Here is a 110,073-nt window from a genome sequence, read left to right as displayed (position 1 = left end):
TGTGTGTGTGTGTGTGTGTGTGTGTGTGTGTGTGTGTGTGTGTGTGTGTGTATGTGTGAGAGAGAGAGAGTGACAGTGAAAGAAATACATTTTAAAAATTAGCATTTTAACAATTTGTAGATGTGCATTGGCATTAAGTACATTCACACTGTTGTATAACCGTCACCATCATCCATCTCCAGAACGTTTTCATTATCCCAAACAGAAACTCTGTATCCATTAAATAATAACTCCCCATTCCCTCTCCCCATCGCCCTTGGTAACCATCATTCTACTTTCTGTCTCTATGAATTTGATTATTCCAGTTACCTCATATAAGTGGAATCATATTTGTCTTTGTATATCTGGTTTATTTCATTCAGCATAATGTCTCAAGATTCATCCATGTAGTTACATGTGTCAGCACTTCCTTTTTAAGACTGAATAATATTCCATTGTCTGTATATGCTGCCTTTTGTCCATTCATTTGTGAATTGACATTTGGGTTGTTTCCACATTTTCCCTATTGTGAATAATGCTTCTGCGAGCACTGGTGTACAAATATCTATTTCAGTCCCTGCTTTCAGTTCTTTTGTGTATATACCCAGAAGTGGAATTGCTGGATATTGTGGTAATTCTATGTTTAATTTTTTTAAAAACTGCCATACTGTTTTCCACATCGACTACACCACTTCACATTCCCACCAGCAGTGCACAGTTTCTCCACATCCGTGCCATCGCTTGTTCTCTGTTTTATTTTTTGTAATGGCTATCGTAATGGGTGTGAGGTGGTATCTTGTTTCAATTTGCGTTTCCCTAATGATTAGTGATATGATCATTTCATGTGCTCAGTGACCATTTGTGTATCTTCTTTGAAGAAGTGCTTATTCAAGTCCTTTGCCCGTTTTTTGAATTGGACTGTTTGGTTCTTTTGGGGTTGAGTTGTCGGAGTTCTTTATATTTTCTTGATATTAATCCCTTATCAAATATGTGATTAGCAAATATTTTCTCCCATTCTGTGGGTTACCCTTTCACTGTATTGGTAGTGTTCTTTGAAAATCACAAGTTTTTAATTTTGATGAATTCCAATTTATTATTTCTTATGTTGCTGGTGCTTTGGGTGTCACATCCAGGAATTCATTGCCAAATCTAATGTCATGAACCTTTTCCCCTATGTTTTCTCATAAGAGTTGTGTAGTTTTAGCTCTTATGCTAATTAGGTCTTTGATCCATTTTGGGTTAATTTTTTTTTTTTTTTGAGACAGGGTCTCACTGTGTTACCCAAGCTGGAAGGCAATGGCACAATCACAGCTCACTGCATCCTCGACTTCCTGGGTTCAAGTGATCCTCCTGTTGCAGCCCCTAAGGTGCTGGGATTACAGGGGTGAGTCACCCTGACCAGGCTTGAGTTAATTTTTGTATATGATATAAGGTTAAGAGTCCAGCTTCATTCTTTTGCAGGTCAATATCCAGTTTTCTCTGTACCATTTGTTGAAAATAGTGTCTTTTCTCCCATTGAATGGTCTTGGCACACTTCTCAAAGATCATTTGACAGCATATCTGAAAGTTTACTTCTGGGCTGTCTATTCCAATCATCTGTATGTCTGTCTTTATGCCAATACCACACTGTTTGGATTACTGTAGCTTTGTAGTAAGTTTTGAAATCAGGAAGTATGAGTCCTCCATTCTTCTTCTTCAAAATTGTTTGGCCTATTAGAGGTCCCTAGATTTCTATGAATTTTAAGATGCAGTTTTCTATTTCTGTAAACAAATATCATTAGGATTTTAGTGGGGATTACATTGAATTTGTCAATTGTTTTGGGTAGTATAGACATCTTAACAGTATTAAATCTTCTAATCCATAAACATGAGATTCCTTTCCATTATTTATGTCTTTAATTTCTTATTTTTATACATGATAGTTTTTAATATACATCTGAACTAAAGACCAAACACTGACAGTAGGAGAAGAACAAATAGCAAGTTTGTTAGCCTACATTTAAACCTCAGACAAAAGAGATGACTTTTTGTTTATCTAACAAGTTCTGCATTGATTACATACCATAAGTAATATTATATAAAAACACACTTGTATTTAGTAAGAATATTTTATTTTTTGGGTCGTATATTTCAACTAGGTGGTCTATCATAGTTGGTACTTTTGAAGTTAACTATATTAGATGAAAGTATGGTGTGAAATATAAGTACACTGTTGTTGGAACTGAACTATAAAGCCGGAAATAGAAGTAGTTGCTTCATGAGGTTGTAATTCTTAAGTCTATCTTATCTCATTTTGTTTTACATTTTATTTTATTTTAGATTCAGGAGGTATATGTGCTTATTTGTTGCATGGATATATTGCATATTGGTGGGGATTGGGCTTCTAGTGTACCCATTACCCAAATAGTGAACATTGTACCAGATAGGTTATTTTACCCTGCACCCCCCTTCCACCCTCCCTTCTTTTGGAGTCCCCAGTGTCTATTATTTCCATCTTTATGTTCCTATGTACCCATTGTTTCGCTCCCACTTATAAGTGAGAGCATGCAGTATTTGGTTTTCTCTTCCTATGTTAGTTTGCTTAGGAGAATGGCCTCCAGCTCCATCCATGTTGCTGCATGAGACATGATTTCATGCTTTTTATGGCTGCCTAGTACTCTGTCGTGAGTATATATATATCATGTTTTCTTTATCCAGTCAACTGTTCATGGATACTTAGGTTGGTTCCCTGACTTTGTTATTTTGAATATATGAGTGCAGTTGTCTTTTTTGTATAACGATTTCTATTCCTTTGGGTAGATACCCAGTAGTGGGATCATTGGATCACCTGGTATTTCTATTGAATTATTTCAGAAATCACCACACTATTTTCCACAGAGGTTGAATTAATTTACATTCCCATCAACAGTGTATAAGCATTTTCCATTTTCTCTGCATCCACACCAATATTTGTTGTTTTCTGACTTTTTAATAATAGCCATTCTGTATTTGTGTCTTTAATTTCTCTTTAGCAGTGTTTTATAGTTTTCAGTGAACAAGTCTTTTACCTCCTTGGAAAAGTTAATTCCTAAGTATTTTATTATTTTTGATGCTACTGGAAACTGAATTATTTTAATTTCCTTTTGGGATTGTTCATTGTTAGTATACAGAAATACAGCTGATTTTTGCCTGTAGATTTTGAAATGATTTGTGACTATTAATTAGAGGGTGCACCCAAAGCTATGTTGGCCTGGTAATAACACTTTTGTCTCAGTGTTCACACTAAGAATTGTGCAAGAGATCAAACATTTTCCTGTCCTTATGGGTTTGGAACCACATTTCTTATAATTAACTCATTGCATAATAATATATGATAAAAATTGATAGCATTTTCTAACATATACATGTTTTCCTTGTAAATAAGCTATGTTGTTAATTTTCCCAATTTCTTTTCAAGGATATAGAAATTTCAAAATTTTGACTAAAACAAAAAGGAATAAGAAAGAAAGCAAAAATACCTGAAGTCTTTCCATTTCTGTATCAACCACCATTAACACCATAGTAAACTATATATTCATATAGGTTTATAATAAGTAATTTTGCAAGGGTGGGATCATACCACATGTGTTTTTTAAGCCAAATTTTTCACTTAACTATATCTTACAGTGGTATTTCCAAATACCCAAATATGGATATATACCAGATATCCTTTCTGATGTTTGTATAGTGTTTTTGTATAGATATAATAAACTTAACAAATCTTCTTCTAATGTATATTCAGATTATACTCACTCCTATAAACCAAGGTACAATGAACATCATTGTACAAACCTCTTTGCCCTCCTGTGGGTTCAGCTCCTGAGGATATATACATATATATATTCAAGTACATATATATATATGTACATATATATGCAAATAAAAGTCTAGAAGAGAATAAGGCTGAATATTATCAGTAATCATAACTGGGTGAATGGTAGGTAATTGTGCTGTCATCTATATTTTTTATTTTCATAAGACTATACTTTCTCATATATTTTAATGTTCGTAGAGTTATAGGTAATTTTATCATCACAATTTTAATTTTTCATGGAAGTATTATTAAAATAAAAGGTTTTTAGAAGCAAAAATACTGGGTACACAGAAATGAAACCAATTAATCACATATAAATACATTTTATTAGTGTTTATTGGGATTATGCCAACTATTGAAAAATTGAAGAAAATAGCCATGTTTCTGATAGATTAAAGTGTTTTACAAAACTTTTGGTTTTGCTGTTGTATACACCTGGAAAAACAGCAGAAACACATATATTTCCATTTCTTAAAATTAAATGCTTTGATATTTATATACTTAAAACACTGGTGGCCAAAAACTGATGGTCACCAATCTTCAAATGCCATACTGTTGAGTTACCCATATCCTAGGAATCTTTACTATAACCCCTAAATGCGAAGAAAGTAGAATGACCTGCCTTGTTTTTTTGCCTGTAACTGAGTAGAGTGGAAATGAATGCTGGGGGGAAATGAGAGAATTGGGGAAAGTGACCATTAGGGCTTACTCTTTCTCTGATAGAAATAATGACTCAAAGGTCATATGCTGAATTAAGGGAAACAAAAGGAATCCCAAGGATATCCTCTATAAGAACAGACCCAGACCCACAGCATGGTAACTGATCAAATGTACTCCATGCAATTAAATCAGTAATTCCACTTAGAAGAAAACATAGCACAAATAATATGAGGAAATTCTTCACAATTGCTTCAGGCTATAGAAAAACTTAATGAGAGCGTGCGTTTAATAAGAGCTCAAAGACGAGATGATGAAACAGCAGAATGGAATGAAATGAGAGATTGCAGCTTTAAGGGAAACATTAAGGATCAAACTAATATCATTTCAATACTAATACCTAAAGTAGAAACAGCAATGAACAAATGGACAGCTAAAAACCTAATTATGGCTATAAGATAAATACTTGGGTAATCACAGAAATACAGAATAAAGGATAAGAGATGAAGACAATTTTTAAAAATTGGATATATGTGGAAGACACATAATGATGATCCAAGATAAGGATAACTGATGTCTCTGAAATGAAGAAGCCCACTAATGACAGAAGGTATGTTTATCAGTATTATATAAGAAAATCTGCCCAAAATGAATAAATTTGCTGATTTAAAAGTTATACTTCATTCTAGGGAAAGATGACACAGAACATTCAATGTTGAGACATATTCTCTTTTTAAGTTTTTTAATTTTGAAATAAAAAAATTAATTATCCAGGAAAACAACAAAAAGCATCTATGGAGGGAAATAATAAGGTTACCTCAGACTTGCTCATACTCATTAACCAACAATTCTATACCTAGGAGTTTAAGTAAATAATCAGATGAGTATATAACACTTATATACAGTGATGTTTACTACAGTATTATTTATAAACACTTTTTCAAATATGTGATTTTCAAGAAAGATCCAAATAGCAAAATACTAGATAACCTTTAAAATTGGTTTTAGAGGAATTTTTAGTGACATAGGAAACTGTTCATAATATATTGTTGTCAAGTGAAAGAATCATGTTACAAAAGAGTAATTACAATATTATTCTAGTGAAATCTGCACACATAGAAAAAGTAGGGGGGAAAATACTGAAAAGATATGCATTAAAATGAAACAATGGTTATATCTGGGGGAGCATTCAAGGAATATGTTTTTCTTTGTGCTTTTTTACATATAACATATTCTTTATAATGACATGTATTATTTTTATATTATAAAAAAATAACAAGAATTATTTAAAATATAATAAATAATAACAAATATCTTACCTTGATATTACTGTAACAAAACACAAAGGTTTAAAATGTAGAGTTATGACATTTGGGAACAGTTACTTTGACTACACTTTTAGAAAACTTAGCTCATCATATTTATAAGCAACTAGCCCTGGGGATGTGCTGAAAAAAAAAAGAAAGAAAAAGAAGAAGAAAGAAAGGGAAGAAAGAGAAGAGAGAAAGAGAGAAAGGAGGGAAGGAAGGAAGGAAGGAAGGAAGGAAGGAAGGAAGGAAGGAAGGAAGGAAGGAAGGAAGGAAGGGAGAAAGCAAGCTAGCTTCAGGTCAGGTCATCATTAACCAGCTTTATTTGTATCACGTCTCAGATGAAACGTCAGTATGATTGTAAATCTGAGCAAGCTATGTTAGATGGGAACATGGAACATCACTGTATACTTGTATAAGCAAAATTTACCTCATGGTGTGAATAAATGTATCTGTAAGATGAACCTCCAAAAAAATCAAGTTTCTGACCATTGTATAAAGAGGTCAGCACACTAGTGATACATGGTGCATGTGAAAAATAGCATCTATTGAGGGGTCAATAAGCAGATGAGTGATGAAGCAAATGCAATCCCCACAAACTTGCATTATCTCATTGCTTACTGTAGGCAGCATTCCAGTAGAGAGAGCACACCCTTCCCCTCCCTATCATCCTCTGCTTACTGTAGTTGTAGGGTCAGGAGGCTGCAGAATATTGATGCCAGTATGTAACATAGTAAACACTTCCTGGTTGGAAGAATGGCCTTGTTAGAAAGGGGAAGTCTTCAGACCCAGTAGTTGGTATCAGCCCATCTGTTACTTGAGCTAACTCAGACATACTGAGCCAGATTTTCCCCAAGCTCCCAAAAGTAGGGAGGAAATCAACTCCCAGAGCCATCTGAATGGGTGTTGCATCACTAGTTTTTTGAGGAAATCAGCTCCCAGAGCCATCTGAATGGGTGTTGCATCATTAGTTTTTGATACATTTAGCACAGAGACCAAGTTCCTCAAAATTGCTAAATATCTGGATTGTTCCAATAAGTTTACACCACCAAATAGGAAATAAGAGCTATTCCCGGACTTGGAAATTCATCACTCAAGATTTCCCACAAGACCTTGCCCAAATGACAGCTTGTCCAAGTCCTCCCTTCCATTTGCAGCTGGAAGCAACTTCTCATCCTCTAGTATCCAGCTAGAGGTTCTTCCAGCTCCAACATTCTGATTGGATGTCACCAGTGATGCCTTCTGAGACTCACCCCAGCTCCTTGGTGGCCTCTCCTGGCAATATATTAAAATTTCAAACCATTTTAGTCTTGGTTATGATAAAATTATTGCTAAGCCATAATCTTATCTGCTATCATAATTCGATCTGATCATAATATGATCTGCTATCATGAATCTGCTGTTTCTTTGATTTGGGCACTGAGATTTTACAAAATAATTTTTTATTTGTTTAATGCATTTCATGTATTTGTTAACTGATTTACTCTTCCATAGGGAAGCAATGTGTTAAACTGGAAATTATGCATAAGGGGGTCTTTATCAAGATTGTCATGCTCTAAAATATATTTAAGACAAAAGCCCTATCACAGATCGCAGTGGCCTTCCAAAAATAGCACAGACTTGGGTTTTCTCTTCTCACAAGAATTCCTTTTATGATAAGCTTAACATTTCTTCAAAGAAAATGTTACAATACCAGAAACTTCCCAGTTGACATTTACTTAGTTTTTACAAGAATATTTAAAATTTACACAAGGCTTACATCTGAATATCTTCAAGTTTTGTAGGTATAAACCTCAAAGGGTGACTCTAAAAACAAAACTTAAGGCCACTGCATTTTCACATGTAAATAGGAGCGTGTCCATATGACTGGTTCTAAGTCAATATGCTCATATCCTTGGAGCTTCACAGGGCTCTCACCCCAGGTGGCCACCTGCTTTCCAAGGGAAGCATATTCAGCAAGCATGTGATTCATCAACGAGAAGTGACACATGTTAGCAATCAATTATTTACACCCTTGTCCCATAAAACTTACCCATAGACTGCCTCAGGAATTTTGCATGAGTAGTTTAAAACAGGCTGTGCCATACACTCATTCTCAACGTTTTTCATTTTAAGGATCATTTACAAAGTAAAAATACTGAACAACCTCTCCCTTAATAGTGGTTCTACTCTTCACAATTGCCTTGTAGGAGAAAAAGCTCCAAAAGACCAAAAACTCCTGTGTCCTCGGTAGCAAAGATAACTGGTTTTGAAAATTTAAAACACATACACACACACGAAACTATAAAGGATAAAATAAGAATTGCCCACATTTACACATCCAGAACAAAGCACTGACAGTATCTTGGCATATTTGCTTCCAGGATTTTCTTCTCTCTCTCTCTCTCTCTCTCTCTCTCTCTCTCTTCTTTTTCTTTCTTTCCTCCCTCATCTTTCCTTCTCTCTTTTTTGGCTTTTAATAGAAAAATTAGTCTTATCCACATAGTGCATGCTTATTTTAGGAATTCAAATAGTTTAGAAAAGTACAAATTTAAGAAAGCTGACTATCACCCACAAAATACCATCCAGAAGCAATTATCACTGACATTAAAAAAAAAAAAGATGCTATTTCCTAATTAACATAGGGGTAAAATAGCTAAATCTTATTCATTTAAAATGTTACTTTTAATTGTACTTTAATATCACAGAAAAAAGAAATTAAAGTGAAACAGAAGAATTCCTAATCAATATTTCTTCACCACAAGATATTATTTTCTGAAAGATTCTTCTAAAAAAGTATTAAGTGGTTGGAGTTGGAATTCTTTAACTGCCTGTTTCAGTTTTAGACAGTATTGACTCCCTGCTATGAGCAATGAGGACATAAATACTTTCACACTACGTCACACCTCTCTTTCCCCGTTTTTCCAATGTTTGATGGTTGTATTCTACTCTTCACATTGGCCATTTAGTTGGCCTTCACGTTCTTACCTGCAGTGACTGGATAGGTGAGAAGTCTTGCAAATGACCCTTCCTGAACTCCTCCTAAGGCCTTCCTGATGTTCTTGGTGGTCCTGCCCCCAGGCCTCCACTTCCCACTTTCTCCAGTGTGTCACTGCAGCCCCCAGTACCAGTCACCCCAGCATTACTTTACTAGCCCTTCATGTGCTGGTGGTAGACTGAGACAGTTTCCTTAAGATGAGGGGAACTTATTTCACTTCCATTTTCTCCCTGTATTGTTTGTTTCTCAACCAACTAGGTAAAGCATCCCTCTAGATTTCTGGAGGCCCTTTAGGCAAGCCACAGCTTCTTTCTCTTCTGTCATCTTTCATAACTCACAGCTGTGGGGTTTGTCTCTTTAAATAAAAATAGGATTATAAGAGAAGGAAACATGGCTTAGGAAAAGAATGTGGATATTTTAGAGGGTAAAAGTAAGCAGTTCACCTAATAAAGAAAATTTCTGATGAAGTATAAAGCCCTTCATTGGGAAATTATAGGTAAGTGCTAGTTAACAGGAAAATATGTAAATTTCTAATGCAGCAGAGGGTAGTGGAAAGATGGTGGGAAGATCAGTGACAACACTTTTAAACCTCGTATTTTATATTTACATGTAGCAAAAACTAAAGCAGGACATCCTTCTATCCTGCCCCATGCTTCCCTGCACATATGATCCTGGGCTGAATAAAATTGAGCTCCTAACCTAGTGTCTTTTTTGTGATGATTGGCTGATTAAAATGTATGTTTAAGAAATATCTATCCTCAAAAATATTTGGCAATCACTGTTTCTTCAAGGTACTCACTTTTTAGGTCAAGGAAGAATAATCCAAAGATACCTTGAATCACAGTAAGCCCAAGACTTGTTTTCCATCTCACCAAGAATAGCCCATTTTTGTACTGCCCCTGACACTCCATCAGAACAATGTCCTTGGTGTAGTTGACTGCCTTCTAAGATGCCAGCAATAATTCCTGCTTCCTGGTAGTCACACCCTTGGGCAATCCCCTCCCTTTAAGTGTGGGTGGACCTAGTGATTTACTTCTAACCCATAAAATATGGCCAAGGTGAAGGGATGTCCCTGTCATGATTAGTTTACAAATAGTTGTGACTTGTGTCTTGCTAGCAGCCTCTATCTATTGACTTTTCAGCTTACATGTTTTAATAAAGCAAGCAGCTTTGTGGGAGAGGTCCACATGACACAGAACTAAGAGCAGCCTCAGCCAACAGCCAGCAGGGAATGAAATGCTGCCAACCACAGAGTGAGCTTTAGATGTGTTCTTCCCCTGTCAAACATTCAGATGAGATGGCAGATCCTGGGCAGCCTCATGAAAGACCATGAAACAGAGAGCCCATTTAAGCCATGTATAGACTTCTGATCCATAGAAACTGTGAGATAATAAACGTGTGTTGATTAAAGCCACTAAGATGGGGGGTAATTTGTTACACAGCAAGCAATAACTTGAATAGATAACTAATATACTGTGCTGGCTTTACTGATTTTGAGAATTGCCAAGTAGTTCACCAAACAAGGTTCAATGACTTCATCTACCTGTCGGGACTTTGGAGGCAATGCTGCATAAGCTATATAGACTCCACGTAAGCGGTCAAGAGCCTTCTTATTTCTCAAAGCTCCCTGGATTGGGAGATGGGGGAAGTCTTCCAGTTGAGGGAAGTCTTCCGGTTACTATTACTGTGTGACAGATTATTTCAAAACTTCACATCTCAATACAGCCACTTAATTGTGAATTCAGTGGATCAGGCATGCTAGAAGTACACAGCTGGAATTGCTTGTCTCTGTTCCACAATGCCTGGGGCCTCAGTTGAGAAAACTCTGTGGCTGGTGGTAACTTGATGGCTGGAAGCTGGAGGCGTCTGGAGGCTTCTTTGCTGAAATGTCTAGTGCTTAGTGTTTATTGCCTGTCCACTGGGACCTTAGTTGAAGTTGCCAAGTGGAGTACTTAAGGTGGCCTCTCCATGTGGTGGGCCTCTTCACAGCATGGCCATCTTGAGGTAGCCATACTTTTTATAATATCAGCTCACAGCTCCAAAAGCAAGTGTCTCAACAGCAGGGCAGAAGCTGCTTCACAGCTTCTGACCTAGCCTCAGAAGTCACTCAGTGTCACTTTCACCACATTCAATTGTTTATAAGTGAGTCACAAGCCTGTGGGGTATGAGTTATTGTGAGGCCATCTTTGGAAAATTAAATCTGACAAAGGAAGTAAGAGTGTCTCATAAAAGAAGGCAAAACCAAGGAATCCTTACCTCTGTCAACAATGTGAGAGACCATGAAGCAGAGGACAGTTAAGCCAGGCCAAGATTTCCAACTCACAGAAACTGTGAGACAATCAGTTAGTGTTGTTTTAAGCCACTAAGATGTAGGGTAATTTATCTGCAGTGAGCAATAACTAATGCTAATGCTTGGATTCGTGTGCACTAATACATGCCACCTTTAGGCAGTTCACCTTCATGGAGAATCACTGAGCCAAGACAAATCATGTGAAAATGTCAAGAGTAGTTATGAGGAGTTTACAGAAAGAAAGTGAAGTTATTGTGGATCAGATTTTCAATTCAATCGACTGTGACAAACCACCACCATTTAAAATTAAAGCTCTAGCTCAGTAATTTATATCCTGTTTCTTTATACTCCAGACTCTTCTTACTATATTCTCAGTACAGTCCTTTTGGTTATTGCTGGCGTATCTTCATGAATTCAGTGTAAAACTCTCTGCAGATAAATGACCACTCAAGGGCAATTAGCTTTAGATAGTAACATTTGGATGTTTTTGTTGCTTTAAGTTCTTGAAGTGATTGCCAAAAAAAAATTTTGGTGTATTTTTCTATTTTTTCGATTTAAGTTTTCAGTATGCCTTTTGTCTTCAAACAATTCAGTTCTAATACGTGTTCTTATAACATTTATTTCAAATTCTCATCTTTCAAATGAGGAAAATAATACATCTCTCAAACATGTCAAGGGTATTAAAGATGATGCTTAAGGTACTGTGGACCTGAAAAGTGCTATTAAATTCATTTTTATCAAGTTTGCTCTTGTAAGCCATTATCACATCACACTGTTACACAGGCTCTGGATTGTCTACTGCCACCCAAAGAACAGGAAGTTCAGGCTTATTTTGTGAATCATTTGGTGCTCATATCAATCAGAGTCTTTGGCTGCAAGCAACAGACACTCTGGCTCACCTAATGTGCAAGAAATGATTAAATGGTATCAGGTGGCTCATAAAATCCCCAGCAGAGCCAGAAAATAAGGCATGGAGGCTAAGCAACCAGAAAAAAATGCCCCCAAATCACACCCCAGCACTGGAACCACATAGCCTCCATTAGTGCTGCCACTGGGCATCGACACACTGCACCACTAGCTGCTGAACACAACCATGAAGACCACCACAATTCTTAAAAAGAAATGGCTCATTCTAGGGATGGAGCAAAGAAAGATCAAGGTGGGCCTGGAGCATCCTGTGATGTAGAAAGCAAGGAAGTGCTCAAAGAACAATGGGGATATATCAAAAGGACATAAGGTCTGCTGGAAGGGCCTCCTGCTGGTCAAATTTAGGACAATTTTTGGATCATAATGACTAATGGTAGTAATAGATTATAGCAAAAGGAAATCAATAAGTCCATAGTAATACTACATAAAAATGGGAAGAGAGAAAGCTCTTCTTTACAAAAGAATGTCAACTTAGACATATAGAAAGAATGACAGAATTTGAAAATCCTATTTTCACATCTAACAATACAATCATTGATTCAGGTAAAAATCCTCAATGGTTACACCAATGGGTAAGAGGTTGTTAGGAAACAAGGTATTCACACAATCTCAAAGTATCACCCCCACAGATTACTTATTAATTACAAAGGAGAAAAGATATCCTTACACTGGAGGGATCTGGTGGACCTCACCTTAAGCAAGTGATCAAACTTAGCACCTCCAGTAATGGGACAAACTGATAGCATGTGTCTCCTGATATGATGCAATGGGAAGAACACAGCATCACTTAGGTAGCATGCATGCACCAAAACTATTTAACCTAAATGTAATAGTGAAGGAATAATTAGACAAATCTAAAATGTCAATGATCATGAAAAACAAATAAAGCTGGAGAGACTTTTCTAGACTAAAAGAGCCCCAAAAGTCCATGACAGTCACATGCAATTTGTGATCCCAGATTTCATCCTAAAATTTGAAAAGAATTAAATGATACTTTGCTGAAATTTGGGGAAATTTGAATAGAAAATGTACGTTTGATAATATTGTAGCAACATTAAATTTCTTGGATTTGACAATGGTCTTATGCACATGTAGGAGAATGTCTGTTTTTAACAGATGCATGCTGAGGCATTTAGATATAATATGCTATGATGTTTTCTGCAAAAACAAAACAAAACGTGTGTGTGTGTGTGTGTGTGTGTGTGTGTGACAGAGAGAGAGAGAGAGAGAGAGAGAGAGAGAGAGGTGGTTTGGGGAGGAGAGGGGCAAAGATTAAGCAAATGTGGCAAGATGTTAAACAATTTGTGAATATAGGTATAATATATATGGCAGATTAGACTATTTAACAGTGCCTCACGTATTCTGTGTTCTTTTATTTTTATTATTATTAAATAAAATTCCAGAGAGGAAAGAATTACTCCTAGGTGAGCAGAGATCAGTAACTGTTTTCCTCCTTCCTCTCAGGAAGTATTTTACAAGTGTCAGCAAGGACTGAAGATTAGGCTTGCGGTATGCAGAGAGACATTGTGGGGATAAAAAGAAGTCAGAGAAGCTTCTAATAGCTGTGTGGTCTGTGTGGGCTGGCATGACTGGTATCAAGAGGGGCCCCCAAAATACAGCCAGTTTTCCCTACCAGTTTTCTCCAAGGGGCCTTTTGGTGAGTTCTGGGGTAATGAGGGAGGCTAGGGATAGAGAAAACTTGGTAGATTTAAACCCAATTATATAATAATTGCATTAAATTATAATAAACCAAACATTCCAATGAAAAGTCAAAAGGCAGACTGGATGAAAAAAACAGCACCTAATTATATGCTGTTTATGAAAGACAAACTTTAAATAGAAAGGCAGAGAAAAGTTAAAAATGAAAGGATGGAAAAGATATACTGAAAAATAAATTCCCTGGCTCTATCAATGCCAGACACAGTACTACTTTAAGTCACAAATTGCATGTGACTGTCTATTATAAGAAACAAAGAGGACAATCCATAATGATAAAAGGGTCAACTCAACAAGAAGGCCTAAGGATCCTAAATATGAATGCACCTCTAATAACATAGCTTCAAGGTATATAAAGGAAAACTTGACAGCACTAAAAGTAGAGTTATATTCACAATCTTAGTTGGCCAAATTTAAACTTCTCTCATTAATTGACAGAACAAGTACAAAAAGTCAGTAGAGATTTTTTATTTAATTTAATTTATTTATTTATTCTTTTATTTTATTTGATTTGATTTTTGTGACAGAGTCTTGCACGGCTCCCCGGGCTGAAGTGCAATGGCATGATCTCAGCTGACTGCAACCTCCGCCTCCTGAATTCACGTGATTCTCCTGCCTCAGCCTCCCAAGTAGCTGGGATTACAGGTGCACACCGCCACAACCAGCTAATTATTTGTATTTTTAGTAGAGACGGAGTTTCACTATTTTGGCCAGACTGGTCTTGAACTCCTGACCTCGTGATCCACCCACCTCGAACATTTATAGAAATCATGTGAAACATTAACCACAATAGAACAATATGCTGGGGCATAAACAAATCTCAATAAATGAAGGGCAGAAATCATACAGAGTAAATTCTCTGACTGCAATGGATTAAGTGAGAAATTGGTAACAGAAATATAACTAGGAAAAATAAGCAAAAACTTACAGTTCACTAAAAGCATTTGGATCCCTGATGATTCTGCCATGGGCTAGAATAAGGCTGAAGCTGGCTGAGAGATACATGTGGGTCATCATTCTTCCTGCCTGTAAAATAAAAGTAGAGTTCCTGAGATGAGACTGGTGGGTAGCATAATGAGATATGTGCTTCCAGAGCTGCCTGCAAAGAGCAGACTCCCTACCTGGCACCATTAGGTAGCCTTCTGTTGTTACTATCTGGAGAGAATTGGGAGGAAAGTGATGAATTTCTTACCCATATAGAAGAGCCCTTTACATTCTGAAGTATTTACAAATGAAGTGAGGTTTACTTCAAAACTTAATGGGAGGGAGGTCTAAATGGAGACATAGATGAAACAAGATAGGCCATGAGTTGATAATAATGAAGCTGAGTGTTGGGTGTGCAGAGAATCATTACACTCTTCTATTTGGTACATGTTTCACATTTTTCCATAATAAAAATATTTTTTAAAAAGGGGGAAAAACCAAAGAATTGATATGGCTACCTGTTTTGAGCCATGGGGATGATATGTATCTTTTAAAAACTAACCTGGGAAGAAGGCAGATGAGAAGGGACAGTTCCTTTCTTCCCTTTTCCACATACAGAAACATAACTCACAGAAGGATGATTGGAGAGCAATGGAAAGATATCCGCTGGTTCTAGATGAGAATGTATGGGATGCATTGTGGATGAGATTGGTTTCTAATTGATTTAGAAATTGATTCCAGGGTCAGTGGTTTTAGAGGATGCACCAGAAATAACTTGCATAGTGAAGCTTTGTATAATAATCACTCTTTTGACATTTTCTCCTTTCCAGTTTTTATTTTTAAGTGTATATAAAATTTCTCAGCCATAAGCCTAATGTTTTTTCTCTTCCTGCATCTGGTGCTCATGGTACTTAAAAGGCCAATTTTCTATTTTTAGCTTTTGTGGGTTTGAGCAATACTTCCAAGTTCAAAGGATAAAGATTGCTCATTAACATTTTTTTAGAGGATGAGGTAATTTCACAAACCAGGCTATGAAGATCAGCAAAGTATGGAATCTGGTGAAACTGAGTATCAACTCTAGTGAGGCGGAGCAATTCAACAGAATTTTACACAATTGTGGTGACATTGGTATGATATATTTTATTAATCTCTTATGAACTGCATGAACTATTGGTGCATGTATATAACATATGGGCCATGCCTTAATAAGCACAATGTTGGAGGCATTAGCCAAAAGCAAAATAATGGAGATTTCCCCACTTGTATTTGTGAAGCCAAGAGATGCATTAGGCTTAGTGGCTATATTAAAACAGTCTTCTATTTATTCATGCCCTTATCCATTTCATAAATGTTCATGGAGTCTCCATTAGTGGGCCAGCCGCTGTATTTTTCAAATTAATGTCCAATTTGCAAATGTCTCTGATACCCTTCCTTGGACCCTAAAAATATTAGTAAGGGGAGTAAAATTTCACCCATGAAAAAAACCATGTTAAGATTCAACTTAGGAGTGAAGCAATCTACTGCACTTGCTGCCTGCTGTCCCAACGAACTCCACAGTAGGTTCACTGGGAAAGATATATTGTAGCCTGCCTTTACAGAAATCATGACCTGAAAGTTCCACAAACTCTGAAATATGGCTAACAAATCCCATCAGTATGCGTTTCTGGTGTATCATCTCTCCAAACTATCCACCCCCACAATCCGTAGTTTTCTATACTTCACTCAGATCACAGAGTGTATTCTTCTCTTCCTCAACCCCTGGACTTCATACATACTGCTTTGCAATACTTTTCCCACTTTCTTCTTCTCATTTTCCCCTCTTCATCCTTCCACTGGCTACTACTATTCATCTTTTGGGTCTCGGTTAACTTGTGTATCAGCCAGGATAGGCTAGGTCATGCTACAGTAAGAAATAATTCTCACCTCAGTAGCTTAAAATAATGAGGGTTTGTTTCTCTTTCTCACAGAGTCCTTTGCAGTCCTAGAAAACTCTCCAGGGCAGCTTTCTCCCTCAGGATGGCTCAGGATTAAATCTCCATATCAGCACGTGCTTCCACAGTCACTGTGGCAGTGGAAAAGAAGAGCTGGGTTTCACATTTACCAGTGATTGTTCTGGCCTAGAAGCAACACATGTCACTTGCAGAATAGTCACAAGGCCAATGCCCTACCCAACATCAGGGAGGTATAAACAAAATATTTCTATGTGCCAAGACTTTTGAAAACCAGGATTACCAACTAGCAGCACTAATATTTATTAGAAGGTAATACTTCTAGTGAGAAGTCCTCTCTTGCCTTTTAAGTAGATAGAACTAGTTTATTTAGGAGTCTCAATTTGTTGGAGTTTGTTTTCATTTGTTTTGTCCAATTGCTACCTACCTCTTCTTCCTCACTGGGTAGCAGATCCTTAAAAACATCTTGACTTGTCACTTTTGATTATCAGAATAATTTCCACTCAGCTTAAATATTCAGTCCTTTTCGTTCTAGAATTTCAGTCTCAAGGTCAATTTAAAACTCATTCCTCTATTCCAGCGCAGGCTTGGAATGGAGGATGGCACGTGGTCTGCTTTTTATACACATTCTTTCTCTCTGTTGAAGGGACTAACTTCTCCAGGTGTTAGGGCAGATGAACAGTGACGGAAAATAGCAAATGTCCCTTTTCTTTACTGAAGAAGTTGGCATTCCTCTTATTAGATTTCCCCTGCTTCTCTTGCTAACACTGGCGGACCAACAACAGATGTCCTATTTCATGAGGCTTCTGATACCTGAGTCTCATGGAGCACATACTTGGGTCCTTCACAGAACCAGATTGGGTCTTCCCCAGTGCATTTCTTTCCTACCCTTGGCTACTAGTCTTCACCTGGACCACGTTCACTCCCACCCATCACCTCCAGAGAGACAGTCTACCCTTTAGCTTCTTTTTTCAGGGTACCCCTTTGGGGAGGAAATGTGTTACTAGCAACATGGCTCAGGCCCACTTACCTTCCCAGGTGCCCACTCCATCCACAGGAAACTCTCAGATCCTCCGTATTCCAAATGGTGGGTAGACAGCTGGGTCTGCTGCCAGCTCCTTGCTTAGCCCTGTCACCTTTTGCCTGTTCTCATTGCCCTTGTTCAGGGAAGCCAGGGACAAGTTGACAAGTCCAGTGACTAAGCCAAAATCCAACCAGAAGATGAAAGGTAAGTCCATCTTTACTGTCAACACTGTGTACAAGTGATTCTCTTGGCTTCGACACACAAAAAGGAGAGAAACTAGCCTCTCCTGAACACTGCACTAACCCAAAAGGCCTCCGATGTCTCCCACTCTTAGTCATCTTATGCAGACTTGGGGGACAGGGTGGGTGTAAGCTGAAGCTCCTCAGCAAGCCCTTAGGCTTCCCTAACCTATGAAAACTCCTTGACTTTAGAATGTGGGGTGCTTGGTGTCTTGTCTTCAAAATGGACACTAGCAAGAATCTGTGCTATCAGGAAAAATCTCCCTGGACTTCATAAAGATAAGTGCCCTTCACAAGAGCTCCCAGAGCCCCTGTACTGCTTAGTTCTGAACCCCATTACATTGTGTGGCTCTTGCTTGCTGGATTATCCATTGCCCCCTGCATTAGCCACCCTTGGGCTTTCTGGCCCATCCTGGAGTCCAACTCAGTGCCCACCACATGGTGAATGCTGAAGAAGTATATTTTGACAAGATCAGCCAGGTAAGTTTAGTGTGGGAAGGTTTTAAGAAAAAGAAAATGGTTTTAAAGGATTTGAAAGAGAAGATGTATCTGTTTTCATGAAAAGAATGGACGATATTCCAAATAAGGGAAATAACTTGATGTGGGCGAAGGATTACCCAGGTGCTGAGGCAAGAGACTGAAAGCACAAACTGTTTCGGTATAATAAGGAAAATAGTTAGAATAAGAATAGTTATAATACAAATTAGATATAGAGATGATCATGGATATTATCAATAATTAGTATGAGCGTTATAAATCATTTGCTTTTAATATTACTCTTTCTTGTATTACTAATATAACCAAGGAATGACTGGTGGGCATAGGGTCAGGTGCTGAAGGGACATTGTGAGAAGTGACCTAGAAGGCAAGAGGTGAGCTCTCTGTCACGCCCACATGAGGGCCACTTGAGGGCTCCTTGGTCAAGTGGTAACGCCAGTGCCTGGGAAGGCACCTGATACTTAGCAGACCGCAAAAAGGAGTCTCCTTTCCTTGGAGGAGTCAGGGAACGCTCTGCTCCACCAGCTTCTTGTGGGAGGTTGGATATTATCCAGGCCTGCCCGCAGTCATCTGGAGGCCTAAACCCCTCCCTGTGATGCTGTGCTTCAGTGGTCAGGCTCCTTGTCCACTTTCATGTTCCTCCCATACTCCTGGTTCCTCTTTGAAGTTCTTAGAAGAAAATGGTGCAAGAAATAGTGAAAGTCTTAAAGTCTTTGATCTTTCTGATAAGTGCATAGAAGAAAACGCTGACATATGCTGCCTTCCCTCTCTGCTTCGGCTACCTAAAAGGGAAGGGCCCCCTGTCCCATGATCACGTGACTTGTTTGACTTTATCAATCACTTGGATGACTCACCCTCCTTACCCTGCCCCCTTGTCTTGTATGCAATAAATATCAGCGCGCCCAGCCATTTGGGGCCACTACCAGTCTCCGCGTCTTGGTTGTAGTGGTCCGCTGGGCCCAGCTGTTTTTTCTTTATCTCTTTGTCTTGTGTCTTTATTTCTTATGATCTCTTGTCTCCACACACAGGGAGAGCACCTGCTAAGCCCTGTAGGGCTGGACCCTACACTCGAGTAGTACGTGTACACATAGGAAAATTCTGTGCCTATGAATAGAGTTAGATTGATTTAAATGGAATGAAATGGTGATCAAGTACTGTATCAAGAAATAAAAAGTTGCTTTAGAGACAATATAGTTTCATATATTAACTTGTGATTTTGTAGAATTATCTGCCTTTATTGCACATTTCCAGTGAACATATAGTAAGCTGTCAATATCAAGACATATGGCCTCAATTGTTACAGTGGGACTAATTTCAGCTCACCTTCAGAGTTTTTAGAATAGAGTCTTCAGGCAGAGATAGACAAAGAGTATTGCATCATGTCATCTCATTCCTTGCAGCTATTGATGCAATCAAGGTTTGCTGAACAATACAATCTCTTCTTTAAAGTTACTATTGATCCATTCCAGTAACTCAATATGTGCTGAGCAAATTCTGAAATCATTTAGGGCCATAAAGATAGTCATGGAATAAAGTTTGAATGCCCTGACCGTGGTTTATAAATGCCTGATTAAAAGCAATACTGTTGTTGCCCTGTTCAGTGTTACATGTCTAGGGTCCTTTTGTAAGTGCTCCAGACCAAATGTAACTTACCTATAGTGGATAAGCATTTGTAAGTTACTCTTACAGAGATTTTCCCAGAGTTAAGAAAAACGTGTATGTTTTGAACTACGTATAATTGAAACAGAAGGGTAAAGCTGATTTTCTGGATCACCTGTCACCACAAGAAATTATCTTCTTGGATCACCGTGCTGTTTGAGTCTTTTTGAACTTTATGTAATCAGTGGACTGTTTCATGACTGTTCTGAGAAATGGCAAGGCTTGAGTGTAGACTTGTTGGATTAATGGTGTCTGCTCTTGGAAGGTTGACAAGTGGCGTTCCACTAGGAACAGAGTTTTCTGTTAGACCTGCTCTTGACTGGTTGTGGTTGATGGTGACCTGAAGAAATTGGGTTAATTGAAGAATCTGGTTCACATCATTTCTGTTTTCAAACTGCCATTCTCTATATATAACACTTTTGGAGTGAGAATTTGAGCTAACATTCCATACAGCCTTGAGTTTTCCCTTCATGTTTCCTTCAATCCTTTTTTCTTAAAAATCCTAAAAAACTTTTACATAATTTTCCCAAGTATTTCATATCACCACTGCATAGTTTTTCCCATCTGGCCTATGTACACATTCTGTCATGAGGCAGTTACAAATGAGGCAAAGATGTGACAGCTTTTTTTTTTTTTTAGACGGAGTTTTGCTCTTGTTGCCCAGGCTGGAGTGCAGTGGCATGATCTTGGCTCACCGCAACCTCCACCTCTCGGATTCAAGCAATTCTCCTGCCTCAGCCTCCCGAGTAGCTGGGATTACAGGCATGCACCACCATGCCTGACTAATTTTGTACTTTTTTAGTACAGACAGGGTTTCTCCATGTTGGTCAGGCTGGTCTCAAACTCCTGACCTCAGGTGATCCGCCCACCTCGGCCTCCCAAAGTGCTAGGATTATTGGCGTGAGCCACCGCGCCTGGCCAATGGAGCAGCTTTTCAACCAGGCAGGCTGTTCATGCTGTGAAGAAATTCTTGACTGTTGCCTTTTAATCTCTCAACATCCATGCTATCTGAATCTAATCCATTCCTGAAAACACGTTGGATAGCAAATTTTCATATAGAGGAAGCTTATATTCTATTATTTTAAATGGCAAAAATAATGTATTCTCAGTTCATCCAAAAGCCACAACCAATTTTCTCAAATATTACTAAAATATTCTTAAACCCATATGTAATCATCCACCAAAGATTTAAACATAATGGAAAACATTTAAAACACCTACTCCTGTACCTAATTATTTGTGTGCAATATGCCATTATATGGTGGGACAGGGATTTTCAATTTTTGGCATGCATCAGAATCCATCGAGGAGTTTGTTAAAGCACAGATCCTGGGACACAGAGTTTCAGAGAAAGTAGGTCTGGAGTAAGGACCAAGAGTTAGCATCTCTAACACACTCCTGCTGATGCTAATCCTGCTGGTTTAGGACACTGAGAGATGGACTGTTGTAGAGCATATGAATTTCATCTTTCTTCTACATTCAGTGAGTATTACAAAACATAAATAACCATAGTGGAAGTAATACATTCAAGGTACTACAAAGGATGAATGCAAATTACAGTCACAAGAATGAAATGAAATAATACGGCAATTTTCAAATAATGGTTATTGACTAATGGGAGAGTTGCCCCAGCAGAATCTGGCGACCAGTGGAAGCTTCAGTCGCAGTCGGGGTTTGAGGGTAAGTAAGAGAATGAGTGGAACAGTAGATGTCTTACATCCTCCAAGTCCAAATGCAGAGAACTGAAAGGCAGCTTTATTGGCATGCAAGACTCTGGAAGTGGTGGGGCCCTGAACCATCATCTGAAGCTATAGATGAAACAGCGTGAGGAGCACAAAAGCTCTCAAAACGGACATCTGTCCGTGTTCTTTTTGCTTAATGTTATACAGCTACTGATAGCATAAGACCCAGCTTGTCGTTGCATTTCTGGAATGTGGTTTTTCCTTTAACGTCATGATCATACTTACTTGCTATAGCAATGGTTTTGTGGGTATGATCTACAATTTCTTCTGAAAATTCTGCATTGAGTATTCATGGCTTCTCTTCTTCCCTTTCCCCCAAGGGATGATGAACTGAGTTCTACTTTCTGAATGAGTTCTACTTTCTTTTTTTATCTAATTTCTTTTTTTCGAGACAGGGTTTTGCTCTGTGGCCCAGGCTGGAGTTCAATGGAGCAATCTCGGCTCACTGTAGCCTCGACCTCCCAGGCTCAGGCGATCCTCCCACCTCAGCCTCTCAAGTAGCTGGGACTACAGGCATGTGCCACCACACCCAGATAATTTTTTCTGTTTTTGTAGAAACGGGGTTTCACCATGTTGCCCAGGCTGGTCTTGAACTCCTGGCCTCAAGTGATCCATCTACCTTGGCCTCCCAAAGTGCTAGGATTACAGGCATGAGCCACTGCACTCAGTTGAGTTCTACTTTGTGAAAAGACATTTTCACTTAACAATTGGGAATGCTGATCTGGATTTTGATGATGTACATCTAGACAACATGTATCCCTGTCAGACAGTACCTGAGATGGGCCTGCAACACAATCTGCATCCTCTTACCTGGGTTCGCTTGCAACTTAAACAGATTTTCTGGCATTCACTTGCTGATTTGCAATGGCAGATTTTTATTTCAAATATTAAATCTGGAATAAAAATAATTGCAAGTTGTTATAGTGAGCAGTTAGGGAGTGAGAGTTCAAATAATGAAGGATACCTGGATAAATCAAAACTTTACCATCTGGCAGACATAGGCCTGGGTACCTGGGCATATAGTGATCAACACAATAAATATGAATTCATGACCTTATAGCTAGTGAAAGAGACACAATAAACAGGCAAATGAATGAAATGTGTATTAGTACAACATATGATACAGACTGAGAAAGGAAAATAAGAAGATGCTGCTAGAGACAATAATGTAGGAATGGGGAATAAGAGGGGACCCCCTCTGAGAAGGCAACATTTTGTCTCTGTTTTTTTACAGAATATTTTCTTTTGAGTTTTCTACAGAAATGTTCAAAGTACAAACAAGTACCAAGAAGAAAATAACCACCACCCACATTTCCACCTTCTGGAAATAACCTTAACATTTTGGCATTGCTTCTCCCAATCAAAGTTGTAATGGATACCTCAGAGTAGCCTGGCTCAATCTAGTTACTGTGGCTATGGAGTAAAGGGAAGTGATGGAAAGTATTTTTTTAAAAATACCTATACTCAGGCCCCACTCTACACCAATTGGACCAGATCCTCTGTGCATGGGTACTTTTTTAACATGCCCAGGTAATTCCAAAGCACAGTGTTGTTGAGGCACGGCCTTAAGGACTTTCCCTTCCACTCATTTGTTCTGCTGAGGGCTGAGGGGGGTCAGCTTTTATGTCTATAGAAGCCCGAACCCTCCAGAGCTAGTGGACAGAGGCTCCAAAGTACAAAGCACTTCCATAGAGAATATGGGAAGAGCCATCCAGAGACCAGAGACAAATATCTCCAACTAGGGATGGAGGTCTCAGCTGCAGCTGCCTTCACTGCTGATACTATGCTGCAGGTCATCTGGGAGATAGGAAGGTGCCAAAGTTTAGAAGACAGACACTTCATTCTTTCTTTCATAAGCTTTATTAAAGATGCCCAATTTTATAGCCAAGAAATAAAAATTTGTTGATTCTACTTTCACAATGCAGCAGACAAAACTCTACCCATATGTCTTAGTCAGTTCAGGCTGCTATAACAAAATACCAAAGACTAAGTGGCTTAAACAATAGACATTTATTTTTTAAAGTTCTGGAGACTGGGAGTCTGAGATCAAGGTGCCAGTGACTCAGTTCCTGGTGAAGGCCCATTTCCTGGCTTGCAGATGGTTATCTTCTTGCTGTATCCCCACATGACAGAGAGAGGAAACTCTAGAGTCTCTTCTTCTTGTAAGGGTCCTAATCCCATCACGGGGGCCCCACCCTCATGACCTCATCAAAACCTAATTACCTCCCAAAGGTGCTAATACTGTCACACTGGGGGTTAGGGCTTCAATACATGAATTTGGAGGAAGGGCACATTCAGTCCATGGCACCCTACAATGTCCTGAGAATCTGAATTGAAATTATTAGAAGTGGTAGGAAACCTTATCTTTGGAATCTTTGGCTAAAAATTACAGAGGATTGCTATGATAAGGAGAATGTCTCCCCAAAAAAGTCCATGCCCTAATCCCTAGAACCTGTGAATACATTATATTACGTGGCAAAAGGGGCTTCTCAGATGTGTTTGAGGCTATGAGCCTTAAAATAGAGAGATTAGCCTAGATTATCTGGGGATGGAATGGGGTGGCAGTCTAATCACATGAGTCCTTAAAACCAGAGAAACTTCTCTGGCTGGGGTCGGAAAAGATGTGATGTGACGAAAAGGGAAGTCAGAGAGACATGAAGCATGAAAATGGCTCTGTGCACTATCACCAGAATGAAGATGAAGGAGGCAACATGATGAGGAATGCAGACAGCCTCAAGGAGATGAGAAAGGTTAGATTAGAGTCCAGGGCGGGGGGAAAAAAAACACCTCTACAACAGCAAAAAACTGAGTTCTACCAATAACCTGAGTGATCTTGGAAGTAGATTTTCCCCAAAGCCTCCAAAAAAGAGCTCAAGCCAGCTGCCACCTGGATTTCAGCTTTGTAAGGGCCTAGAACAGTGACACCCGCCTGGACTTCTCACCTACAGAACTATGAGATGATAAACTTGTCTTGTTTTAAACTGCCCAAATTTGTGGTGATTTTTAAGGTAGCAGTAGAAAACGAATATAACTGCCAAGGCAATTTTGAGCTATTACCCCACGGATAAGCAATTTTAGTGACATTGACTTTGATTGCTAAACACAGACCATAAGCTGAGAGATGAGTGACCTGGCGAGTTTTGGAGGTCAGTTTGCTCCTGGAACATTTACCCTGACTTGGATAATGTTGTTTTCTAAAAGGTCCGGAAACACTATAAAGGAAAATGTTGATGGATTTCAGAAATTGTTGTGTCTGGCTAGCCATGTTTTAAAAACATAACAAAGCTATGACTATTGCAAAAAAAAAAAAAAAAGGTTGAAAGGAAATGCATGAATTTAGAAGAGATTTTACCATCATCAAGATAATTCTCTCCTATAATAAACCTACAAGAACAGTAGGAACTTTGGGGCAATTTATTTTGCTCCGTGCCCGTGGATATTATGCTAAGCAGCTGGACACGTCCCCAGTCTTTATGGTCTTCTCAACTTCCCAGCATCAGATTTCTAGCTGCTAGCCAGGGGTCCCGTTAGGAAATGCCTGCATTCTGAAATCACAGCATGATGCTTTCAAAGACTTCCTTCTGGGCATATTTTATTAGCTCCAACAACAGAAACCAACTCTACTTACCTTAGAGAGAAAATGAATTTATAGCAATGTATCGAATAGCTCACAGAATTAACAGGAAGGTTAGAGAATCAGCTGTGAAAATGGGCAGGAAACAAAGGAAGCCAGGCAGTTGTATCCACTGCCAAAATTACATCATAGAAAGAGTCTATTAAAGAAGCTGCCTCTGAGCCATGGATGCTACCCCTGGCTCTGTCACCTTTGGATGCCAGCTACTGTGGATAAAACTGCAAAGAATTCTAAACTGTTCCCTATTTCTTTCTCCAGATCTGAAATCCTGAGTGAAAGGATGCAATTTTTCTCAGCTTATATAATATGAAAAAAAAAAAAAAATCTAGGCCCGAAAGGGTGGGAAAATCACATATTTTAGTTTCCCTAGTAGGCAGCAGGACTCTTCTCATCTCCAAAACTTACACTGTGGATCATTCCCAGACATAGAAAAAGCTGCAAGGTTTACTGAACTCTCTACCCCTTTGGCTGGTCAACATCTCTGAAGATTCATCTTCTCATATATGCAATGTTCCCATTTCAAATAATGCAAACTACCCTAGTCCCAAATAAAATAATCCAATATTTCATCACTTTTTGTAGCTCCTCATCCAAGATGTCGGAGGGATACTATTTCTGTCACGATCCCTTCTCCACCACCAGCTCACTAATATACAATAGTGATGTAAAGGAAGATGAAAGAAAGAGAAATCACTCAAAATGTGAAAATATGTACACGGCACAGCAAGGAAGAAAATCTGAGTAGAGCCTGTAGTCCTAGTTTCTGCTCCTGATAATGAGTTCATTCTGACTTAGTTTCTTTTCACCCATTTCATTGCAGTTACCTTCAGTCCCATCTTGGCTGGCTGTGGTGATATGCTGGTAAATGTTTAACTATCAGATCTCTAGAAAAAAAGATTACATTAATTATAAATTTTACTAATGTAAAGGATATTTAGTGCAAAATTTACATCATAAAAAACATTTATGATGTTCTTTATTATAAATATTATAAATTCCATAGAGCCAAGTGACTGTCAAAGATCACTTTTGTTAATTTTTTTTCTCCAACCCACGTTTGCAATTCGACAATGATCTGACAAAACCAGACTGCAAATAAAGGCTTGCCTACTACCCAATTTGGCCAAAAAGTTACTCATATTGCTAACTAATGAGTATAGTTATGACAAGGATATTGGTTGATAATTTTGTTTGCATTAACAAGTAAGAAGAAACTAAAAAAATGAAGATATATGACTGAACTTCATTTGTTCATCAATGATATGAGTTACTGCTTTACAGAATCAGATGAGTTTTCAAATATTGAAAGAATATTTTCTCAAATTTTTGTGCTATCCACAATTTAATGGCTACAGATAGAATGCGGTTTTAAGTTTAATCTGCATTATTAACATTTTCTCCATCATTTTCTTTAGACAATCAACAAAATATCATGATTTAATTAATTTAAAAAATACCAAAACTAGCTTTTGTTTTGTTTTGTTTTGGAGACGGAGTCTCACTCCGTCACCCAGGCTGGAGTACAGTGGCACCATCTCGGCTCACTGCAACAACGTCCACCTCCCTGGTTCAAGCGATTCTACTGCCTCAGCCTGTAGTAGCTAGGATTATAGGCACCCGCCACTGCGCCTGGCTAATTTTTGTATTTTTAGTGGAGGCGGGGTTTAACCATGTTGGCCATGGTTGGCCAGGCTGGCCTCGAACTCCTGACCTCAGGTGATGCACCCGCCTCAGCCTCCCAAAGTGCTGGGATTACAGGCGTGAGCCACCATGCTCAGCCTAAAACAAGCTTTTTGTATTAAAGTTTTACATCTTGTTGGACTTGAATTTCCATAGAATTTTATGCTAATAAGTATATAATTTTTATAGTTTTATTTGTACTCTATCATACTTCTCAGTGTGTGTGTTTATATATAACTATCAGCTGGAATTTTTTTCTTTTTTGTTTCCAGCTTTATTGAGGTATGGCTGACAAATAAGAATTGTATATATGTGGTGTACATGTTTTGATAAACAGTGTGAAATGGTCATCACAATCAAACTAATTAACATATCCATCACCTGACATAATTACCATCATATTAACTGGAATTTTAAATTTCATCTCTAAGTGTTAAAAACATTCTTCTGAATTATCACTACAGTTATTATTTGCACACAATTGTCAAAAACAGTGTGCAAGTATAAATGTTGATAAATAATCATTAAATATAAAAAGTGAATTGAAATTACATTTCCTAGTAATATGGATGGGCTGACTTTTAAAAATTAGTTCATGTATTCATGGATGAATAGGACTTATTGCTGGAATGAGGCAGGGTTCAGCAACAATTCAGCAATTTATTCCTATTTTTATCGTGCCAGTTCCAGGAATAACCCTTAAATGACTAGGCAGTTCCGGCTTCTAGACTCTTGGAAGGCAGGTGCCTTATATTTATATTTTATTTGATATGACTTTGATATTGCCCTATTTTGATATTACTGGCACATTATTGTAGACATAAGCACTGAGAAACCTTGCTTTTACAAGTATGTATATAGGAAGGGAGGAGTTTTGCTATGCAAATGTCACTCAATTTGTTGAACTCTTGCTGAGTATATGCTAAATGTTACATAATCTATCAACCAAAAATTATTTTTAATGATGTATCTTTTTTCTCCAACAGGTACCATTTTTCTTTCTTCTTTTTTATTGGTAGAGACAGGGTCTTACTATGTTGACCAGGCTGGTCTCAAACTTCTGGCCTCAAGCAATCCTCCTGCCTCAGCCTCCTAAAGTGCTGAGATTATAGGCATGAGCCACCATACCTGGTCTCTCAACAGGCAGGTTGTTTAGCCTAATGTACTTAGAGAAGTTAGCACAAGTTTTTTTCATTAAGTATTTGTCACTACATTATTATTTCTAAAGAACTTTCATTTCAACACATGCTTTAATTCTATTGTCATTAAAAACTTGGAAGTGCAGCTTTAGCTCATTCAAGATGCCTGCCATATACTGCAATCTAAAAAAGCTCATCCTCATTGTCAAACCAATTAGTCAAATAAGAGTTGCCTCTCTGTCATGTGACATCTTATATTCTAAGACTCTCCTTGAGACTTGGGCTTCTCACAGCATGGTGGTCTCAGAGCAGTTTCACTTCTTATAGGGTGGCGGTTTTCCAAGAGTCAGGAAACAGAAACTGCCTGGCCAGATAAGGGTTACACCTGGAACTGACACCATGTCATTTCTATCCTACTGTATTGATCAAAGCAATCATAGAGCCCTCTCAGATTCAAGAGGGTGGAGAAATAGACTCCACTGAGGGAGGGAGTCTCTGAGGGAGTCTTAAAGTCACATTCAGAACACCATCAAGATTGTAGATATCATTGCCACCATCTTTGGAAAATACAATCTGCCATAAACAGTTTCTGAGAATGTTTCAGTAACATTTAGAAACTGAGGAAACAACCCTGGGATGGGTTCAGTGTCCCACAGGCCCTACCATTAGGTGGACTCCTGTCCAAACTCCATTTAACTTCTGTCCATCTGATTAATGGGTCACAGTAACTTTCTTGGTCCTTAGGAATTAGTGAGATCTCAGAGCCAGTGTCCAATAATCCCCCAAAGATGTACACTTTTCCCTTTCCCAGTGCACATTTACTAAGGTAAAATGAGTCTCCCAGTAGAGTCTCACTGATGAGGGCTAGAAGGGAGATCCAGAAAGAATTGAGGAAGTGTTTGCAGTGTTATTTCTTGGAGCACATAGCCTCCCTTTCACTCAAGGAGCCCTGGTCTGAAAGTTCGGGGACCAGGTTTTAGAAGTAAGTGAGAGGTCCCAACTTGGTATTTTTATTTTTTGGCATATGTCTAACCTCTGTTCATCAGATATGGAATGGTAGTGGTGGTGTTACAGAATCCAAATTAGTGGCTTAATAGACTATCTAGGATCTTCACACCTGGGGATCCCATGATCAATCCATTACTGCCACACATCCCTGTGGCTTAGACTCTTCTAATTTTCAGTCTAGGAACCATGATCATCTTGCTTCTGGAATTAAGTACTGCCTGCTGGTCTCCATCATGTCAAGATACTCATAACACATTAACATCATGAAGCCTGTTTCTACATATTATCTCCTGTCAGTAATTCTGGTTGACAGAGAAGAGGCACTCCCCTCACCAATTAATTTCTCAAGGCCATGAGGGAAGGAATTGTCTTTTGGGGGTTCTCAACTAACATTATCAGTGTAAATGTGGAAATGAATCAACTCAAACATTGCTATGTTCGTAAGTCTTTAGAGTTATTGCAAATGAATTTCTTGCATCTCAACTTTATTTATAATAAGCCACAACTGACTCCAGGTTTTAGCCAAGCAACCAAGTAAACTATTAGAACTACTTTCAGCCTCAAGTTAGCCTACTGGATCAAGAATATCTGGTAAGTGGACCCATATTGATTAATTCATCCCAATATAGAGGTGTAGGTTTTTTTCATTTTCGGTCTAGCACTTCAGAATCCATTTCCACATATATTTCCCAGATTTTTATAGATTGTAAATCACCAACCTGCAATAATTTTGGCATGTAAGCCTTCTTCTTCTGTGGAGACTTGGTGATTGGCCCCCAGAACATGCTGATCTGACTCTAGAGGTGGGAGTAGAGTGTGAGAATTGGCTTTCTGTTTAGTTGTTCCTTTTGGTAAGAAGTCAGTTAAAATTCAGGGGTTTTATTACTGAGGAAGAAGGGGAGAATGCATACTGTGAGACACCTAGATCTTTCTGCCACTTTTAGGATATTTTTACATTTTACAGTGGTGAAACTGCCTTCTACCTTTTCTATGTCCCCATTACCTCCAAACCACCATGGTATGGAAGCTGCTCAACTGGAAAGACTTGCTCGCTGCCCTTCAAGCCCAGGGCTTCCCAGGACATCATATGACAATCTATTCAACCACATTTCCATTGCTGATAGTTTCATTTCCTAATTCTCTCTCGATGCCATTACCTCATTTGCCCTTATCACTGCAGAGCCTAGCGGGCGACCAAATCATTGATATTGATTACATGTTCTGTTCAAGTCCTCTTTCTCTTTTGCTCTTTTCATCAATTTATTCAAGGATGCTTTCTCATTGAACTAATACTTAAGTCCCAAATCGTGTACAGTTTTGTAATGACTTGCACAAATAAGAGTGAGGGAAAGTCTGGTATGCTTTTGAACTGTGGGATTTAACCATAAGGATATTTTATTGAAGCCTTCAAAAAATCCTAATAGATTAAAACATGCCGCTTTTTCAAAGGGACATTTGGATCTGATCAACTGTTTTCTTAGGGACACATCTATTTTTTAAAATAAAAACAAGCCTTTGTAATAATGGTAATCTTATATGTTAATAGTATGTGAAAGAGCTAGTAATACAACCATGTAATGTTATTATACAGAAAGATATTAGGTGAATATAGATACATGGATAGATAAATATATGCTTCCCTGGCTTTATCTCTACATCATTATGATGAAAATGTAGTTTGGAAAATATGCAGGAGGGGAGAGATATTTGTGGAATTATATGACATAGGATGTTCTTTCAAATTTCTATTTTTTTAATTATTTTCATCATCAATACTGTTTCCAAAATGGGAGCTCTGCTAGGCAAAAACAAGTATGCCACTTCCCTATCCATCAGGTATTAGACCCCTCACCAATTTTTAGTAGGAAAATACCAGGAATAATTCACGTTGATTCACTTCCTGAATTAAAATAATGACATATGCTTAGCAAGTGACATCTTCAGTAGAAAATGTGTACTGTGATCTGCTACAATAAGTATTTTATTTTGCCATTTATACGTAGAAGTTGTCATGGGCCCTGTACTTCACCCATATCCTCCTGGCTACTACATTTCAGTGCACACGACCCAGCTTCCAAACTGCCAACCACTGCATTCCTTGTTAACGGCTTTCCGTGTCCCACAAAGCACACTTTGCCTGCCCTGTGTTGCAGGTAGTCCTCAATAAAAGAAGGATGGGAGTTGGTACACAAGTACCTCAGCTCCCTCACTCCTCAGCTGAGATCACTCTGGGGTGTATGTTCTGTTCAGACTCCCAGAGCTTCCCTGGTGAGATTAAGCCTGTTACCCATAGTCATATCTGACTTCACAGCCCCTCCCTCCAGTTGCCTTCCCTGCTTCATCTCACCTCCCCAGTTCCCTACTGGTGTTTCCTTTCCTGCCTAAACAAGCTACCTTCACTTGAACCCTCATCTCAGAGTCTGGTGCTGGGGAAAGCAAACTAAGACAGAAGCCAAAAAGAAAAGAAAAGCTTATTGGTGTGCTAACTACACTGGACTTTGGCCTGAATCGTAACTTCTGATTTAGATAGAGAAATCTGGATTATGGAAGATACTGAAATTAAGTCAAAATGATTTAAATCATGACTTCAATCACTATATAGTATGGATTAATTTTTAAATCATTGTTGGTCTTTTTTTAATATAAAATAGTCCTCCATATACTCATCAAGTATAGTCCTCAATGTAGCCCTCAAAAATGCTTATCAAAACTCCAGTAGACTATTTTGGAAGTGTCTGGGCAAAGGAAAGCGTAGTATCCTTTCCTCCAATGGCACATGGCCGTGTGCTGGATCAGGGCTCATGGCCTATTGATTTTGCCGTGGGTTTAGTTTTGAAAACATATGCAGCCATTTAAAGTGATTATTGCTCTTTCTAATATGGCAGCCAAGGTTAAAATGTAGATCAGTCTGAGCGAGAGACCAAGCTCTGGCCCATAAGAAGCTGCAAGCAGGTGGGAGGGCTGTGGCTATGCTAATGTCACTGGAGGAAGGAGAGCAAATGGGGATTAAGGAAGGGCTGGGGCCCGAGTCATCCCAGGGCAGTTTCAGGTCACATGTGCATCAAGACTATGTGACATTTAGATGTCTCGGGTCACCCCAAGCCAGATTCTCTTCTAATCCTTGCTGTACTTGGAAGTTCCTGCACATACTCCTTACACATCAGAAGAAAATAGATGATGAGTGTTCGATTGTGCATGAAGCAGATAGGTTTCCTCTGCTCAGCTAGACTGCAAAGAAGCCACAAAACCTTCGGTGACCCACCAAAGGGCTCTAGGAGTAAATCACTCTCCCTTCTCCCTTTCTCTCATTCTGTTTCTCTTCCTCCCTTTTTTTCCCCCTAGCCCTTCTACATGTCTTCCTCTTTACTATGTCTTATGCAGCAAGCAAGCTCTGAAGCTTAATAAACAGATGATCTTTTACATGTCTTTGTTTTGGTAAAGTCTTGTGACACCAGACTGCCCCTGAGTCATTCTTCACAGCTCCCACCTCCCTATGACCCATCCACCTCGTATTTGGGCATCTGTAAAGTTCCCAGTACATCTGTAATCAGACAGAATGCATCAGGCCTCCCGAGGAAGAGTCTGTTGTCCTAAAAATCTGATTTCCAGACCATAGCAAGTGATTTCAGCTTATTTACCAGGATCAAAAGTTGGCAAATAACCATGATGTTTGAGGACCAGAGACTGTTACATAATCATCCTTTGGTGGAGACAATGAGGTCACATGTTTACCCATCTAATCGCTGATCAAGGACATGTTTCATTGCAGATAATGTGCTCACTGGCCCATAACTTAATTACTGAGTGTCTTGAGTGTCTGAATCAACAAAGCTTTCAGATGTAGGTCTTGCCTAACCTAATGGTGCATCTGTTAAAGATCATTGCTTCTGTTTGGCCTCTAAAAGAAAGGTCTGGGGGATACAACGGGCCATTGCCAGTGCTGTTCTCAATGACCTCTCATTGAAAAACATGCCAGATAGTTGGTCCAAGTGTTGTGGGTTATTGTTAAGTTGAAAAACATTCTAGTTCCCACGGTTTATTTTCTAGCCAGCAATAGATATTATTGTTTATATGCAGGGCCAAATAGAACCAATGATTCCAGGGTGACAGATATTGGTAAATCCTCTAGTGAAAGCATGCTCTCCAAGGAAATTAATGCCACACAACAGAGAGGGGATGGCTCCCCTCCCAAGCTAGGAAAGAAAATATGTCAATAAAAGTCTGGGGAAATAAGCAATAAGCAAAGTAGGACTGAAATGTTGGGTGTATTGGTTGGGGTTCTTGCAGTAGACCAGGATCTAACTACAGAGTTTGAAGTCCAATGGTGTCTCTTGAAGGGTCATTTCTCCTGGTTAATTCTTCCTTCTGAATTCCCTACCCTATGTGTGTGATTTGTCCGGATTCCAAATAGAGCTCCCACTCTCCCGCTCCTGGGCCATCACGATCACAACCATGATGCCTAGCAATGAATTCAGAATTTGGGAAAAAGAAAAGTTTGGAGTTTTTGTTTGTTTGTTTTTTCAAGATTTAAAGAGTCTTGGCCAGGCGTGGTGGCTGACACCTATAATCCCAGCACTTTGGGAGGTCAAAGTGGGTGGATCACTTGAGGTCAGGAGTTTGAGACCAACCTGGCCAATGTGGGGAAACCTCGTCTCTACTAAAAATACAAAAATTAGCTGGGTGTGCTGGTGCGTGCCTGTAGTCCCAGCTACTCAGGAGGCTGAAGCACAAGAATCACTTGAACCTGGGAGGCAGAGGTTTCAGTGAGCCGAGATCACACCACTGTACTCCAACCTGGGAGCCTGGGCGACACAGTGAGACTCCATCTGGAAAAAAAAAAAAAAAAAAAAGACATAAGGAGTTTTGGTCCATGCACTATTATTATATCACTGGAGGCAGCTATGCTATCTCCTGTTTCCTCATCTGCAAATTTAAATAAATGCAACATGCCATTTTAAGGAAATTATAATAAAGTTGGATCCACCAGATGATTTTAGAATGCTAAGCAAAGGCCTAATTTCCAATACTAAGCAGAAATCCCATGCCCTCATGGGTGTCTGGCCTTCTACAAGTTGAGATGTGTCCTTTGGCTTCTTCTGATGCTCCTCTTCTCCCATTGAATGCAGGAAAACTCACCTCCATCAGAGTGATGGGGGTAAGGATTGCCTGAGATCAAGAATCTGTGTGTTGTTAGGACCAGAAGACACAGTATGAAACAAAGCAAAATAAAATCATAAATCAAGAACAAAGCCTTCCCTGTTTTCTGTTTTTGTTTTTGTTTTTCCTAAACCTTGCCATCAGCCATAAAGCAGCATGGCTTGCGTGGGTGGATTGGATGTTGGTGTGTTCCGAATACTTCAGAAAAGAAATTCCTCCAGGATACTGTCTTTTCTAGTGCACCATTGATGTGTGAACAATATTAAGCAGCAGGAATAGTTTCCAGAGAAGTCTAGACCCCCATTCTGTATGTCTAGAGACCATGAGCTACCCCCACACTGGAGTAAAACCTGTGGGCACACCTCCTCTAACCATGGCCCTCCCAACAAACAATCAGATTTGAAAAATTCAATTTGAGAGTGCAGACCTGCTTTGGCTTTGCAGCTAATCTGCAGACATTTGAAGCCCAAGGGGAAAGCCTCCTTCCCTCTAGAATCTGCATTGTAATATATCCTCACTGAGCCAGGGAAAGAGCTGGTCATAAAAAAGAGCCTTGTTATTTGATAGCGTGGTTTATCCTAGTTGGTGGTGTCACTGAATTGTTTTGCTAAGAAGTCAAATGTTAAGGGATTGATTTCCTCCTTTAATAAACAAGCACAGGGGTGAAGGATGTGAGGCCAAGTGCATTCCACAGTCTGAAAATGATTGCTTAATTGAGGTTGTTTTTCTTTCTCAGAAGAACACAAAGGTGATGATGTTGTTAAGGCTGCAATCTTATTTTACGGCTGAATCCCCTCTTTTAATAATCGGCATATATATATTTTTTGACAGTGTGATTTTCCTTCAGTGTAAGATCTAAACAAGTTTGGTTATTTGCGTAGAGAAAAAAAATGAACTCAATACATGACCGCTAAGGATTTTCTTAGTCTGGCAACATCCTGGTGGGTTGCTTCCTGTCTTCGTGAGTGCTCTTTGTATGGCTTGCTGAATGAATACATGATTGCATATGAACATTATGGTAATATATCCTCCTTTGGAGAAGCACAGAAATGTAATTAATGGTATGTGAGGCAAAGAACTAGCGATGGGCCACAGATGCATACATTCAGCATCAGGTTAAAATCCCAAGAGAGCATCAATTATCAAGTTAAATGCAGTTTCTATTTCAAGCTAGATTGCAAAGCAATGGGATAATGCCAGAGGCCCTCAAAGGGAACTAATTTTAATTGATCAACCCATAGTCGTGGAATCCAAATAAGCCCTGTTCTCATCGCCAAAGGGGGAACCCTAATTCTAGGTCAGCTCAAGAATGTAGGAGAGGGGATTTCACAGGATGGCACATTAAAATTAGTAGTGTTCCTTACATGGGCCTGATCATAATGGGAGGCTTTTTGTAAATCCTCTAACTGCTCTAGTTAAAAATGAGGGATTCATTTGGATAATTATCACCTCCCATGCCCTGGGCGTAACTTAGAAAACTACTGTGTCATTCAGCTATTCAGTAAGTAACCTTGGAAACAAAGCTAATTACCTTTCAGTCTGCACTGTTGAAATGTAAAGATCATACAAAATGAGTGCTTGAGATAATTCTGGAGAGGTTTATGTGTTCCTAATGGCTTCTGCTCCAAACAGAAGCTTTCCAAGTGTCCCGCAGGTCCTGGACCCAGCAGGGCCTTCTTTCACTCATGCCTCAAGCACAATATAGGAAAATCCCATACATGGGGGAGGGGGAACAGAGAGGTATGGTTTTTTGTTGTTTTTTTTTTTAAAGCAAGGTGATTTTCTGGACGAACATGCTTTGTGTTCCCCCAGCACTTAGCATATAGACTGACACATAGTAGGCATCCAGGAAATGTGGGTGGAGTGAAAGTTGTATTGTACTCAAAGACACTCTCCTTATAGTAGAGTATGATTATCATACCATTTACAATGTGCACACTAACAACTGGGTATGGTACCTTATGCTTATTCACACCAGAGTTGTTTCCCTCCTAACGAACCTTCATCTCTTTGTAGTTTGCTTCTCCTTCATGGAAAAGTTGCATGATTGGTTGTTTATAAACCTATAAGATAAATAAGGCTGTTTCCATGAGACATATGGGTTTTTAAAGAGCCATTTAGCATGGAATGTGTGAAGTTTGAAAATTATAACTTCATCAAAAGCAAAGACTGTCTTTTCCTCTATAGTGAATTTGAGCCTTAACAAAATACAATACATATTAAATTTAAAATTCAAAAAATCCATTGAATTTGTCTAATGACTTTGGTATGTATTGTGCTGCAAATTTGCCTTGGAAGACATTAAAATATGAAGACAATTTTTATAACTTTATACCAGAACTTAATTTTGAAACTGAACATAGATAATTTACATTAAAACAAAGTGAACACTGAGGTAAATTTGGTAACCCTACCCAACTACTCTAATCAGTATAGAGTGAGACAGTCTGAGGCAACCTAGCACCTATTCAGAACCTGTCTACCTCATCTGCTGACAGATTATTAGGCTGGCATATTTTGTTCTGATTGATATTCCCCCTGCCATATGTATATATTAGATATAGATGACCAGATAAATCACAGTCTGGTGAAACACATGGGACCTATGACCAGACAGGCACCTTTTTGGGAAAACTTAAACTCATCAGGCACTGCTGACTCTGTGGCCAGTCACATGTGTAGGCAATGATAGCCCTGCTTTTCGAAGCTGAGCTCTACGAAACAGAAAAGTGGGAGAGTAATTTACACTTGGGATATTTCAAAGTACATCTGATTTTTTACAATGGTTGACTCTGAAGCAAGGATCAAAGTCATTCAGCCTGAGAAACGACGTTGAGGTCTCTGCATACCAGGTAGGTGACATGCTTGCTTTTCAAACAGTGTGCTCTTGATAACCTGGTCCCTCAAATCTTCACACTGTGAAGTTGCCCAAGCCTTTCAGAAGATCATAAGACTCTAGAGGAGCACAGGTGATTCTTTTTGGTCTATGATAGTGTTGGACATTGATTCAGTTGACATAGAGACTCTCCATTATAGCAGCAGGAGACATGTTTCATCTTTGGACGGCTCTTCTCCTCTCTTGTTCTGTTTGCTCAGCTTTACTTTATTGTGCCTTATAATGAACTCTATTCCATCTGGGTGAGGGGAATTTCTAACTTATAATGAACTCTATTCCATCTGGGTGAGGGGAGTTTCTAAGCCTCTATAGATGTAAAATGCACTCACTGTAAAACTCTTCATCCTTGGAGGAAGAATATCAATGATATCCAGTTCCTCAAGTGATATTTAACTTCATATGAGTGATCAGTCAGCCATGGTTTTACCCATGGTACTCAATAATTCAGAATGAGAGGCCCTCACTTAGGCAATATGGGATTGGGCTGACTCATATCTCATTTCTCTCCAGGTTAGGGAATATGTAGCTATCTGATATATAAAAATTAATTTAGTCTAGATTCACATTTTACATTTAGTCAAATATTTATTTGAACTCATAAAAAGTTTAGTGACATAATTTAAAAGGTGAAGAACTAAAACGCATTCCAAATATTGACCAAAATACTGTAGGAAGTAGCTTGGGAAACTTTTCATCAAAATCATTAGACACATTGCCGTATCACTCTGCATAAAATCATATCCCTCCTCAAAACCACACCCTCCAGGTGTTGAATTTATGGGCTAATTTGTTCTGTGAGGTGCCAAAAATGAAGATAAAGTAAGAAATACAGCCAACTAGAAGGAAGAGATATAAATGTACAAACAGGCCATTTCTGCTAGAGTCTCAGGCGTTCAGGAGGTTCGTAATAGTCATACAAATATATAAAATTTTAGTGAGCTATTGAATCCATCTTCCTCCTCTTTAATTCTTCACATCAAGCCTGCAAAAGAAAAACCAAAGGAACCATGAGTGTTTCCCGTCCAGTGTCATTAAGGCATAACTGACAAATGAAGATGGTATATATTTACAGTGTACAATGCAATGTTTTGATATATGCACACATACATTGTAAAATGTTTAAGTCACCATAATTAGCATATCCATCACCTCACATACTTATTTTTGTGGGGAGGACATTTAAGATCTCTTAGCAATTTTCAAGGATACATTATTAACTATAGTCATGATGCTGTACAACAGATCTGATATGGTTTGGCTGTGTCCCCACCCAAAATCTCATCTTGAATTGTAATAATCCCCACATGTCAAGGGTGGGACCAGATGGAGATAATTTAATCATGGGGGTGGTTCCCCCCATACTATTCTCATGATAGCAAGTGAGTTCTCATGAGATCTGATGGTTTTATAATGGCTTTCCCCCATTTTGCTCTGCACTTCTCTTTTCTGCTGCCACGTAAAGAAGGACGTGTTTGCTTCCCCTTCTGCCATGATTGTAAATTTCCTGAGGCCTCCCCAGCCCTGCAGAATTGTGAGTCAATTAAAACTCTTTCCTTTATAAATTACCCAGTCTCAGGCATTTCTTCATAGCAGCGTGAGAATGGACTAATACGAGATCTCCAGAATATATTCACCTTATGTATCTGAAATTCTCTGTATTCTTTAACCATCATCTCCCCATTCACACCACCCCTCAAGCCCCTGGCAACCACCATTTGACTTTCTGCCTCTATGAGTTCAATGTTTTTAGATTCCACATATAAGTAAGATCATGCCATATTTGTCTGTGTCTGGCTTATTTGACTTAGCATAATGTCCTCCAGGTTATAAACCAATATGATAGGAACAAGTCAAAATTGAAGACCCCATTTTCACTTGAAAACTTCATCTCTCAATTCCATGAATGTAAATGAACTATGGGTAGATGCTGTGGCCATCAACTTTGGCTCTAGTGATTTAAGTAACTCTAAACTAAATTAGGATAGCTTCTCCTGAAGGGTTAGAGTATAATGTTAGTCTTATGATTATGGCTTGTAAGACCACTGGTGCCTGAGGTAAATTTGCATTTATGGCTCCAGTTCTTCACCTCTCCCTACTGCCATGTAACTTTGTAGTTTTCTACCACTGTGGGTGGGGTATAATTCCTCATGCCTGAGTTTGGCCACACATCTTGCTTTGGCCAACAGAATGAGGCAGAAGTGATGGTGTACCAGTTTTGAGCCTATGCCTCAAGAGGTATCACATGTTTTTGCTTACTCTTGTATTTCTGCTGCTGCCATAACAAGGGTATGCCCAGGTTAGCCTTCTGATCCCAGAAGAAGGACAAGAAATATGTGGAGCAGAACCACCCCTGCTAAAGCACCCTAACCAGGCCCCATGTAGAACAGAGCCCCCAGATGACCTGCAGACACATCAGTGAGTCCAGCCAAGATCAGCTGAGCCCAACCTGTATCAGCTGAGGCCAAAACACATGAGTTAGAATAAGAAATTATCTTGTTTTAAACATTGAATTTGGGGGGTGGTTTGGTATGCAGCAATAGCTAACTGATATGGTGCCACTTCTTTTCAAAGCTCTTGTAATGCAGGGATTCTTGAACACTATTTACACATTTGTTTTCCATTAGTCTTTGGTGTCATTCCTTGTGTGTTTTACTTATGTGAATGAGCTGAATCTTTTCTTAAAAATGGAATGCTCACCTTTTTTTATTGCCAATGGCTGGAGAAAGAAAACTCCATAAATAAGGATCTTCCCCCTGGTGGGGCAGAAACTCTGGTTTGGCACCCTCCATAATCCTTGTTTTTCTCTATTACAAAGGCTGGTGAGCGAAATACTACACTCTATTTCTCAGTCTCTCTTACAGCTAGGGGGAGCCATGGGACCCAGTTCTGACCATTGAGCCCGAAGAAGTCTACAGCAGAGATCTGTCTAAGAAAGCTTCCCTTTCTAGCAGCATAATTTATAATCCTTTGGGTATATACCCAGTAATGGGATGGCTGGGTCATATGGTACATCTAGTTCTAGATCCTTGAGGAATCGCCATACTGTTTTCCATAATGGTTGAACTAGTTTACAATCCCACCAACAGTGTAAAAGTGTTCCTATTTCTCCACATCCTCTCCAGCACCTGTTGTTTCCTGACTTTTTAGTGATCGCCATTCTAACTGGTGTGAGATGGTATCTCATTGTGGTTTTGATTTGCATTTCTCTGATGGCCAGTGATGATGAAAATTTTTTCATGTGTCTGTTGGCTGTATGAATGTCTTCTTTTGAGAAATGTCTGTTCATATCCTTTGCCCACTTTTTGATGGGGTTGTTTGTTTTTTTCTTGTAAATTTGTTTGAGTTCTTTGTAGGTTCTGGATATTAGCCCTTTGTCAGATGAGTAGATTGCAAAAATTTTCTCCCATTCTGTAGGTTGCCTGCTCACTCTGATGGTAGTTTCTTTTGCTGTGCAAAAGCTCTTTAGTTTAATTAGATCCCATTTGTCAATTTTGGCTTTTGCTGCTATTGCTTTTGGTGTTTTAGACATGAAGTCTTTGCCCATGCCTATGTCCTGAATGGTACTACCTAGGCATGCACACGTATGTTTATTGCAGCACTATTCACAATATCAAAGACTTGGAATCAACCCAAATGTCCATCAGTGACAGACTGGATTAAGAAAATGTGGCACATATACACCATGGAATACTATGCAGCCATAAAAAAGGATGAGTTTGTGTCCTTTGTAGGGACATGGATGCAGCTGGAAACCATCATTCTTAGCAAACTATCACAAGAACAGAAAACCAAACACCGCATGTTCTCACTCATAGGTGGGAACTGAACAATGAGATCACTTGGACTCAGGAAGGGGAACATCACACACCGGGGCCTATCATGGGGAGGGGGGAGTGGGGAGGGATTGCATTGGGAGTTATACCTGATGTAAATGACGAGTTGATGGGTGCAGCACACCAGCATGGCACAAGTATACATATGTAACAAACCTGCACGTTATGCACATGTACCCTACAACTTAAAGTATAATAATAATAAATAAATTAAAAAAAAAAAAAAAGAAAAAGAAAGCTTCCCTTTCTTGTATATTTCTTTAGAGATCACAAAGCCCATAGTGTCATTGAACATTTCTAGCATTGCTGTGATGCAGGGTGTGTTGTACTCACTGTTGAGATGAAATACATAGAGGTTCAAAAATCAAAGTAGGTGGTTCAAAAATCAAAGTAGGTAGCTCAAAGTCTCATAGCTGGTAGATAGAAAAACTGGGATTTTAACAGAGGTGTCCTGACTTTGGAGCTGTTTCTACTCCACTAACAGGGTATGGATGGTTTGTGAACCAGAGGAAAAAGTAGGAAGTTATTAATGATTGCAAAACTGAAAATGCTATCAACAGCAGTCAGCATAGGTTCTTGTATTTCCCCAGCATTTTGTCTTATTATCAAAAGAACACAATATGAGATTTACTCTCTTAATACATTTTTAAGTGTATAATACATTATTGTTGACCATAAGTACAATGTTGTACAGCAGATCTCTAGAGCTTACTCATCTTGCTTGACTGAAACTTTATGCCTGTTGATTAGTAACACCCCATTTCCCCCTACCCCCCTGGTAACCACCACTTCACTCTTTGATTCTACGTGTTTAACTATTTTAGCCACCTCATATAAGTGGAATCATGCAATATTTGTCCTTGTGTTACTGACTTATTTTACTTTGCATACTGTCCTCAGAGTTTATCCATGTTGTCACATATTGCAGAGTTTCCTTCTTATTCCAGGATAAAAATTCCAGTGTGTGTGTATCACATTTTCTTTATTCATACATCTACCAATGGACATTTAGGTTGTTTACTAATTTTTTTAAGAAATTATCAATTTTCAGTCCATGCCAGTCACTAAGTGGAGGTAAGACACCACCTCCTTCCCAGCCCATGGTTTCTAAGTGACTAGCAATTTCACAGCTTCATCCTGGGGTACCAGGATCCAGGCTCATCTCTGGTCATTCTCTCTTAGGTACCCTATACTCTGAGTTCACTAGACTACGTTTTGCTCCTGTAATGACAAGAGCCTTTGGGCCTCTCCCTCTTTGGTTATAACTTTTGACTAAAATCCCACCTCCCCATGACTCTCCATATAACATGCTGAATTGTGATTATTTGCTTATATGCATCATCTCACTCCTCTCACGTCTCCCACTATAGCTGCCCTGCCACTAGGCTGGGATCTTTTAAGGATATAAATATGTTCTATTCATTTTTACATCCCATTGCCTATCATGGCACCTGACACATAGCAGGGGTCCAGTGATTGATGAGTTGGACTACTGGAGAAATGAAAATAGGAAAAGAACTGGAGTTGCAGTTGTAGCCAAACCCACATTCTTCAATGTGAGGCAGCAGTAATGAGTGAAGGCCCATAGATGCAGAAATCCAGGAGTGTTGGATTGATGTGCTATGTTTCTGCTATGCTGCCAGTTCTGCCCTAGGTTCCAGCTCTGGCCCCATGATGGCCAGGGTATGCTCTAGCCACTTTACTGCTATGGTCACTGTGCTGGATGACATATGGCCAGTCTCTCTGGCTAAGTAAGAGGCCCATGACAAGCTTCCCTTGAAGCCAAGGTATTCCTTGGGCTTTTCTGGGCAGCATGGAATGGGTGATGATCCATAGGAAATTGTCACTGAAGCATGTTTTATGAGGTGTGATTTCTCTCCAAGATGTGTCCAGACTGAGAAGCACCATCTGCAACCCAGAAATAGGTACCATTTATATGGCAGGCTTGACATGGACTCTGATAATCCTTTATCTGTCCCAGATACATAGGTGAAATTATGGCTATACTGAGAAACATAGAATGAGCCATTTGCATTGGAGAGCCGTAAGATATCCTTCACGACTGGGTTCAGCTTATAGCCCTCTCTGACTTTGAAACAGTTTTGTAAACATAGAGAACTAATGAGTGGATAAAGAAAATGTGGTATATATACCCCATGAAAGATTACTCATCCATAAAAAGGAATGAAATAATGTCTTTTGCAGCAACTTGGATGGAGCTGGAGGCATTATTCTAAGTGAAGTAACATAGGAGTGGAAAACAAAAAATTGTATGTTCTCATAAGTGAAGCTAAACTATGAGTATGCAAAGGCATACAGAGTGATATAATGAACTTTAGAGCCTCAGAAGGGGAAGGGTGGGAGGGGAGCTAGGGACAAAAACAGCATATTAGGTACATGGACACTACTCAGGTGATGGGTACACTAAAATCTCAAAATTCATCACTATACAACTCATCTATGTTACAAAAAAACCACTTGTGCCCCAAAAGCTATGAAAGTAAGCATTTTTTTAAAAATAGAGAAATCTTGATCCAGTTTTCCCAGACCACCATGACTACTGTGAGACGACTATATTTAGAAAAATAAATGCATGGAATTCTTAATATAACATTAGCCCCAGGGGAACTTTGCTCTTCCTCTTTACTTACTGCAGTTGAGAGCCAAGGGAGACCTGAAAAAAAAACTGTGAAGAGGGGGAAGCTGGGCCAATGCTATCAGCCTGTGCTCACGTGGGAGTGGAGAAACAGCTGATGGTGGCAGTGCCAGTTTTGAGCACCTACTATGTGCCAGGCACTCCACCAACTGACTATACAGCTACCTTGTTCAGCCTACAAAATAAACCTGATTCTTCCTTGCAGAAGGAGCCAGGCATGAGGTGACAGATGAAGCAGGAGCCATTGCAGGTGTCCTCCTGCAGATCACCCTGTCCCTCAGCTTCCCCCACTCCCGGGTCCCAGTATAATTCAAGAGGGCCCAACAAGCCTGGAAACAGGACGGCAATGATGGATAAGGTCAGATATAGTCCATCCCAGAGTCCAAAGTCCCCAGAGGGCAAGAATCTCCATCCTTGGCTTTGTGGGACTCAGCGTGTGCTCGGGATGCTGGCATGATACCAGAATACAAAAATTCGGGAATCTAGAGACCTGAGCTCTCTGCTCTGCATCAGGGCTCGAATTTAGAAATGAGAAACAATGGGAAGGGATCCAGAGCTAAAATTGCCCACACTGTAAAGCACTCTTGTTTGTCAGGGTGTTGGAATGCAAGTGTATTGGGCTGTCTCCAGGGCCACGCTGCTTTGCTGCCTAGACAACAGTTGTCAGCTATTCTCCTGTGCCCTGTTCTCCTGTAGGAGACATTTGTGAGAATGATGGGGAAGGTACAGCAACTAGCTGAAAAAGTCCTTCTGTAGCTACCCCACATACCTTTTGTACCCAGACCAAAAATGGCATGGAAGCACAACCTCTAGTTTACATTTGGGAAGGGTACATCTTGGCTGGTGTGGGGATGATACACCAAATATCTCCCTTGTGTCACCGTAAGTCCAGACTGAGAAACATGTGATGTTTATGCCTTGCTGTGACCCATTTATAGCTGTGTTACTCATAGTCGCCGTGGCCCCACATACATCATGTGGGAAATGGAGTCCACTCAACACTTGTCTGCACTTGGTCCTTTAACCACACACTCGGGGGCAGTGCAATGATTACTTCCTCCTACATGGTGCTAAATCATAGAGCCATAAACACAGTGACACTCAAAAGTACTTGAGAGAAGGCAGTGCCTCATAGTCTGGTTCCATATGCAATGGCCAACCATGCACCCAGAGCAAACTGGTTAAAGCTCTGGAGTTCCTTAGAGTGCATCAGAAATAAGACAAACACCTAGTATTTGTAAAGTCTTCTAGAGTTTACAGAGCACATTCACACATATTGTCCCTTGTACTCATCAGGACCACACCCTAAGGAAGGTGGTGCAAGCTACAACTAAGGCTTGTAAGGAACAACACACACCCAAGGTCAGAGAGGCACTCAGCCTGGAATTGCACCCAAACAACTCCAAACCCAAACTCTTTCTTTTGTCCCAAACAGGTACTCGTAAAGTCAGAGAAACAAAACTCTAAGTAAAAATTAGGAACATTTTTTCCTAAATTGTGAAACATCCACCAAAGTTGCCTTTGCAACTCATAAAGCCTTTGGTGGTTAAAGTGAAAATTGAAATGCTTCTAACAATAACTATATAAAAACAGGGAAGAAGAGGAAGGCACAAAGACCAGAATATTTGCCTTGGTCAAATCCTGCACCTGAAATCTAGATTAAAGTAGTGTTAAGTGCAGGACCTGGAGAATTCAAGTGACCATAAAGAAAAGGCAAATTGCATATCCAGGTTGAATCTCATTAAAATATTTTTTATTAATCCTATTGTATTGAGAGTTTGTTATATTGGATATCAACTCAGAGTTAGGGGCTGGCAACTGAGATACAACATTTGTTTGGTAAGATCTTGGTGGAGAAAGGGGCATCATCAAAGACCAGTCACCATAGGCAGCTCCAGATTTTGTGGGAAATTTCTCTTCATCCATCAGAACATAGTCCTCCCTGTCTCAAAGGGGCTACTGACTTCATTGGAGAAATATTGACCCAAGATTTCCCTACCAAGGCAGAGTTCAATAACATCTAGAAGTAGACAAAGTGATAAATAAGTCAAGGAGACTGCTGTCTTAACCAAGAGGTTCTCAGCTTTTCTAAAGATGACAAAATCTTTCTATATTGTTTATGCCTTGGCATTCAAGGCCTAGAGACAATGGTGATTATATCAGAAGTACCAAGAATCCTCCTACAACTGTCCAGCAATGATCTGTGGCAGCCAGGGGTTCTGGAGCAACCAAACGGAAAACTAATTTTTTTGACATTTAACTAACAGAGCATGTGAAACAAATGTAGGCCTCCCTGCCTTCTTCCCATAATGCATTCCTGGAAAGCACATTGTCATAGAGATCACCTTAAAGCTGATTGATTGTTTTCACAGTCACAGTGATGGTAATGAGTGGTCCAAAGACTCAGTAGTCAGATAAAAAGATGGCCTTTGATGTATTATTAGGCAAAGATGTAACTATAAGGCTTTATAATCTTTTAAAATAGTAAAACTTTTTCAAAGACAAATGGAACTAGAGTTTTGGTATTGCTCCTCATTTTAGAAATTAGGAGATTGAGATCCAGAGGGGTTGAGTCACTTGTCCAGGATCACACAGCTAGCTATTGGCTGATCCAGGATGAGTTTTGGAGCTCTTTCTGCTACACCAAATTCTTTTGCAAAACTTGTAAAAATTAGCATACATGTATTAGTCTGTTCTCACACTGCTAATAAAGGCATACTCAAGACTGTGTAATTTATAAAGAAAAAGTGGTTTAATGGACTCACAGTTCCACGTGGCTGGGAAGGCCTCATGATCATGGTGGAAGGCAAAGGAGGAGCAAAGTCATGTCTTACGTGGTATCAAGCATGCAAGAGAGAGCATGTGCAGGGGAACTCCCCTTTATCAAACCATCAGATCTCATGAGACTTATTCACTATCACAAGAACAGCATGGGAAAGACCCACCCCCATGATTCGATTACCTCCCACTGGGTCCCTCCCGTGACACATGGAAATTATGGGAGCTACAATTCAAGATTTGGGTAGGGACACAACCAAACCATATCAATAAGTAATCTGTACATATTGACAGTACATTAGAGGCACACATTAACAACTGATACACAGAAATGTATCTGTAGTGTACCAAAACGTTGACTTAACAAATATTCATGCATTTGTTCTAATGAACACCAAAATTTCACTTAAAAATATTTCTTGCCTTCTCAGAATCTAGCAGTTTCTAAAAATACTTTATATAGAGTAAAATGCTCAAATCTTAAGTGAACTTGATAAATTTTTTACCATGTATATACCCATGTAAGGCCTTTATTTTTACATAGCTCTTAAATACTACTGTATATGCCAGCAAATCCATGAGGTTTTGTTCATTTGAGAAATACTAGTTTCAAGAGATGATAAAACAAGTTTTCCTTTGAAAAGAAAGGGAGAGGAAAAGAGGGAGAAAAAGGAAACTATCAATCATCAGATAGATTGAGAAACACTGGATTAAGCAAAGATAAACAACCTTCTTAGTTTAAGGGCTCCTTGGAACTTTAAATATACAAATATATAGTGTGTGTGTTGGGTGTGGGGACCATACCATTGTATCATTTTCAAAATTCACTCAATCACTGAAGCATTTTTCCAGTTTTATACTGTATAAATTATTTATCATTCATTATATCACAAATAGTATTCATAGCATTTCATCAGGTGGCTGCATCAGAGTTTGCTTAATTGGAATCCTATTATTGGACACTTAGGTTCTTAATCAATTTTGCTACCATAAATGAACACAACCTTTTCCATGTGACCATTTTGTTTAGAATGGACTTCCATCAAGACACGACTGGATTGGAAGAGATATAAATCCACAATGACTGGGAATTTCTCCATTTATTAACCCCCCCAACCCTCATCATTTATACTACTGTGTGCCTACTATACAGAAGATACTCAATATTTTTTGAGAATGTGCATATGTCTTTTTCACGATCACTTTCCTATTCATCTTCGTGGATTTACTTAAAGGAAAATCAGTAACTGTTTTCTTGAGCACTCCATTGATTTCTACTGAAGCTGCACATTTTCTTAGGCTTCTCTACTAATTATATATCCACTTTTGTGAATTGTGAGTTCATTTCCTTTGTCTATTAAGGTGTTACCATTTTGCTTTCCAATTTACACGGGCTCTTTCTATAATTATATATTTCATGCAAAACAATTTTCTTGATAGAGTTTGCTATTTAATGTTTGGTTGTTTTTTTTTTCAAGTACCTTTTTTTAAATTATCAAGAATTTGAGGGATGATTTTGATGGCTCTTGTTTTAAAAGCTACCCGGGGAAGTTTAAATCAATGCCTTCATTTTTTCCTCTAAATCATTCCAACCATTATTTTAAAAGCTACTTATATCCAAATCTTACCTTTTGAAGCTATCATCAGATGACTTAATTTTATAATCTTAAAAGCGATGAGGCCAAATAAAGAAGGATGTTTATGGAAAGGAAGAAAGCATAATTGATTTGGAGATTTGAGACCTTGTTTATAGGCTGTTGTAACTCACTCTGCTGTGTGTGTGTGTGTGTGTGTATGTATGTACATGCACACGTGCGTGTGCTGATGGGGGTTTAAACCACCTAGAATGGGAGTTCAAACATGGCCGCACATTAAATCTCCTGGAGGGAGTTTTTTTCACCATCCCAAAGCCCAGGCTGCCCCAAACCAATTACATCAGAGTCTCTGGAAGTGCGATCAGTAATTTGTAAAGCTCCCAGGTGCTCTGATGTAAAGCTCCCAGGTGCTCTGATATGCAGACAAGATTGAGAACCAAAGCCTAGAAGGGCTTCTCAGTCTTCAACATCCATATGAATCCCTGGGGATCCTGTTAAACTGCAGATTCTTACTCAGGAGGTCTGGGGAGAGGCCTGAGACCACACATATCTAGTAACTACCCAGGGAATGCTGTTGCTATTGGTCCATGGACCACTTGAAAATGAAGGTTCTAGACCAGTAGTTTTCAATAGAGGGAGAGAATGATTTTTGCCCCCCACCCTGTGGTGAGCATTTGGCACCATGTGAAGACATTTTTTGTTATCACAATCAGGAAGGGGAGGGTACTACTGGCATTTGGTGAGTAGAGGCCAGGGATGCAGCTAACTATCCTAGAATGCCCAGAACGGCCCCAGTGACAGAGTTGTCTGGCCCAATTGTCAATAGTGCTGAGGTGGGGGGAAAAAAAAAAAAAAAAAAAAAAAAAGCCAGTTTAGAGACAGCTGTTTCTGATGAAAGAAAATGATCTCTTGGACCCTGGAAGGGGAACATCACACACCGGGGCCTATCACGGGGAGAGGGGAGGGGGAGGGATTGCATTGGGAGTTATACCTGATGTAAATGCGAGTTGATGGGTGCTGACGAGTTGAAGGGTGCAGCACGCCAACATGGCACAAGTATACATATGTAACAAACCTGCACGTTATGCACATATACCCTAGAACTTAAAGTATAATAATAAAAAAAAAATCCACTGTCCCAAAACAGAATACGTTGGCTTATTTTTATATTTGCTTCAGGTCTTTTTTGTTATTGTCAGTTTGTTTTGGAAAATAAAACTGGAGTAAAAATTAAAAAAAGAAAAGAAAAGAAAGAAAATGATCTCAAACCTGAGCTAGAACAGAGCTTTGTGCACTGGTGTGTTAAGTGGTCCCTTCTGGGAAGCATTGCTGATAAAACATATTAGTAATTTTCTAATCAACTTCAATAAGATGAAGAGCCCCTTCTGGGAGATCTGATATACCTGTTACACTAAAGTCACCTTGTAACAGAGTTTACTGATCACTTGTACCTCGTCTCACAGTGTTATCTAACCACATGTTTTCCTATTCCAAGTTTTAGAACTGGATTTTTGAAGCCGCTTTAAGCAACTTTGAAATAAAGCTTTGACATGTGTTTCCAATAAATTCATCAGAGAAATTGCTTTTACACCCTTTGTCTTGCCAGTCTCCAGGCTGGTTCCCAAGTGGGACCCTGTCTCTGCAGTCAACAAATGTTTCCTGAGTGCCTACTGTGGAGACATTTTCACAGCCCACTCTGCCTTCAAACCCAGCTTTCCAGCTGTCCACCTATGCTACCTTGGGCAACTTACCCAACAATGTGAACCCCAGTGTTTCAAAGGATAGAGAAATAGTAGTGTCAAATTCACAGGGTGGTTGGGAGGATAACATGGTAAAGCATTTAGCAGAGTGCGTCTGACATAGTCAACATATACTATTACTATTATTCAAGGACAAAGGTCCACAAAGACTTATAAATTAAAACATCCCTTCCTCCTTTTCTATCTTCCAAACAAGATTCAATCTTTGTCATCTTGGCTTCAAGCTCTTTGTGGTGCTGATGGTTGGGGAGATCTAAATGTGTAGAGAGGGAACTGAAAAAAGTGAACTGAGTCTAAATTACATAGAAAAAGGGCTTGGGGACTCAGTGGAAAATACGATTTCTTGGAAACAAAGAAGAGATTTGAGGTAAAACGTCTCTAGGATGAGGGAATCTTGGGCCAATGAGAATATTTTTAGGTAGTTTTACTATGTGTTTTACAATGTAAATCTTTTTTTTCTTTTTTTCTTTTATTTGTTTAAATTTAAGGAGTACAAATGCAATTTTGTCACATGGATACATTGCATAGAAGTGAAGTCTGTGCTTTTAGTGTAACCATCACCAAAGGAGTGTACCCTGTACCTGATTACAATGTAAATCTTTCTCAGGTGAAGATTTATATTCCTTCTGGAGGCTGATATGGTTTAGCTGTGTCCCCACCTAAATCTCATCTTGAATTGTAGTTCCCATAATCCCCACATGTCGTGGGAGGGACCCGGTGGGAAGTAATTTAATCATGGGAATGGTTATCCTCATGCTGTTCTCATGACAGTGAGTTCTCACGAGATCTGATAGTTTTATAAGGGACTTTTCCCCTTTCTGTTCGACACATCTCCTTCCTGCATCATGTGAAGAAGGATGTGTTTGCTTGCCCTTCCACCATAATTGAGTTTCCTGAGGCCATCCCAGCCATGCTGAACTGTGAGTCAATTAAACCTCTTTCCTTTATAAATTACCCAGTCTCAAATATGTCTTTATCATCTGTGTGAGAACAGACTAATACAGGGGCCATTTTTAGAAATCAATGTATGTTTCTTTTGGACACAACTCTGTGCTTAAATATGTTTAAATGGTCTTAAAAGTGGAAAGCAGAATTCCTAGTTTTATTTGGGCTACATTATATGCTAGAAGAAGTATTAGGCACTGTGGATACACTAGTGGACAAGTCAGACAAGTTACCCCCTTCATGGAACTTAAGATCTAGAAGGAAAATCAGAGAGAATAAATAATGGCAATCCAGTCCTTCATTGTGATGGGTGCTGCTATCCTGGGACAAACACAGGGAGCCATGGATGCTTTATCCAGTTTAAGAGGCAACAGAAAAGTTTTTAAAAAATAGTATTTTACTGAGACTTGAATGATGGGTAGGAGTTAGCCAGATAATGAGTACAGGAGGGAATAAAGATAAAAAAATAACATTCTGAGCATGTGTAAAGGCCTGGAATCAGCATGGAACCTCCATCAGCTGGGAGAAGTTCACTAGGGTTGGAGCGAGGAATGTCCTGCGCAGGCAGAAATGTAAGATGAAAAAAGCCTGCCAAGTCTGAGACAGTTAACACAGGCCAGAAGGGTCATGGGGCGCTGCTGAAGGACGTGCAGCGAGGCAGTGACCCGATCCATTTTGTGGGGTTTGGTTTTGTATTTTTTTAAAGATCCGCTGACTGCAGGGCTGTGGCAACTGAAAACAAGTGAGAAAAGGCTTTGAGTACTGAAGTGCACGGGTCACTTTGACAGCTGTGGGCCATTAATGCTCCAATTGTTCAGCGAGGTCACCTGTGTGACAGCAACAAGAATATACAGTGGATGAATGAAATTTGCAAACCTTATTTCAAGGTGAAGAGAGGGGTCAAACATATGAGAAGATCACAGCACTTGTCCAATGGCTCATGCCTGAGGATTGAGAAGGGAGTCCCTTGTCCATTAGCAAAGGCTCAGGGGCTCCTCACTGAAGCATTTCAGTTCCAGATCTCAAACTTCCATCGAGGGCTGAGGAAAATTCCCACAGGTTACACAAACATTACTTTGAGCAGTAAATCCAAGACAACCTGCAAGTGACCACATACTGTTGGGCAAGCAGTGGGGACTCATACTGAGCTCTCTTCTGGCAATTTGCAGTATTTTGTGGGCTGTGAGGAATTTGAGCTTAAATAAAGCAGAAATGGGCAGTCTCTCGGATCCCTTGGCTTAATTTATTGAACAGGGGAAATAAGCCTTGTGAGGGAGACAGTTCCATTCCTAATGATTTAACCATTAATAAAGCTCTGCTATAAATGGAACTCAGGAGAGAAGGTAGCTTGTCAGAGGGCAGAGGAGTGGGCCCCATTAGACAAAATAGGTCAGGCGGGGAGAAAGTTGTCATTTCCTGACTAGTTAAGCTGATCAGACATGACAAGCCTTGTCGTTTTTGAACTGATTGAAAAAGGATAGAGAATATACAAGAGGTTGCTTTCTTTTTGTTTCATTTCATAGAAGATGGCTATTTCAAAGAGGATCCTGAAAAGGAACTTGATAATATTTAGCACAATTTTGAGGTTTGTGCTTTAAAACATGTGTGTATGTTGGCCTGAGTGTGTGTGTTTGTGTTTTCAGAAACATACGTTTTCACAGAAAAAAATTCTGTGCTTCTCCTAGGAAGTTACTTGGGATTCATTCACTTTCATCTGAGATTAATGGAACTCCAACTCCTGAGGAGAGATTTCCCTCCCATTGGTTGGATTGTTCATAATATCCTCTGCTTTTTTCTTGTTGTTCCGGTTTTGATCCTCAGAAATCAAAAGAGAGGCCGGGCACAGTGGCTCACGCCTGTAATTCCAGCACTTTGGGATCCAAGGCAGGCAGATCACCTGAGGCCAGGAGTTCGAGACCAGCCTGGCCAACATGGTGAAACCCCATCTCTACTAAAAATACAAAAATTAGCTGGGTGTGGTGGCACATGCCTGTAATCCCAGCTCCTCTGGAGACTGAGGCACGAGACTCGCTTGAACCTGGGAGGGGGTGGTTGCAGTGAGCAGAGGTTGTGTCACTGCTCTCCAGCCTGGGAAATAAAGACTCCATCTCAAAAAGAAAAGAAAAGAGACAAGGCAAACAAGACAAGACAGGGACAAGATAAAGACAAAGACAAAGATGAGAGAGAGAGAGAGAAGAAGGAAGGAAGGGAGGGAGGGAGGGAGGGAAAGAAAAGCAAGCAAGCAAAAGAGAGAGCAGGAAAACCGTTGCGTATGGGAGCAAGCTGAGGAGAGGGAACAGTGTGCAAAAGCTAAGATGTATCACTCAAACAATAGATTTTTAGTTCACTTCTGGGTTTGCCTCCCTGTAGAGGTTCTGCCTTCCTCTCCCTCCTTTTGGAGCCCCTCCCCACTAATGACTCAAGGACATGAAGAAAAGACTTTCCTCAGTGCTCACACTATGCACTGTGCTTGTGTACTGTCTGATTTATAAGGGCTTTCTCTGTTAGAAGCATCAGAGAAACTGGCTTCACATTTGGAAATAATCTTCCTAATCTCCCCAAAGATAAACAACGTTTGGTGTTTTAAATAAATATAAGAAATTCTGGGTGGTAAGGCTCCGGAGGGGTGAAAGAAAAGCAAATACTGAAATGTCACAGCTATGTAACTTTGAGAATCTCACTTCTTTGGACCTCAGTTTTATCATCTAAAAAACAAGGGGAGTAGGTGGCTATGGTAGGCAGCCTTCAAGATGGCTCCCAGTGATTCTTGCCTCCTGGTATTCATATCCTTGTGTAGTCCCCTTCAACACAGAATAGGGCTGACTTGAGTAATCAGTAGCATGTTACAAAAATGACAAAGTATGAATTCCAAGGCTAGGCCATAAAAGACTTTGCTGCTTCTGCCCTGCTTTTTCTTGGATTATTCACTCCAGGGAGAGTTGACTGCCATGTTGTGAGGGCATTCAAGCAGGCCCAATGGGTGGGTCCACATGGGAAGGCACCAAGGCCTCCTCCTGATAGCAGTCATTACCAATTAGCCAGTGATGTGAGTGAGCCATCCTGGAAGTAGATCCTTCAATCTTAGTCAACATCTCACTACAACCTCATGAGGGACCCTAGTCTAGAACCACCCAGCTAAGCCACTCTAAATTCCTGATCCACAGAAACTGTGAGATAATATTTATTGTTCTTTTAAGTTTTGAATAATTTGTTACACAGCCAAAGATAACTAATACGCTGCCTTAGCTCAAGCTCAGCTCTTGTATTTTATGTGTCAAGGAATAGGCAAATTGATGGAAATCATGAAAAGTTCGTGTTTAGTGTGACATGTCAAAAACTGGATCCTGGCTACAGGGTAGGACCATATTGCTTTGGGCATTTATGAAATGGGGAAGAAAGATAAGTAGCCAGACTCTAGAGAGCTGGCATCCTGAGAACTTACGGATTCAGCTTTGTGGGAGTGGGCCAACACAGCTGGCTGACTTTGAACCAAAGTTTACAGTGCAACTGTTCAGCACCCAGTGATTAGTCCTTAGCATGTCATACCACAAACATAACCTACTTATGTTTATACATGCAGAGACTGAACTTGTTAAAAAAAAAAAAAAAAAAAAAAAAACCTCCAATGGAATGGGGACTTACTTGGGTTCTCCCTATAATGAGTTATTCCGAAAGGGTACAAGTGGGATTATCTGAAGGGAATAGTGGCCCTGGCAGTTTTTAGAGGGAGATGAATTAGATAAGGGTTAAAAATTGCTGAGTTCATAGTTAAACCCACGTGGTTCTCCAGGGTAGGGTACATATCTGGAAAGCAGTGAGTATAGAGAGATCGCTGCATTAGGCTGGGTCTCGGTTGGACTAAGTGACATTGATGGTCCCCTAACCTGTGAGAATATGACTCTACATATTGCTGGGTAGACACGAGCCACAACCCTGACAAGGCAGCACATTTATTAGTGGGAGCTAGAGTATCCTCAGCCCCTTCTAGGCTTAATATGGCTATTGTTTGGACTCATATTGGCAGTCCTGAACTTAGTATCTCTTTCCCATGTCTATCCCAAATAAAGGCTATGGCTCACCACTGGTTCACCCTATAAATAAATACACATGTATGCTGCATGAACTTTCCAAGAATGCTTGGCTGTTTTCCACCGTTGGATACTTTCATCTCAGCAACATTCAACCAAAGAAATACTTTCCCAAGCAAGAAACATTTCAGTCTAGTTCATCAAAGGACACTCTGAGAAACACCTTCTCAGTCCTTCTCAGACCAAGACACACATAAAGATCACCTGAAGATTCTGTGGAACATACCCATTCCCAGGCCTATCCTGCCAACCTCCAAGAATTAACTGATAGCAAGTGGCACTCAGCAAGTCCAGGTGATTCTAATGTGTACTCAGTGCTGAGCACCATAGAGCTAACTGTATCCAGCGTTTTGCTGCTGCCTGACTCTGTAGCTAAGAAAACTAGAATAAAAACAATGGTTCTCACCCAAAGCCCAAGGCTGGACAACTGAGTTGTTCAGAAACTAGCTTCAGTTCTTCTGTCATAATATTTGAGAAAAGCTATAAAGCTGCCTATCAGGCTGGGTGCGGTGGCTCACACCTGTCATTCCAGCACTTTGGGAGGCTGAAGCAGGAGGATCTTTTGAACCCAAGAGTTCGAGACTAGCCTGGGCAACATAGTGAAACCCCATCTCTACTAAAAAAAAATAGCCAGGTGTGATGGTGTGTGCACCTGTGGTCCCAGCTACTCAGGAGGCTGAGGTGGGAGGATCTCTTAAGCCCAGGAGGTCAAGGCTGCCATGAGCCATTATCATACCACTGAACTCCAGTCTGGGCAACAGAGTGAGACCCTGTCTCTAAAAAAATTAAGATAAAGCTGCCTATCAGCCTGCCAAGTAGCTGTGATCCTTTGGTCCTGTCTTTTCTTGGACTTGAAAAGTGTTCAAATTTAGAAAATCTTTTGTGTTTTACTTCCACTACCTAGAGATCCACAAAAGTATACTTGAATTAAAATTATCAAACCCAACTTTTTTGTCTCAGCATATATTTGAACCTTGGCAAAGCCTTATTTAGAAATACTTTCATTAGAGATTGGAAAAAATGACTTCATTATTCCCAGTCATTTCATCCAGGCATCTCTCTCTATTATTTCTTACAACTGCATGTAAATCTAGAACGATCTCAAAAAGTTAAGAAAAAAACCGGTGATGGACTGGATTTGGCCTGTGGGCTCTGGTTTTCCAACCCTTGAACTGTAACAGTGTCAGCACTTACTAAACAGCTACAGAAATGAACATCGTATCAGTAAGGTTAAGTGACTGGTGGGTAAGATGATGTAGAATTCCTCATCCTTTACATTAGGATTGTCCCTCATAATTTACCCAGCTCATTTCACCCCCTGGACCTCTCTGCCACATTGAGAGTCAGACTGGGGTAACGATTAAAAGTCAGACAGCCTGGATTTGACTCCTGGCTGCCCCACTATCTAGTTGTATGACCTTGTGGAAAGTCATTTAACATCTCTGTGCCTCAGTCTTCTCATCTGTAAAATGGAGCTCTTACGTGTACTAACTCACTGACGTCTCACAAGGTAAAGTGCTTGCAACAGTGCCTGACCATTAGAAGCACTATTACAAGCATTTGTGATTATTGCTTCATTGATGCTTAGTATATATAAATTCCAGCAAAGAAATCTGACCAAGCTTCTCACTGTACTTTTGGAAACTAGCCTGAAAACTGTGGAGGAGGTGATGGGATAGTTAGGGGATTTCTGAATGTCCAGACCTAAACAATCTGATTGATGGCTTTAGGTCAGTGGTTCTCAAAGTGCGATCCCAAACCACCACCAACAGCAGCAGCATTCCCTAAGAACTTGTCAGAAATGCATACTCTGGAACCCATCCCAGACCTACTGAATCGAAAACCCTAGGGCTTTGGCCTGGCAATCTCAGTTTCAGCAAGCCGTCTAAATGATTCTGATTCATGTGAAAGTTTGAGAACCACAGCTCTAGGCCAATCTGAAAAGGGTGTCCTTTGCAGCCACCCACAGGATGCTGTCCTTGGTGCTGCCCTGTCCCCACTATCCTCAAAGTCTCAGTTAAAGATGCAAAAATGCTGGCTTCTCAAATTGGCAGGTCATCCATGCAAAGCCAGCCTGCAGGAATAATGACACTATTTGATGCTAGAATGTGGACCTGAAATGATCTCCGTAGGTTGGAAGTGCCAGCCAAAATTGTTTTGATTTTTAATAGAGATAGCTTTATTTTTACCTAAGTCAAGTTTCTAACTCAAGTTTCTTGGCATTTTAGCTCCTACATGTTCAGTGAGGTTGTCAGTGCTGCTGTGGGTATCCAGGCACTGTGACCCCAGTTAGCACCATAGCATAGGCTTCAGAAATCCAACCAGTAATGGAAGGTTGGCCCTGAGTACAGGAGCAAAGTCTGGCCTACCACCTCTTGGTATTTCAGAATTCGATCACATAGTTAAAAAAAAAAAAAAATGGTGCCACACAGGAGAGAAAACTGAATCTGGACTCAGTTATGAAGGGATGGCAGTCAGGGTGGTAAGGAGGATCAAGAACCATTCTAATGCACTTGCATTTGCCATCTGTGCTGGTCTAGAGCATTATCAGCTGTTTTGTCTTATCTGGGGCATGAGCTTGTCTTCCTATGCGCTGGGAATCCCTGCCAACCAGGAGCTCTGACACCAGCTGGGTTGCTGGGGTGGCCTGCTCCTGGCAGTGAAAGCAGGTCTATAATTGGCCCATAATTGGATTGGATTTGGCTCAGAATGACTCCCAGGCTCTCTCTCCTGATGGATAACAAGCAGTAAACTTTGTATATGACCTCGCATGGTGTCTGGGACACCATTTCTTAGCTGTCAGTGAAAATGAAGAGCTTTCCAGAAGAGTTGACCTTTAGGGCAATGGTTTGGGGACATCTTGAAATGAAGTTTTCCCCAGACCCATTTGTTTGCCACCTGGTCTTTCTGAAATTAAGACATTTCAACCCAATTTCCAAATCCTGGATCAAATCTGTCTTCTACCATATGTGAGCATGTATGTGCAAGTGTGTGTGTATGTGGTATGTTTGTATGTGTATAAAGATTACAGTATGACTTTTTTAAATTAAACAAGAAAATAGTAAATAGAGGTAGAAATTGAGATAATACATTTCCTTTGAAATATATCTATAGATAAAGGTGGGTAGATTAACCTTGAATATCTTTCCATGTCAGTGACAAAAGTCCATCTGGGTATAAGCAGAGCCATTATCTGTTCAATTCTGGCCCATGGAATGGATTGTAACTAATCCCCTTCCTTGGCACCTGTTGCAGACTACACAGTGATCCTACTTTTCTGATTAAAAGGGATTACAACCATTTTCTACAGATGGACTTCAATAGGCTTAATTAATAATTAGTCTTAAAATGAACCTTCTCTGGAGGGAGAAGACAATACAACCCACAATCTTCCACCCTTTGTGAAGTTGGAAGTCATGTAAAAATGAACTGCAAAGTCAATTCCTGCCCTACCTATCTCACAGAACTGTTATGAAGTTCAAAAGAGAGAATGGACATGGAAGTACTTTGCAATTCTTAAAATCAAGTGCAAGGGTTTGTTAATATTATTGCTACTATTATCCCCTAGTTAAAAGATGTGATTTTGTATGTGTTATAAAACTTCCAAATAAACCTATTTCCGCATTGCCTGGCCTGTGTGATGCCCCTTAAGCAGCCATTTCACAAAGTCTCCAGGCTGCCGGGTTCTCTGGCACCTGTATTTACTAGCGACTGCCTACCTGTTATTGCAACGTAGACATAACTTGATTATCAAATTAAGTAATGTCAGATAGAGGGAGAAAACACTTCTGTAAGGTGATCATAGCTGGAAATTGAATGTGAATGGGGCATAACCCAGGACAGGGTGTCATAGAGAAGATACCCAGGGCACTTCTGGACGTTGAGATCGACATAGCTCTCATTTTATTTTCTGGACCAGACTCCAAAAGTGCATAGCCTATGTATGAAAGATTACTAAAAAGGTGAAATGTCTATTTCTGGCCATAAAGCCCATTCAAAATGCTCAGGAAAATGCTGTATAAAGTCCATTATTTAACTTTTCCTTGAGAGTAGGGCAATGGCAGCTCAACTCTCCGAGTATTTCTTAAACTGATTCTCTTCAGAGAAAAATCAGAAATTACAAACCAGATGCATTTGCTAGTTAAAAATTAGGGTGAGAGGAGGGAAACTCCTTGAAGTCTCCAAAACAAAATGAAAATGCTAAAGTGAAATGTTTGTAATTTTGCTGTCTTGAGACAAAGGCCTTGGAAACATGAGCTGCTGCAGGTTTTGAAAACTGGAACTGCAATGCCTCCTCCAGGAGAAAGAGGATAGTTGCAGGTTAGAAATCATCTCATGAACTGGCTCAAGCTCAAAGGATTCAGGTGATTGAGAAAGAGATCCTCCCAGATGTTTGCAAGTGCTTCAGTGAGCTCATATTAGTTACAGATAAGATAATTAATGGATTTTAATTTTCAGTGAGCTTTCTTCATATTCTTTGGGGAAACGTGCAGAGCTACTCTTCAGACAGTGTTTCACTTAAAAACCAATCAACTCCTAGCCTTGGAAGCAAGGGGCACAGGGCAGAAGGTATGGGCAGACTGTGAGAACAGCAAAGGGAATGAAGACTTCCTGGAAGCTGCTGTGTACCAGGAGCCCTATCTAAGTCAATTAACTATCTTTACGGTCCCCTCAAGACTTACATTATTATTCCTATTTATAGATGTGGCTCAGAGTGGTCAGGAAGTTGCCCAAGGTCACTGAATTACTACGTGCCAGAGCTGCAAGTGAAGGACAGGTGTGTCCCACTCTTTCCAGCACATCCAGTGTCCAGTGGCTGCTGTAAGGTGAGCAAATGTGCTGCAGAAAGCCTGTCCATGCCACCTGACACAGCCACAGCCCACTCTGCCATGATTGCCCCACTTCTTCCCGCAGAACTCAGGCTCCCAACCCTTCTCAGCAGTCAGTACCAATGAAACAGATACAACACTCAAAATGAAAACTGTTTGCCTTTCCTATAAAGTAGGAACACAAAACTGGGAAATAGGACACTGGGATTTTAGACTGGTACTGACCTTGATTCCATTGCTCCTGGGACTCACTGCTAATAGATAGGCGATCTTAAATTAAGTTAATTCTAATGGTAACATTTTGTAGTTAATAATGGTAATAGCTCCCGTGGTACACAGAACTTTAGATATACACACTATGTGATTCAGTGCTTCTCAGCCCTGGAACTATCGGTGCCTGTTGTGAGGACTGTTCTGTGTGTTGTAGGGTGTTTAGTACCATCCTTGGTCTCAAGCCCCTGAATGCCAAGAGTACCCACCCTGAGATGTGACAATCAAAAATGTCTTCAAACATTGCTAAATGTTCCTCAGGGTGGACAGCAGAATTGCCTCTGGGAGTTAGGTATTTTTCTCATTTTTCAGATGAAGAAACCGAGGCAGAGCAATTATATAAAATCACAAAACAAGGGAATAGCAAAGCCAGGGTATAAACCTACACTTGAATCACCTCTCTTCCACCTTTCTTTCAGTGGAATAACTGTTTTCCAACATCCTGTCTAGACTCTTTGTCACCTGTGTTCAAAGGCTGTACCTTGTCATTTCTTCTCCATTCCTGCTGCAACCATTATGTGCTAATATCCCCTCTCACATCCTTACTCAACTAGACTGTGAGTCCCTTGAGGGATGTTGTCTTGTATCACCTATTTCTAATGTAGTAGTGCCTGAAACAGTCAGTAAATAGATGTTCATTTCATAAATGAGTGAATTTATCCCAGCACTTTAATCCTTCCCACTCAAATCCAATTCATGCTGCTAATTTGCATTATGAAGAAGGTGGTTAATATGGCCAAGGTAAATTCCAACTAGCCCATGTACAAAATGATCAGGCAATGAAAACAGTCTGAATAGATGGATGATTGAACACTCAGAATTTAATAAACCTGTTGGGGTAGTTTTCAGGAATTAATTGTTGCCTCTGAAACTAAACTGCAGCCATGATTGTTATCATCTGTATCCAAAATTGGGGGATCAGGTAAGAGCTAGGCAGTAAAATGTGTATTACTTGTTAAGGATTCTATTAAATGTGACAGGTGGAAGGAAGTGCCACTATCTTCTAGGGTGGAAGGAAGTGCCACTGTCCTTCCTATAGAAGGCATCCAATGACTTTCTGGCAATAGGACATACTTGCTTTCTGCTGTTTATCCAGCAGTCCAGATGAATTGTTCTGAGCAACCTTTGTGCCACCTGCCTAGACGAAAGAGACTCCAATCTGTCGACTGCTTAATAGAAATTTCCCTCAGTGAGAAGCCAATTGACTGACCCTGCCCCCGATTAAACCAGCCACCCCCTCGCCATCTGCATAAAGTCCTAAACCAGAGGGTGTGGAATGATCAGTTCACAGGCAGGGAGCAGTGGCAAGGGAGTACAAGTTAAATTTGCAAGTCTTGATTTGCTCCTCGTGATTCCTTCTCCTTCTCAAATGCCACAGCATGTGCAGGGAGTTAAAACGAGCAGCATTGTCACGATGCAGCCAACCCTGATTAGACAGCCTGGAATTCACTTCCCCAGTTTTCTGCGTGGGCTGCACACAGCGTGAGAGGGAATGAGCGAAAAGGCCTCATGGGTCGGAGACTGCTGCACCATGAATGACACAGAGACTCCTGACAAGCCCTTGCTCATCTCCGGAGCAAAGGCAGGTGGGCTCTGCAGCGGTCTGGTATTCCTCTGCTGCAGTTTTGTCAGCACTGGGCAAAGTCCATGTCATCCCCAGCACTGCCATAATCAGTGTTTTTCTGTCACTTCTCCTCTCCTTTCTCCTCCCCTCCCTTCCTCTCTCTCTCTCTCTCTCTCTCTCTCTCTCTCTTTCTCTCTCATACTTTCTCTGATATTTATGGGCATTAACTCTTCCTTTTTGTCAAAATCCTTAAAAACAGCAAATTATTTGTGCTGCCATGCAATGTTTTGCCCATTAAACTGTGAACTAGGGTAGATGCTCTGGCATATTTGAATCCCTAATGCCTGATATACTCAGCACCTGGTGCATCTTTTGTGTTTAGTAAATGCTGACTAACTAAAAGAATGAATATGTGAATGAATAAACAAATGAGCAAACAAAGGAACCCACCAACCAACATGCCAGGGTTGTGTTTCAGTGCTCATCTTTGTGACAGTGACAGTTTCTGTAATCTCTTTAGCCTTTGCTTGCTTTGCTCTGACCCAACATGGTGAAATATTATTTGCAAAGACTATAACTAAAAGAACATTTTTAAAGAATGCAGTGGGTGATAGTGATTAAAAGGACTGGCTGTTTAGTGTGACAGATGATGGTTTGCACCTCACCTCTGTGACTTACAATCTGGGTGACCTTGGTCAAGTTGCATAAACTTTCTTAGCCTTCACTCTCTCCCATAAATAAAATGAGCATTGTAGTATATACCTCATGCAATCAGCCCAAGGAATGAATGAAATAATGCATGTGAGGTACAAAATATGGTACCAGGCATATCACAAGCATATAATAAATGGGAATGCTCATGAAGACAATCAAAATGATGACATTGATATTGATGCTGGTGACTACTAATGCTTCACATTAATACTTTAGAAGACTTGAAGAACTGCTGAGATAACCTACTGCTTTCTGATACATTTGAGATGAAAAGATAACCTATAAAAATAGTTGGGTTAGAGGCAATTCCACATAGACCATATACCATAAATATGTTTAATCTGCCAATTGACAAGAATCATATTTAAGAGTGCTTCATTCCTAAGTCTTGATTACTGTGAAGAGATTATAAATATTGGGCAATTAATTACTTTACTCTTTTTATTACTGTCTTAATTTCTGTGAAATGCAATGCATTGGTTGCTTGGAAAGAAAAGTCCGCAGCAAGATGGACCTGACATCAACCTTTCAAGCAGATAAATCAGGGTTACTCACTCTCAGCAGTATTGACATTTGAGGCTGGATCATACTTTGTTGTAGGAGGCCATCCTTGGCATTGTGGGATGTTTAATAGCATACCTGGCCTCTCCTCACTAGAGGACAGTAGCAGCCCACCCCTAGTTGTGACAATTCAAACTGTATGCAGACATTGCTAAATGTCCCCTGGGAGGAAAAATCCACACCCTCCCCCCCCAATTAAAAAAATTAGATAGATTAATGAGTTCCATTACATTGACAGTAGAACAGGTGCCAGGTGTAACTGTCTTTTGGCCCATGGAAATGTGTGTGCCAGTATAGGAAGATCAACAGAATTGGGTTCTGAGTCACCTCTGCTTTCCACCAAGCTGGCTGAAGCAAATGTGTTTCTCTGGTCTCACGTCTACTTCCTAAAAGCTCTCGCACCAATCCAACTTCTTCCTGATAATTCACACACTACACCCTCCAAACCTCTGTTTTAATAGAAACTACACTGGTAGTTTCTGTGTGTTTACTGTTGAGAGGCTCTTAAAGCAACTGCAACAATCAACTCAAAGTCTTCTTGCGTTCACTCTCAAGAGTCCTTTACACCCACCTTTACAAAGGCTGTAACCAGGGTCTAAAACAAGAGTTTTGCCAGCCAGGAAAACAAATGAACAAGACCTTGATACAGTTCAGAATCACTGCAGAACCTGTCTTTATCCAAGCAAGTGAAGATCAGGAAAAATTTAAAAAGAGCATCACAAATCAAAAGAAATGTGGCTTCACTAGAGAATGAAAAATTTCAGCATAAAATCATTTCCTTCAGAGAAAGTGAATAGAGCTCTGTAATTGGGTCAAAGCAGGGAACATTTCAAAAATGAGGACAAAAAATTTCCACAAACCACACAGAAGACATTTGGAGAAGTGTTTTTAAGTCTAGTTCTATGTAAAACAATAAATCAGTCCTCTGTCTTCTGGCAAAAGGAAAAGGTTATGAAATCATGATAAGTCAAAGACTATGAGAAATAAATCATCTTAATTCTGAAGGCTGAAAAGCAACATGAAAAATAATCTTGTGATAAAATGTAAAGTGGAAAAAGCAAGATACAAAACTATACAAGTGCTATAAATGATGCTATGTAAGAAAATATAATATAAGAACCAGTTCCTATTTACTGAGTAATTACCCATCCCAGGTACTGTGCTTGGAGATACTTTCAAAAATACATCTCCCTAACCCTTCACAACTACTGACTGAGAGAGGTGCCATTTTCTGCTTTTACCAAACAAGAAAATAGAGACATAGAGTGCAAAGTTGCAAGCACAGAAGGAAATGAGACCAAGTCTTCACAACCCCAAATCAACATATTGTTAGCAACTTGGTTGTATTGCATCCCACATGTAAACCCAGGGGAAAAGACTAGAAGGGGAAATACCAAAGTCAGTATTTTGCTAAAATGGTGATCTACTGGGCAATCATTTTTTATTTCCCAGCCTCTGTTACATTGTTATAGTGTTTATACAAATAGATTTATTACATTTATTATGCCTTACCATTTAAAAGGAATGATATTTCCATTCACGTATCAATTTAATCATAAGTTTACTATAAGATGATAAAGGGCATGTTTCCCAAATATGGAATAGGTGCTAATATTGATTTGATTGGTTGGTTATGGGATTTGAGATCTTCTTTTTTAATATAGTCATTTATAACTGTAAACTTTCCTCTAAGTACTGCTTTCATTGCATCTTATAAATTTGGGTATGCTGTATTTTTGTTTTCATTCGCCTCAAAGTATTAATAGTTTTAAATTTACCTTGTGATTTCTTCTTTGACTCATTGGTTATTTAGAAGCATGTTGTTTAAGTTCCACAAGTTGTGAATTTCCCAAACTTCCTTCTGTTACTGATTTCTGATTTCATTCCATTATGGTCATAGAACATACTTTGTATGATTTCAATCCTTTTAAATTTGAGACTTATTTCATGGCCTAACATATGGTCCATCCTGGACAATGTTCCATGTACACTTGAGAAGAATGTGTATGCATGTACTCTGCTGTTGTTGGGCAGTGTTTTATATGTGTGTATATATACATATCCACACACACTATATATAATATATATACACACATACATGTATAGAGAATGTATATATGTATATATACATATAGAATGTATACATAAATAATGTATATGTATATATACACATATATAATGTATATGTATGTATATATACATACATGTGTGTATATATATTATATATATTATATATATTATATATGTTAGGTCTAGTTGGTTTATGGTGTTGTCCATGTCTTATATTTCCTTGTTGATCTTTTGTCTAGTTATTCTAGCCATTATGGAAAATGGGATATTGAAGTCCCCAATTATTATCATTAGATTGTCTGTTTCTCCCTTCATTTCTGTCGCTTTTTGCTTCATATGTTTTGGAGGTCTGTTGTTACATACTAAATACACTTTTTATCAATTGGCTGGGTATATCAATTTGCCTTCCTGCCAACACTCTCAGAATTAGCCCTTGAATCAGTAGGAATGATGATAATGCTTAACATTTAAGAGTAATGAGCGCCTTATGTTCTCCCCTATCAGAGATGACAACTCTCTGGATGACAGGTTGGTAAATATGTCTTATCTAGACATAGATGTTATTTGAAAAATAAAGCCAAAGAATTCTCAAATACTAAGTTTTCTTCTGGTTTACACGTCTTTCTCCTCTTTTGAGGAATATGAGACAAATTTGACATTTTCCTTAATTTTTTAGTTTCCCAGAAGAATACAATCAATTAATTTAAAGTCAAATTTCTGGGCCCATTACTGATTTTCGTCAACAATGTTAACTATGGACCTTTGTGAGAGAAGCAAGTCTTTCTTTTAAAGTGGTAAGCTCCCTAAGATTACAAGGACTTGGAATGTCTACATTTCTAAGTGATCCCACACTTGCTGTGGTCAGGGCACTGGCAACATCCTCCAGACTTGCCCTGTGTACCTAATATGTATCATGTGAATTGCAGCCTTTAAAGGAGCTATGCAATAGCATCATAAAGAAGATGTAAACAAGAAAACAAATACATTACGATTCGGTAAGTTTGTGACAGGATAAACAGAAGATGCTAGGGATGGGGCAGAGTGCTGGAGGAAGAGGACTGTTATGGACTGAATGTTTGTGTCCCTCCCCCAAATTCCTATGTTGAAGCCTTAATCCCCAATGTGATAATATTAGGAGGTGGGGCCTTTGAGAGTTAATTAGGTTTAGATGAGGTCATGAGTGTGGGGTCCCCATGATAGAATTAGCACCCTTATAAGAAGAGGAAGAGACATCAAAGGACACAGCAAGAATATGGCCATCTGCAAGCCAGGAAGAGAACTCTCACCAAAACTTAACAATACTGACATCCTCATCTCTGACTTTTAGCTCCAGAACGGTGAGAAATAAATGTCTGTTGTTTTAGCCACACAGTCTATGGTATTTTGTTATAGTGGCCCGAGCAGACTAAGATAAGGGCACACCTCCCCCAACAGGGCATTATAAAGATTCTTTTCAAATCTACAAAATCCAAAATCAGGGCTGGCTAGCTGATGTGGGGTATGAGATAGAGACTAACTTGATATTATGAGGCTGTATATGGGTACAAAAGGCGCTGCAGATCATTCCAACTCACTCTCATTTACTGCCCTACAGCAATGTTTCTCAAAGTATGGTCCAAGGCCCACTGGTTGACCTCAAAAGACTTCTCGATGCAAAAACGCAAGTGCTTTCTTCAGTTCCTAATGACGAATAGGGATTAATTCCATAGATTTTCACTTCTATACACAACCAAAACCTGCTAAGTGAGCTATCAAGAATCACTAAAATTTCACATTTTTCTAAAACCCTAGTTTAGTATATAACCATGAAGTCTGACTGCCACACATGTGGCCATGCTGAAATGTTCAACACAGAGAGAAGGGATTCCTGCAACTTCAGAATGAGAATTTCTTTTTAGAGCTTCATCAGTCCCAAGGCTTTCAATTGCAACTTTCTTGGTGCTCATCAGCATCATTGTAGAATTATTCTTAGGTTTTACCTTTGTTAATCATTGCTTTTTCTTATAATTGATGCATCATTACCATTTTGATACTTATTTTGTTCCTCTTCAATTCTTTGATATCACTGAATTCTTTTACCACTGGAAAAAGAGATGAGATGGTGTAGGCGGGCTGTGGGTTTTATTTTGTTATGCTCCAAAAGTTTAAGATGTAGTGCCTAGAGGAACTCTTTGGTCTCACTAGGCTGGTCTAATTATTAACAATACCCTGAATGCTCCATATGTCCAGAGGTGATCTCTGAGCCTCTGTTTAAACCATTCCATTCCCACTGCCTCTTTGAAATTATCCCTGACCCCAAATCATACCTTAGCCCCTCAAAAGTCATAACATTATCTCTACTGCCTAGTTGTTAGTGGGTCATAAACAGCCTTGGGATATCTTTAATAATTAAGCTGCTATCTAATTTTTGAATTGTTAGCTACCTTTTGAAGTATTTTATCTTTCCATCAAGACTTAAGTATCCTGAGAGCAGGGACCAAGTTTTATATCTATACATTTTACTACAGAAAGAAGAAAGTGCTCATGGTATAGAAGCTAGTTTCAAGGTTATTTACTGAGTACCTATGCTCTGATCTAAGGGTCGGGAGCAAACAGAAATGGACACAGAGTCTGGACACCAGCCCAGAGCAGTTCTGCAGGTTCCCCAGACCTTTGTCCATGAAGCCTGAGGTGGTATCTGCTACAACTGTAAGCAAACAAGTTGACAGTGGCTTCTGATAGTGGCCCTGCGGGATTCCTGATAATGCAGCAAACAAGCAGGATTGGAAGTATTGGAGGACACCTGGTTTCTAGATTTTGCCGCTGGTCCTTCCTCTTCATCTGGTTCTTGGACTTTCTTAAGTCACCATCTGGCTACCTTAAATCACAGCCAGGAGGATTCCAAAATTTATATGGCTGAACATCCTACCTTCCCTGTCCCATGCCAGTTCCAGCCTGGACTGAGGCCCCATTTGGGACACTCCTGTGTCTTTTGGCTTTGACTTGGTATGTGCTGTCTCTATATTGCCTGGTCTGGTTCCAGTTTGGGTCTAGGCCCCAAGTCCTTTCCCATAAGCCACCATTTCTGGTGCCCAACGGTGTAGTCACTGGCCTTTCTGATTCTTGTTCTGTAATGTTTTTAATTGATTCCTGTTAACAATTCTATCCATGACACAGGGCATGGAAAGAATTTGAAATCCCACATAAAAGGAGGCACTCATCTTGGCTAAAATGAGATGCTAACCTGTCCTATATGTCTAAAGTACTGTAATAGTGATAGTATTATGTGGACCTTGAGCCTTGTGGTTTTCACTGCATTTGACACTATGGACATGATGGACTTATTCAATCTTCAAACCAATGATCTGTTTGATCAAATAACTGGACAACACTGGGTGAGGGTGGGTGACAAAGTGGTGACCCAAGAAGAAAAATAATCAATCCAACCAGTGAAGGGTTAAGTGATGGCTGGTCGAGGGTATTTACTGCTTATGAGTTCACTGAATCAATCAATGTTAAGAAATGTTCTCCTTCTGTAACCACAGACTATGACTACTGAAGTCTTGAAATCTCTGACATATCTGCAGGAGAAAAATAAGTCAAAAGCAAAACAGCTTGCTACAAAAAGTAAAGATCATTCCTTGGCTTAAAACAATGACTGTACTCATTTGGAATTCAGATCGATTACCCTGACAACTTAGATTTTCACATTACCGTAAGAATAAAGAAAAATAGGTCTCTCTGAGTGGTTTTGCATTAGAATTTGTTAAGGAGAGAAGAATCATTAAAGTCTTCTCTGAGAAAATAAAGTGACAAAAATGTGTTCTGGATATTCTGGTACATTTTTAATATTTGATTGAGTTGTTATTCTTCCTTGTTCCCTGTAATCACACAGCCAAGGCTACTGAATCAACCCCACTGCTGAGTAACACTGCAAGATCCTCTCTAAGCTCATTTTAAAACAGCATTCCTCTGAGTCTTCAAAACCAAATTCTTCTGAAACGGGAACTGAGGTTAAATTTAGGTCAACATGGATTTCATAAAAGTAAAAAACCTTTAAAGTTTGCATTAAAAATTCATGTGTCCAACTGAACAGCCTTGGTTGGGTGATGATAATCAATATGACAAAAAGTTAAGTTCCCCTCTCCAGGCTTTCTAACAAGGAAGTTCTGAAACTTCATCCCTACCACACTGAAATATTTCATCTCAACTTGGCAACACAAGCAGGACTGAATGTGATACTCACTCATCAATTTGTTCCATTCTGTCATCAGTAGTAACAAGTACATGTAGCCACGTGTCAGGTTAGTTCCTGCTCACATCAATTTGTCCCCATCCAGGTTCCTGGGATTCAATCTATGGTCATAGATCCACTCTGTTTTACTCTTACTCCTGTGTTCTTTTATGTAACTGTGCTGAAAACACCAGTTACTGTTCTTTTATTTTAACTCAAAACGGCTCCTCACTTTCTCTGACTATAAAGAAACCTTTTCGGCAGAACTAACTTGCAAACATCCAAGTAAGTCAGTGTAAGTGACACAAATAACACTGCCACAATGCATTGGACTGTCTCACAGAACATTCTGTTCCTTATTCTGTCTAGAGGAGAAGATACAGCAGGGCCCTATCTGCCCCACTGCTTGCCTCTGCCATCCAGTCAGAAGATTTCACCCCAACACCAACAGGAAGCATGCAATCCATCTGTAAGGTGTGGTGGGAGGAAGGGATTGAAGCAATATAACAAGTAGGTGATAGCACTAACTTTGAAGGCAGACTCCATTTTTAGAATACATGATAGATGGGGAAACTCAATCTCTCTAAGACTCATCTCAAGAATGAGAGCAATAATTGGGTATCATGAGGCTTAAAAAAAATGGACATAATGCTCTTCACACAGTATCTTGCTCATGGTAAGTGATGAATAAATGTTTCTAGTGTTCAGCATGTAGTGAACACTCAATAAATATTGATTGAATAAATGGGTGAGTGACTAAATGAATGAATGGACAATCAACCAGATAAAAACCTGTTTTATGTTCCCAATACAGATTCCTCTCCTCTAGACTTAAATTTCTGCTTAAGAAATGGAATAGATTGTACATTGTGGGCTTAGTAATGTTGGAAAAGGGTAGATTTGCTCCCAGGGTCTCCTAGGAGAAAGAGTGATGACTTGGGCCAATTCCACACTCCCCTGCTGGCAGAATTCCCATACCAATCCACAGGAGCCAGGTGGAGGGTTGTCTGAACCCTCACCAGGGGATCATTATTGAACAGATGCAATTAAAATGAAAATAAGATCACAAGCCCTGCTTGCAGTGCCTTGTAAGGCAGCATGCAAGTTTTGAGCCTACCTAGAGTCATTATGGCATCCTCTTGGTCTGCCTTACACAAACCTGGGTTACTTGATTAAAGGACTGAACTCCTGGGTCTCTGCCTCTTTATACTCCCAAACTTGTTCAGTTCCTTGATCCTCTGATCCTCTAGCTCATGAATAGCTTGTTGCTTTTTGTGATACCTGGGTGAGGAAACTGAAGCATGAAGTGAGGGAGGGCTCCCTGGACCTCAAGATCAAAACCTCAAGGCCTTTTCCCAAGCATCTTTCCTCTCCCAACTTCATCCTTCCACAACTAAGAAGGATGATCAGAAGGAGAATGGCAGGCTAACATCCTCAATGGATCTACGACTGGTGATGGAATAAGACAGGCCCCAAAACTTGGCTTTACCAGAAAACTGCACCAGAAATACTGACTTAAATTGAAGGCCCCTGGTATTTAATGAACTCTTGTAGAATTTTCCAGATTTCTTCAGTGGAAGGCTTCCTTAAATCATTTTACAGAGGCCTTTTTGAGACAAAGAAGATAGTTTCTCACCTTTTTTCTTCCAACTACTGTTCAGCTTTGGGGACATATTTTAGTTCACTTTTAATATTCTGGATTTCCGATAGATTGACTGCAGGTCCTGGAAGTTTCTTTGCTCCTGGAATTGGCTTCTTCTCCTCATCTGAGGTGGGAGGAACACCCTGAAGAGAAAGGAGAAGAAATCCAACTCACCAAAAAAGACATTTGATCTCTTTGGGCCATGAGCATGAACCAGAAAAAAAAAAAAATTAAAGCAACAATGATGTCAAAGTGTGTTTCTAGCAGAGTGACTGTCCCTTGTGTTGTTGAGACAGCCTTAGAGTTTCAATAAAATCTCCTAAAGTTTGTTGTGAGGTGTGGAATAAAGTTGGAAGAAGAAAACAAGTAATTTCCACATAACTTAGAAAACACTAGAGTACATTCAACTTCTGATAACTAACAAAAATTACCACTAGTTCAAAGGATTTGTGTTTCCAAGAGAAACATCTTACAAGATTGACTTTAATTTGTAATCATACAATTATAATATGCCTGACAGCAAAGATTTGTACAATGTTAGAGCATAGCAAGCTCTAACAATAATTTAGTCCAGGAGCTTCCTGTTTTGTTTGGGGTGTAGTGGCTGCCAGTCTTTGTTCAAATAACATCTTTGGGATGCATAAACAAACTGAAACAAACGTAAGCAAAACCTTTTTGAATATGGGCACCACAAGGGAGAGCGGCAGAGGAAGCCCAGCTCTCTCCTGCTTTGAGAAGTATTTTAAATTTCCTTTCATTGAATGTTATATTTTTGTTGCAGCTTTAGGGCAGGACCCACATCCTATCCTTTTCTGTGGCATTTCCAATGTCTGGCACAGAGGTGCGCGTGCATACTTGTTGATTGTTGTTTAATTGGATCAATCCCAAGAATGTACCATAATGAAAATCTATGCCTCTATGTGCATACACCAAACACACATATAATGGTAACTATAAAACAAGATCAGTTGCTGTGTGTGGCTCCGAGAACTTCAACTCATGTGTACAGAAAAAAGGTTGATCATTAGCCCCTTCCTTCTATTTGCTAGAGGTGGTGGGTAGGGGAGGATTGTTCTCTGTGGCCCCAGGGAAAGGTGTTGGAGAACATTTGATCACCGTGGCAGCCTTGAGAACGCGCCTCTCGGATCAGTTTACTGCAGGGAGGATAATTGAATGACGGCTCCAGCTGCTTCACATTGAAATCCAGCCATCCATCACCAAGCTGAGGTCACACTTCCCACGGCTGCTTGTAGCCAATGAATGAGTGCGACAGGAATTCTAAGGCGGGCCCATTCCTGGGAGACATGGGACTCGTCTGCGGAGCGACTTCACCTGGAGAACTTGCCTCACTACAGCACTGAAGTCTGAGATGCTTCCACCCAACCCTCTATCCCTCTCTCCCTCTCTCCCTCCCAGCCTCATGCAGCTCCCTCCCATTTTTCCTTACAAGTGTTTTCCCCAGCAAATATCTTTGGGTCAGTTTCCTGAAGGACCCAAACTAACACAGACTGGCGGAGAGCTCCATCTGCTTGGCCAACAACTGGGTGAACCAATACAGTTCCCGGGAAAAGAAATAAGTAACTGCATGTTTGCCTCTCACCAGAGAGGGTGGGCCCTATGCTCTATGCCCCGCCTCCACGCCACCCTTACCCTCAACCCCCACCAGCAGCCCTGTAATTTGGGTATTAAAGCTGATGGTGTGTGTTAATCCCTGTCTGGATCCTATGTCTAGTTCTCAAATTGGTTAGAACCTAAAGGAAGATAGTATTCAAGCTTCCCCAAACTCTAACAAATTGCTTAGTAGACACGTCCTTTATAGAAATGTTTTAAAATTGTTTATCGGAGGGGATGAGTAGACATAAAATATTGAGGTGCTATTTTTCTACTAAGGGCTAATGGCTTTTCCTACAGTCATTTTCTTTAGATCTGGTACAGTGCTGATGAAATAGCTAACGTTTCACCCAAACAAAATGATAAAGTATTTCAATGTAGACTATACCTGCTGTAAATATCTGGAAAATACTGTTTCCCTGGGTCAGTGTACAGAGCCCTAGAAGCAGCTGGTTTTTTGTTTTTGTTTTTGTTTTGTTTTGTTTTGTCATGCATACAAATTTATCACTTATAAATGTAGATTTAGAAGCAATAATTAAAACCATAAAGCATCCACTTGGAGGACTAGATATTCCAAAATGTTCTTCGCTATGCTTTCAGAAAGAATTTTTTAACAAGGCTATAAAGTGCTGTGTGTGTGTGTGTGTGTGTGTGTGTGTTTTATATACGTGTAGTGGTGAAATAAAAAATGTTTCCTCACTTATAAATGTTCCCACGGCTGTTAGGTGAGTAGATCTTAATAAAGAAGCATGAAAGAGAAAAATGTTTCCAATTCCTTCTGTTAAGTTCCTGGATAACTCACATTTACTAACTTTGTAACATCAAAATGTTCTATATTGGCACATTTAACACATTAAAGCCAATGTCTGTACTTACATGTTTATATGCAAAAATTTTGAAGTGAACATATGCAGATTAATAATATTTAATATGTACCTTCCTCTCAAGTTATTAAAACTTCAATGCATTGTGTTTTTTAATTTATCAGCGTAAGACTTTTACCACTTGATTTGATAAAGTCACATATAATGAGAAATTATAATTCAATATATTTAGTAATTAGACATGATATTGACTCAGGAAGAAGGGGGTTAATGGTGCATTTTCTTAAATGAAACTTCTCTCATCTTTTAAAAACATAACAGGAATCAGATTCCATTTATTTTATGGATTTGTAATTGTAAGAATTATAGTAAGTTAAGGCATAAACAAACAGGGTTCCAGATGGCCCCATTTGGCTAATAAATAAGTCTTTTTTTAATTTTGTAAGAGGATATTTGAATGAAGAAGGGACATGAAAGACATTCTTTGGCTTAGATAAAGAGAGTGTAAAAGAAGCCTTACCAGCTACAGCAGCATTCTCAGTTTCAGGAATGGCTGTTGTGAAGGGAAATGTTTCCCTTGGGGGTCACAGAGTATTTGTAAAACTTGGCAAAACAGTGAACCATATTCATCTCCCTCATTATTGCCAGATATCCTACTGAGTTTTTCCCTAAACTCTCCTGTGTGAGACAATACAATCTGACCTGCTCATTCATGCTCAAACACCAAAGATTTAATAATAACGGCACACTGTTAACTGTTCTAAGTTACATGTACTAACTCATTTAATCCTCATCTCAACCATATAAATCTGGTACTATTATCATCCCTGCCTTACAGTTGAGGAGACTCAGGCACAGAAGGGCTAAGAAACTTGCCCCAAGGCCACACAGCTAGGAAGTGGCTAGACCAGAATTAAATGTTTGCATCTTGTAAAGAAGCCAGGTGTAGAGGGAAATAATTAACAGAAAATCCCAACATGCTATTTTGTGGCTTAATGATGATAGTGTTTCAGTCAAAAGAGAGATTTGGGAAGCTTAGTAGAGGCTTGTCAATACCCTTCAAATCACTTCAAGCAAGCAGCTGATTGTCTTACGCAAAAGACCAGCCCTGTTTATTAAGGTTTAGCTGTAAGGCCTCAGAGTTGGGCACATGCCCATCTGTGGCTGGGCCAAGCAGATAGGTGTACTCCAGCTCTGTGAGCAGAGCAAATGTCTTACCAGAACCATAGGTGAGCCAAAGACAGGGTCAGTGCTCACAGGCCTTGGCAGACAGCCAAAGATTCATTCTGGCTTCCTGCTGGGGAACATCCTCTTCACATCTGAGAGGGTGTCAGGATCAAAAATCCTTCTGAGTTTAAATGAGGAACCTACTGAATGTGATAGAGGTGATCTGTTCTGTTCAGAGATGGTATGTTATGATCTCTAAACAGTAATTATCCTCATGCAAAGCTAGGCAATGAACGAATTTTAAGTCTACAAAATTAAGCAATTCCAAGTTTGCAAACTAGATAATGATAATAAATGTGGATGTATATGTTATTTCAAATCCACATTTTATTTTCCCTTTCAAACTATGCCTTAAAATGTGGCTGGGGCCTGAAGCTAATTGACAAAATCCTGCTTAACCCACCCTGTGGCCAAGCCAAGCTGTCTAACTACTCCCCTCACAATGTTGTCTTCCTAAGAAACTTAATCTGAGGTCCAGGCCAGAGACTGAATCATTAGATCCCACTCCCTCCCCAAGACTCCACAAATCCTGAGAGTTTATTTCTGCTTTTATGGTAAAGAAATACCATCCCTAGCTCCACCCTCCTGCCCAATGAGCTCTATGAGAAAGGTATGGTACAGTTCAAGAAACACTCCATCTGTTGGGCAATAAGTTGCTCCAAAAAAAAAAAAAAAAGGAAGAAAGACAAAAAGAAAAAAGAAACATCCCTGGGGTCTTTGTATCTTTGTGAATACATCACTCCCTCCATCCTATGAAAAATACTAGTTGGCCATTTGTATATGTGGTTAATTATAAAGTGGGTGTTCACAAACCAAGCTGTATCAGTTCTTGTCTATTTTAGAATGCACTGCAACCATCAGATTAGATACAAGCCAAGAGAGAGCAAAGTGCTTCCCCAGTCCCCTGAGACACTTGTGTGGAGGAAAGTACCAGTTGTACAAAGAAGAACCAGGGGCCATCTGTACCACAGGTGGAAAATGAAATGTGAGCCTCCAAAACAGCTGTTACATCAGTCAATTTAGTGAGAAAAGTGGGTCAAACTACCTTCCGACTGATTGCCATGGTAGTGACAGACACAGTTTAAGAGGAAGCACAGGAAGCAAAGAAAATCTAATTACAGATAAATGAAGGTATAGAAGAATTCCACCGCCATCCCTTCTACCTCCCCATGCCTTTTCCTTACAACATGCAAAAACAATAGGCCCAGGAGTGCTTCATGAAAATTGGATAATTACATCAAGTGATGAAAAATAGTTTATGGAATACCTACTAGGCTATGCTATGTCCATTATATCATGCCTCTTCCCTCACAGTGACCCTCTGAGGAATGGAGGGGATCCTATTTTGCAGACGCAGACTCTGAAATGCTTGGCCCAAGTCCCAGATGGAGACCTCATGATCATGAGTAAACTTGATGGCAAAGTTAACAGCACCAGAACTTGAGATTATGTAACTATAAAAGCAGAGTAGGGCCAGGTCTTTCCAACTGATATGTTCAAAATTTGTATTCATCAAGAGTGACTTAGTGGCTGCAATTCCAGCACTTGATGATATCACTCAAATACTCCATCTGCTCCTTTCAAAAATTATCTTTCTACTGATAGGAGACTGGAACCACTAATTTAGGACCACATCAGGAATATTCACAGGAAAAAAGGTTACAGGCAGAACAAAGTTTTATTAGGAACCTTTGAAATGGTAATAGATATTCTTTTGGGACAAATACCAAAAATGTCACTTGGTAAAGTTTAAAAGCCTTTTTACCTTTTTAAAAAGATGAAATATAGTTTGCTGTGCCTTGTGGCTTTATTTGATTCCATTTTCCATGTCTTATGCTGATAAAATGTTCCAAAACCTTCACTATCTTTTTCAGAATCAGACCTTCCAGGTTTCAGCAGAAAAGTTACAATTGGGTAAGAAATAAAAACATCTGAGGAAGAAACTCTTCCCTTTTTATGGCATTCATTATTAATTTTAGCCTCCAATTTAGCAGACTGGGTACTTGAATTTGGGGGAGAAGTAAAGAATTAGAAAGAGGAAAAATACAGAAATGGAGGCTTGATAGACTCCCTTGCAAAGTACCCTTTTCAAAGGAAACATTTAGAGATTGAGTTTTTGTTTGTTTGTTGTTTATTTGAATCCTCAAATAATTTAATGTGCTTACTTCCTGCATTCCCACTTATCAGAAGCTCTACTAAATATTATTACATCCTGCTCAGTTGGATAAATGATCCCAAGTGAAAACTTGCCAATCTAGTGACTACTGCTAGACCAAAAACTTATCAGAGGCTTTATCCTCCCCACCACACACATGTGCACACACACACACGCATACACACAATCAATCAATCAAATAATCAGTCAATCAACAGACTGGAAGTTAAACTCAGTACCTTCAAATAATGGTGCCAGGTACAGTACTTAAATTTGGCTGAAGGGAAGGGAGGAGGCAGTGCGTTTCAGGGCGGACTAAGCAAGACAACTAAAGAAACGTACATACTGTATGTGATTCCTTGACACACAGTCATTTGCCTCCTCCCTTGTCCTGGAGAGCCAGCCCTTGCCTTGCCTCTGCCCCCTCTGGTGAAGATTTTAGAAAGGAAAAACATTGCTGTGTTCTGAGAGCTGAGGTTTCCTCACCTCCTCCACTTCAGGAGTACATTCTTTTCTTCTGGGGGGTTGACCTGCTCCTGGTCGAAAGGCTCCCATTGGAATATTGATATTTGCCTAAAAGAGAAAACAGGGTAGGTTTAGCTCAAGAAAAGTAAGAAATTGCAATGACATTCTGAGACAGTAATCATTGTGAAGAAAAATGCATCTGAAAAGTACATCTTCAAAGCTTTTTATCTCAGGAAAATTGCTGTAATGACAGCATAAAAATATGCAAAGGAAAATTTGACTTCCATTTATTACAGATTACATTTATTACAGATTTCATTTATTATACATGCTTAGGTCTGTGCAGTGATTTTACAATTTCTTGTTGGATGGAAGAATTGGAAGACAGTTTGTTCTGGCTGTTGCCCTCCTGAGGTGCATATTATTTTTCTCTCTTGGGGATAAGGAGGGAACATATAATGACAGGCAAGGAGGAAAGAGCATCTGCATAAGTCATCCCACACCTTAGCCCTCCTTCCAGTCCCTTCAAATTTACCACGTGGGAGGGGAGACATTTACACGTCCTAAGCTACCTCCTCCTTTCCATAATGTCCTGCACTTTATTGCTTTAGTCTCTGAAATTGATACTCTTCTACCTTTTTCCCAACATGTACTTGTGTGGGTCAGTAAGGAGTAAAGAGGGTGCTTGGCCAAGCTCCCTTTGTATCACCACTCATTGACTCTTCTCTTTTATGTTGATAACATACTAATCTCCATCAGTGGTAAACATAAAATACCTTCATGACATCCTCTAAACATTAAATTAGGTAGGGATATATTGACACTGTAATTTGAACTTGGTGAGATAATGTGTAAATTTGAATTTTTCCCATACTTATTTGATGTCAAATGGTGAAAATATGTAATGCAGATCAAAAATGTCTTTAACCAGTATTATCACTCACATAAAACAACCATCAAATACCATTTTAAAGTAGAATACAATATTTTTCCACTGAAGATAAAGTGTTGCCTTATGAGTAATTGGATATGTGGGCTTGAAAAGTTGAAATTTCGTTTTGATGTTATGCATGTAAATGATGCCTGAACAAAGGGAGCAAAATATTTTTTTATCTTATGACATGCATTGTATGATTTTGGCACCACACCAAAGGAAGTTATTAGGAAGTGTGGTAAGTCCCATTTGGAACTGCCTGGTACAAGCTCTGTTGCCAGGGGAATGATTAACCCTATGAAACAGGAAGCATCCAGTGTCCATGTTCATGCAACATGGCAAGTCTGTGTTGTGCTCCCTTCAGGAGCAAAGCAGGAGGTGACTTTTCCTACCCAGGAGCTTTAAAACACCCCATCCTTACTAGAATAATGCTGATACCACAGAAAGAAATAGATCCAAAGTATTCGTGGAAAGTAACCAGAGAGGTACATCATTGTGGAGCCATTCCTAGTACCAACAAGCCAAGGAGTATTTTTAATCAGTATGTACCACATATGTTAAAATATAAACCCAGCACAACTTTAGAGAAAAGCATTTTAAAAACCTAAGGCTGAGCTTTCTATGCTATTCTTACGTGTAATGGAAATACCAGGTGGCCTAGAGTGGGAGAAGGAGGGAGCATAAGAGAGGAGAAAGATTTGTCTTATATGGTGGCAAATATGGAGCCATACTTCATGAATTCCAAGATGCATCTCTTTTAATATCTCTGGTCAGAATGTGTCTTACAACCAGCAATGTCCTACAATTTTAGTTGGCACATTTGCTTTATTTTGGCAGGATGTAAAATAATGGTATTTTACAATTGACAGCGTCTTAGATTGGATGAAATATCATAGGGGCCTGAATAAAGAAGATCAAGACAGTGTAAATAATACAGAAGATAATCCATATTGGACCAATAGACTATTTCCATCACTACAGTTTGGATGAAAGAGGGGAAGAATCAATATAGGGATTATTTGGGGAAAAAGTTAACCAGTTAAAAGTTTAGTTAAATTGTCCCTACCCTAACCCATTTATTAAGCATCTACAGGGGGCATCTTCCTAATGGTGAGCTCAAGTTATCATATTGTTTCTGAAAGACTTGATTGCTAAATTAACTCATTTAATCAAGTATATATGCTCTATAGTAGATTGTAGTTTTTAGTAAGGGGACATGTAAAGGTCATCCAGAATAATATAATATTGTGAAGGGCATGTTATGAGATGACTACTTTTCCTGTTTGGAGATTAATTTTAGTGATGCGCCCCCATGTGGCCTCTCCATGTTTCATGGGTGGCTTACAGTAGTGAAAAGAGCCTAATGCTAGCAGTTGCCACAAGTTATCTGTGCTTGAAAAAGTAACAACTGCTCTGGGTCTCATTGTCCCCATTTGTAATATGAATGTTAGGCTGTGTCAATGGTTTTCAAACGTCTTAACCAGGGAACCCTTCCTTCCTTCAAATGAAGTACTGTAAGAATATATACAGTGCAAAGCAGGCAGAGGTGGAGGGTTTAAATACCTGCATCCTCACAACAAACTTTTGAGGTTAATGTTATCATCTTCATTTTACTGATGAAGAAATGAATCCTCGGAGAGGCTAATTCTCTCAAGGTCATACATATAGTTCCAGGAAAAGGCAAGATTCCAAATTGAAGCTGCCTGACTTTAGGGATAGACCTTCTCACTCTCTCAAACCCGTCTCTAAAGAGCTCTTTTCACGTGGCCAAAAATAGCTCTCACCAGCTCTAAAATTCTCTAAAGCAGCTCTGATATTGGAGACTTACACTTTGAGAGTGGCCTTTGAAAAGGGGCACATAAAATGGATAATTTCATAATAGATACCAAAGAAAAGCCACATTGAAAAATGAGCCATTAACTCACCGACTTGACACTTTTTCTTCTTTAAAAGCATCACTCAAGAAATCAGAAAAACCTAAATGGAGTTTTTTTTTTTTTTTTGACAGCAGATATTGACAGGAACCAAAGCAGCCTGAAAATATGTCGAACATTGAATCATAATGTGCACCAATAAGGGAGTATAAGAGGTGTGCTTTGTCAATTGAGGCATGCATTATACTATTAACAAGACGATTAGAGATGTTTCATTAGTATAATTGTAGGGCAGTAATCTTTGAGTGACAAGTCATAGAATAAATTATAGCCATAAGAAAAATTCCTTATAATTTGAATTTGATAAAAATATGTAGATCTGTAGCTCTCAGTTTTTATTCCATTGGCCAGAAAATTGGGTCATATTTTGTCTCTTTCACTGACTTACTCTGTGTTTAAACACAAATGAAATACTTTCTCAGCGACTAATTTTTCTACCTACAAATTGAGTATGGTATTTGCTACTCAAAATAGCCTTAAAATACAAGCTAAACTTTTATGAAAGAATAAACAAACAGAAAATGTTTAACATCAATGACCTAGAGTTGATATTAGGTTAGGCTTCCTTCTCCCCACAGATTCTATGTAAATGCAAAGGAAGCAGTCTCTTTTTTTCCTTTTGTAATGCAATCCTTTGTATTTCTTTTCCCTCCTTGAGGTTTATTCATTTTAGAGATTTAAAAATATGCCCCTGATGCAGCAGACTTGGTGCATCACTTTCCCAAGCTATATATAATTTGTTACATCCTCCAAGTTGGGAATGGAAAAAAAAATCCACTAGATCATCTTTTGCCAGAATAGGATACAGTTCCCTGATAGAAGACCTATCTGATGTGAAATTAATACTACACTTGATCTCACTAGGTGAAGAAAAGTAGAAAGAATTCCCTGTAAGTTAATTCCACTACTCCCTTAATTATTTGTATTGTTCTCTTTGCTTGGCTCCGGGCTTTAAGCCCAGAGGATTCTGGAAACAATATTTCCTCCACACCCCTTTCTGTGTAGCTTACAATGGAATGACATCTTCTTTCCCCAGTGGGTTGGATTCTGATAGCTGCCAGCCGGCTGGGTACTGACAATTCCTATTGAACTTTGCTTTCCACAGCCATTGTTCTCTTATCTCCCCCTCCCTTTTTGTCCCCACTCTGTCTCTCCTTTTCTGAACCCACTGTGAGTTTTCTGAACAGTTCAGAGGCTTCTGGAGTTTCCTCCCAATGCATTATTTGTTTCAGATGACCCCATACTGATTCGATCTTTACTTTTCAAGGGATTCCAGCAGCTCCTGCCAGAATCTATAGCCTCCCCCATGCCATTCTTCTGTAGTATGGGCAGAGGAAATTCTACGGGGTTGCATTTTGCATTATTTCTTTCTGCTCTTTCCTATTCTCAGTCGTTCTCTGAACGGAGCAAGATATGACATTTTGAGATTTATAGCATCTTTACAGAAGACTTCAGAAAGAGGTTTGTTTTTTCATAACGGATTAGAAAATGAGATTCTTGTTTGATATATTAACAGAAAATGAGAGACACATACATATCTACCTACTAAAATATAGTCAACTTATTTTAAAATAAAATTCTATATCACTGGAATGCATAACTGCTTAGGGATTCTTGAAATGTGGAGTAGATTCAAAACACGGAAAACTTTCCCACACAACACAATTTTGAGAAACTTCTACTTTGCCAGTGTTCTTCACCCATGATGTTTCACATTGAAAATGTTTTTATTTTTGCTCTGTTCTCAACACTTTTTTGTTCTCTTCAATAATTTCCTGAATGACTCAACTGTAATCTCATCATCCAGGGAAAGGCAGATTTCAAGAATATACTGTACAGCTATTAAGATAATGTGCACAATTGGTCGGGGGTAGGTTGTATTTCTGAAGTGCTTTTGGATGTCAACATAAAAAAACATGACATCTTTTTGCAAGTGTATGACTGCTTTGCCTCATATCACAAATGTAGAGCTAGGCAGAGCCGCAATGGTCATTAGCTGGAGGTAATACTGAACCCACTTGAGAGTAAGACTCCTACATTCCAGTTCTTAATACACTTAAAAGAAACCAGCATTGGAAATCATAAACAATGTATTATAGTGGTTTATGTAAGAAACAGTAGATCTATGATCAAAGAAAAGGCCTTGTCTCTACATTAAAACAAATGGCAAATGAAAGTTAATTTTTAATGTTTTAAATTTATATAAAATATTGAAAGAAGGCATGTATGATCATTATGATTTTTAGCTTTAATCTATCAGATTAACAATGGATGGTGATAGTCTATTCCTCTATACCAATGATTGTCATATATTTGGAATCATTTTTAAACTGGAAATCCTACACAGGAAACACTTAGAGTCTTTAATGCCTATCTGTAAATATTTTCATCTTCCATGGAAACTGCTTTCTTCTTCCACATTATGCCCTAGATAAAGGAGAGTGGAAGAACAATGACAACTAGTGGGGAAAGGAAAGAAGTACTGAAACATGGAGCGTCAGAATATTCTCTTTCTCTTCTACACATAGATTGGGTAGCAACAGAAAACTTCCCATGCAAAGAAGCCACACACTCACTAATGATGCAGGACTCATATAATTTTTTTCAAATGTATGATAAGTTAGATTTAGTTTTACAAATGCCTTACGTTCATTTAGCCATGGTTGTTTGAATTTCAGGACCATGTTTATCATTGAGTCTCTTTACTTTGTACTTTTAACTCCAAGGCAACTTACTCTTAAGGTGACTTTAATCAGTATAGACTATCTTCTTCACTTATATGCCGACACTGTTTCTAAATATTGAGTTCTTTAAAAGGGAGGCACCCAGCATCCATAAAACGGTAATTGCCTCTCAAGTGGCCTTGCTGCTTATGATTATCCTTAAGATGGTCCATACCCACTCCTCCAGCCTTACTCTCTGTGGCAATGGTGGGGACAGTAAGTAAAGACAGCATTGCAGAGTGGTTCCAAACACAAGCTTTGGGATCAGACTGAATAATTGATGTTAGGGCTTGACTATCCTACTTGCAAATTGTATAATCCTGGGGGAGTTACTTCCGTTTTCTAGACCTGACATTATGATCCATGGAAATCCCACTGCACTGGGCCAGGTATATGGTAAACCTTGAATAAACTGAAACTGTTATTGTCATCCTGATAATAAACCTTAGAAGTTATTCTCAAGAAGTTCACAGACTTACAAGCTGGACAGAGATTAGAAGTCATTTAACTGAAGCCTCTCCCTTTGAAGATCACAAGGACCAGGGGTGTGAATTTACACAGTAGAGCTAAGACTGGGGCACAGGACTCTTTCTGGTTAGCCATGAAGTTCTCAGATCTCATGGAAGAGGACAAATAATACTCAGCTTACTTTCATTAACGGTGGAGAGAAAGGATCAGTGACAATCCAGAGAAGATTGGCTCTGTGTGAATTGGGGCCCTAAGGAGGCCTGTGGTGGTTCCCAAAGTGGGTGTGTTCAGCAGAAAGGACAGGCAGGTGCTGCCAGTGGCTGGTGTCACTTGGTCTCATTAGAGAGAGTCACCAAACAGATCGCTGATGGGATTAGGTTCCAGCAGTTCTAGCTTTCCCCACCACCTGTCATGTCAAATTCTTTCATTTGAAGGAGAGGACCCAATATGCAGAGTGTGCTGTTGTTACCTTGGTTGCAGCTCAATTCCCACCAACAGTGGGGTTGTAAGAATCAGCCTGGAGAGACCAGAACCGGAGTTGGCAATCTAGAGCCCACAGGCCAAATCCAGTCCACCACCTGATTTTGTAAATAAAGTTTCACTGGGACATAGCCACAGTCATTCATTTACATACTGCCTATGGCTGCTTTTGTGGTACAACAGCAGAGCTCAGTAGCGGGAACAGACCAAACAACTCACAAAGCCTAAAATATTTATTATCTGGTCCTTTATATAAAAGATTTGTCAACCTCTGGCATAGAACTTTATCAGCTGCTTAGGGGACAAAGGCCCTCTCCAGGCTAAGAAAGAATCAACTGATTCTTTCAGGATATTTTTATGCCCCTGGCAGAGATTTAACTAATACAATTAAAGAGAAGTGTAGGCTTAGAATCCCTTTACAATTCAAAAGTCATCTCTTCTTCAGTGTAGATGTGAAAGACTACTGTCTACCTCCTGTAAGGGTGGTTCTGGTTCTGGCCTCCCTCTTATTCTGGTGTACGGAGGAGATAGAATAAGTTGAAGACAAAGCCAAGGCCATTCCATGCATTATTTGGATAGTTAGAAGGCCCATCTCTGAAGGAATTTGTATACAATAAACCAGGCACTTGCCATAGATTATTTTGTCTATTCATTATAATAACCCTATTAAGTAGTATGATTGCCCCCATTTTACAGAAAGGTGGACTAAAGGTGAACTAACATTGCAAAGATTTGTAACTATTTGACTCCATGTTGTCTGGAGGTGCATTAATTCAACTCCTGAAATGCCTGACTGTTCAAACTATGGTCAAAAGTAACTTAAATTCACCCAAGCCAGACACACTAGAAATCTAAGTCATTGTTTCTAGAAGTTTGCACTGCAAAACACTATCTTGTAAGATAGTCACTGAAAAGGTCCCATATGTTTAGAAAACATTGCATATGTTTCTGCCCTCTTAGAAATAACTTGATGCCATTCGCAAGTTATGGACTCTGAGAAAAATTTTCAAACATTAAACCATATTAGCCTCTAATCTATAACAGCATCCCATAAAACTAGTATGCCAAGGAACACACTTTGGGAGCTGTTGAAGTAGATGATGGTGGTGATTGATGATAATAGCTAATATTTATTAAGCAATTACGGTGAGCCAGGCACTGAGCTGAGTATTGACAAGCATTAAATTCATTTAAACTTCATAGTAATCCTATGAGATAAAGACTGTTACTAATTCTTCTCTTGATAGATGAGGAAACTGAGGCACAAAGAGGCTAAATAACTTTCCCAAAGTCTTGCAGCTAGTAAGTACTGGAGACCTTGAACGCCTCAAACACATGGATCAGAGATCAATTCATCTTTGTGTATACCCTACACTTAGCACAGTGCCTGGCACATATTATGCACTCAGGAAATAACAAATGAACTGAATTGGAGATAAAATCCTAATAAAAATAAGTGACTAGAAGGTATGGAGTAGAACATTTCAGAGCTTTAAATGGTATTTACAGTGAGGAGAGTCCCTTATTAATCAGGGCTTCTATTTGTTCCAGACAAGACTAATCTAGATAATGTCCCTACTATAAACCATTGTGTATGGTGTAACCATGTTCATATTTTATTTCATGTACCCTACTTAAGGTTAATGCAAAGATAATAGGAAAATATCAGATAGTGCTGATCCTATTTACCCACAAGAAATAATATTTCATTTGAAGGTGCATTAAATTGGGCCTTTTGTGTGGCATAAAATATATCGAGAGAGGCAATACCACATCTATAAGGAACCGCTGTATTGCCTTTATTGGCAGAATGGATGGATCTTTTGTAATGCGATATAATAATGGCTACTGAGAACAGTCAGTCGCAGCTTTTAAAATATTACAAATCTAAAAATATATCAAGGTCAAAATTAGTAAATAAAATGCTAGTGAATTTTCAGTGTGGATTTGAGGGAGGCCAGGGACCATTAAGGAAGAAAAACCAACACACTTTCTGTTTTAAAAGTAAGAGGGAAAAAAGGCAGCCCGAGAGAAGACTGTTTTTGTGTCCTGAAAAAATAAAAAGGAATTTTTATGTTTAGCACTTCCAGAGGTTCAAATTCAGTGATTAAAAGATATTACTTCTCACAACTTTAACATAAAGTATTCCTGAATGATGATAATAATTCTAATAATGGTTGACACTCAATGTGTGCTTACTATGCTGTTTGTTTTTTGTTTGTTTTTTTGTTTTTTTCTTTTTTAGATGGAGTCTCACTCTGTTGCCCAGGCTGGAGTGCAGTGGCACAATCTCGGCTCACAGCAACCTCTGCCTCCCAGGTTCAAGCGATTCTCCTGCCTCAGCCTCCTGAGTAGCTGGGACTACAGGTGTGTGCCACAATGCCTGGCTAATTTTTTGTATTTTTAGTAGAGACAGGGTTTCACTGCGTTAGCCAGGATGGTCTTGATCTCCTGACCTCATGATCCGCCCACCTCAGCCTCCCAAAGTGCTGGGATTACAGGCATGAACCACTGCGCCCGGCCTACTATGCTGTTTTAAGCATTTTATACATGTAGCCCTAGGAAGTGAATACTATTATTTTATCTCCATTTTACAGATGTGGAAATAGAGGTGCAGAGAGGTCAATTAGGGAGAGTAATTTTCCCATGATCTTACACCAGTCCAGGATGGATTAAGGACCCTAGTAATATAGTTTCAGAGCCCATGCTACTAACTGCTTCTACACTGGGTAAAAGAGAAGATTCAGAGGCTCAAGGATGTTCACAGGTCTGGGAGACAAAATATAATTCCACTACCACTGTCAGGGAAGTCAGAGGCTCACTAGGTAGACACCAGAGGGCTGGATGTGACAATGCAAAGTGGAATCTTGCCAAATGCATAGGCCCTTCCTTGGTGGTTTGTTCAATGACATGTTTCCAGAGGTTGTTGTACATCCTGCCACTTAAGAACCTCTTCAATTTAAGGCTCTGTATTAATCGTGACAAGTAAAGATCTGTCCTTCCACCTACCTCTGTCAGTGGTGTTTGCTAGGATTTCTAAACCCCTTGATGACGTGTTTACAACCTGGCCACAAGCACAGCCCTCCACAATACAGTCAACCATTTTTGATTGTGTTTCTGTTGTGATAGTACATCAGGCCTAAAATATTCAGGAACTGCCACATGACCTGCAGTATTCAGAAAAGTCCAAGGAAAAAGTTCCTTTGGAGAAAGCACAGACAGGCTCCATGTTGATGGAAAGATGGAATTTTACAATAAAGCATTGTGCCCAGAGTTTCAGGGTGGAAGCCCCTTGAGAGTCAAATACAGAGCCCTTAAGAGAAATAACAAATTAAGTATTGAGTAAAAACAAATACTGAAAGTTATTTTCATAATTGTATTTTTGTTTCCAAATGCCTGCTTCCTCCTTCCCTTTTTGTGGGTGACACTTAAGTCAGTTTAAACAACCAAGGAATTTGTTTGCTGGGAGGGCGTGTGGAGAATGAATAACATGTGAATTTTAAAAGATAAATACCCAAGCCCTGGGAAGAACACTTAACTACAAAAGGATATTATTTAAAGAAAGATATATTTCAAACAGATGAGTCAACAAACTGTGACTCATCTGTTTGTGCACATATCAATTGGAAATTAAAAATAAAATTGAATATATCCTCTATCAATGAACACATCAAAAACATATCAAAAAACATACACACTACATTTTTTAGAAGATAATTTAATTCTCACTTATAAACTGATTGTCTTATAATTCAGAACAATTAAACAAAAATAGCTTACTTCTCCTGTCTCAGTTGTACCTAACTGGTTTTATATCCTTTCTCAATTGTACCGTACAAATCTTATGAAGAACTTTATTTTCTTCTTGAAGTTCATCATGAGCTAGGAGTGAACAATCACCAGAAATATGACTTACTAAGCAATCAGGCAAGAAGTTGCAGAGCTGTTGTTAAAATACAAATATACCTACTTACCTGGATGGCTCTAACATTGGAAACTGGCTGTTTCGACATATTCATGCAGTCTTATCCCTAAAAAAACAAGTAAGAAACTGTTAGAGGTGGCAGCATTCAGATTCTCAGTCTTGATAAATTAGAATTTAACTCATGATTCAACTGGGCAGTCACCCCTTTCACTGGCCATATATTCTTTCAGTCTCAGTTTCCAAAGTTACTAAGAGACTCTCCTTCCTAATGCCTCGGGTGAGGGAACACTAGAGCGCCAGGATAAATCATTCAGGAGGAGAAATGGTGAGACGCCTCGCCCCTGATGCTAATGATATACAATCAGAAACTTGAAAGGTGCTATCATCTCCTTCCCTGCCCTCCTGACCTTCTGCCAAGAGCAGCAAAGCAAAGAGATTGTGGGAATAAAACACCTTTGTTCCGGGCCTCTGAAGTTCTTAGCTTGAAACTGAACTTTTAATCTGAATTCATAATTGCCAGGGCTGCTATAGTTCATTGGGAGTGCCTCCTCTTTGTTGAACACCCAAAAAGAAATGGCCTGTACCACTTCCTTAACTGCTGCAATGCTCTCTACTTGCTGTGCAGTATCTGTTCTGCCCAGCAACCTAGGAGATGCTCTGAGGACGTAGGTCCCATCTCCTGCTGTGTGTGCCCCTACCCTATGCTTTCAACCAGGTGCCTCATACAGAGCCCAGGCTCTGTAAACAGGCAGACAGCAAGCCTCACCTGTAAACTTTTCTTTCTAGGAGGCAAGGAAGACTTACACATGACCATATCAAATCCTCAAGATGTAGAAGTGCTTCCTTCCCAAAGGACTTTTGCTTTCTTTAAGCATGTGAGACCTGATTTAGAGCACAGTGACTACAGCACATTAGGGGATGTGGGATGCAACTTACTGGAGATAGGGGAGAAGGGAATGGCCCAGCTCTGGCCTGTTTTTGTAGCTTGGCCTATTAAATGTCAGCAGGACCAACTGAAAAATTAAAAATTCATTGAATTCAAAGCATGCTGTGTTTTAAACCCAAACTGTAAAACAGGTTGATCGAGGTCTATCGACTGGTGTAAGTGATGTGTTCACTGGTGAGTAAAAGAATGCAAAAAGCAGTGTTGGCATTTGCCACACATCTTGTGTAACCTGGGCAATGTCACTCAATATTTCTAAGCCCATTTCCTCTTCTTTAAATTTTACCTGCTTCACAGGTTGTGGTAAGAATCCATATGACATACATGCTCCTGAAAAGGCCTTGTGAACTGTAAAGCATGATGCAAATGTTTATTGTTTATTACCATCATCCATAGCTAATGACTTTGGAGTGCAGTACTCATCTCCAGCTTTAAGTTCAGAGTAATAATTTTTATAGGTATGTTCCCCAACACCTGTAGAGATAAAAGATCTGAAAAGAACTCTGTGAAAAAAAGTTTTTTGAAATCTCCAAAGTCTTAGGCTGTATTATGTGAAGTTAAACAATTCCATATTTTTTAAAAACCTCTATACTCAGGGTATCCAAATATATAGTTTTTGGAGCCACATACATGAAAACAATAGGACTCTTTTTTAAAAGTTTCACCTGAATGTCTTTGTAACATATAGATTTAGCCTCCACACATAAGGGTCTAGGTAGAATTATTTTTAATATGGTTACAAAATTAAAAAGCAACAACAAATGGAACAGTCAAGGATACATTTTTCTCTATGATATGCTTCAAATAGATTGCTGTCTTTCCTGCAGTGTCATAAAGAAATGAAGGATTTTTAATTTGTGGATCTAGGACACACAGCTTAATTCCAAAAAGAAAAGCTTGGTGGCTTAATTTTTAATGTTTTTATTCCTCAAAAGCTGTTAGAAGTCATACAAAGCAATAATTTTCACAGAACTTTAAATATCTTAGCATATGGTATTCTCTGTGTGAGTACAATTAAGTTTAACTAATATCACTTGGGAACTTGTCCAAAAAGTTATTGTACATCAATTTGAAACAGGGATTAGAAAATTTCTTTATGTTATGACAATAGCAAGTTGAAATATTTTTTAAAATTAGTCAGTGAATGTTATACTGTATTTTTTTAAAAAACCAATTTTATATTTTCAATGGACTGATTTAACTTACTACTGGATTGCTGCTTTTGTGTGAACCTCTGAACCTCAAGAATGGGTGGGCCTTGTCTCCTGTACAATTTTGGTATATTCTAATTTGCATACAAATCTCTTAACATGCATGTCAATCTTTGAAAGAGACATCTATAAAAAGCTGGTCAGATCCCAACTCTCATTCCTCACAAACAGGCTGGATAACATTTGTGTAAATCAGTTCAGCAGCATTTCCTGCTGTCCTCATTATTTTCAGAGAAATCAGGGCAAAGCATACTGATGAATAAAAATAGACAGTGTTCCCTGTTTCCCTGGCCATGCAGTCACCTCTATCAGGGATGTAGAGTGTGGAACACACCTTCCTTCTTCATCTGCATGCTTCGTCCCCAGACCAAGAAAAGAAAACTATGCCCTAGATACACACTCCACTCCCATGAGGGCCACTGCTTTTCATCCAAAGAGGTACTCTTTACAGCACTCAATTACTATGTCTCCTGATTCTGGCTAAAGTTTTGAAACATGGAAAGTTTGACAAGGCATATACTGACTTTTACGAAGCCTATAATATAATGAAAACGCTTGCCAGCTGAGCACCGCTGAGTTTTCCTGGCAGTTCTTTAAGTCGGTGGGGACCGTTAATGGTCTGTATGCTGAGTCACCTGATATATCCCTACTTGTCTTTGATTGGGTAGCACCTAATATCTGACTTCTAAATAGAACTCTTTGACTTACTAAAAATTTGTCAATAGTAATATCACTCATTTAATAAGAAGGGATTCAGAGGAAAATCAATCACTATTCAGAGATAAGAGCTTTGTTTGTTCTTTTTAAAGGTCGAATAAGTGGGTAAAGCTCCATCTCAAAGGGAATTATCTTCTGTCCTGTAGCTAAAAATAATTCCTGAGAAGGGTGTAGAAAGATGTTCAGCTGTCTGAACTGACTAACTCCTTATTCACTCTGCTTTAAATATGCTGAGAGGAAAGAGGTACTCTTAGTGTTCTCATGCTTCAGAACCTGGTGCCCACATAGAAAGGGACAGTGAGTGCTGCCCTCTACCCTGCTGAGTATGGGAATACTGTGACCGAAGTGAAGTTTTTAAAAGATGGTTCTATCATTGATAGAACTTTATCATTAAGACCAAGCCTGGTGCTTAGGGAAAGGAGAAAATCCTTTTAAACTTGTACTGTATAAAAACTCTGGCAATAATTTGCATTTTGGTGAATCAAAGAATTAGCATTATAGCTTTTCTCTGGCCCAAATTCTGATGATTTCTTGGCTTGGGACTTCAATCAATCTGCAGCTGACCGACTAATCCTGGCCAGCACAGCTTCAAGGTCACAGTTATAATTTCTAGACTGTGGACATTTTATTATTGCCACTATCGATGAAAACTGCCCTTCAGTATTTGCCTAGTTCAATATTCTTTCAGCACCCTCACCCCTCACAATTTATAAACAGAATCAGCAATACCACCAATGAAAAATGAATTTACAAGGAAGCTGTACTCACTGGTTACAAGCCTACAAAGTTAAAAGTAGTCACTTCAAGTTAGGTATCAAGGAAATTTCCTTTAGAAAACCCAGTTGCCGGGAGCTGGGTCCTTCTGCTTACCTGCTTTATGTATTTGTTTACTGCCTAAGGAAAGTCCCAGGCAGCCAGATGCAAGAATATAAAGCTCCTTGGAAGGTGGAAGGGGTGCCCGGTGTCCTCTGAGCTGCGATCTCAATTCCGATGCTTTTCATGTGGCTGAAATAGCTCAAGTGCTCTGTGCCTCTCCCAGTATTGAGAGCTGCTCCTGGCTCGGGGCTGGAGGGGAACTTAAACCGTTAAGGCTAAGTGTTAAAGAGAATTCCTGTCATAGCTCACAGTTGTTCTTCCTAAATATAGAGTTTGATACAAGCCATACGCTGGCTGCCTCCAAAAGGCTTGACCGTGCGGAAAGCAGGGCTCAAATGTCAGCCAGGAGGTGGCTATGGTATCTTACGTGCCCTTCTAATCTTCCAGAAGATGCTGGCTGCATTTTCTCATATATTCTGAGGGGGTATAGCAAAGTTCAAAAAGTAGGAAAAGTCTATCTTTAGCTTTATTACCTGGATGCCAGAAGATGAGCATTCAATAAAAATTGTGGGGGTGGGGGGTGTCAGCATGGCACCATGCCTCTCAGCAGGGGTACTGACATTAAACAGGGCTTGAATCCTAGCTTGGTCACTTGGGAGCTGTTAAAGTTACTTAATAATAAGTACTCAACAAATAGTCACCAAATAATGATAATTATCCTATTAAGTTGAACTATATGACATTGCCCTTTTTGTAGGTCAAAAATGGTCCAAGACCGACAGGCTGGTGAGCTTCCAGGGCCCAGAGCCCTGCCCACTCTGCTCTACTGCCTCTACTAGTGACAAAGATTTTGACCCTAGAGCACATGAGGCAACAGAACAAAGAAGAAATGTCTATTTTAAATATGACAAGGGCCAGGAGCAGGTACAAGGCAAAACATTTTTTAAAGAGAAAACTTCCAAATCCTAAGATACATGCTCATTATTTTTAACACTACTTTTAATTTTTTTTTAACCTCTCCAGTCTCTGAAATTACCTTTACATAGAGTTGTCCTTCAGTAGAAGCATTAAACAGAGTGGAGAGACTTAAAATCCATCCACTGTGGAAGTGAGCTCCATGTCTGAGTTCTTGACAGTATGGTCAAGCCACTGAACTATATTACCAGCAATCATTGCTTACCAGTCTTCTGGTTACATGAGGAAAAAAAAGCTCCAATTTGTAGGAACCCTAGACATCAGGCTTCTGTTCCCTGTAGCTGAATGCATTCCAGATGGAAGTAGTTGGCTTTTTTCAGAACTGTAAAAGGAAAACCAACTTTCTGGGAGTTTAGGAGGTCAACAGATAATTTTGGTTCATTTTAGATTGGGGTTCACCATTAAGTTCTGTTCATGTGCTGTTCAAAAGAATTGTATCTTTAAAATTCAGTTTAGACATCATCCTTTGAGATCACATGGTACCAAAAGTGAGTTATTTATACACTGGAGAAGAGAATATAGTGAGCACCTTAATATTTCTCCAAGTGTTTTGCTACTTCTGTGTGTTCAGAGCTCTTCACCAGACAAATGATGGCATCACTCCATGGACCAACAATGAGCCATTTTTGGCCCCTTGTGCTGAAGTTAGCCCATGCATTTTGCCACAGTCCTTTTGCCCCAGTGGCCTCTCAGTAGCCACTGATGGTGTATACATTGAGGAAACTGCTCCTGGCAGAAATGCCTTGTACACAGGGCTGGCCCAATATGAGTGTGGCTGCCTCTGTGGGAAAAACTAAGGTGAGATGCATAACCAGGGCTCTGTTGGTCATAAGTCACAGTAACCCAAAGGGAACTAATTTAAGCCAGGAGGGGTGTGGCAGACGGTCAATGTCTTTCTCAGTATCACTTTTGTCCACCTGAGTTCTGTAGCTGTAGGCAGCTTCCAGTACACTGTCAGCTTCACACCTCTCTCTTTTTCTCTACACTGGGGCTCTGCATATCATCCAGAAGCAGGAGACATAACCCATAAGTGCCAGGAAAAAATACCCCTAGGGACAAGCCTCAACCAATGGGAATGGAAGTCGAGCGATAGACGTCCCCACTTCCTCATCCTGTGGTCGGAAGATTCTGAGGTGTGATCTACAGTTTCCCAGAGGTCCCCAGCAGGACCGAGCCCCAGCTGCCCACCATGGGGATTTGCTCATTAATATACCCTTATTGGCTTCCTCTTTTCCCTCACTTCCCCCGCTTGCATTCTCTGGGATCATCCCCCAAGTAGATCACCTGCAACCAAGTCCTTGTCTCAGCATTTGGAGTTGAGGCAACCCAAACTAAGAAAAAATAATTTATTAGGAAGGTTTCATATTGTGAGAGGAAGGGCAGGGGTGCAGGTGAACCTCATCAATTACCAGAACCAAGAACTCGGACCTCACTAGAGAATGATGAATCTATTTCTGCAGCTCCAATTTTAAAGACCTCAGGGTTCTGGTTGCCCCAGCCTGAGTCAATACCGCACTCCTGGTTAGTAGCAAGGTTACCGAGCATAGAGGAGGCCATTGGGGTACATACCTGTGCATTAGGTCCTTCCCAGAAAGGGGAATAGTTGTGAGCTGAGCAGCTCTCCCAGTTGGGTCTCCAAGAGGCACCAAGAAGCCAAGTGCTTTTCCTTGACTTCTTGCAATAGCCTGAAATTTCTACTCCTGTTGTCAGGTTATTGATTTAAGACTCCATAAAAAGACACATGCTGGCTGGGTGCGGTGGCTCACGCCTGTAATCCCAGCACTTTGGGAGGCCGAGGCAGGCAGGCCACTTGAGGTCAGGAGTTCGAGACTGGCCTGGCCAACATGGTGAAACCCCATCTCTACTAAAAAAAAATTACAAAAATTAGCTGGGCATGGTGGTGCACATCTGTAATCCCAACTACTTGGGAGGCTGAGGCATGAGAATCGCTTGAACCTGGGAGACGGAGGTTGCAGTGAGCCAAGATCATGCCACTGCACTCCAGCCTGGGCAACAGAGCGAGACTCTGCCTCAAAAAACAAACAAACAAACAAAAAAAACACACGTTGTTTCACAAGGGTAACAGAAGTCTCTGACACACACCAACACATACCAGGTTGGTGAGTGACAATTAACTGGGCCTGAAGGGATGGGGCACAAGATGAGTCCATTTCTTTTTGAGAGGATTGAGATAGGAGGAGAAGTTGGAAAAACATAGCCTTAAAGTATGAAAAATGGAGAGCTGGGGGTACTGGGCATTGAGGGGGTAGCCTGAGTCCTTTGGGCATATTTCAGTGGAGATCACAAAGAGGGGTATGGTTGGGGGGGTGTTGACAAAATCAAAATTCACTTAAGTCATTCCTACCTGCATGCCTTCACCCCTCCTACCCTATGGTCAAAGAGCAGGATATCTAACAACATCTTACATGTATAGAACCCTTGCTCTGTTGCAAAGTGCTTTCATTTGTATTATTTTATTTAGTCCTCCCAACAGCCCTGTGGGTTCAGTGGCATTCTTCCAATTTTATCGATCAGTAAGCCAAGGCTCAGACTGTCATTTCAGAGCCAGTTATCCCCAGCTTTTGACTTTCAAAGTTACTGCTCTTTCCTGTTATACCACAGTGCCCTCAAGGAACCACACTCATCTGTATGCCCCACATAAGCACATACAAATATGGTAACAGGATGCATCTGCTTGCAAGTAACAGAAAACCTAACTAGCAGTGGCTCAATCAACAGTCATTTAATCATCTCACAAACCTAGGAACTTAAAGGAAGGTAGTTATGGGCTGGTTCAGAAATTCTACAAAGTCAAAAACTGTCGGGCTCTTCCCAGATCCTCTTTGGGAAGGTGGATCTACTCTGCCACCCTCAACAAGTCAGCTTTTCATCCTCATGCTTCTTAACGTGTGTTCCCAAGATGGCTGCCACAGCTCCAAGTGTTAGGACATTTTACAAGCATCCAAACAAGAAGGAATAGCAGTGATGATGGGAAAAGGGGCTTTTCTTCCCAAGGAGGAAACTCTTTCCCAGAAGCCCCAAGCTGACTTCCCCTTACATCTCTTTGGCTGGAACTGGGTTTCATGGCTGCAAAGGAGGCTAAGAAAAGAAATAAATGGAAGCAGGTGGATGGAATAGAAATGATTAGCTAAGATCAAATGTCACATATAAAATTGGGATGCTCTTAGCAATGAAGAAGAAAGGAAACAGCAGTGACACAGACAAAACGTGCACACACATACAGAGCTTTAATGGAAAATGTGCTTCCACACACATAATCTCATTTAATTCTCACCACCTTATGAAGCAGGTATTGTTTGTCTATCTCTATTTTATAAATGACAAAACACACTGGAAAAGGTCAAGTCACATGCCTAGGAAGTGGCTTAGTCAAAACTCTAATCTAGGTCTGCAGGCTCCAAATTTCATGTGTTTCCCCTATTCCTCCATGCACAAACCAACAGGAGGAGCCAGGCTGCTCATACCATTGTCCCATCTGTGAATGCCCTCTTGGCATGTGCCCCAAATTACAGGCTTCTTTTGGGTTTGTCTTTGCTTGGTTATACTCAATCTTAGGCCTACCTACAGTTTGGGCAAAGAGTAAAATAAACCATATTACAGAATTTTGTAAGTGAATTAATAGATAACTCTTTGTACCATTATGTATAAACATGTAGCCTCCAAAAAACATTATAGGCTGACAAAGAGAATAAAAAATAACAAATAAAGAATGGTTAGCTAGGAAGAAAAAATTATGAAAAAGAAACTAGCTATGATCTAATGAAAACACTTTTCCCATAATATTTACTTCTATATTCAATTTGAATTCTAACAGGATGACTGTGATCAAATCAATGTCTGTTTTTAATCCAGGAGAGCAGGTGACAAGGTTTGTCCCCTGGGTTGCATGCTGCGTGATGACATCCCTCCTTCCCCAGCAGATGCTGGCACCTTTAAAAAGACTGATGTGCAAGGTAGGAAAAAAAATTTGTTGTCATTATCTTTAAAGAAATTGATACTCTTATGCATTAATAATGGAAGCATAAACTCATACAACTACTTTGGAGGATAATTTCTCAATATTTTATGAAGCTAAAGTTGTGCATATCTTTTGACCAGTTTCATGATTTGGCCAGTATTTGTAATTTTTGGCGAGTGTGTACAAGAAGACAGATAACAGAATGTTCATTGCAGTATTGCTTATAATAGTGAAAAAATCTGAAAACAATCTAAATGCCTATCAACAGAGAATAAATAATGATTTATTCATTTGATTGAATCCAAATAATCAAAAGAGTGAGCCAGAGCAACATGTATCAAAAAAGATACATTTATACATTTCAAAATCAAACTGAATTTAAAACGTACACATACACACACACACTGAATTCAAAAAGAGTTAACAATGTAAAAACTTGCAAGAAAGTAAGCACAATATTTTAAAAGTGATCATCTCTGGGAAAGAAGAGGGAGCAAGAGGATTTCATAAATAACTTTAATAGTTTCCATTATATCTAATATCCTCAAAATAATTTAAACTAAGGCAAAATATTAGACTTTGGAAGGACTGAGTTGTGAGTATATGGGTGCCATTTTGTTATTTTGTGTGTAATTTTCTGTATGTTTGAAGTATTTCATCACAAAAATGTAATAAAGGATTTCAGCTGTCAAAAAAAAAAGAGTGATGTGCAAGTGTGGCCCACCCTGTCTACCTCACCCCCATCTGGCCCACAGCTTCGCTTGGCCAGGCCAGATCTCCAGCTTTGGCAGAAAATAATTCAAATTTTTCCATAACATCTATCAGAGTAGAGTCAAAATTTCATAAGGCATAATCAGTTGATAACAATAAAAATAAAACACATCACAATATTGGTTAAGACCCAACTAATGAGATAGACGCTTTCTGACTGAGGAATTGGTTGCAGTTCTCTATATTATAGCATCAGGTAATGGCACTACCCACCCTCCCAAGGCCAGTAGCTTTTAGGAACAAGAAAGTTAGAGAGGATATGGATTTCAGTAAATTTACTATCAGATAAAATACAGGTGATTAAAATATGATCATTAGAATGATACCAACCAAGGATAATTTTATCCTTTGTTTTTTTACCAATATTGTTGTTTCCTGTTTTTCTGTCACCTATGCCTAAATCCCCATTTCTCTATGCAGTATTATCATCTTGAATCAATTATAACTGCAGTGGGCCCTTTGTATTAGGCATGATGTACATGTGGTATTATAGATTATAAATGGATTATCATTGTCACTAAAGGCACGTTGCCCAATAATTCTACAACCAAATGATTTATTTTTATGTGTTCTGGCATTAACTATGATTGGAGCTAAATAATATGACTCAAATGTCTCCTAGGCACCATAATTTTGTGGCACCTGTACGAGTCACTTTGAAGGTGTGTCTCCAAGTGGGTGATTCACTATCCCTCCATGAGCCAAATGGCAGGACTTCCACTCTCCTTCCTTATATCTCGCTAGGGGTTCCCACAGAGAGATGTATCTCATAGGTCATCCACAGTCCTGCTCTGCTGTTCCACATCCCCTTAGTCCCCAGTGCCTCAGAAGCCACCTTTCTCATTATCACTGCATAGAAGGATTTGTTATGGCCTCTGGGAACCAGCTTCTTACTTATTCTTTGGCACGTGAGGAGGTACCTTCTCCATCTTAAGATTCAATGCTTTAAAAAAAAATAACATGTGCATACTAAAAAAAATCACCCTTAGAAGGCATAAAGTATACAGTTCATTGGTTTTTAGCACATTCACAAAGTTGTGCATTGATCACCACTATCTAATTCTAGAACATTTTCATCATCCCCGAAATAATCCCCCTACCCATGAGTACTCCCCATTTCCTCCTTCCCCTGGCAAAACTCATCTGCATTCTCTTTATGGATTTGCCTGTTCTGGACGTTTCATATAAATGGAATCATACAATATGTGGCCTTTTGTGTTTGGCTTCTTTCATTTAGCATAATATTTTCAAGGTTCATCCATGTGGTAGTATGCATCAGGACTTCATTCCCTTTCATGGCTGAATAATGCATTGTGTGGTATGCTACGTTCTGTTTATCCACTCATCAGTTGAGAGATATTTGGGTTGTATCTACTTTTGGGCAAACATGAATAGTGCTGCTATGAACATTCATGTACAAGTTTTTCTGTGAACATGTTTTCAGTTCTCTTAGGTAAATACTTGGGAGTAGAATTGCTGGGTAATACGGTAACTGTTTAATCTTTTCAGGAACTACCAGAACCTTTTCCAAAGCAGCTGCATCATTTTACATTCCTACCAGCAGTGGATGAGGGTTCTGTACTTCTCTATACCTTATCAACACTTGCTATTGTCCGTCTTTTTTATTATAGCCACCCAGTAGGCATAAAGTGGTATCTAATTGTGGTTTTCACATATATTTATCTGATAACTAATGATATCAAGCATATTTTCATGTACTTATTGTCTGATGGGATATCTTCTTTGGAGAACTGTCTATTCAGATCATTTTCCCATTTTCGTATTTGGCTATTTGTCATTTTTATTATTTAGTTGTAAGCATTCTTCATGTAATCTGGATACAAGTCTTTATCAGATATATGATTTGCAAATATTTTCTCCCATTTCTTGGTGTATTAGTCTGTTCTCACGCTGCTAATAAAGACACACTCTAGACTGGATAATTTATAAAGGAAAGAGATTTAATTGACTCACAGTTCCATGTGGCTGGGGAGGCCTCACAATGATGGCAGAAGGCAAATGAGGAGCAAAGTCACGTCTTACATGGCGTCAGGCAAGAGAGTGTGTACAGGGGAACTTCCCTTTATAAAACCATCAAATCTCATGAGACTTATTCACTATCATAAGAACAGCACAGGAAAGACCTGCCTCCATGATTCAATTACCTCCCACCAGTTCCCTCCCACGATATATGGGAATTATGGGAACTACAATTCAAGATGAGATTTGGGTGAGAACACAGCCAAACCGTATCACCTGGGTTGTCTTTCACTTTCTTGATGGTGTCCTTTGAAGTGCAAAAGCTTTTTTAAGTTTAAATAATAACTAAATAAAATTTATTTTTTCTTGGGTTGCTTGTTCTTTTGGTGTCACAGCTAAGAAACCATTGCCTAATCCAAGGTCACAAATAATTGCACCAATGTGTTTTCTAACAGTTTTATAATTTTAGCTCCTACATTTAGATCTTTGATCCATTTTGAGTTAATTTCTCTATGTGGTCTGAGGTAAAGGCACAGCTTTGTTCTTCTAAATGTGGATATCCAGTTGTCCCAGCACCATTTGTTGAAAATACTATTCTTTTCTCATTGAATTATATTAGCACTCTTTGGAAAATCAATTGACCATAAATGCAAAGATTTATTTTTAAACTCTCAAGTCTATTCTGTCAATCCAGATATTTATCTTTATCCCAGTACCATACCATCTTGATTACTGTAGCTTTGTCATAAGTTGTGAAATCAGGAAGTGTGGGTCCTCCAAATTTCTTTTTCTTTTTCAAGCTTGTTTTGGCTATTCTAGGTCCCTTGCATTTCCATATGAATTTTAGGATCAGCTTATCTTTTTCAGCAAAAAGAAAGAAAGAGAGAAAGAGAGAGAGAAGGAAAGAAAGATCAAGCTGGAATTTTTAAATAGGGTTTGCACTGAATCTGCAGATTGATTAGGGGCATATTGCTATGCATAAAAGTGGGAAGTCTTTCCATTTATTTAGGTCTTCTTTAATTTATTTAAATCATTTTTTTATAGTTTTTGTTATACAAGTGTACTTCTTTTGTTAAATTTATTTTTAAGTGTTTTATTCTTTTTGACGCTATTATAAATGGAATTACTTTCTTAATTCCACTTTTGGATTGTCCATTGTTAAGTTCATGAAAATATAACTGATTTTTGTATATTGATTTTGTATCCTGTAACCTTGCTGAACTCATTTATCAATTCTAATAGTTGTCTCTCTCTCTCTCTCTGTGTGTGTGTGTGTGTGTGTGTGTGTGTGTCTGTCTGTTCCTTAGGGTTGCCTTAAGAAAATATCATCTGTCTATAAAGACATCTTACTTTCTCCTTTCCAATCTGGAAGAATCAATCTCTTCCTTCCTTCCTTCCTTCCTTCCTTCCTTTCTTTCTTTCTGTTTGCCCATGTTTTGTCAGATTCCCATTTTCAAGTGTTTCTCAGAATCCCCAAGAATTAAGGCTCATCCAGAATTTCTGGAAGAAATCCTTCCAGTGGCCACATGCCTCCTTACTAATGGCCTGGATCCATACCATTGCTCCTACTGGCTTGAAGCCCGCTTCTCCCAAACTACCATTCTTCCTTGTCCAAAATGTAAATCCAGGCCCATCCCTTCATTACTAAAAGTACAACCCAGACAAGATTCTAATATTCAGTAAAACTTCATTAAAGATTTGGACTAACCAAATAATGGCAAAGTCCAAAACAAACAAAAAGTCAAAACTGGACTATTATCTGTGATCACATGAGCCAAGCTCCTTCTCCCCTTAGCCCCTGGTCCTATGCCATGATGCAGTAGCCATGTGTATGTCTCCCTCCTGGGAATTTAGCTTACTTCCATGAGTACTCACAGAAAGAAAACATACTTTTTCTAAACAGAAGCAATGTGGAGAGCTGTAACTCTAGTTACAGAGGAAAAATCTTTTACGTTATTATGCAGAATGGTTTGGCATCTCCTTATCTCCAACCATCTCATTTTAGAAAGGAACTCTTTTTTCACATTTGTGTAGCTCAATAGCTATTCTCTCCCCCAACCCAAATTTTTTTCCTACCAAAAATGAAGGAGCTATCTAGCTTCAGAAGTGAATTCCGACCTCCGTCTCCAAAAACATGCTAACTGCTCCTCTGTCTTCAGAAAAAAAAAGCTGGCATCCACCTCTCAGTTACTCCCTGCTTTTAGTTAACTCACTGTTTTCCATGAGAATAGCATTTCATTCATTCATCACATATTTTGTCAAGTGCCTACTGTGATTCAGGCACTGTGCTAGATGCAGAGGGTTTAAAAATGAGAAAAATATAGTTCTGTGCTCTATGAGCGTATTCACCATGGTCTGGTAGAGGAGACAAACAAGTAAACAATAACGTGATTATTAGTTTTATGTACTGTGGGAAAAGTAACTATAAAAACTGCTATAGGACTCCAGAGGAAGCGATCTCTGACTCTCCCACGGTGCTGATGGCTTCACAGAGAAGGAAATGTTTGAGCTGAATTCTGAGCACCTATGTGCCAGCACTGTTTCATCTCCACTGTCACTATAGAGAAGACAATTGATAAGACTGAGTGTGTCCCCACCCTTGGAGGTGATCATGGAGATAGGAGGAGACGAAGCCAAGTAAATAAATAAACAAGATAATTATAAATCCTGTTAAGTGATATAAACATTTTTTAAAAGACTAAGGAAGAGAATAATAGGGAGAGGGGTGGCAGAAGATGCATCTGTCCAAGAAGAACTGAGATGTGATAGGCTAAGAAGGAACTGAGGAAAAGGACACTTCAGGCACAGGGAGCTGCATGTTCAATGGCCCTGAGATGGAAAAGTATGTTCTCAGGACTCAAAGAAAAACAATATGGCCTGAGCATACAGGAGAGTAGCATGAGATGAGTTAGAAAACTAGGGAGAGGCTAGCAGGGCCTTGGTAGGCCATTTTGGCAAGAGGTACTGGTTTTGTCCTAGGTGTAGTGGGAATCCTTGGAGGGTTTTAAGCAGTGGAGTTGCTTGGCTTGAGCTTTAATGAGCTCACTATTGCTACTATATAGAAAATGGACTGTGTTAGAACAAACAGGAAAAAGGAAGAATGATGAAAAGGCTAGCAATGATGGTGACCCGAACAAAGGTGTTGGTAGTGGAGATAAAGAGATGAACACAGGTTCAAAATGTATTTGAGTAATAGAATCAAAATATCCTTGCTAATGAATGGGATATGGTAGGATGGAAAAGGAGAATGGTGGGTGTCTTACATTTCAGGCTTGGATAATGAGATTTAAAGGAATGAGTTACATTGCAGGAGGAGTGGAGGTACCAATGAGAATCTGAAACACAATTTAAGTGCTTGACATTGAGCCTGGCATATAGCAAGCTCTCAAGGAGGAGCATGAAGACATAAAAAGTTATTGTTGACCTCTGAGAGAAGAGTTTCAATAGATTGTGGGGCTGCTCAAAAACCAGGTCACTGCAGGTTGTGGTGTGAATGAAGGGTTGAGGCAGCAAGTGGATTCATCTCTCCTCAGACCCCTGACTAAGAATTAAAAAGGACAATAGCTGGGTTTGAAGATATACAAAATGGAGAGAAAGTTTTTTGGCTGTATTTTATTTAAATCTGAGCAATATTTACCTATGTTTATAAGCCAAGGTGAAGAGGATGATAAAGGCCAAGAGGAAGTCATTGAAGGGCAAGGCCCAGAGGAGGGAATGAAATCCAGCCTCCAGAGGCGAGAAGATGGCTTATTTCCTCCGAGAAGGAGCTGAAGTAGAAGGCTGATACCAAAATGTTTGTAAGAGGGTCTATGGAGCTGACAGAGGAGGAACAGGGAGAATGGAGGTCTCCTGATGGCCTGTCTCAACTTTCTAAGGGTCTTGAAGAGGAAATCAGGTATAGGGAATAGAGAATCCAAAAGGATTGCCCAGCAGTGGTTAACAGTCCAGCTGAGGGTGGAAGCCTTGCTACCTTGGAGATAGCTATTCTATCAGCATGGTGACTGCTTTGCTGAGACACTGGTTCTAAAGAACACATGTCTTCAGTTGGATTCCCCAGAAGCAGATCTTGAAATGAGGATTTGTGTGTAAGTGATTTATTTTAAGAGTATTTCCAGGAAAAACCAGGAAACAAGGGTGCAATCTCAAGTCCCACAGAGGATATCTTCTGTCTTATCCTACAGCTCTGGAGTATAAGTTATGCCATAAAGTTGTCCCAACCTAAGCAAAGGAGTGGAAGCTACCATACTCCTGTGCCCATTAGTCATTGGTTGAGTGCTACCCAGGGGAATAAATTCCCAGAGCTTCTGGCTCTCCTTACCAGCTGGAAAGATAGCTCCAGAAGCCCTAGGCCAAACCTCCAAGAGAGCTAAGGTATTAGAAGCAAATGCACACTGAAGCCAGGAACAGATCACAAACAGGGGAAGAAGATCTGGGCAGGTTACAGTCATTATCTGCCCCAGCACAGCTATCTATTATGGCATATGGGCCTCAGCACAGTTGTTCTTAACTACAATGGCATCTCATTTTGAAAAAGCCCAACTTATTTCTATCAGTCTTCCAAAGTTATATCATTGCAATGTTGAGATCTGTTTCTTATTGGTCATTTTCCAATGAGTGTTGAAATGGACAGTTATTGCAGGGTTTAGGCATCCTATAAATATATTTAGAATTACATTTTCCTGCTTTGTTACGTGAGACCTCTATAATCTGGCTCTGTTTCAAAAATGAGGTAATTCTATTCTTTTTGGTGACACATGGTAGATGGGGTAAGGGGGGATCCTCCTCCAGGGACTGAAGCAGTAACAGTAGCTACCTTGGCACATGTACCAGAGATCTGGAATGTCACAGAAACATCACTGCAGCCTATGTGCCCTTGAACAAGATTTTTACCCCACTGGAATTTTACCTAAGGTCAGGATCTGTACGACTGGAGAGAATCACAGTGACACCACACACTATGCAGGACAATTTCCCCAGTGTCCTTTCCCTCCTGCCCTGCAAAGGCTTTTAAAAATAACTAGATCTGGCCGGGCATGGTGGCTCATGCCTGTATTCCCAGCATTTTGGGAGGCCTAGGCAGGCAGATCACCTGAGGTCAGGAATTCAAGACCAGCCTAGGCAACATGGTGAAACCCCGTCTCTACTAAAAATACAAACATTAGCCAGGCGTGGTGGTGGGCACTGGTAATCCCAGCTACTCAGGAGGCTGAGGCAAGAGAATCACTTGAACCCGGGAGGCAGTTAGCTGAGATCATGTGCCACTGCACTCCAGCCTGGGCGACAGAGTGAGACTCTGTCTCCAAAAAAAAAAAAAAACTAGATCTGTGGCCACAAATGAGACAATAAACCTGTAAACAACTGGGTCCTCAAAGAGGAAAAAAACGAATAAAACCTGAACTTAAAGCATATCACAGAGACAATGCAGTGAATTCAGCACATGGCCCCTCTTCCTGGCACCCAGGGCACTATACTTTCCAGGCTCACTCTCAATTGGACTGCGGACATGTGATTGAGTTCTAACCAATAAGATGCAAGCCTAATTACTGTAAGCCAGTGCTACTCAAAGTGTGGTCCATGCACCAGTGCCATTTGCAAACCGTTACCAGTTTGCAGTGAACTAAATACAGAAATTTAAAAGTAAGCAATTAGGTACTTTTATAGCTATTTGATATTGCCACTACAGTCAAGCACCATTTCCTTTTCTAGTAATTAATTTTTGTTGCATTTCACAAAAGTATAGGTCTGTGATGAATTTAAAATGTTTTAAAATTTGGTCCTTGAATTGTTTAAGAAGCACTGCTTGTAAGCCATTCCAGGCCCAGCCCTTAAAAACATCCTGTGCGATCCAGACCTTTCTTCCCCATCTGCAGCAACTTAGCAGTCATTGGTCCTAGATGTCATAACTACAGGATGGTAAATGATCACCCAAACCATATGAGACTCCAACATGAGTGGGAAATAAACTTTTACTATAAAAAGCCACCGAAATTTGGGTTTATTAACTGAAGCACAGCCTAGGATTATTTGACTTATACATGGAATTATTGACCTTATTCTGGGAGCTGGATCAGCTAGGGCTGGAGGATCCACTTCAAAGATGGCTGCTTCACTCATGTCTGGCACCCCTTGGCAGGGGTGGCTGGAAGGCTGGGCTTGGCTGGGACTATCAACCAGAGTGCCTACATCTGGCTTCTCCAGGGTGGTGGTCTCAGGACTGTTGACTTCTTACATGGAGGTTCAGGGCTGTGAGAGCAAATGATGCAGTATAAAACCAGAAGCTGCATAGCCTTTTATGCTATCCTTGCAAATCACATAGCACCACCTCTGCCATACTCTATTGGTTCAAGCAGTCACAAGCCTGCACAGATTCAAGAGAAGAGGAATGGAGCTCCGTCTCTCTGGTAGAAGTGTCACAAAATTTCTGGCCATGTTTTATATCCACCTCCACCATGATTATAATTTGGGACTCTGGTTCCAGATATCTTACATTCCTTTCAAACCATCAGACCCAGAGCCTTATCCACAGCAGGTATACACTAAGTGTGTATTGATGATAAGGAGAGGGAGAAGACAGGAATATTGTTCCTGTTTTGAGAATAACTGAGTCTATGGTCATGGGAATTTGAGTGTGCAACAGTTTATGGATTCTAAGATGCACATTTTTCACATTTTAACATGTCTGGAATTAACACTCATTAAAATGTATGGGCCTTGCAATGATATTTACAGTGTTTTTCTTTCTTAGGGTTACATAAGATAACTGTGTATCATCCAACCAGTAGCTTCTTAAATAAATACAGGAAATGCCAGGGATGCTATGGCTACTAGATAAATCCTTAGTTAATGAGAAGCAATGAAAAGAAATTAAAGGATATAAAAATTCCTGCTACCTCTGAGCTAAAACTAATGAGCACCCTAAGTAGGCTAGATGGAGAACCTGCAGTCACTGCAGTCAGTGAATAATAATATCATCAAGAACCTGAAAGGGCAGCAATCCTGAGAGGATCCACAGACCCTCTGAAGGAAGCTAACTTTGCCTGCAGAACCCAGGGCACCCCCCAAAAACTATGAGCGCTCCATAGACAGTTTACATCACAGGACTCTGTGCAGACAGCCCCCAGTACCAGCTTGGAGCCAGGTAGACTCACTGTGTGGCTAGACCCAAAAGAGAGACAACAATCACTGCAGTTCAGCTCACAGGAAGCCACACCCATAGGAAAAGGGGGAGGGTACTACATCAAGGGAACACAGCCTGGGACAAAAGAATCTGAACAACAGCCTTCTGCCCTAGACCTTCCCTCTGACAGAGCTTACCCAAATGAGAAAGAACCAGAAAACCAACCCTGGTAATACGACAAAACAAGGCCCTTCATCACAACCCAAAAATCACACTAGTTCACCAGCAATGGATCCAAACCAAGAAGAAATTCCTGATTTACCTGAAAAAGAATTCAGGAGGTTAGTTATTAAGCTAATCAGGGAGGGATCAGAGAAGCGTGAAGCCCAGTGCAAGGAAATCCAAAAAATGATATAAGAAGTGAAGGGAGAAATATTCAAGGAAATAGATAGCTTAAAGAAAACACAATAAAAAATTCAGGAAACTTCGGACACATTTTTAGAAATGCAAAATGCGGGAACTTTCCAGAATGCTCAGTGAGAGGCAGAGGAGCGGTAACTGCCGGAGCTGCACACAGCTCCGCACTCCTTCCTGCTCCCTCACACGCTGGCCTCAGCCCACACCAGCAGTAGAAGATGGTGAAAGAAACAACTTACTACAATGTTTTGGAGGTCAAACCCAATGCTACTCAGGAAGAACTGAAAAAGGCTTATAGGAAACTGGTCTTGAAGTACCATCCTGATAAGAATCCAAATGAAAGAGAGAAGTTTAAACAGATTTCTCAAGCTTAGGAAGTTCTCTCTGATGCAAAAGAAAAGGGAATTATATGACAAAGGAGGATAACAGGCAATTAAAGAGGGTGGAGCAAGTGGCGGTTTTGGTTCCCCCATGGACATCTTCGATATGTTTTTTGGAGGAGGAGGAAGGATGCAGAGAGAAAGGAGAGTCAAAAATGTTGTACATCAGCTCTCAGTAACCCTAGAAGACTTATATAATGGTGCAACAATAAAACTGGCTCTGCAGAAGAATGTGATTTGTGACAAATGTGAAGGTAGAGGAGGTAAGAAAGGAGCAGTAGAGGGCTGCCCCAGTTGCTGAGGTACTGCAATGCAAATAAGAATTCATCAGATAGGATCTGGAATGGTTCAGCAAATTCAATCTGTGTGCATGGAGTGCCAGGATCATGGGGAGCGGAGCAGTGCTAAAGATAGATGTAAAAGCTGTAACAGAAGGAAGATAGTTCGAGAGAAGAAGATTCTAGAGGTTCATATTGACAAAGGCATGAAAAATGGCCAGAAGATAACTTTCCATGGTGAAGGAGACCAAGAACCAGGACTGGAGCCAGGCGGTATTATCATTGTGTTAGATCAGAAGGACCATGCTGTTTTTAGTGAATGAGGAGAAGACCTTTTCATGTGTATGGACATACAGCTGGTTGAAGCATTGTGTGGCTTCCAGAAGCCAATATCTACTCTTGGCAACCGAACCATAGTCATCACCTCTCATCCAGGTCAGACTGTCAAGCATGGAGATATCAAGTGTGTACTAAATGAAGGCATGCCAATTTATCATAGACCATATGAAAAGGGTCGCCTAATCATTGAATTTAAGGTAAACTTTCCTGAGAATGGCTTTCTCTCTCCTGATAAACTGTCTTTGCTGGAAAAACTCCTACCAGAGAGGAAGGAAATGGAAGAGACTGATGAGATGGATCAAGTAGAACTGGTGGACTTTGATCCAAATCAGGAAAGATGGCGCCATTACAATGGAGAAGCATATGAGGATGATGAACGTCATCCCAGAGGTGGTGTTCAGTGTCAGACCTCTTAGTGGGCCAGTGAATAACACTCACTGCTGGCATTTAATGTGCAGTAGTGAATAAGTGAAGGACTGTAATCATAATATGCTCACTACTTTCTCTTGGTTTTGTTTTAATATTCAACTATAGTAGTGTTTAAAAAAGTTAAATGAAGAATAAACACAAATATAAAAGCTCAAAAAAAAAAAAAAAGAAATGCAAAATGCTCTGGAAAGTCTCAGCAATAGAGTTGAACAAGTTGAAGAAAGAAATTCAGAGCCCGAAGGCAAGGTCTTCGAACTTAGCACAATCCAAAAAGAAAAAGAAAAAAGCATAAGAAGATATGAACAAAGTCTCCAAAAAGTCTGGGATTATGTTAAATAACCAAACCTAAGAATAATCAGTGTTCCTGAGGAAGAAGATAATTCTAAAAGCCTGGAAAACATGTTTGGGGGAATAATCAAGGAAAACTTCCCTGGCCTTGCTAGAGACCTAGACACCCAAATACCTATAAAACAAACATACAAGTTAAAAAGCAAAAACGAAAAAAAAAAAACAAAGTACACAGGCAACAAAGAGCACAATGAATGCAACAGTACCTCACATTTCAATACTAACATTTAATGTAAATGGTCTAAATGCTCCACTTAAAAGATACAGAACCACAGAATGGATAAGAACTCACCAACCAACTATCTGCTGCCTTCAGTAGACTCACCTAGCACATAAGGACTCACATAAATTTAAAGTAAAGGCATGAAAAAAGGCATTTCATGCAAATGGACACCAAAAGTGAACAGGAGTAGCTATTCTTATATCAGACAAAACAAACTTTAAAGCAGCAGCAGTTAAAAGGGACAAAGAGGGACATTATATAATGGTAAAAGGCCTTGTCCAACAGGAAAATAGCACAATTCTAAACATATATGCACCTAAAACTGGAGCTCCCAAATTTATAAATAGATATATCAACTATTTATAAATAGATTATGAATTAAAAATATTACAATAGACCTAAGAAATGAGATAGACAGAAGTACAATAATAGTGGGGGACTTCAGTTCTCCACTGACAGCACTAGACAGGTCATCAAGACAGAGAGTCAACAAAGAAACAATGGATTTAAAATGTACCTCGGAACAAATGGACTTAACAGATATATACAGAACATTTCAACCAACAACCACAGAATACACATTCTATTCCACAGCTCATGGAACTCTCTCCAAGACAGACCATATGATAGGTCATAAAATGAGCCTCAAAATTTAAGAAAATCGAAATTATATCAAGCACTCTCTCAGACCACAGTGGAATAAAACTGGTAGTCAACTACAAAAGAAACCTTCAAAACCATGCAAATACATGGAAATTAAATAACCTGCTCTTGAATGAGCGCTGGGTCAAAAATGAAATCGAGATGGAAATTTTAAAAATTATCCAAAATGAATGACAAAAATGACACAACCTATTCTGGGATACAGCAAAGGTGGTGCTAAGAGGAAAGTTCATAGCCCTAAATGCCTACATCAAAAAGACCGAAAGAGCACAAACAGACAATCTAAGGTCACACCTCAAGGAAGTAGAGAAACAAGAATAAACGAAGCCCAAACCCAGCTGAAGAAAGGAAATAACCAACATCAGAGCAGAACTAAATGAAACTGAAACAAAAAAATACAAAATATAAATGAAACAAAAACTGGTTCTTTGAAAAGATAAATAAAATTGATAGACCACTGGCAAGATTAACCAAGAAAAAAAGAGAGAAAATCCAAATAACCTCACTAAGAAACGAAACAGGAGATGCTACAACTGACACCACTGAAATACAAAAGATCAATCAAGGCTACCATGAACACTTTTAGGCACATAAACTAAAAAACCTAGACGAGGCCGGGCGCGGTGGCTCAAGCCTGTAATCCCAGCACTTTGGGAGGCCGGGACGGGTGGATCACGAGGTCAGGAGATCGAGACGATCCTGGCTAACGCAGTGAAACCCGTCTCTACTTAAAAATACAAAAAAACTAGCTGGGCGAGGTGGTGGGCGCCTGTAGTCCCAGCTACTTGGGAGGCTGAGGCAGGAGAATAGCATAAACCCAGGAGGCGGAGCTTGCAGTGAGCTGAGATCCGGCCACTGCACTCCAGCCTGGGCGACAGAGTGAGACTCTGTCTCAAAAAAAAAAAAAAAAAAAAAAACTTACATAACAAAATCTAGCAAAAGTGTATAAAATCTAAACACATTTCTAAAAGAAAGGGTGAGGCTTTCAG

The 110,073-nt window shown here is 39.6% G+C and overlaps 1 protein-coding gene and 1 pseudogene across 4 annotated transcripts; one reads left to right on the top strand and one right to left on the bottom strand.

Annotated features, from left to right (window-relative positions):
• Positions 1–37,793: 37,793 nt before the first annotated feature.
• On the bottom strand, positions 37,794–91,605 carry SMPX (small muscle protein, X-linked). Of its 3 annotated transcripts, none has more exons than XM_011988025.1 (5): positions 91,240–91,605; positions 87,548–87,604; positions 77,056–77,142; positions 70,747–70,895; positions 37,794–38,216 (listed from the first exon to the last, which is right to left on the bottom strand). In XM_011988025.1, exons 2-4 carry the CDS (start codon positions 87,590–87,592, stop codon positions 70,761–70,763), a joined length of 267 nt encoding a protein of 88 aa, XP_011843415.1. In that variant the 5' UTR covers positions 87,593–87,604; positions 91,240–91,605; the 3' UTR covers positions 37,794–38,216; positions 70,747–70,760. The 3 variants fall into 3 exon arrangements, with proteins under 3 accessions (XP_011843415.1, XP_011843417.1, XP_011843416.1); XM_011988027.1 differs by lacking the exon at positions 37,794–38,216 and adding an exon at positions 61,011–61,126; XM_011988026.1 differs by lacking the exon at positions 37,794–38,216 and adding an exon at positions 66,923–66,978.
• A 15,037-nt stretch (positions 91,606–106,642) lies between these two features.
• On the top strand, positions 106,643–108,002 carry LOC105545206 (annotated as a pseudogene). Its single transcript, XR_001006886.1, has one exon. The product of XR_001006886.1 is annotated as a dnaJ homolog subfamily A member 1 pseudogene (transcript).
• The last annotated feature ends 2,071 nt before the right edge of the window (positions 108,003–110,073 follow it).

This window comes from Mandrillus leucophaeus, unplaced genomic scaffold (assembly GCF_000951045.1).
Source record: "Mandrillus leucophaeus isolate KB7577 unplaced genomic scaffold, Mleu.le_1.0 Scaffold321, whole genome shotgun sequence".
Lineage (NCBI taxonomy): Eukaryota > Metazoa > Chordata > Mammalia > Primates > Cercopithecidae > Mandrillus > Mandrillus leucophaeus.
Note: the sequence above shows the minus strand (reverse complement) of the source record. Positions and strands in the feature narration are given on the sequence as shown.

Excerpts from the sequence above, each read along its gene's own strand:
- SMPX (XM_011988025.1), bottom strand. The coding sequence starts at position 87,592 with ATGAATATGTCGAAACAGCCAGTTTCCAATGTTAGAGCCATCCAG. Across the intron at positions 77,143-87,547 it reads CCAATGTTAGAGCCATCCAG|GCAAATATCAATATTCCAAT; the intron begins GTAAGTAGGTAT and ends TTTCTCTTTTAG. Across the intron at positions 70,896-77,055 it reads GTACTCCTGAAGTGGAGGAG|GGTGTTCCTCCCACCTCAGA; the intron begins GTGAGGAAACCT and ends CTTTCTCTTCAG.